This window comes from Delphinus delphis, chromosome 14 (assembly GCF_949987515.2).
Source record: "Delphinus delphis chromosome 14, mDelDel1.2, whole genome shotgun sequence".
Classification (NCBI taxonomy): Eukaryota; Metazoa; Chordata; class Mammalia; order Artiodactyla; family Delphinidae; genus Delphinus; species Delphinus delphis.
Window position 1 is genome coordinate 36081568 of NC_082696.1, and position 144179 is coordinate 36225746.

Below are 144179 nucleotides of genomic sequence, written 5' to 3' on the forward strand. Positions count from 1 at the left end.
TTAAGATTGGGCTCGTGTGCTAAAGAGGCAGAACAGCCAGGTATTTTCGTGCTCCCTCCTACTTGTAGCCCCACAAAAACTACCCACCCCACAGAGTTTTTTGCTTGAGCTTTCAGACACTTCCTATATAAGAAATTCTGTGTTTCATCCAACCGTGAAGACTTTTTGCTCCTTCTACTTCAGGCATAAGCATGGGCTATTCTGGTACGGAAACTATTAGTTTTGGGGTAAAGCCCCGATTCCTCTGATCTGTGTTCTGAATCTGGCAGCTTCTGTAGGCTTTCCCAGAGAGCCACGACTGTAAGCCATGGTACTTCATCATTATCTCCACCCTGCTCTGTTCACAGGAAATCCTGTGTGAGTCTGGCAGGGCGACAGAGGGAATGAAGAAATCACATTCATCAGAACAAGCTGGTCAATTTCTTCAAGCAAGGAGCTTGTCTAACATCCAGTGGTTTCCTCCAGAAAAGATAGTGCACTTTCTTAACTCACTGATAAGATTAGTGCATAGAATCACTGTCTGCAGATCCTAGGCTGCTTTTCAGCTGTATTCTTCCTAACTTTGGAGCTTTTCTAGACATGCACAAAGTGCAGATCTCAATGTTTCCAATCTGTCAGATACCAAGACAGCATATAATGTTATTGTAATATCTTGTAATCATTTTTAAATGCTAGAAATCTATTAAACTCAATCTATTTTAAACTAACTTCTGATCTCCACGATCTGACTTCTGCTACCTGGTGTCTTCCCCACCTCTGGTGATGATAATTCTACTTTTACAGTTGCTTAGGTCACAAAGTTCTGTCATCCTTGACGCTTCTTTCACTCCCGTCTCACAAACAGTCCATCAGGAAATCCTGCCGGCTCTACTTTCAGAACTTTTCCAGAATCTGATTCCTTTGCACCACCTCCACTCCTACCACTCTGGTGTAGCTGCCAACATCTCTTGCTTGGATTAACTGGCCTCCTAACTCCTCTCCCTCACCGTCCTACCAACCCTCCAACACACACACACACACACACACACACACACACACACACACACTCTGTCTATTCTCAACAGGGCAGTCAGAGAAGTTCTTTTAAAGTGGAAGCCAGGTCATTCAACTCCTCTATTCAAAAACTTTCAGATGACTCTTCACTTTGCTCTGAATAAAATCCCAAGTCCATTCAAGGGCCTGTAAGGCCTTGTTACCTTTCTGACCTCACTGTCTACTACCTTCCCCCTCTTACTCAGATCCTGTCCCAGGGGCATCCTTGTTGCTCCTGGATCACAATAGGCAGGCTCTTGTTATAGGGCATTTGTTCCTTAGTCCTTTCTCCTTGATGTCTGCTTGGATAACTCCCTTACTTTCTTTAAGACTTGGCTCAGATGTGTCCTCTTCAATAAGATCCACCATGACAACCTTATTTTTATTGCCACTTTCCCATCCACTTTCCCTATTCAACTGTTTGATAGCACTTATTGCCTTCTAGCATATGAGGTCATTTACTTACCTACTTACTTACTTACTGTGTTTCTTGTCCCTCCCACTCACCACTAGAATATAAGCTCCGTGAAGGCAGGAATCATTGATGTACCTTAAGCACCTAGAACAATGTGCGGCACAGAGTAGGCACTTTATATATGTTTGCTAGAAGAATGAATGAATGAAACCCACCCATGATGAGATTGATTCTTTGATGCATATGAAACAAACTGGGGTGCTCAACTTCTCCAGAGACTGAGGCTGCAGAAGTTACTTTCCTAACAAGAGGGATGTGGCAGCAGGAAAGCCCTGGACCTTGAGGAGAAGACTTTCCTGAAAGTGAACCAAAAAACATAGAAAGGAATCTTGAGATGACAGGCCTGGTAAAAGCTTCCTGTGTTACATTTCAGGAGGATTGACTTGGGGGTTGAGAACACTCTGTTTCTGGAGTTAGGACTCGTCCTTGTTTTGAATTAGAATCTGAGTGACTGAGAAAAGTGGTGTGGATCGAGTTCCCTGCCTCCGGCACAAATATTTCCTGGTCTGGTTTCAGGTATCCTTTTCCTTAGGTGGGTTTGCCATTGAGGGATTAAAATGCCTTGTGATTCAGAGCCTGGGCTGTCACAGTGCTGCTGACGCACGTGCGGTATCTTGGATCTCTATTCCGTTCCTCATTCACACTCACCTTTGGGCTGAAATGGTGAACTTGGTCAGTGGAACCAAATGCCTGAACCTGAGTGGCTGGGGTATTTTTACTGTCTGTCCTCTTCTCTGATCCTGCCCTGCCTCTGCCAGAATTAAAGTGCGGTGAGCAGGGCAGGGAACAGAGAAAAGCAGTGGCTGGAAGAAGGTGAATAAATGGAAAGAACAGATGCGTTGAAACCGGGAGGGGAGGAGACAGGCTGCGAGGTGGGGGAGCCCAGTGTTGCACATTTGCTGTGTGTGCCCCTTACTCCCTGACATTTTCATGCATTATGCTCCCTGGTGACACGAGGAACATGCTATTTATTTTTTTCCACCAAATAGGGAAAAAGCTACTTCATCATTCATATTTGAAATCTTTGCCAATAGGGGAAGAAAATACTTTGCCAAAATGTGCAAGCACGGGTTGCTTTAAAAATGTAAAGATTAAAAGGCTCTCAAACGACCCTCCAACCGCTAACACGCTTTCCAAGATATTCCACATTGGACTTGCAGCCTAACTGAGATGTGTTCTTTGATACGTCCAAATCGAACCCCTCCATACCACCTTCCTCAAGCTGGTTTTGGTCACCAGGAAATTTATGAACAGCCAATTAGCTTTGCTCAGTTGCCTCCTGAATATCTATACACTGCAAGAGTAATAGTAAGTGTGAGGGAGCAATATATTGACAGAAGGTAAAAAAGCTTTTTTTCCAAAAAAGGAAGAATCTATATGAAAGAGACTTTCAGATCTTGGGAGTGCCCAGTAGAGTTCCCAGCAGCCTGTTGAAAGGCTCTGTGTTGTCTAAACAGCCTCCTGTAGGGTAATTGCCATGGCAGCCCATATAAAAGGAATAGTGGAAAGGTGCAAAAGTCATTAGCAGGGAGAAATAGGAAGCAATCAGCAACACTGTAAACAAATTATTACCATGAAATTACACTCTCAGCTTGAGATGAGTGTCCTGGATCTGTTAAAGCTATATACACCTCACTGATTTAAATGAGATGAGGAAAGTTTTCCTCTTTGGTCATTTATGAACTGTTAGACCATGATGGATTGTGATGCCTGAGTCGGGGTTGGGGGTGGGGGGGCGGTGAGAGGAATGCCCACTTCTTCCCAGGCTTCCTTTAACGACATATTACCTGCCCTGGGGGGCTTGGGCAGAGAGGCTTTTCCAATCGTCTCCTGGACGAGATGCTACCTTTTGGGATGAAATGGAAACCTGCTGGATCGACTGTATTTTATTCAGAAGTCGTTTTGAGGAGAAAAGCCCAAGACTGTTTCCTGTACCGCCATGGGAGTGGGAACGTGGGCGTTGGCTGCCGGAACTCTCCTGGCATCTGAGCCCTCCCTCTCGCGGCCACTCAGCCACCGTCTGCAGGAAAAGGCTGCTTTCCCCTTTCCAACCTGGCCTTAGGTTAGGTCCCATCACCCTCTCCGGCATCTCCCTTGGAATCGGCATTTCAAAATGTCCTCAGTTCCCGGTGACTCAGACTCCAATTGCTGTTTGCTTCTCCACCTACCACCCTGGAAATCTCCAGATCCGGGTCCGGGTCCGCCAACTGCTGGCTGACATCAGGTGTGTCTCCCGCGCCTGCTGCCCCATCAACAGCAGTTCAGACCATTGCGCTGGGAAGGAGGTTAGCCTCACTCTCTGCAGCACAGTTGTCTGTTTTTGAACCTCTCTCTACACTTGGACCCAATGGGCTACCTACCCCCCGGTGTGCTTCTCACAGAATCAAGCTGGTACCCTGGGCCCTGAGATGCTTGAGGCACAGAGATGAGTTTTCTTTCCGGCAGCCACGTCAGTTTCTACCCCCAGGGCCCAACACCACAGTTATATTTGTTTCCTGGATGCATTGTTCCAGCTCTTGACAGCCAGCTCAGAGGTAGTGCTAATGCTCAGTTACAGTTTCCCTTTTTGCCTTCTTGTTTTAGTCACAAGGAAATTTGTAAGAAAATAAGCTTTGATTTTTTTTTTTTTTTAGACTTTAAGTTGAAACTTAGATGCTCACTTTTGCTGAGAAGTGGGAAGGGATGTGTAGTATACACAGTGCATGATGAATTCAGACATGGAAGAGGAAGTCTTTTTAAAGATACCATGAAAAAAGTTAATCTTGACGTCATCGTAATAGAGACTCTTCTTGTCTATACTCACAAAAATCTTAAAATTTTAAGATACTAACATTGAAAGGGAATGTAGAAATTATCATGTATAATTTCAAAACGAAAGACGATAGTACCATCTATACATACTTGTCATCCAGTCTCTTAAACCACCTGGAAACAAGGAACTTTCAGCCTTGCAGAAAAACCCATTCCAGTTAAAACCGCCCCAATATTGTTGGATAATTCATTCTCGTATTTAAACATCTCCAAGTAATATTATTCTACTGTTTTGTTTTGCCTTCTAGAAATATGTAAAAAATTACTAGTGCAATCTTAGAGTTGAAAGAGACAGACAAAATCCTGTTACATATTACGATCCTTCACATCTTTTATACCAAATGATACCTCTCTGCTTCTTTCAATTCTTCAGTTATGTGACATGGTTTCAGACGGTTTTACATTTTGTTTTCCATGTTTGGATTCAATTCCTATTAAAATTTGGTCCCCAGGAGTGATAATAGTTTCAGTCACAGTTCAATTGCTAAGGAAGATTCATTAGATTAAAATAACAATGCTTATGAATCTGTGTTTTATTGCAGGTGGAAAGATATAGCATAAGAACAACATTAAAATAAAGATACCCGTTGCAGCCAAAGGTCGCAAGGGGGCTGGAAAGTCGGGGCCAGGCTCTAATTATCCCCCCTCTGTAAGGGCCATTCTAGATATGCATAGTTTGAGAACCATTAATCTATTCCAATGCCTTCATTCTAAAGAGAAATAATATTTGAAGATCACAGTTATTAAGAGATTTCCATAGCACCAGCCTGAATGCTGAGCTCATTTTACTGTGTTTGTACCCCTTAGGGTACAAGAAAGCAGAAATATCAGGTTATCAAACGGCCAAATCTATAAAACTTATTTCTTTTCATCCTATTGAATTCAAATTAACTTGCATTTTTTAGTTCCCACTACAGGCAAGCACTAACGGCCACATCCATAACTATAAACCTAGGTGTTAAGACTAGAGTAATAAAAAATACAAAAATGGAGAGTTTTTAAGGTGGGTATATTAGTCAGGGTCAGGGTCTCTAGGCAAAAAGGGTCTCTAGAACCAGATATATATATATATACACATACATATGTATGCATATCATATACTTCTCTCTGACATATATATTATATATATATGAGAAGATTGAGAGATTGATTTATTGACCTTTGTTAAAGAATTGACTCCCACAGTTGTAGGGCTGCCAAGTTCAAAATCTGCTGGGCAGCTGGGCAGCTTGGCAGGCTGGCGACCCAGGAAAGAGCTAATGTTGCAGCTCAAGCCTGAGGGCCACCTGAAGGCAGAATTCCCTCTTCCTCGGAGGCTAGTCTTTTTCCCTGAAGGCCTTTGACTGACTGCACGAAGCCCCCCACATTATGGAGGGCAATCTGCTTTACTCAAAGTCTACTGAGTTAAATGTTAATCTCATCTGAAAAACCCTTCGCGGGGACCTCTAGGTTGGTGTTTGATTGGTGTTGGCCTGGCCGGGTTTACTTACAGGGTGAATGTTTTACCTACTTCTTACAGGCCAGGTTAACTACTCACTCCTGTTTCTCTGTCTCTCTTTTATTTCAAAGTTGTGTTCGTTTTCATTTTCAGTGTTATCAAATAGTTGTTTTTACTACTCTCGACTATTATAGCATTTCTAGTTACTAGAGAACATTAAAATTTTAGTAACAGCAGCATTACAGCATTTAGTAATGCTTTGATATTCATGGCAACTACGTGAAAAACAATATTTTTCTGGATAATGACTAAAAAAGGTAAGCTAGGTGCTTTTTATCACATTGTGTATGTGTGTGTGTGTATCACATAAATACGTATGTGCTTACTTCCCCCCTCCAGTTTTATTGAGAAATAATTGACATGCATCACTGTATCGCTTTAAGGCATACAGCAGGATGGTTTATTTACATATGTTGTGAAATTATTACAATAGGTTCAGCTAACCATCTTCTCATCTACATAGAGTAAAAAGAAAAGAAGGGGGGGGCTTCCCTGGTGGCGCAGTGGTTGAGAGTCTGCCTGCCGATTCAGGGGACACAGGTTCGTGCCCCGGTCCGGGAAGATCCCACATGCTGTGGAGTGGCTGGGCCCGTGAGCCATGGCCACTGAGCCTGCGCGTCCGGAGCCTGTGCTCCGCAACGGGAGAGGCCACAACAGTGAGAGTCCCGCGTACCGCAAAAAAAAAAAAAAAAAAAGAAGGGGAAAAATTGGCGGGGGGATCTCCTTGTCATGCGAACTCTTAAGATTTACCCTCTTAACAACTTTCTATGTGGCAGTATTAGCTTTAGTCATCTCAATCATATTTTTGAGATCTCCCACATCCTAGTCTCTAGGCGAGTCCCTGGGAAACAGGTGGAAATGAGAAATTGACTTAACTTTAAGGAGTCTGGCATGATAAAAGTACTACAAAAGAAATAGGGTCCCAGAATCTGAGGGCACAGGACAAAGGGTGACATGCTCTAATGGTCTCGGGTTGGCTGACTGCTGGAGAGGTCAAGGGCACCTTTATAGAGGACGCGGTGCTAAGCTGGGTCTTGGAGGATGAATATCATTTCATCAGGAATAGGATGGGACAGGCTTCTAGGCAAAGGAGCCAGTGTAAGCAATGTCAAGCAGGTATGAGGTGCCCGTGTGATGTGGGAAGGCCAGCAAGACCAGAATGGCTGGGTGGGTATGTGTCGGTGAAAGGGAAGGAAGTGAGACTGAAAAGATAGATGAGCCAGGAGTGTCTGATTGATGATCATTTCAAAACTATTTGAATTTATTTTTTGCACATTTATTTCCTTGTTCCTTGATTTTTACAAAAGTAGTGCATGCTAATTGTAAAAATCCACATCTCTTTTAAGCTTAAGTCTTTTGTAATGTAAAGGTAGACAAAGACCTAAAGGTTAAAATTCAGCGTTCTATTTCCTAAGGTCAGTGCAGTGCCTGATTTCAGCTGGTTAAACACAGAAGTATGCACATCTCGTACCTGCCATAGAAATCCTTACAACACCTCCTCTAACTGAAATAGCAGAGACAACAGATGAAAGCTAAGCAGCTTCTGGTAGAAAGGGATTGCCATATATTTGGATATTCAGAGCTAAGTGTGTACAATTAAGTTCTCAGAGAGCCATATTGCATGGCCTTAAACAGCCAATAAAATCAGTTCAGCAGCAGCTTATAACCAATTAAGTACAAAATAAATGTTCTCTAGGACTGCAATAACAATTCTAAAGCAATTGGAAACAGCCATATTTGAAATCATTTTAATACATAGTCTTGAACTATTTTTAACATTTAAACCATTTTTCTGAAAACAAAACAAGACAAAACATTTTTCTGTGTTGGAAGAGTCCCTAAGAATTCATCCTGCTATTATTTGGTAACGTCCACATCAATGGAGTAAGAATCTATCAAAAAAAAAAACAGAGAAATATATTCTACAACTTTTATAAATGACTTTAATAGTCTCCACAGAAATACAGGCTCTTGTTTCACTTCACCCAGCTATGCTACGCTCTCGCTTAAATCCCTTACCTCTTTTTATCAGCTCTTAAGAGAGACTGAGTGTATTGATCTGCATCCTCTGGAATAAGAATACCGTGTCTGTCTGTTACTACTACCTTTCCTGTCTCCATGCTAAAGAACACCAATTCATACTGGCCAGTTTCTTAAGTACGATGCTCACTTCCCGTCATCTCTCTCTGAGAGTGACACATGCACTAGTATGCTTTTCACAATTGAAGAAACTGAGCCACTGCAGCAAGTCAACCAACACAAGCTAATCCAGCAAATCTCTTTGAAGAATAAAAGTTTATGTCTTTACTCTCTAAGCTACGGACCCCCCCATGTTAGCAGCTCCCGAGAATCACAACTGTGGCATAATCAACAGGTACACCTGCTGACTGCTTTCTCTAGGAAGTAAGTTAGAGAAGGAATTTGTAGAAGTTGTAGAAGGTACAGTGGTAGAAGCAGACTACCAAATTGTTAGTGGTAATGTGTTTTAAGACTATCACAGGGCCTAATTGCTGTAGAATTTGTTCCCAGGATATTATTTGTGGAAAAGCTTCTATTTGTGGGGTCACGCTTCAGCGTTCTCAAAGGACACTCTTGAACTATTATGCAGTGTATTCATTTTTTAATGCAGAAGGATCTTAATTATGAAGATTTCAAAAGTCCCATTACGTTAGATATTTTCTTAGACTCTAGGCGATAGAAACAGAAAATATATTGAATTGAAAAAAAATTTCAAAGGAATAACCCATATCCTGTAGCGTATTTAAATAATTCAAGAAAAAGTCTTGATGCCATCTTTCTCTCCCCCTATACCAATGCCCCATGATACTCATTCTCATTAGCTTTTCAGTATTATGATAGAAGGCTACTTTTTGAAAAGGAAAATGACTTGAGATGTGTACCCAGAGCTTCTAATAGAGATTTTGAATGTACCAGCATAGGAACTGAGAGCGAGACGAGGGCAAGGGCATGTGTCCTGTGAGAGAAAAGGAGGTAGGAGGTCCTGAGCATGGTTCTTACCCTCAAAGTACCAGGCATCTCTCAAATGTGCTCTGACCTTGGTGCGTGCCATATGCAGCCTGCTTTGCAGAGGGAACAAACAGTGGAGACACACTAGAGAATCCACCTCTATCCATTGGAGCCCTTTTCTGTAGAAGGTATTTCTCCTTAGTTAAGTAGAACTTGAATCGAAGGATCAGAATCGGAAGACTTTGTGGTCTAATTCTTGTTCTTCTAACAGATCGTGTGTTGCCCAGCTCATTTCAGTAGGCAGTGATTCTGATGCCTTTTCTTACATCTGACTCCAAAACGGGATCGTGTGCTCTACTGCCTTGCATGGATGTAGCAGCCAAGGTCAGGGCCGTTAGAGACTGAGGGATTTGATGTGCCTAGAAATGCAGCACAATCCCTACCCTCTTGTTTCTGTGATAACCCAGAGAAGCAAGATGGCAGATTGGGCATTCCTTTCCATGGTTGGGGGTTGGGGAGGGGAATGAGCTGGAGGGTGGAGTGAGGGCAAGGAACAGGAGAGGAAGGAGACCTGGGGAGGAGGAGAAGGGACTGGGAAGTGAGCCCAAGGCTGGTATCTGGGGAAAGGAGAACCAATACCTCTTTTGTTGTCAGGAAAGCCCTGGACACAAAGGGTGAGTTTGAGTTTCACTTTAGGTCAGTTCAGGGCATTGTGAAAAGGCAGTTTTCAGACAGCGAGCTTAACTGACTGACTCTGAGGTAATTAAATCACTACATTAGGCTGCTGACCATGAAAGCAGAAAAATACAAGCACACAAAAGAAGAAAACAAAAACCTTACATTTGTGTCTAATTATATAATTAAAATGTTTACTGTTCCATGTAATAATTATGTGGCTTATATTTGATCATGATGACATTTCTCTAATTGGGTAAAAGTTTTACCCATTTTTCTTGTGGGACAAAATTTGGTTTTATTTAGACATTTTTCGTTCAGGCATGTAAGGCTTCCGTGCCATCTGACTTTGTTTCATTCTGGCTGGGGCTCTGGCAACTTCCGTGGTAATTTTCAGTTTTATTTCCTCTCTTCAGGGATGACTATAATTGTGGACAGCCAGTTACCTGAAGAAAGGATTCTTTCTTGGTCCTCCATTTGCTTTCTTAGTGTAAACTTTGTTTTTCAGACTCCAGAACACAAAGTAGGCATCAAACCACAGCAGTTATTCTGCGCTGCTGAGAAGGTCCCTTACAGAGGACCCGTTGGCCTCTGCAGTTCCATTGTGACTGGCTCATTTTTCCTTTTTCCATCATCATTATTGTGCTTCCTGTAGCTTTAGATCTTGATTATTCAGGGACTGACTGCAAATTATCCAGACATTTTCTTTTCCTTCTCACCTCTTATCTCCTCTTAATTTTTTATTTATCTATTTGTGTTTTGCCCTTTCACAGATGAACTCCAACAGTCATCAGAATAAGGAACATGGAAAGAAAAAGGATAAAAAGGAAAGCAGTCCCATGTTGTGTTTGTTCACTGCTCTGGTTAATGGTGGTAGGAGAGGGTATGCTGAAATTTAGGACCAAAGTTAGATTTTACTTTTAGCTGTAGAATTCAACAATCTATTGTCTGTTACTTCACATAAGTACATGTTGTTGAGAGCAGGAGGTTGATAATGGTGTATCGAGAATTCTTCATAATCTAATTCAGGACAAAGATTGTTTCCTTTATATAAGGCGGTTGCCGCTACTGGTAATCTGTAGTGGGGCCTCCAGAAAGGAAAATGAACCAGCTTGAGCTGGGAATAAAATTTGCTAGTCATATAACATACTGTTTCTCTTGGGGAAGGTCCTGTATCACTTCATAATGGCAGAACAGGATGTCCAATCAGAGGAAGCTCAGACCACAGAGGTGTGCCAGCCAGCCTGCTCCACTGCATTCTGGGAGCTTGGGTGGGGTCCCGTGGAGGGAGGGAAGAAGAGAGACAGGTTCAATGTGGAGCTAGCAGAACTGGAGAAATGCTTAGGGTTTTTGTCCTAGTATACACCTTTCATTCACCTTGGTCCTCCTGAAGCCTACCCACTTCAGAGAGGACTCTTGGTATCTTTCAAGGTAACAATAAAAAAACTATTTTTTTCTTCCTCCAGTGTGCTAATGAGAAAAGATTAGAGTAGTAGTTCTCAACCTGGGACAGTTTTGTGCCCCCCATGGGACATTTGGCAATATCCAGGGACACTTTTCATTGTTACAACTAAGATCACTACTGGCACTAAGTGATGCTAAATATTCTACCGTACATAGGACAGACCTGCACAACAAAGGATGATACAGCCCCAAATATCAATAATGAGTTTAGGGATTTCTGGGAAGAGGCATCTATTTAGAGTCCTTAGATACACTTGTTGAAAAATGCTTTTCTGAAGATACCCATCTTCCATTTCTCAGTGTGCTCAAGAGAAGAGAACAACTATATATATATTTAGGCAGGCCAGAAAAGTAGGACCCTTGAGGAACCTCATGAATGACATGGAGGCAACATCTTCACATGAAGCCAGCTTACGTAGTGATCACATTCACCAATATGCACCCAGGAGAGTCCGACAGAGAAAATAAACGTTTGGTGTGATTTGTTTTAATTTAGTTGGCATGGCATGGCATGTAGTGGGTAAAGCGGTGTGATATGTTCAGCCAGGGTCACAGAATGCTGGGCATACAGTAGTTATGAAGACAGAAGGTACCATTGATGCCAAGGACCCTTCACTCTATGGGAGAGAAAAAGACAGCTACATAAGGAAAAATAACAAAGAGGTGAGGGTGCATGGGCACACGTAGGAGGGGCGTGTGTTCCACACTTTAGGGGCCAGATGGGCATCATGAAGAAAAGGAAAGCTGGATAAATGGACAAGTTGTAATTAGCTGCTCTTGGTGGGTTGTAGCAGGTATTCACTGAGGTCAGTAATAATCCTGTCTGGCATGGTCTATGGAGAGTTAGAACACACAAACCTCCTTTACCTTATCTCTGGAGATATTGATAGGTATTTTTCCTTCTCGTCACATTGTTTGGAAACGTGCTCTGTAGTGATTCATTTTAAGTGAGCTAAGATGCTAATTGTAGCATCGCTTTTAATTGTAGCTTTCATACTCATTTCATGCAGTTGCTTTCTGCCTTCTCATTTTTAGCCTTTAAAGAATTTCAGTCATAATAAACTGTAATGTCTTCAGCATAAGGTTTTGCTGAATAAAATGTTCTGGCCCTCCACAGTCTGTTGAAGAAATACATAAAGAAGTTTATTTATGTATAATACAAAAGGAAGCAAAAGCAGGAGATGCCTTCATCTTGAAACAAAAGTAAGTTCATCCAGAGAAGTTCATATGTGATTCTTAATATAGATGATTTTTTTTTTTAGTGTGGAAATAAAGTATTTTTTAACATTTAAAATCTGACTTTTGACCCGTATCTCTTGAATGCTAAAGTAAAAAAAACTTTTTGAAATCATTTAGTTGAAGCTCCTGATTTTATATGTGATAAAAATGGGGACAAGAGTGGCAAAGTGACTTGCACAAGATCATCACTTATTTAATACCAGAGCTAACTAAGAATCCAGTGTCACAGTCAATGCCCCTTTCAAATGTGCCACATTATTAAAAGACTGGAATCTTCTAGTAACAGACACAAAATGAATTACTAATTTGGGGAGATTATCCTGGGAAGTTTAATTCATGAGTGAAAATTTAAAAATGAAAAGTCAGCCTATATCGACACTAGGCAAAAATATGAGACCCTGTGGATGTGTTGTTGTTCTGAGCAGATATGTATATAGATATATAGAGATACATACATATCTGAGGGAGGTCGGTATTTCTTCCCCTGAGGCAAACTTGTATGTAACAAATGTTTATGAAAAAAGTCAATCTGCTAAACTCATTAATGATTCCTAAGGATACATCTTAAAGCTCTTTCTCCCCCTAATTCACTGCATACTTTATTTAGTCATCCAGTGTCTTCACAGAAAACTCTTAATTTGTCGTAGCCTCAGGAGAGACACCAAAGCACCAGGCTCTCTCTATTTGTTTCCTTGGTTGCCATAACAAATGACTACAAACTAGTCAGCTTAAGACAACAGCAATTTATTCTCACAGTTGTGGAGACTGGAAGTCTGAAAGTCAAGGTGTCGGCAGGGCTGTGCTCCCTCCAAAGGCTCATGGGTAGCTTCTGTTCCTTTTGTCTCTCAGCTTCTGGTGAGTGTTAGCATCACTGCAATCTCTGCCTCTGCTTTTACATCGCCTTCTCCAGTGTGTCCTCTCCTCTCCTCTTCCTCACATTCATAGGTTTGGGAGATCAGAGTGTGGACATATCTTTTGGGGAGGACACCATCCCACCCACTGTAGTTACCTTTCCACAAACAGAACAGTCAACTGTGCAAACTTGCTGTTCCACAGTTAGGCTGACCAACTGTCCTGGTTTTCCCTGCATGAGATTTCCTGGCAGTGGAGTTGTCAGTGCTAAACCAGAGGAAGGAGCATCACAGGTAAACTGACAGTTGGCTACCCTATAACGGAACAAAGGTCCTGCGTGACCAACATCCCCATCCTGGAGGCATGATGTCAATGGAGGAGAAAGCAAAAACCTCTGAGAAAAGGTGGATTGGCCCTAAGGTGCCCCTTCTCCTTCTGACCTCTGCTTTGACAGCTGTGATGAATGACTCAGAGACTTCTGCTGGAAGGAGAGACCCTAGACAGTAGTTCTGTCTGTCAGAGCCACTCTCCAGACTTAACTTCTGCTCATCTCATTACCTGTGGCAACTCTGCTCTTGGGGTCTCTAAGAGCAGCTGTGGCCGAGGCAGCTGGCTGGTTACCCTTTAGCCACCTGGCCAGTGATACCTCAGAAAAGTGTTTCTTGTGGACCCAGCAATGATTTGCATTGTGCTAAAATGCCCTTCCTTTTCCTCCCACCCCCTCCCTCATTAACCGCCCCTTCTGCCTCCTCAGAGGGGAGTCAAGAGGAGCAGTGAGGAAAGCTGGGGCTTTGATCTCCTAAAAGGCGGTGTCTCTTTGTCCACTTGGGCCAGAGGTCACTGCGTGAGGAGCAGCAGAGCTGACCTCGGCCCCAGGGCCCTCATGTCTCCCTCTTTGAAGAGTTCATCTCAGCCAAGGACAAGGAAAGAGGTCTGGCATTTACTGGCTGTGGAGTTGTCTGGGAGCCTCAGCCTTCCACCTTGTTCTAATGACTTCTGTTTTGAGAGAACAAGATAATCCTGCCTTCAAACCAACTTTATGAGCTTCTGGCACTACTCACAGCCTCTTCCGACCTGAAGCTTCGTGGAGATGGGGCTATATCTGGTTGCATTTTAAACCCTATTTTATTCTCCATGCTGAAAAAGATAAGATTCTTTTGTGGGAAAAGAGCTGCTTTGCATCAATTTAGAGGCAGTAAATTAAAAAACAAAAGTAACGTGAATGAAGTAATGGGATCAGGACATGATCTTGAGGATGAAATGATCACACTTTCTGCTTTTGTCATAGTTAGACTGCATCTTTTTTGTGTGGTTGTTTTTTGTTTTTTTGTTTTTGGTTTTTTGGATTGGATCTTTCATTTACACAGATTTTATACCTTTTCATGATTAGAAATGTTAATCACCTAATTCAGTACTTTACAAAAAATCTTTTGATCGTTGTCACATGTAATTGTGATGGTTTAAAAAATTTATATGCAATAATTTTTTGTTGAAAGCAACATTTTAAAAAATTAGATATTCCTAAGAACCAGTTTCCATTTATTCATTCATGCATTTGTTGCATCTTGATTGATGTATAGTACAGCTTCGTATACTTTTCTTAGTGGTTGCTTTCTGTATTACAATATGCATATGCAGTTTATCACGATCCACTGGTATCAACTTATTTTTTGCTTGAAGTTTCACTACTTCAGATGAAGTATGGAAAGCTTCCTTTCATTTAGGTCCCTTAGCTATATAATTGTCTTTAGTTCCTTTGCATACATTGACCACCACATCAGATGGTTTTATGATTTTTTTCTTCAAACATGAGATATGATGTTAGAAACTCATGAGAAGGGTAGTCTATTATATTTACCCATTTTGCCTTTTATCTAAATTTACCCATTTCCATGTTCTATTTTTCCTTTCTGAAATTCCAAGTCTTCTTCTGTTATCATTTTCTTTCTGTATAGAGAACTGCCTTTAGCCATTTTTTAAGGGTAGGTTTGCAAGCAATTTTCTTAATCTAAAAAATGTTTTTATTTTCCCTTTGTTATTGAAGAATATTTTCGCTGGACATAGACTCTGCCCTTGACAGTTTTTTTTTTTCCCCCCAGTACTTGAAAAACATTGTTCCACACTCGTCCTCTGTTGTTTGAAATGATGAATCCCCTGTAATGTGTCATTTGTTTCCGGATGCTTTCAAGACTTCTTCTTTGTCTTCAGTTTTCAGAAGTTTAATTATGATATGTCTCAGTGTAGATTTCTTTGGGTTTATTCTATTTGGGGTTCAGTCTCTTGAATGTGTAAGTCTTTCTCCAAATTTGGGAAGTTTTCAGTCATTATTTCTTTGAATACTTTTTCTGCCACATTCTCTCCTCTGCCTCTGGGACTCTGATGATATAGCTATTAGCTCTTTTTTTTTTAACATCTTTATTGGAGTATAATTGCTTTATGCTATTAGCTCCTTTTCCATTGTTCTGCAAGTCCCTAAGACCCTGTTCAATTCTTTTCCCCATTCCAGTTTTCTCTCTATTTTTTAGAATAGATCAATTATATTGATCTATCCTCAAATTCACTGATTTTATCCTCTGTCATCTCTACTGTACTATGGAATTTATCCAATGAGGGTTTTTATCTCTATCATTTCTGTTTTTTCCATTCCTTGTAATTTCTATTTATTTGCTGAGATTTTCTATATTTTTCAAGTTTCAAGCGAATTAATAGTTGTTTGTTGAAGCATTTTTATGATGGCTCCTCTAAAATCCTTGTCAGATAATTCCAATATTTGATTTTTCTCAGTATTGCCATCTATTGATTATCTTTTCTCATTCAAGTTGTGCTTTTTCTGGTTCTGGTATAACTGGTGAGTTGTTGTTGTTGTTTGTTTTTGGCATCGTGGAGTTTTGTGTATTATATTATGAAGCTCTGGATTCTGTTTAAGAAGGTAGTCTTAGTGGAGATGTAGAGTTCGAGGGCTGGGTGAGTGTGTATGTTAAGCTTTATGCTGGACTTCACTGACGTCATTCCAGCAAAGTGGAGCACTTATTCATACTGTCTTCTTGCAGATAGGTGGGGTGGCACTTCAGTATTCCCTTGTCCCACTGACACTCCCTAGAGGAAAGTGAGGCATGACCTTATTGTTTCTGAGTCTAGGTGTAAACTCATCTCCCCTGGGCCCTGTTGATAGCAGAGAAGAGGATGCAAGGGTTTGGGGGGAGAAAGTCTGCTTGGAATTCTGCTTCCTCCTCTCCTCATACCCCTGCATCCTCTTCTCTGGTGCTTCCTGACAACTCTTACCACCTCACTGGTGCTGGTTGGGAGTGGAGGCTCAGCTCTTCACTAAATCCCACTGATGGAGGGGGAAATGAGGAACCAGAGTGCAGACCAGCCTTGCTTTGCCCTTTTTCATTCTGACTTATTGATGCCAGGTGGGGAATGGAAGATTAGCTTACTACTCAGCCTGCCCAACACTTCCTGGCAAGGAAATCAGGTGTCCCGTTTGTTCATTTATTTAAGTAGAATTTGTTGAACATCTATGACGTTTCTCAGACATTAAAGAAGATGCATAAGATAAGTACGGAATCAAGTCAAAGTTGGATCTCTTCCTTTGTGGACCTTTCAGTCTAATGAGTGAGATAATAATTAAAGAAATAAATTTCTAAACATTTAAATCAGGTCAAGTGCCAAGAGGACTTACAAAGGGAAGGGTAGAGAAGTCTTCACAGAGAAAATGGTATTTTAATTAAATATTGAGTAAGTAGAAGTTAGTTTGATGAAGGATGTTCCAGGGAGAAGGAAAGAATAGTTGATGCAAAGGTCATGAATTAGGAAGGGCTTGGCACCAGGGCAACACTGTCAAATAGAACTATGATACAAGCTACATACTGTATATAATTTTAAAATTTCTAGTAGCCACAATAAAAAAGTAAAAGGGAACAAATGAAGTTAACCTCAAATATCCACAAATATTATCATTTTAACATACGATCAACATAAAAATTAATGAAATATTTTATATTCTAGTTTTCATATCAAGTCTTTGAAGTCTGATGTGTCTTTTACACTTGTAGCACATCTTGGTTTGGACTAGCCATGTTTCAAGTGCTTGATAGCCACACGTGGCTAGTGGCTACTATATTGGACAGTGAAGTTCTAGAGTATAATAGGTCTTAACTGAGTGATGGAGGTTGAAAATTCAGGCTTAATTCAGGGCTACAGTCATAATTCCTCTGTCACTGGGGTGGTTGGAGAGACTGGATATGGGGAGACTTGAACTAGGCAGTTACAACATGCCAGATGAGAGATGGTTAGACAGTGAAGATGAAGACAAAAGAGTAGTCTGGAGGGATATTTCACAGTGTGAATCCACAAGATTCAGAGCCTGATTTGTTGTGCTGATGGCTTAGGGTTTGGTATGAGCATATCTCCAATCGATGCTGGGAATACCAGAGTAGAAGCAGGTTGAGGTAAGAAGGATGTTTGTTTTACACAAATTGAGACTGAGGTACCCATAGCACATCTTAACTAAGACCTCTGGCAGAGAGAGATGAAAATTAGTGCTCATTCTGGGGGTCAGCACAGACAGGGAAGAGAGGAGGCCTTCATACATGTGTTTAGTTTAATACCAATAACCCAGGAGGCAGGGAGTAAGAGAACTGACTCCACAAATGTCATCTTCATGCAACAACGACAGCAGCAATGAATCAACCATGTGTAAAACCACGTTGAAAGAGACTAGAGAATCTATTTCTTTTTTTGAAGTCTAATGACAAAGTAGATGCTCATGTAACTGGCAGTAGTTTTTAGGAGCAGCAAAGAGGGCTAGCTCACTTTTCAAAGATTTTTTCCAATCCATGAGTCAAAGGGCTGATGACAAAGAAGGGGTTGTGTGGCCAGCCCCCGTCTGAGACTTTTCTTCTGTTTTCCAGCAGTGCCGACTTTTCCAACACTGTCTGCTGCTTTTACTCATTGTGACTCTGCCTTGGCTTAGTTACAGTTCACCAGCTGGGCTGAGTGGCCACAGATATAGAGGATACCATGCAGCCTTGACTTTTTAGGAGAAAAAGCAGTATTAGAAAAATTAGTGTGGGATTCTGAATGCAGAGATCTCACTGCAACCCAGGAGCTCATAGGGGCATGGTATAAATATCCTCTATAATTGCGTTACTTGGGATGGGAGCCAGCAAATAATAATGTGTACATTTAGGAAGCATTTACTAGGATCCAACCTTACACTAGGAGCTCTGCGAACACTGTCACATTTAATTCTCATAACATAGTTATAGTTTTCTGCTTTTTAGTGATTAAAAAAGTTGAAGTTCAAGAAGTTGGGTACTTTGCCATAGATCACAGAGCAAAAAAAGTGTCAGAAACTCAGATGTGAACCAAGTTTTAGCTGATACAAAAGCTCTTACTCTTCATGCTGCACTAGCTTTTGTAAACCTGTTTGAGGAAGGCTCACCATCTAAAGGCAAGCATCACAGTATGAGGGGCTCTTGTGTAACCACTGCTCGAGGGGACATGGTATCACGTAGGTGTGAGGATCTGATGATGATATGGGCAAAGGTAGTTAGAAAATCTGTAGGTTCTGAGGTTTGACCCCCAGGATGAAGAGTCAGAAGAAAAAGTAAAGTGGTGTGTAAGGGGGGTTTGAATGTTGGATAAACGACGGTGCCCTGGGTGGGCAGAGGGCTCTGCTGGTGAAATATAAGACAGTCCTGGGACATTGAAGCGCATTGGCTGAAAGATGCATTCTAGAACAACACTGTAGTACCTACTGAAATATTCTTCCACTGATCTGCAGGAAAAAAAAATCCCTTACATTCTTTGGGAGTAGGAAGTAAAATAGAGCTAGCGACAGTAAGAAAACTGAGAGTGGGGCACCTGATTTGAAAGCCTAGTTTAAGAATTGCAACCAGTTCCAAGGGGAGACCTCTTAGGGGCAACCATAGCCATGTGACCTTGGTAAGTTAGTCAACCAACCTAAGGCCCAAATTTCTTACTTGTTAAACGGAGAGAGTCATACCAACCCTGTGTGGCTGTTGTTGGGATTAAATGAGATAATGTGCATGAACCACTTGGTACAATAAAGTTAATTTCCCTTCACTCTTGCCTTTCTTCCATCTTTCCCTTCCTTTGTTGAACAACACTTGTGTTTTGTAATCCAGAACTCTTACGGTCATTACTATTTGAAATTTTCCATATTGAATTCACACGTTCCTATTCAGTTAGAAACTTATCTATTTGGTATGAAGAACCTCTGGTTTACAATCAGAATAATTAATGGTAACACCTTAGCTCCAGTTTTTCAGGCCAAAAAATTGGGGGTCATCCATAATTTACCTCTCTCTCAAACCCCACATCAAAAATTAACAAATCTTGTTGGTTTTATCGTCCAGATCTCTTCAGAATCTGACCACCTCTCATCACCTCTCCTGCTACACCCTAGCGATAGCCACTATCACCTTTTATTTGGAATAATGCAGTAGATTCCTAATCAGTCTATTTGTCCACCTTGTTCCCCTTTGGTCCAGCCATTCTCAATACAGCAGCTAGAGGTACTTTTTTACCTTTTATGTATAATTCATATCGTATATCATATCTGCTGCAAACCCTCCTATGGGTCCTCCCTCATCTCACACAGAGTAAAAGCCAACGTCCCTACAATGGTCGGCAAGGCCCTACGCAGTCTGGCTTCCTTACTACTTCTCTGATTTCGCCTTTTACTACAGCTGTCCTCACTCCCATCCAGTTCCAGCTACACTGGACTTGTATTCTCAGAGCATGAGCAGGCACCCTCCTGTCTCAGGGCGTTAGCATTTGCAGCTTCCTCTGCCTGGAATGCTCGGTGTGGCTTGTTCCCTCATCTTTTAAGTCTGGGCTCCAATGGCACCTTCTCAGTGAGGCTATCCCTGACCACCTTATTAAAAATTACAATATTCCACTCTCTGTTCTTCTTCTCTGAAAGTATTTATTACTCTCTAATATTCTACTGTACTTTATTGAACCCTAAATGCTATCACTGGAGGTATGTATTATTTCATGGCCCATCGTAAAGAAAAAAAAATCATCAAATAAAACACAACTCACCATCATTTAAAAATGCATACTATTATGTGAACTTCATGAGAGCAAGGATTTTGGTGTGTTTGATCATTGTCTAGAAGAGGGCTTGGCCCCTAGCAGGTCCTCAATGTATAGTTATTGAATGAATGTGTTAAGACCTGTCTCCTGCCAAAAAGCAACTATGGTGATAAGACATCAACATTTAAAAATAAGCTTTGCATAATGAAGGTCAGTTCAGTAGCTGTGCCCCAAGCTCATGCTCTGGGAACCTCAAAGGAAGGGAACAGAATATTCTTGCTAAAGCTTTTATTTTAATTACAAATATACTGTGTAACTAAACCTGATATGTGTTAATACATCGCAACAAGACCCACCTCCATTCTTCCCATCCCAGGACCAGAGAACATTTAAAAAGGAAAAGGAGAGAAGATTTAGGAGTAGATTAAAGATTCATTTTCCTTCTACTATACAGCACAAACTTTTTTTTATTGCTCATGTGCTCACACTTGACCTCTTGTTTCCCTCTTTCACCCTGGACCCCTGTAACAGCTCCTTGACAAGGGCATCTAATCATTTCTAGCATACGACAACATTTGGTTCAGATTCCCTTATCAGCATTACCTTTTTTTCTCTCCTATTTGCCCCACCTCTGCCTTAAAGGAGACCCGGCATGGACCTCAGAGATCAGTGACACGTCCACCACTTCTTCAAACACTTCATGTAGAAAATCTTTCAGGGATGTGATTGCAGGAACCTAGACCTGGAAAATACCTGTCATCAAGACCTTTACATCTGTTAAAGGAATTCATTCCAATGACATTGCTTGGCCCTAAATTTATTGCTAGAAATTTATACACACACACACACACTTTTGTGGGCTTTTTTTTATACATTTAAAATAATTTCATCTAAACTCACTTATTTACATTGGGCAATTATAAATCAGTTTATTTAAATAATTGAAGAACTCCAATTTGATTTCTCTCAATAGTATGTATTAAAGGTTTCAGTTAGATTTTTGAAAAGTTGGTTTTCTGCTTTTGAAAAATGTGTGGATAGCATTATAGTAATTTTTAAATATGTTACATATGTAAGATACATTTTCATTATATACAATGCATATTCAGTAATCTGAACTTAAGTTATATCTAGTATGTATTTTGTTACTTCCCATTATAATTACCTTATTCATATTCAGGGTAACCGATCCAACCAAAATGAAACATTAACCATGGCTTTTAATTTTCACTTAAAAGGAAACTTTAAGCTGCTGAAAGTGTTGCCTTTTAAAATCAGAATTACTTCCAGATTTCTATAGTACTCTGAATACAAAAATACTTTTAAATATGTACAATTATTGTGGTGGGAGAAAAATTTGAAATTTCTATCTTCTTATTGACTTTTAAAGACTTTCTTTATGATTCATCTGAAAAAGCGACACATTTTTGAAGTCAAGCTATTTTCTAAAGCTAACATGTAAATCCATGCTAGCTTAGTCACTGTAATCCATGGTCCTTAATCAGAAGTGAGTGTTAGGAGAATTCCTCACATATAAATGTGAACTTTCCCTTCACCAACCCAACTTTCTATATAAGACAAGAAAATAAAACACAATTAATGTATAAGCAATGTGTTCAATTCACACAATTCTTAGAGAATTCTTTGAAATAGACTTCTTTATTTTTTATGAAGTTATAGAATGAGAGACACATAGTTCTTAATATTCATTGTATGGTTCTATGCTTGAATGGTATATTTTCTTTAATTTGTTTTCCATAATATAGCAAGGTGAACACCAGAATGGTGGCAGAAATTTGAAGTAATTTGAAATAAAATTAATTTGGGGTCATTAAAAAAATTATTGCATTACAGTAAAAGGTTTAAATTTGAAGTTTTCTTTATTGTAATAACCTCTGCTTTTAAAATTATTTTAATTTTATTTTTTAAACACTTTATTGAGGTATGATTGACATAACTTATTTTAATTTTAAATCTACCTTCAACTTTAGATGATTTTAGATGTAGTTTCAACTGCTGCTAAATATTTTCTAATCATATATAAAGAAATGTTTTATAAAGAGAAGGCAGGAATCAGATCCTAAAATTAAGGAGCATGTAACATTTCTAAATTGATGTCAAATATAAATTTAAAAGAGAAAAATATTAAGGGCACTGAGTTTAAATAAAGTGAATCTTGAAGATATTTTAATAGCAATTAAAGTATATATGTTTCTGGTAACTAGAAGCCAAAAACTGATAATAGATACACAAAAAATAAACAGAAAGATTGTTGTACAGCAGAAACTAACACAACGTTGTAAAGCAATTATAGTCCAATAAAGATGTTAAAAAAAATTAACAGAAAGGAATACAAACAAAAAATACTGAAGAAAGTCATCAAATCACAAGGTAATAGAGCAAGAGAAGAAGAAAGGAATAGAGAAGGACAAAAAAATGACCAAATTACATCTCTCTGTCAACTCCAAATGAGAATGATGATACCTGCTCCAGCACTGTGGTAAGAATTAAAGGAACCAATGTATGTGAAGAACTGAATAGCATTAGTTACTCCTATTATGAAGAGTCAAATAATTTTGTGTTCTAGGATTGATGCAATTGCATCAAAAAGAATAAAACACCTAGGAATAAATTTAACCAAGGTGGTGAAAAACCTATACTCTAAAAACTATAAGACATTGACAAAAGAAATTGAAAATAATACAAAGAAATAGAAAGGTATACTGTGCTTAGGGATTGGAAGAATTAATATTGTTAAAATGTCCATAGTGCTCAAAAAAATATAGAGATTCAGTGCAATCTCTATCAAAATACCAACATTTTTTCACAGAACTAGAACAAATAATCCTAAAATTTTTACAGACCCACAGAATGCCCCAAATAGCTAAAGAAATATTGAGAAAGAAGATCAGAGAGGTATCACATGCACTGATTTCAAACTATATTACAAAGCTATAGTATTTAAAACAGTATGGTACTGGCACAAAAACAGACACATAGATCAATGGAACAGAAGAGCCCAGAAATAAACCCATGCTTACATGATCAATTAATCTACAACAAAGGAGGCAAGAATATACAATGGGGAAAAGATAACCTCTTTAGTAAACGGTGTTGAGAAAATGACAGTTACATGCAAGATAGTCAAACAAATATTTTTCTTACACCATATACAAAAATAAACCCAAAATGGTTTAAAGACTTAAAACGTAACACCTGAAACCCTAAATCTCCTACAAGAATACATAGGCGGTACACTCTTTGATATTGATCTTAGCAATATTTTTTTTGGATATGTCTCTGAGGCAAGGGTAACAAAAGCAAAAATAAACAAATAGAACTACATCAAACTAAAAAGCTTGTGCACAGTGAAGGACACCATCAACAAAACAAAAAGGTGACCTACTGAATGAAAGAAGATATTTGCAAATGATACATCCAGTAAGGGATTACCATCCAAATTATATAAAGAAATCATACAACTCAGTATCAGAAAAACAAACAATCCAATTAAAAAAATGGACAGAGGACCTGAATAGACATTTCTCCAAAGAAGACATACACATGGCCAATAGATACATGAAAAGATGCTCAACATCACTAATCATCAGGGAAATGCAAATCAAAACCACGGTGATATCACCACCTCATGCCTGTTAGAATGGCTCTCATCAAAAAGATAAGAGATAATAAATGCTGATGAGGATGTGGAGAAAAGGAAACCCTTGGCACTATTGGTGGGAATGTAAATTGGTGCAACCACTGTGAAAAACAGTATGGAGAGTTCTTCAAAAAATTAAAAATGAAACTACCATACAATCAAGCAACTCCACTTTTGGATGATTAAGAAGTACAGATTTTCAGGTATAAAATAAATAAGTCACAGTGATATAATATACAGCATAAGGAATATAGTCAATAATACTGTAATAATTTTGCATAGTGACAGATGGGCTAGACTTTTTGAGGTTATTATTTCATAATGTATTTGATTGTCAAATCACTATGTTGTACACCTGAAAGTAATATAATATCATATGTCAACTATACTTCAATAAAAAATTATATATGTTTCTCTTAAGCAAAGACTTACAGATATACTTTTCTGAAAGTTTTAAATTACCACAAGTTATCTTTTTTAATATTAGAATTAAATAGCATTATCTATTACACATCTATTTCTTTTGTAGAAGAATTTTCTAAAATTTAGAAATCATACAATATTTTGTTTGCATACCAGATACATTTACTGAGTGAATGTATTTTGAGCAACAATATTTTATCTACTTATAAATAATTTAATTATAAAATACAGGATTCTTTAAGGTAGTTTAAGAAGGAAAACTATTTTCAAATTAAAATGTCAAATATTGATGCTATAAAGCCTGAATATAATTACCAATACATAAATTAATGGAAGTATGTATAAGGAGGAATCCCCCTCCAAAAGAATACTCCATAAAGTAACTATTATTTTCACCAAAAAGGTAAAAAGACACTCTGATCCCTACATTGCTGAATGTCCAATTGTAATTTTTAGAACATATCATGTAACAAATTATAGTTAGTAGACATGCTTTATCTTTTCAGATTCTTAAGTACATGTATTAGTAGCCCTTTGCTCTCCATAATTTTTATATCATTTTTATTGATTGATTAGAAAAGGACTAAAAAGAAAAAAAAAAAAAAGGACTAAAAATTCTATAAATACAAATATATAAAGATTTTGATGACATAAACTAAGAATTGGAAACAAAATACAATTTAAAATTAATTACCTTTCATTCAAAATGGTTTTAGAGCCTATAATCATAAATTTAATAGCTAAGTAGCTTACTAAAACATGTCACTGATATGGTGTCTTATTAAGTCTAACTTAATTTTTGAGTGTACTGTAGCACATTTAGAAATTCAACTGTCGGGCTTCCTTGGTGGTGCAGTGGTTGAGAGTCCGCCTGCCGATGCAGCGGACACGGGTTCGTGCCCGGGTCCGGGAAGATCCCACATGCCGCGAAGCGGCTGGGCCCGTGAGCCATGGCCGCTGAGCCTGCGCGTCCGGAGCCTGTGCTCTGCAACGGGAGAGGCCACAACAGTGAGAGGCAAGCGTACCGCAAAAAAAAAAAAATTCAACTGTCAAATATAGTTACATTTTAGTGATATAGTTATATATTTTAAAAACTAATTAATCTTTGCTGTTTTGGTAGTGAGGTTTTTTTTTTTTTTTTTTTTTTTTTTTTTGGTTTGCTCTTTTTTTTCTTTTTTGGCCGAGCTGCACAGCATGTGGGATCTTGGATCCCCGATCAGGGATAGAACCCGTGACCCCTGCAGTGGAAGCACAGAATCCTAATCACTGGACCACCAAGGAATTCCCTGGTTTGTTCTTTTTTGACTTTATGTGAGCTAATGAACTCTTTCTAATTAACATCGCACTAATGCAATCTTTTTAAATTAAAAACTTTATTGAGAAATATTTCACAAACCATGCAATTCATCCATTTAAAATGTCCAATTCAATGGTTTAAGTATATTCACAGAGTTGGGCAACCATCCCCATAATCAATTTTAAAATATTTTCATCACTCCAAAAGTAACCTGTAACCATTAGCAATCTCTCCCTGTTTTCCCCCACTCTTCCTAGTCCTGGGCAATCACTAATTTACTTCCTGTCTCTATGAATTTGCTCATTCTGAACATTTCTTATAAATTGAATCATGTAATATGTGGCCTTTTGTGACTGGCTTCTTTCACTTGGCCTAATATTTCCAAGATTCACTGAGCATTTATCACCACTTCATTCCTTTTCATTGTGGAATAATTATTGCATGGATATATCACATTTTGTTTAGCCATTCGTCAGTTGATGGACATTTGGGTTATTTTCACTTTTTGGCTATTGTTAATATGCTGCTGTGAACATCTGTGTGCAAAGTTTTGTGTGGACATATGTTTTTATTTCTTTTGGGTATATTCCTAAAAGTGGAATTACTGGGTCATAGGTTAACTTTAAAGCTAACTCTAACGGTAACTCTTACAATTCTGAGGACCTGCCAATCTATTTTCCAAAGTGGCTGCTCCATTTTACATTCCCACCAGTGGTGAATGAGGGTTCCAAAATTTCCTCTACATCCTCACCAACGTTTGTTACTGTCTTTCTTTTTGATTACTGTCATCCTCGTGGGTATGAAGTGGTATCTTACTGTGGTTTGGTTTGCATTTCCCTGATGGCTACTAATCCAATCTTAGTCTAAACCAGAAAGACATGCTTTCCAGCAACCAAAATACTTTTTCCAGAATTTCAAACTTTTTTTCCTCAGAAAAATATATGCATTAAGCATGTTTATATACATGTGATATATTCTACTTAATTGTCAAAGTGTGAAGGTTGGATTGATGGACTAGGAGACTGTCAGACCAAGTTCTCATTTCCTTCTCTTTATGGACACATTAATCTTTATCCTATACTCAATTCTAGAGCAAAAAAATTTTGGACTCTTCATAATAGGAGTAACTAATATTATTTGATTGTCAGTCCTTCACATACATTGGTTCCTTTAATTCTTATCACAATGCTGGAGCAGGTATCATCATTCTCATTTGGAGTTGACTGAGTGATATAATTTGGGCAAAGCTACACATCTATTAAGAGTTGCAGTAGACATTCAAACCAGGGTCTGCCTGATTCCAAAGCCTATGTTCATCATCACTGCCTCCTCTTAACTCTTAAATATTGTTGCTCAATTGGGAATGTCATTTGATATGGGTCTGGAGTATTATTTTTAAGTCCTGTGTAATTATTGCTCAAGGGAGTCTTCAAACAGTATCCCACAGTGTGGTGTTTCCTACATGCAAGGGTTAATTGATAACTTGTTGTACATACTCTGGACCTAAGTCTATGTTAGGTGCCTTGAAAAAATTTGAAACTGCTACTTAATGAGCTCTTACCATGTGCTATATACTGTGCTAGGTCCTTGATGTATATCATCTCTTTAAACATGCACAACAAGCTCATTACATAGTCCTGAAGCAATTTACAGTCTAGTTGTTGAGATGAGACATATATTTGAGTGCACGAAATAACATTTAAAAAAGAGACAAATAACAGTACATGGCGCCATTAAGCAGCATGTGATTAATTTCCAAGTGAATCATACAGTGTGGAAGTCTCCCGCATTCCTTCTGGTCCTAATCTTTCTCCATCATAGAAAGAACCTGAATCCATAGTAGATGGCCACACTCTGTCTTCTGCTGGAGTCAAAATTTCCATAATGGCTGGAACACTTTCCTGGAAATAAATATAGCATAATGATTCTTTGTTTTATGAATATGGAAGTAGTCCTAAAGATGAAAACTCAGGAAATAAGTGAATAAGTTGGTTGCTAATGGCAACCCTTGAGTCCCCAGCTTTGTGGAGGTTGGATTTGTCAGCACCTTTCCGTCCAAGGTAAGGTGAGTGGATATTTGCCACTTTCCCAGAGGGTGCTCATTGGTTTAACTGAGTAGCACAGAGTGCTGATAAGTTATCAACACCCCAAACCCCCACTTCCACACCCCAGCCAGATGGGATTGGAGCCTCCAAACATTTGCAGATGGGTCCAGTTTGAAGTTATTCTCCCCACCCCAAATCCTGAGTTTGCCACTGTTGAATTCAGTAGGGAGAAGTTTAAGATTTCACCGATTCATCTCTAGGCCTGTACCAGGGGCAGGAAATCTGGGGCCGGTGGTTGGAGTTAAGGGTTGGGCAGGGACAAGGAACAAAGGCTTTCAAGACAGAAGAAATAGGACCTGCAAAGGGCTCTGGACTTTCTAATGAGCAGGGTCTGAAGAGGATGAGTTTCGGTTTGTACAACACTCATCCTCACTATCATCCCAGCAACAGACTGCTGTAATGGGAAGATTCCAGTGTGCGGGGAAAGACGCCACTCTGGACCTTTCGTTGAGTATGCTCTCGATGTACTCTTCACCAGTCCTCAGACAGACCATAACCGATGCCTCTAGAAAACAATTCGAATCATGAGGAAAATCTGAAAGCATAACAACAGTTTAATTAAGTGCCTAAATGTGAGAGTCAGGAGAAGATAACTAGCTGTCTTTTAAATTTTCTATAGATATGAATTATGATAATTTTTCAAAGAGGTGCTTCTAAAAACCAGCAGATGCTTTTATTTTCAGCTTCTTTATTCTTTTAGATTGTGGCCATCTTACGAACAAGGTAAGGTTCTAGATACAGCCTGGAAGAGCAGTACTGGGTATAGGTGAAGAGCATTGCAGCTAATTGGAAGCCTTGGGCAAATTGCCAAACTCTCTGGCTCTCAGTGTCCTTATCTGTAAAATGGGGCATTAGTAACATCTTAGCTGGTAGGGCTTTGGGAGGAATGAAGGGTTAGTACAGATAAGCACTTGGAACAGTGCCTGGCTCAGAGTAAGTGCTCCAGACATTTTAGCGGCTCTTAGCTCTTAAACAACATTATTATTATTATTTTTTACTATTTTAATTTTTCATCCATTTAAAATGTTTTCTCTAATTCTTTAACGTATTTTTACAGCTATTATAACATTTTATTTACACTTGCTTGTCTTTTCATTTAAGTTCTGCCAAGAAGTAAGTTGAATTGCATGGGCTTCTTACGGGCATTCACCGCATAAACAAAGCAAAATTTTATGTTTAACAAGATATTTCTAAAAAGTTGAATTCTGTATTTCAGACTCTTTTGCACCATTGGCTTTATTTATATAACTGAAATACAATTACCATTTTCATCTCTGCATAAAATAATTCATTTCGTTCATTTCAATTTACATACTACATTTCCAGAAATCTGCCCATTGTGGAATGCAAGACACACTTACAGTGACGTTGCCTGTAGTCAGGGCCTCTGACGGCAATTCTAAACCTTGTCTTCCAGTCACCAAGCAGTAGTGAAGCAGCAGCTGTTACTCTTCCAGTATTCTTTTTTCAAATATATTATGTTTATGGTTGTACTCACATTTCTGCTAATTTGGAAGAAGGGCTGGGGCAGGGTTTCTGAGTCAGTTAGCTTCCTTGGAAGATTTGAAGCCCCTGGCAGCAGCTAACAAGCTGTGGCAGATTCATAGACAGCAGCAGTCTCAGAAAGGCCAAGAAAAAAAATCAGTAGAGCTTCTACGGCTTTTTCTTGTTTTTTTTACGGGGAGCGGTGGTAAAATATACATAAAGTGAAGTATACTGTGTTAACCATTTTCAAGTGTATCCTTCTGTGGCATGAAGTACATTCACAGTGTTGTACAATTATCACTACCATTCATCTCGAGAACTTTTTCTCCATTGCTTTTTGAGCCAGCCCTGCCCTATTTGGGGAACCTGGAGATTGAGAAGGGAGCAAAGCAGATACAGATTCATGTTCTCTTCAGTTGGAGAGAGATTTTTTTCCTTTCTTCAAACCCCTCTTCAAACACAAAAATACATGTACTTTAATTTTTTTCTTGGGCTTTTCATCTCCTTTTTCTGTCATAATATTTGAATATTATAATACCCAAAAATGAATGTGGATTTTCAGATAAATTTTCTTAGCATCATGAGGGCTGAAATATATCCCTCCTGCAGAAAATACTGAAGTGTGAGCCTCTACTTGTCATGTTAAACTTATCAGAGAGTAGCTGAGAGCTTTTGCGTTCCATCTATGTGACAACCTCCTTCCCTAATCATATAGAATTATAAGAGTAGCCCTGTTTATTGCAGAAAGACAAAGTAACCTTAAAATATGTTGTATATTTGTAATACGCTTTTTAAAAAAATGGTTGCATTCAGAAGAACTTGCTGAGAAACCATATGAGTGATTGGATAAGACAACCTACCAGGAGAGATGTGTGAGGGGAATGACTAAAACTTAAGATAAAATAAAAGCCAATTCAAATGAATTCTGAGTGCTGTTGATGGTGATAAAATGGATAAGATACTTAAAAATGCTGCTAATGGAAAATAAGTTAGTAAACCTGTGAGGAAATTTCTATGTGTATATTTAATATACATTTATTTCTATATAAATTATTTTTATATAATATATCTATTTATATGCTATTGTATTTATTATATATGTAATATATATGAAGAATAATTGGGGGAGATTCTATATATCAAAATATATAGATAATTAGATATAGATACATACATCAAGAATCAAACTTTTGATTTTTCCCCAGTTTTATTGAGATATAATTGACATATCACATTGTATAAGTTTTTTTTTTTTAACATCTTTATTGGAGTAAAATTGCTTTACAATGGTGTGTTAGTTTCTGCTTTATAACAAAGTGAATCAGTTATACATAGACATATGTTCCCATATCTCTTCCCTCTTGCATCTCCCTCCCTCCCACCCTCCCTATCCTACCCCTCCAGGTGGACACAGAGCACTGAGCTGATCTCCCTGTGCTATGCGGCTGCTTCCCACTAGCTATCTACCTTACGTAGGGTAGTGTATATATGTCGATGCCTCTCTCTCGCTTTGTCACAGCTTACCCTTCCCCCTCCCCATATCCTAAAGTCCATTCTCTAGTAGGTCTGTGTCTTTATTCCTGTCTTACCCCTAGGTTCTTTATGACATTTTTTTTTTCTTAAATTCCATATATATGTATTAGCATACTGTATTTCTCTTTCTCTTTCTGACTTACTTCACTCTGTATGACAGACTCTGGGTCTATCTACCTCATTACAAATAGCTCAATTTCGTTTCTTTTCATGGCTGAGTAATATTCCATGTGTATATGTGCCACATCTTCTTTATCCATTCATCCAATGATGGACACTTAGGTTGTTTCCATCTCTGGGCTATTGTAAATAGAGCTGCAACGAACATTTTGGTACATGACTCTTTTTGAATTATGGTTTTCTCAGGGTATATGCCCAGTAGTGGAATTGCTGGGTCATATGGTAGTTCTATTTGTAGTTTTTTAAGGAACCTCCATACTGTTCTCCACAGTGGCTGTATCAATTTACATTCCCACCAACAGTGCAACAGGGTTCCCTTTTCTCCACACCCTCTCCAGCATTTATTGTTTCTAGATTTTTTGATGATGGCCATTCTGACTGGTGTGAGATGATATCTCATTGTAGCTTTGATTTGCATTTCTCTAATGATTAATGAAGTTGAGCATTCTTTCATGTGTTTGTTGGCAGTCTGTATATCTTCTTTGGAGAAATGTCTATTTAGGTCTTCTGCCCATTTTTGGATTGGGTTGTTGTTTTTTTGTTATTGACCTGCATGGCCTGCTTGTATATTTTGGAGATTAATCCTTTGTCAGTTGCTTCATTTGCAAATATTTCCTCCCATTCTGATGGTTGTCTTTTGGTCTTATTTATGGTTTCCTTTGCTGTGCAAAAGCTTTGAAGTTTCATTAGGTCCCATTTGTTTATTTTTGTTTTTATTTCCATTTCTCTAGGAGGTGGGTCAAAAAGGATCTTGCTGTGATTTATGTCATAGAGTGTTCCGCCTATGTTTTCCTCTAAGAGTTTGATGGTTTCTGGCCTTATATTTAGGTCTTTAATCCATTTTGAGCTTATTTTTGTGTATGGTGTTAGGGAGTGATCTAATCTCATACTTTTACAGGTACCTGTCCAGTTCTCCCAGCACCAGTTATTGAAGAGGCTGTCCTTTCTCCACTGTACATTCCTGCCTCCTTTATCAAAGATAAGGTGACCATATGTGCGTGGGTTTATCTCTGGGCTTTCTATCCTGTTCCATTGATCTATCTTTCTGTTTTTGTGCCAGTACCATACTGTCTTGATTACTGTAGCTTTGTAGTATAGTCTGAAGTCAGGGAGCCTGATTCCTCCAGCTCCGTTTTTCGTTCTCAGGATTGCTTTGGCTATTCGGGGTCTTTTGTGTTTCCATACAAATTGTGAAATTTTTTGTTCTAGTTCTGTGAAAAATACCAGTGGTAGTTTGATAGGGATTGCATTGAATCTGTAGATTGCTTTGGGTAGTAGAGTCATTTTCACAATGTTGATTCTTCCAATCCAAGAACATGGTATATCTCTCCATCTATTTGTATCATCTTTAATTTCTTTCATCAGTGTCTTATAATTTTCTGCATACAGATCTTTTGTCTCCTTAGGTAGGTTTATTCCTAGGTATTTTATTCTTTTTGTTGCAATGGTAAATAGGAGTGTTTTCTTGATTTCACTTTCAGATTTTTCATCATTAGTGTATAGGAATGTCAGAGATTTCTGTGCATTAATTTTGTATCCTGCTACTTTACCAAATTCACTGATTAGCTCTAGTAGTTTTCTGGTAGCATCTTTAGGATTCTGTATGTATAGTATCATGTCATCTGCAAACAGTGACAGCTTTACTTCTTTTTTTCCGATTTGGATTCCTTTTATTTCCTTTTCTTCTCTGATTGCTGTGGCTAGAACTTCCAAAACTATGTTGAATAATAGTGGTGAGAGTGGGCAACCTTGTCTTGTTCCTGATCTTAGTGGAAATGCTTTCAGTTTTTCACCATTGAGGACGATGTTGGCTGTGGGTTTGTCATATATGGCCTTTATTATGTTGAGGAAAGTTCCCTCTATGCCTACTTTCTGCAGGGTTTTTATCATAAATGGGTGTTGAATTTTGTCGAAAGCTTTCTCTGCATCTATTGAGATGATCATATGGTTTTTCTCCTTCAATTTGTTAATATGGTGTGTCACGTTGATTGATTTGCGTATATTGAAGTATCATTGCATTCCTGTAATGAACCCCACTTGATCATGGTGTATGATACGTTTAATGTGCTGTTGGATTCTGTTTGCTAGTATTTTGTTGAGGATTTTTGCATCTATGTTCATCAGTGATATTGGCCTGTAGTTTTCTTTCTTTGTGACATCCTTGTCTGGTTTTGGTATCAAGGTGATGGTGGCTTTGTAGAATGAGTTTGGAAGTGTTCCTCCCTCTGCTATATCTTGGAAGAGTTTGAGAAGGATAGGTGTTAGCTCTTCTCTAAATGTTTGATAGAATTCGCCTGTGGAGCCATCTGGTCCTGGGCTTTTGTTTATTGGAGGATTTTTAATCACAGTTTCAATTTCAGTGCTTCTGATTGGTCTGTTCGTATTTTCTATTTCTTCGTGATTCAGTCTTGGCAGGTTGTGCATTTCTAAGAATTTGTCCATTTCTTCCAGGTTGTCCATTTTATTGGCATAGAGTTGCTTGTAGTAATCTCTCATGATCTTTTGTATTTCTGCAGTTTCAGTTGTTACTTCTCCTTTTTCATTTCTAATTCTATTGATTTGAGTCTTCTCCCTTTTTTTCTTGATGAGTCTGGCTAATGGTTTATCAATTTTGTTTATCTTCTCAAAGAATAAGCTTGTAGTTTTATTCATCTTTGTTATCGTTTCCTTCATTTCTTTTTGATTTATTTCTGATCTGATTTTTATGATTTCTTTCCTTCTGCTAACTTTGGGTTTTTTTTGTTCTTCTTTCTCTAATTGCTTGAGGTGCAAGGTTAGGTTGTTTATTCGAGATGTTTCCTGTTTCTTAAGGTAGGAATGTATTGCTATAAACTTCCCTCTTAGAACTGCTTTTGCTGCATCCCATAGGTTTTGGGTCGTTGTGTCTCCATTGTCATTTGTTTCTAGGTATTTTTTTATTTCCTCTTTGATTTCTTCAGTGATCACTTCGTTATTAAGTAGTGTATTGTTTAGCCTCCATGTGTTTGTATTTTTTACAGATCTTTTCCTGTAATTGATATCTAGTCTCATAGCGTCGTGGTCGGAAAAGATACTTGAAACAATTTCAATTTTCTTAAATTTACCAAGGCTTGACTTATGACCCAAGATATGATCTATCCTGGAGAATGTTCCATGAGCACTTGAGAAAAATGTGTATTCTGTTGTTTTTGGATGGAATGTCCTATAAATATCAGTTAAGTCCATCTTGTTTAATGTATCATTTAAAGCTTGTGTTTCCTTATTTATGTTCATTTTGGATGATCTGTCCATTGGTGAAAGTGGGTTGTTAAAGTCCCCTACTATGAATGTGTTACTGTTGATTTCCCCTTTTATGGCTGTTAGTATTTGCCTTATGTATTGAGGTGCTCCTATGTTGGATGCATAAATATTTACAATTGTTATATCTTCTTCTTGGATCGATCCCTTGATCATTATGTAGTGTCCTTCTTTGTCTCTTGTAATAGTCTTTGCTTTAAAGTCTATTTTGTCTTATATGAGAATTGCTACTCCAGCTTTCTTTTGGTTTCCATTTGCATGAAATATCTTTTTCCATCCCCTTACTTTCAGTCTGTATTTGTCTCTAGGTCTGAAGTGGGTCTCTTGTAGACAGCAAATATATGGGTCTTGTTTTTGTATCCATTCAGCCAATCTGTGTCTTTTGGTGGGAGCATTTAGTCCATTTACATTTAAGGTAAGTATCAATATGTATGTTCCTATTCCCATTTTCTTAATTGTTTTGGGTTCGTTATTGTAGGTCTTTTCCTTCTCTTGTGTTTCTTGCCTAGAGAAGTTCCTTTAGCAGTTGCTGTAAAGCTGGTTTGGTGGTGCTGAACTCTCTCAGCTTTTGCTTGCCTGTAAAGGTTTTAATTTCTCCATCAAATCTGAATGAGATCCTTGCTGGGTAGAGTAATCTTGGTTGCAGGTTTTTCTCCTTCATCACTTTAAATATGTCCTGCCAGTCCCTTCTGGCTTGCAGAGTTTCTGCTGAAAGATCAGCTGTTAACCTTATGGGGATTCCCTTGTGTGTTATTTGTTGTTCTTCCCTTGCTGCTTTTAATATGTTTTCTTTGTATTTAATTTTTGACAGTTTGATTAATATGTGTCTTGGCATATTTCTCCTTAGATTTATCCTGTATGGGACTCTCTGTGCTTCCTGGACTTGATTAACTATTTCCTTTCCCATATTAGGGAAGTTTTCAACTATAATCTCTTCAAATATTTCTCAGTCCCTTTCTTTTTCTCTTCTTCTTCTGGAACCCCTAGAATTCAAATGTTGGTGCGTTTAAAGTTGTCCCAGAGGTCTCTGAGACTGTCTTCAGTTCTTTTCATTTCTTTTTCTTTATTCTGCTTTGCAGTAGTTATTTCTACTATTTTATCTTCCAGGTCACTTATCCGTTCTTCTGCTATTGATCCCATCTAGAGTATTTTTATTTTCATTTATTGTGTTGTTCGTCATTGTTTGTTTCATCTTTAGTTCTTCTAGGTCCTTGTTAAATGTTTCTTGCGTTTTGACCATTCTGTTTCCAAGATTTTGGATCATCTTTACTATCATTATTCTGAATTCTTTTTCAGGTAGACTACCTATTTCCTCTTCATTTGTTAGGTCTGGTGGGTTTTTATCTTGCTCCTTCATGTGCTATGTGTTTTTCTGTCTTCTCATTTTGCTTATCTTACTGTGTTTGTGCTCTCCATTTTGCAGGCTGCAGGTTCGTGGTTCCCGTTGTTTTTGGTGTCTGTCCCCAGTGGCTAAGTTTGGTTCAGTGGGTTGCGTAGGCTTCCTGGTGGAGGGGACTAGTGCCTGTGTTCTGGTGGATGAGGCTGGATCTTGTATTTCTGGTGGGCAGATCCACATCTGGTGGTGTGTTTTGGGGTGTCTGTGGACTTATTATGATTTTAGGCAGTCTCTCTGCTAATGGGTGGGGTTGTGTTCCTGTCTTGCTAGTTGTTTGGCATAGGATGTCCAGCACTGTAGCTTGCTGGTCGTTGAGTGAAGCTCGGTGCTGGTGTTGAGATGGAGATCTCTGGGAGATTTTCGCCGTTTGATATTATGTGGAGCTGGGAGGTCTCTTGTGGACCAGTGTGCTGAACTTGGCTCTCCCACCTCAGAAGCACAGCACTGACTCCTGGCTGCAGCACCAAGAGCCTTTCATCCACATGGCTCAGAATAAAAGGGAGAAAAAGTAGAAAGAAAGAATTAGTAGAAGTAGAAAGAAAGAAAAATAGAAAGAAAGAAAGGGAGGGAGGGAGGAAGGGAGGGAGGAAGGAAGGAATGAATGAAGGAGGGAAGGAAAGAAAAAAGAAAGAAAGAAGATAAAATAAAGTAAGATAAAATATAATACAGACAAAATCTCACACAGAAGCATACACATACACACTCACAAAAAGAGGAAAAAATCATAAATTTTGCTCTCCAAGTCCACCTCCTCAATTTGGGATGATTTGTTGTCAATTCATGTATTCCACAGATGCAGGGTACATCAAGTTGATTGTGGAGTTTTAATCCGCTGCTCCTGAGGCTGCTGGGAGAGATTTCCCTTTCTCTTCTTTGTTCTCACAGCTCACAGGGGCTCAGCTTTGGATTTGGCCCCACCTCTGCGTGTAGGTCACCGGAGAGCGTCTGTTCTTCGCTCAGACAGGACGGGGTTAAAGGAGCAGCTGATGCGGGGTCTCTGGCTCACTCAGGCCGGCGGGGAGGGAGGGGCACGGAGGGCGGGGCGGGCCTGCGGCGCCGGCATGACGTTGCATCAGCCTGAGGCGCGCCGGGCGTTCTCCCGGGAGAGGTGTCCCTGGATCCCGGGACCCTGGCAGTGTCGGGCTGCACAGGCTCCCGGAAGGGGGTGTGGAGAGTGACCTGTGCTCTCACACAGGCTTCTTGGTGGCGGCAGCAGCAGCCTTCGCGTCTCATGCCTGTCTCTGGGGCCCGCGCTTTTAGCCGCGGCTCGCGCCCGTCTTTGGAGCTCCTTTAAGCAGCGCTCTTAATCCTCTCCAGGTATGTGGGGGGTTTCTTGTCTTTTGGGACGTTTGAGGTCTTCTGACAGCGTTCAGTAGGTGTTCTGTAGGAGTTGTTACACTTGTAGATGTATTTTTGGTGTATTTGTGGGGAGGAAGGTGATCTCCGCGTCTTACTCTTCCGCCATCTTCCCGGAAGCCCCAAGTATTTTTGTATAAGTTAAAGTGTACAACGTAATGACTTGATATATGTATATACTGTGAAATGATTACCACAGTAAGTTTAATTAACACCCAAGAACCAAAGACTTTGATCATCACTCCACTTCTAGGGAATTATTTTAAGCAAATGGTTAGACAAAGATTAACACATTAAAATTATCAGAATATTTATAATAGCTAAATTTTAGGCAATTTAAATAAATGTCCAAAACTGAAAATGATATATTACAACTGATTTATTTGAGGTAATATGATATTGCAATTATAATTTGTTAATAAAGGATTTTAATGATGTATAAAAATGCTCATGATAGAGGGACTGTTAAATGAGAAAAGAAGAATATAAGTTTTCTATGCATTTTCAACCATGTAGAAATATGTACAGAAAAAAGGCTAGTTATATCTGGATGTGGGAATCTGAGTTCCTACATCCATATGCCCATATTCAAACCAATAGAATTTGTTTTTCTACACTGAGCTCCATTTTATGGGAAAGAAATAAATCAAAAGTAACCATGTTAATGTGAAGAATTTGTTTAAAACTGCATATCCCAGGGTCGGTCTGTGGGGAGTGAGCTTATTCTTCCACAACTGTTAAAAATGTCATGTTTAATGGTGCCCCTGAGGCACGTTACATTCTGAGGTGCTTCTGAATCAGGAATGGTTTTGCTCTGTATCGTTTTAATACTAGGTGAGCGTATTGTCTTCTAATTTTTTGTAATTGGTGGTCTATGTATGGGATCTACACAATTCTGTAAGTAGAAGATCCAGTTAACAGAGTACTGCTTTCTCCCATCTTTATGGGTAACCTGGGGCTTACAATCCTGTGGCTTCAAGTTTCATTCACTTAAGGAATTATATTTTTAAAAATAATTATTTAATTAGTGGATGTGACTTGGCCCCAAACGGTCTCTCACATGAGAAAGTCTACATCTGAATGATGAGAATAAAGTAGTTTCCAAGGTTTCTTTAGGCAACGTAAAATACCAGCTCACACCAACTGAAGGGACAGTTTGTACCATTAATACATGAGGCAGTGAAAAAGGAGACAGACCACCATGTATTTCACACAGACCACTGCATCTTCCCCGTGAGGCTCTACTGTGGCAGAACCTTCCAGTGTTACCTATAGAAGACTGGCGTCTCTCCAGGAAGTGAAAGGCTCCTTTTCATATGCTGAGCTGCCATATGTTTAGAGTCGATGTTGAGACTTTAAAGGTTTTGCGTAGTGGCCACAGGGCTTTGCTTGTATGTGTGCCTTTGGAGCTGTTTCTGAAGACTACCCCACTGTGGCCATTCTGGGTATTTTAATAGCTTTGTTTGCAATTTGGGATACATATTTTGGTCTAGGATCAAACATGAGCTGTGAATGAAAGACAAACATTTAACTGGCCAAAGGGACTTCCCTGGTGGTGCAGTGGTTAAGACTCTGTGCTCCCAATACAGGGGGCCTGGGTTCGATCCCTGGTGAGGGAACTAGATCCCATATGCATGCCACAACTAAGAGTTCTCATGCCACAACTAAGGAGCCAGCAAGCCACAACTAAGGAGCCTGTGAGCTGCAAATAAGGAGCCTGCAGGCTGCAACAAAGGAGCACACGTGCTGCAACTAAGGAGCACACTTGCCACAACAAAGGAGCCCACAAGCTGCAACTAAGGAGCACACCTGCCGCAACTGTCGCAAACAAATAAATAAAATAAATATTTAAAATAAATAAAGAGGTCAAGAAAAATGCTTTCCTTCCAAGTGGGTCCAAAATGGCAGCTTAATTTTGTGTGGCACCTTTTTGGGCCCCATAGGCAGGACTCCTAAGCTTTCCAGATTGAATATTTCAAGAATCCCTTTTTCCAACTGTTGACCTGACAGAAGGTAACAGTATTTCAAGTGACTCTGATTCATCCTGTAGGGTCCCTGGGTTTTGTCCCTGTGACACCTGAACTGCATCAGAGTGGAAGTATCATTTGGAGTCTATGCTAGACTCGAGCCAAGACAGCAGTGGTCCTTGTTCTAACTTCTTCTGAGTGAGGAGATGCTTTCGGTTGAGTTTGTCAGGTGGCAAGCATTTTCCTGAATGTCTGATGAATAATATGTTAGTTCCAGGAAACAGGAATGAGCTTAGAGAGAAATGATGGAGGTTTTTATGTTTAACTTGGAGGGATGTAAGTCCTAGAATCACAGAATGAACCTAATACATGGCTCTGTGCTTAGTAGATTATTGAATAAATAAATGAAAAAGTGTACATTACATGAGAAAAACAATGTCTTGATGGGCAATTTACATGGTACAAATGGACAATTTGAGAAAATTAAGACTGTAGAAGTGTTTGGAGTGGGGTTAGATTTAAAGGCAGCAGTTGTGAGGAGATTAGAAGGAGGTCTTTTTTTTGCGGTACGCGGGCCTCTCACTGTTGTGGCCTCTCCTGTTGCGGAGCACAGGCTCCGGACGCGCAGGCTCAGCGGCCATGGCTCACCGGCCCAGCCGCTTCGCGGCATGTGGGATCTTCCTGGACCGGGGCACGAACCCGTGTCCCCTGCATCAGCAGACGGACTCTCAACCACTGCGCCACCAGGGAAGCCCATAGAAGGAGGTCTTTAAGAAACTAAACTACTTTTTGGAGTATTTGTTGGAATAAAAGTATCTCTTTCAACATAACAATGCAAAATTACTCTCTGTAGGACAAAGAGCATTCCTCTGATGATGCTAAGGCCCTTCTAGTCATGAACATGACAAAGAACACTCACTTACACAGCAAACTCCAGCCTACAGACAAGTTGTTTTCACTAATTCTTTAAACTCATCCTACCATTTGTCAAAATGTAGCTTTTCTTTTTTTTAATTTAAAAAATTTTTATTGAAGTATAATTGATTTACAATGTTGTGTTAGTTTCTGCTGTACAGCAAAGTGATCCAGTTATACATACACATATATATATATATATATTCTTTTTCATCTTCTTTTCCATTATGGTTTATCACAGAATATCACTGAATATAGTTCCCTGTGTTATACAGTAGGACTTTGTTGTTTATCTATCCTATATATAATAGTTTGCATCTACTAGTCTCAAACTCCTAATACTTCTCTCTCCTATCCCTCTTCCCCCTTGGCAACCACAAGTCTGTTCTCTTTGTCTGCGAGTCTGTTTCTGTTTCATAGATAGATTCATTTGTGTTGTATTTTGGATTCCACATATAAGTGATATCGTATGGTATTTGTCTTTCTCTTTCTGACTTACTTGACTTAGTATGATAATCTCTAGGTCCATCCATGCAGCTGCAAATGGCATTATTTCATTTTTTTATGGTTGAGTTATATTCCATTGTATATATATACCACATCTTTATCCATTCATCTGTCAATGAACATTTAGGTTGTTTCAATGTCTTGGCTATTGTAAATAGTGCTGCTGTGAACATAATGGTGCATGTATTTTTTCGAATTATAGTTTTGTCTGGGTATACACCCAGGAGTGGAATTGCTGGATCATATGGCAACTCTATTTTTAGTTTTTTGAGGAACCTCCATAGTGTTTTCCATAGGGGCTGCACCAATTTACATTCCCACTGACAGTGTAAGAGGGTTCCCTTTTCTCCACACCCTCTCCAGCATTTCTTATTTGTAGAAAATGTAGCTTTTCTTAATACAGAAATCAAAATATTCTCTTTCAACTGAGTTTCCATTACACTTATCTTTTTTTTCATGAATTTATTTTCTGAGTATGAATCGAGAATCTACACTATCCCAGACTCCATGATTAGTGCTGGGAGAGCAAAAAACAGGGTCTCTGACTCCAGGAAGCTTGGTGTTTAGGGAATATAAGCAAATAGGCAATTAAGATACAATGTTCCTAAAACATCTCTATTGTACTTACTTTTTTAGATGTCTGCTTCTATTTATTTAGATGATCTAATTTGTACTCTTTGAGAACATCTCATGTATATTTGATTCCCTAGCATCTGGAACACATTCCGTGCACTTAAGTAGATTTATTGAATTTATTTTAATTGAGTAAAATCTAGCATATGATAGATCTAGAAGTAGCATCCAGTGGTTATTATTTGTTCATATTATTATAGAACTTTAGTATTTTGGAAAAATACTGCATACACTGAGTCCAAATTGAGTCAGACCTGATTCCAAAATGTCACTTTATTTTTTAAAATTTATTTTAAAGGGAATATAATGTTATATAATGGAAAGAGCTTGGAGTTTGTACTTAGAAGATCTGGATTTCAGTTCTGTGTAAGTGACATCTTTTCTTAGAGACCCAGTTTTCTCATGTCTAAAAGAAGAACATAAAACTTAGTTCAGGAGTTTTTAAATGAGATTAGGTAACAAATGTGAAAATCATTTTATCAACTATAAAGTTAGATGAAATGTTACTGGTGAATCAAGGAGTCAATTAGATACAAAAAGCTATTGGGCATTGTGGAGTCAGTTATTACCTTTTTTTTCCTTTTCTGTTCATCATCTCCTCCTTGGGGAAACACCCTTTCTCCATTCCATGTGTCTTTGCTGTGCCTCTGCCCTGACCTCAGCCTGGCACATATGACTGAGTCTAGGCCAGACAGTGTTTGTCTCCTGGGAACTGGGATCTTGTGCAGACAGACACCCAGGCATTGAAGGCCACTGGAGTGGTGGCAGTGTCCAAGGCAGTCTGCCAGCTCCCGAGTAGAACATTCTCGCTAACCTGTTTTCTGCCCTTTCTCAGACCTGAACGTTTAGCTTTCCCTTCCAGTCTGAGCTGCCCCATAGTTCTTCAGAAAACTCCTTTTTTGCTTAAGTTAGTCACAAGTTGTGTTTCTTACCACTGAAAATATTAATCGATAAAGGCTCTCTCCCAGTTCAATTTTAACTAGTTTGAAGCAATAGTGATTCTTTGTATATTCGTTGCATACACACTCCCTAAAATATGAGCTATGCCTTCTGATTTTGAGAAGTGCGGTCTCCTCTGTGTCCCATGTTTCCCGGCCATCCAGCTGGAAACAATGTCTCCATCACCGCAGTGGTCAGTTCTTCTTTGTGGAAGCACATGGCACTGGCAGATTGTGTGGAAGTCCCCAGGAACGCCTCACAGGTCGTTTTCAGGAGTCTCTTGGCCACTACTTGGTATTGACCATTCTCTTCTCCCGCTTTAGCTACTCTGGTGTGAATTCTTTAACTGCCTATGCCCCCAAAAGGCAGCTGTGCTGGCAGTGCCTTCTAAAACTGTCGAGCTTTTGGAGCCATGGCCTTGCAACATGTAATGTCATGTGACATGTGGTGATGATGTAAGGTAGATTACCATTCAATGCCGAGTGACTGCTCCTGCGGACAAGCGCTGGGAATCCCACTGGCGGGGGAGAGTTCTTGGAAGATATAGACAGTCCCGTGGCTTATCAGAGGGTGTTTGGGGCTTTGATAGAGAGGAATGAAGTGGGAGTGTAGGAAATGCGAAAGCAAAGATGCTGAGGTGATAATGAATAAGGATTTTAGATAGCAGTAAGAATTGACAACCTTGAAATGGAGGGAGGATTCCTGTGGGCTTACAGAGCAGCACAACCAGAAAGACTCACCGGAGTGAAGCTCGAGGGTGTGGCTTGGCCGGGAACAGGTGGGTGAGATTGATCCCCACAGGCTTTGGGGTGACCTGGAGGGGGCTGGGGCTCTGACAGCAGCCAGCTCCAGCCATGACCTGCTCTGACCATTCACCTTAGGGTGCTAGGCAAATATCATCATTTTCAAGATGTGCTGTGAATGACAAAGGCTGGGAAATGCTGCTACAAGACAAGTGGAAGATGAGACTGGAAAGGTAACCTGAAGCCCTGCTGCGCAGGAAATTGGATGCCTGGGTGGAAATGAAGGAATGGATGGTGAAAAGCTTCTAAAGTAAGAGTTGCTTGATTTCTTGAGTGAGGTCAAAGAGGTGTGAAGGGTTTACCAAAGGTGGCTAAAGTCTGAAGGGGGAGCCTATTTAGATACACGGGGAAGGTAAACTCTGAATTAGACATGTTAGTTGTTTTCAACTGAAGCACAGAGGGGACTTCCGGGGTTCTAAAAGGACAGAGAAACAGAGTCAGCGGAGCTGCCTCAGCCTTGGAGTGTGTACCCCCTGGCAGGCTGGTTCGGACAGGGGCTATCGTGCTGCTCTGTCTCTCACTTGGCACCACTGGTGACAACAGCACACTCTGGAAGGACACCTGGCTGGGGTTCAGGTGAAGTGAACGACACAAAGGTGACGCGCTCCCACAGGCCAGTCTGTGCTGCTGACCTCAGTACATCAAGTGGTACTAGATCCTCCTGGGCTTGAGTCTCAATTCTGCCACCAATACCTAGGCTACTTCGAACACATCCGGAATCTCCTGGAGCCTTTGAAGCCTCGACCCTGAATCAGGGGTAATAAATATTAGCCACCTTTTTTTTTACTGTTATTTGAAACTTTCTAAGCAAGTAAAGTAACTTGCTACAGATTCACAACAGTGACTCAATGTGAAATAAGGAAAATGTTGGCATCGCCTTTCCCAGCCCCGGAAGCAGAAAAGTTTTATCTTCTATGTGAAAGCACAAACCGACTTAAAGAGGAATCTGTTAAGCTGTGAGACGCTGACTCCGTGAGGAGAGAGCATCCCTGGTGTAAGAGTAAGTGACAACTTTAGTCAAATAGATTTCCCTTCCTGAGATGCTTAAAGAATCAGTAAATGTTATCGTTTCCTAAGGCGTGCTTAGATAACTATTTTTATATAGAAATAGGACATTTCACCAGATTGAGCATTCATGGATATTTTAAGATCCTCTGGAATTGTCAAGAAGCAGGGAAATTTTAGGTTTGTTATCTGAGAAGACTTCACTGTGAGACTTATCATTTTTTAGTGACTGTTCTCAAGGGACAGGTTGGAAAATCCAATGTTCGTATTGTTTAGAAGCTATACTAGCCTTTATATTCAAAATTTGAACGTGGAGGCAATTCCTGTCCTCAGTAGGAAGAATCAAGACGTTCACCTGTTTCACTTTCCACAGCTTTTCCACCTATTTTTAAGCCCCCCACAATATACCACTAAGTAGTCTAGAATAGCCCAAAGCTGGATTTCAAATGATCTTAATATCTCCTTGAGTTTTCTAGCATCTAAAGTCAACAGGTAGGCTGTTATGCTAGTTCTGTAGGATTGAATGAAGCAGTTATTAGAGAAAAATAAATGATGAGGAAATTAACCCATATTTACTGCCCTTGTCAGACTACATTTATGTTCAAGAACCATGATTCAAAGAACTGCTGGTAACTAGCTTTAAAGGCAGCCTGCTGCATTAAACAGTTACACATGTCGTCTCACTCAGTTTGTTCAGCCACTTAGAAGTAGGTGAACTCCCATTTTACAGATGAGGAAACTGAGGGCTCAAAGAAGTTAATAACTTGTTAAGGTCACCAGCCTAGAAGGTAGTGGACTTGGCCTGGAAGCCAAGTCTGTCTGGTTCCAAAGCAGAGGCTCTTTCCGTTGCATCTGCCACCTGAATGGCCAGCAGAAGCATTAATGACAGCCATCTAGATCTGGAAGTGTGAGTTCCAGCTTGGGAAAAGCTGATAGGAAATGAATCACGATCAGCGTTACAGAGTAAGGGCTGGCTGTGTTCTATGAAAAGAGATGATAGGAAATGACCCTTTCCCCCTGTATAAATATTTCTTGGGCCAGTCATCTCCCTGGGTACTTAAAAATTCTGGCATTAAAAACATTCCTTTTGTTTAAGTCACTATTAAAATGTTTTCAGAAGGTATCACACATTCAGCCTTTGAAGGTGTATCACATCTTGTGTTAGTTAATACTAATTAACTTGTTCGAAACCTGTTCTCTAGAGAATAATTCACTGGGATGGGACAGGGGAAAATGTAACGCAGGGGAACTAAATATGATGCTTTGGAAGGTGGAAAAGAACGTTTTAGAGAAGAAACTATGCGAGGATGGCAGGACAAGGCGGGGGATTACAGTCAGGGACTTCTGCTAGTCCAGGAGTTAGTTTGAGGGCAGGGGGAGAGGGGCCACCAAAGGTTTATGTATCTCCTTGTTTCATCATTTTTAGCTAAGGCTGGCTCTGAATTGGGGTTTGGGGCACATGTGATGGGGAAATCTGATTGGGAACAGAGCACTAATCAATCCTAGTAATAGTCCAACTTACCTTGGAAGCCAGTTGAAGGCCTGGGGGCTGTTGCTGTCCCTAAAGACAGACCCTAGGAGACAGCAGGCCTGGAGGCTGATAACAGAAATCAGGCAGACGGGAAGATTAGAAGGACTCAGCCGGCTGGCAGAACAGGTGGGAGCCGCCTCCTGGGGTGAAGTGGAAAGCCAGTGAGACAGCAGGACCACCCTGAAAAGGAAAGGATGTGTAAAAGGGAAGGAAGGTCCAGGACCTGGGTTTTGTTCCTACATTCAAAAGAAAAATGAGCCTGCTGCTGTGTAGTGAGGAAGGATGTTTCTGTTAACACGGAGAGCTGGGAAGAGCCTCAGAGGCTGCGGGAGGGCTTCTGGCATGTTCTGCTTGACCTCCCACTTGACTCGTGGCACCTCGCCTGTGATGGACAGTGTGAGCAACCCCCAGGCCTCCACTTGTGACTGTTGAAGTGTTAGTCCCATAATCCAGCCTACAAGTGGCCAGTAAGATGGGGTGCATGGGGCACAGTGCAAATTCCAGCCCCTTTGATAAGTCGTCTGTGGTCTGGGGGCTGCCTGATCAAAAGGTGCAGACTGGGATTAAGACCCCAGATAAGTAGAATGAGTGTCTGGGGAGAGGCCCCTTCTACCCTTTGAGGCCGACTGTTGTAACTTGTGATCTTTATTTAACCCGCACAGAGGTAGAGATTCTTTTCTATTTCGCCTCAGTTTAGTGGACAGTCTGTCTCTCTGATGGCCTGAAATATAACTACTGCGCACGCCAAAGTGAGGTATTTCCCTGTGCAACACCAAAGACTGGTTGTTGACTCTCCTCTGGGAGGGCAAACTCTAAATACCATAAATGTTTGATTACAAAAATATTGGGCTATGTTATCTGCTTCTCATCTGGGCTACATAAAGAAATGGATCTCTGGGCCAGGATCCTAACTTACTTTCATATGTAGTCTACTTGCTGGCTATGGAAGTTTTGAGGATCTCATCGTAGGACACTTTGACAATGAAAGCATTATCTCAGTGACTCATTATTTTTTTTTAAGATTTTATTTATTTTTTAAATATTTATTTATTTATGTATTTATTTTTGGCTGTGTTGGGTCTTCGTTGCTGCGCTGGAGGCTTTCTCTAGTTGCAGCGAGCGGGGGCTACTGTTCGTTGTGGTGCGCGGGCTTCTCATTGCCGTGGCGTGGGCTTCTTTGTTGCGGAGCACGGGCTCTAGGCGCGCGGGCTTCAGTAATTGTGGCATGCAGGCTCAGCAGTTGTGGTTCGCGGGCTCTAGAGCGCAGGCTCAGTAGTTGTGGCGCACGAGCTTAGTTGCTTTGCAGCATGTGGGATCCTCCCGGACCAGGGCTCGAACCCGTGTGCCCTGCATTGGCAGGTGGGTTCCTAACCACTGCACCACCAGGGAAGTCCCAGTGATTCATTGTTTAATGTTTTTGTTGCATATTTATATATAAATGTAATTTGGGTAAAATAGATAAACTGAGGAAAATGAAATATTCCAGGGAGGAGATGTGATAACTGATTGGCAAAACTGTGATGGAAAAATCTTGATACACGAGACTCTGTTCTCAGAAGTACAGAGAAGGAACACTGACATGAGCCTGAGATGTAGTCCTAGAAAATACAGATTTGCATGGATCAAGCATTATTATCAATAGAAGTAAAACGGCCCTTTCTCTTTCACATGCTAAGGAAGTTTTATCTTTTCGTATGAGGATCTCCTCCCAATGAAGCAAATTCTGGAACACTTCTAGCTAAGCTTCTGTGTATTTGCTTGCTCTAGAACCAGAGATTGAAAAACCCATTTCTCAGATTTATTCACCAGTACTGCTATTTCTCAGACTTTCCTTATAAATCTCATTCTATCTAGAAATATGTCAAATGATGAAAATAATTGACTCCTCAAATATTGTCACCAGAGACCTCTAAGGAATACTTTTGAAGGAATTGACCACCTTAGGCTTAAGAAGGAGCAAGTGGAGGTTCCGAATTGGAAATTGTTTAGACTGAACAGTTGTTATTAACTGAGTTATTATAACTGAGTTAATAATGTCAAATCACTTGCAAGCAGTTACATGATTTGCATTTCTTTTACTGGACACCTGAAAAATGAGGTACCTGCTCAGATTTCCGAATTTCCAACAGTTTCAACAAGTCTGACCTCTTTGAGAAGACAGCCTCAGAGTGCCATGCTAGTAAAGTGTTACTTAATTAGAGAAGCTAAATGAAGAAATTATACCAGTTAATTCTCTATACTGGAAAATATATTTATTTTTGCCACCATTGTTCTTTTTTATTTTGTACATTATTATTATAGATGAGTTGAAACATGCAAAAATAGACAGATTACTATAACGAACCTTGCTTTACCCATCACCTCCAGACATCATTAACTCCTCATCAGTCTTGTTTCATATAAAGCTCCCCAAGTCACCTCTCTTTTTATTTTGAAGCACAGCTCAAAAATCATTTCATGTAATCCTTAAATATTTCAGTATGTTCTAGAGGTTTTTTGTTTGTTTGTTTTTTGCGGTACGCGGGCCTCTCACTGTTGTGGCCTCTCCCGTTGCGGAGTACAGGCTCCGGACGCGCAGGCCCAGCGGCCATGGCTCATGGGCCCAGCCGCTCCGCGGCATGTGGGATCCTCCCGGACCAGGGCATGAACCCGTGTCCCCTGCATTGGCAGGCGGACTCTCAACCACTGCGCCACCAGGGAAGCCCTAGAGGTTTTTTTTTTAAACCCAAGTATAGAGCAGTGATTTAACCCCAGCAATAAAAGAATCTTTGAAAAATACCCTCCTTTGAAAAGGAAATTTACCTCCATTAAAAAAAAAAAAAAGAATACCCTTCCATCTTTAAGAGAATGTCTCCTCTAAAATGACTTTGACTAATCTGGTTTTGGGGGAAGAGGTCCCTGAAAAAGATTTTACAACTTAAATTTGCTCCTGGTCCTAAGTAGTAGGGACCACTGTTTTCTGGAATTATAAATGAAGACGGGCTCGGTATTTAAAATGTGTTCCAAGATAAGCAGCTTTGCAGTATGGGGGTGGCACAGGGCATGCCTTAATCCTTTAATGAAAAACACGTCTTTATTTGAAATAAAGGAATTTGATATGTTTCTATTACATCGGTACTTTACAACTTTCTGCTCTTCTAACAGAAACCTGGAAGTTTACATGCTCCTGGCAACCACGTTCCCCTTTAAAACTTGAAATAAACAAAATCTCTTTGATGAGTGACCCTTAGTGTCATAACTGGTGGGAAAAGTGTAATGAAAGGAACTGGCAAAAACCATGAAAGTTCCATGGAACAAATGCTACCAAAATAGACCCACCTACTTCTGCTAGGCGACAGTCAACAAAATAAATGTGTTTTTCGATACATTTCTTATGAAAAACCAAGCTGAAGTCCCGATGTCAAACCTTGCTCAGTTCACTTCATTGGAATTGCGCTTAAAAAAACGCCCAGGGTTAGAAAACTAAGCCAGTGTGTTGCTTAGTCCTTCAATGGCATATGGACCACAGTTTCTTCCCACTTAATATTTGGAAATCAACATAAGCCCAGCATTGGCATTTCCATGGTAAATAAAAAGACATCACATTTCTCTTTCCCCAGGCCAGCTACTTTTCCAGTTCCCTCTCCCTGTGCTCAGGAAAACAACCCAGGATCTGAGCCCCTGTGAGAACCTGCCTGATTCAAACTCTGCCAGGAAAACATGAAGTGGTTTACCTTACGCTACAATACAGGTTGGGTGAATAGTGGGCTGATCAAAAAGGATAACGGGCTGGAGCGCTGAATAGAACCACAAGGAAATCCATTCCTAAGTGGGTTTCATTCGGCATCCCTGCGTCCTGTGCTTGGTTTCAGATCTCTTGTTTAGCTCCCCTTTCAGTACAGCTCAGTTGATTTTTTAGTTAATTTAAAAGCAGTAAGAACATGTCAAAAAACCAGAAAGCAAATGGGACAGTCACAGCTTCCTTTCGCAAAGATGGTTATCGGCGCTATCAGACATCTCCAGTCTTCGCTCCTGGGAACAAGCCTTCGTTTAGATAGTGTCTGAGGATTAATTGGCAAGGGGCTGTCTCCTGATATTGAGTTTCTTCCTTCCCTAGCTGACAAGCACACACCGCTCCCGCCGGTTTTCTGTGATATTCTGGCACTTGCGAGTGGTTCTGAAATAGCCCCGGCAGACCTGCCTTCTTCCACTGCTGTGCACCTACTGGCCAGTTCCCAGAGACTAGAATATGGTTAGAAAGAAAAACAATGGCCCTCAGTGCCACAGTGTAGAATGGCAATGGGAGGAAGTGACAGAGACACAGGAAACAGGGAGAGAGGTTTTCTTACACAAACAAGCCCAGGGAGGAACAGGCTAGGAAAACAAAGGTAAGGCTGGAGAAAGCAGCCACCGGGCCTTGGGGAGAATGTGGTCACAGGCAGGGTCCCCCCGAGCAGTGGAGCCAGGGGCCTCGGCGCCTGTGGCACTTCAGTCGCTGACCAGGCCTTCAGGGGCTCCTGAGGTCTGAGGCCAGCAGAGGCCAAGAAGGAAACCTAAGAATGCACTAGCTCCCAGGGTTTGGCGTGTCTGGGAAGGGCTCACCCCATCCCTGTGGGAGTCAGGGGCAAGCCGCCCTGCCTTTTCTGCCTTCCCTCCAGCTTCCCCACATAGCAGCAGGTCATAAGCCCTAACCAGTGCACAGCCCCTGCCCCTGAGTTTTGACTGATCTCTGGAACTGCCTGCTTAGTTGTTTCTTCTTGCAAAAGCTGGAATTCCTAGCCTGTCTAACTGACGCTGCACCCTTGCTCCATCCTTCCTGGTTCAGGATTGGGTTCCTCTGGGATGGATCCTTGCCTCAGTTGCTCCCTCATCTGCATAAACAGAGCCTGCATGATCTCTCATCGTTGCATGCTGCTCACCCACCTCCGTGATCCATGGCCTCAGCACAGGCCTGCACTTAGTAGGTGCTCAGGAAAGGCTTGCTGACATAAAGCTAATTGAACTTCCTGCCTGCACTCTTGCTTCCAGGTAGAACCTTCCTGTCCTGGGGCTTCTGATGCTGGCCACTCCCTGGTGACCCCTCTTGGCCACCTGCAACATTTACTCACTTTTTCTTCCAGAAAGGGGCCAGGGACTATTCTGATAGAGCAATAGGAAACCCTTTTGCCCACTCCCTATTTGGGGGGTAGCATATTAAAAGTAAGACTACTGTCTAGAGATTCCTGTCATCTCCAATAGTCCTTTGTGGAATTAGTCTCGGAAGGTTTTCCCCCTCCCCCATCCCCAGGGGGAAATGATCCATCCAGGGGCAGCTCCACGGGTGGCTGGGGGGATGGTGATGGCTAGAGCTGCCCTACAGTCTCTACTGCCCTCTTTCCTAAGCCACCATGAATGAAGACAATGCATTTTTTTATACGCACTATTTCTTTTGTATGACTATTGCTGTTTTCTAAATGTAATATTAATAAGAACATTTGACCAATCTAAGCTGGAGTTTCCCAAAAGGTAGCTGGAGACTCAAGAAAGGTGCTCTCAGAGAGAAAGGGAGGACCAGCTGAGCCCAGAGAATGTTGTTCAGAGCAAATTTATTCCCTTACATAGGGTTTCACTTTGGGGGTATTCCCCTCTTGAGATATGATGCTGTATTTAGCATATGGTTTGACATTTCTTCCTTCATATTTTGTGATTCCCCTTAATATTGCACAACTATTCAGTGACATTTACATGTCCATACAACTTTGGGTGGTGAGGTTATAGAGAAAGGAAGAGATGGGCCAGCAAATGGAGGTGAGAACTGCCTTGTACTCTGAAGCCCTCCCCATGGGCCCTTGAGGAGGAAGCAGAATTTTACAGGGGTCCTCAGTAAATAGCAGCCAGGTGGCCCATGGTGGGGCATGAAGGAGCTGTTGGCTCAAGGAGAAGTAGTCAACTGGATGACTTGAAAGCAGGTGTGAGAGAGAGGGACGTTCCCAGGGTAGATGGGAAAAAAACCACTGTTGGAATCACAAATTAATTGGGTGGTTAGTTGTTTAATGTATTAAGTTACAAACTCCTCTCATTAAACTATAAACTCTACATGGGTAGCAACTGTGTCCAGAGTTATATTCAATAAATATTTGTTGAGCAGGTGAATAGATACATTTATTACACTATTGATTTAATAGTTTCTTATTTACTTGTTCATTCAGTCATTAAAAAAACACAAAAGCACATTGACTCTCATGTGTGGGCTGAGCACTATAGAGACACTAAGAATAATGTGGAGCAAATACGTAAATGACGCTGCTCCATTAGCATCTGCTTCTGCGCTATAGTTCCCGAAACTCACTGAGCTTGCCCTGCAAAAATTACTTTTATTTATCCTGCTGGAAACCAGCCCCTGCATACATGGTTCATATTTACTGGATTCGGCGACAACTTCCTTGTTTCTCCCAGCTGGAATTATCTCATTTCTTCATCTTTCCAAGGGAGAGTTAGGATTCTTAGGAACTCTAGCTCACTTCTCTGTTAAAACTGCCCCCATCATGGAACCGTACTAGTTGGGTTAAAGTGCATTTCTTTTTCTTTTTTTTAAATTGGGGTATAGTTGCTTTACAATGTTGTGTTAGTTTCTGCTTTACAACAAAGTGAATCAGCTATATCTATACATATATCCCCTCCCTCTTGGACCTCCCTCCCACCCCCCCATCCCACCCATCGAGGTCATCACAGAGCACCGAGCTGAGCTCCTGCGCTATACAGCCAGTTCCCACTAGCTATGTGCACAGACGTCAATCCCAATCTCCCAGTTCATCCCACCTTCCCTGCACCAGGCCCCACTGTGTCCACACGTCCCTTCTCTACGTCTGAGTCTCTATTCCTGCCCTGCAAATAGGTTCATCTGTACCATTTTTCTAGATTCCACATATATGCATTAATATATGATATTTGTTTTTCTCTTTCTGACTTACTTCATTCTGCATGCATTTCCAAAGTTAGAACCCATCTCCACATCTGTGAAAATGGAGAGGAGATGAGCTTTGATTTGACTTTAAGATGATAAACACAGGACTATTTTCTAAATGTTCTGGAAGTTATAAAGCTGATTACCTCTTAGTCTTGGGCAAAAACATAGGGTGGGGATTTTGAAACTAGAAAGAAATTTGAAAACAACTTGCAAGTTTTTCTCATTTTATAAAGATAGAAGACAGAGCAGAACTTAGCTTCTATTTTTAGCTCTGCTGCTCCTTATTTGGTTGTCCTTAGGCAACTCCACCAACACATTCTTAGTTTTATCAGCATCTACCCTATCTACCACGTATCTTAAAGAGATTATGGATATGGAGGAACTCAGAGAAGTTTAAAGTGCACATAAATGTAATGCTTCTGGAAATCTAGGTGGATGGTGATTCGATTTTATAGTACCTGGGAATCGGTTTCAGATAAAGCAAATCAAGACTATTTGTTTAAATGAGATAATAGGTATAAAGCTCTTAGCACAGTCCCAGGCCTATGATGAGTGCTTGATAAATATTTGCTATTATTACTATTATTCTTTCCCATTCTGAAAAATATAAGCATTTCAGAGCGCTACCAATTACACCTGAAAATAAACCTATCTTGGTTTATACTGAAAACTCAGTATGTGCATGGAATATTTTTATTTTGGTTAATACAGCAAGCTCAAGAGCAATATTTTCATGTTAAAGGAGTAAAATCCATGCATTAAGAACTGGAATTAATTCCAGAGAGCAAATTGCTTTGATTTCAACCCTCAATAAGTTCTTATCTTTCTTTATCTACATTATTCACCTAAAGTATCTTGGGTGAAAACTTTGTTTTGAAGCATCAGATTTAAAATGTTATTCTATGACTCCAGTGGTTTTGGTATAATTGTTACACATATTTCTAATCAGTTTTCCTAAAAGTCCAGAATTTGGGGGGAGCAGGTATAATCATAATACTTCCAACTTATCCATACCATTTAAATAACTGGAACACAAAAGTGAGGTAATTTTTGCCAAATAGTTGGAGCTTCAAAGAACAAATTCCTTATTTTCTTTTTTTAAAAAAATCTCACTTTAGGAAGCGGTTTCTGTCTAACAGCACAAGCTGCTGAATAGGAATATTCATTCTTTAAGTGGGGACATGCAAAGACTATGTGAATGTGGAGTTCTAAAAGTATATAGCAGATTCGTTATAAAGCAGAAACTAACACACCATTGTAAAGCAATTATACTCCAATAAAGATGTTAAAAAAAAAAAAGTGATTCTAGGGGAAAAGTATAAATATCTCAGACCACTGTTACCCGTTCTATAATCTTCCTCCCCAGTTTGTGTTTCTCCTCTCCTTCTGCCATGGCTGATGTTTCCTTTGGGGCTGTGCTATTACTCGCAGTGCTTCTAATTTGGTATTTGACTTCAATTGGATTTTTTTTTTTTTTTTTTTTTTTGCGGTACGCGGGCCTCTCACTGCTGTGGCCTCTCCCGTTGCGGAGCACAGGCTCCGGACACGCAGGCTCAGCGGCCATGGCTCACGGACCCAGCCGCTCTGCGGCATGTGTGATCTTCCCGGACCGGAGCACGAACCCATGTCCCCTGCATTGGCAGGCGGACTCTCAACCACTGCGCCACCAGGGAAGCCCTCAATTGGATTTTAATTAAAGTAGATCACGACTGGAATGAGACACCTTGTGAGAGAGTGAACTCCATCACTGAATGTATAGTCAGATCCTGGATGGCTGTACAGTGAGGATGCTGAAGAGAGCATCCTTTGGCAGTTGGCCTATGTAGTGAATAGAATCCTTTCCAAAAACTGGGAATTTGCTCTACAGAGCAGATTTCTTTTTTCTTTTTCTTTTTTTTTTTTTGCCGAATTTTCTTTTTCCACCATTTCAGAAAGACCTGGGGGCAGTAAGGAGCTATGAATCAAGTCTTTAGGTAAATGAGAGAAGGATTACTAGAGAAACTTGATGGTGATGGATGTTAACTAGACTTATTTTGGTGATCATTTTGTAATATACACAAATATCGAATCATTACATTACACGCCTAAAACTAATATAATGTTATATGTCAGCTGTATCTAAAAAAAAAAATAACAAAGAAACACGGACCCTAAATTACAAAACCATAACATTTTAAAACCAGCAGATGCCTTAGAGATTATCTTGCTCACTGATTCTCCACCTTGACTGTACATTAGAACCATTTTGGTTGCTTTAAAAAACACTACCACTATTGGACCTTCACCCCAAAACACGAATTCCCTTGAATTGGCTTCACAGAAAACAACAAAAAAAAGATGAAACCTGCAGATTCTGTTAATTGCACCAGGTTCCAGAGTAAGTGGTGGCAGAGCGAGACCAGCACCACCAGTGTCAGGGCAGTGTACTCCCATCAGAAAACACTTTTTTAAAGTCCTATTTATTTCTCTCTTCCATCTCATTTTTTTTAAGTTCCAGGTGGAAATGGTGATCCTCCATTTTTTCACCCCATTTCTTCACCTCAGCAGTCACCAAACACCAACTACATCTTGGAAGGATTCATCTTGCAAAATAACTTGGAAACTCCAGATAGTTTTGTTTATTTAAAGGGCCTCTGACCAGGTTCACTTGGGATAAACTGAGATTGTGTGGAGTTGATGAAGCTCCCATGTTAATGCACACGGATCTTGAGAACCAATTGACCGTCTGAGAGGTTCAAAAGTGTAAGAAACCTCATTGGAATGTGTTCAATGCAAAAAAGGTATTCCGTGGTCTTTTGCTCTCTCCCTGAATTTTGATGAGTAGGCTGCAGTCTGGTTAAGTGGGTCACCCAAGAGGCTCCCAGGTGGCCCAGCCAACCTCAGGAGGAGACATTGTGGCCCTCTGACCTGAGGGCAGAGTTTTCCATTACAGAAGTGAAATGAGGCTCCAAAGCTGGAAAGGGGGCATTGTCATTGGAAGGTGCCTGACTTACAACCCAGAGCAAAAACTCAAAGCTTTCTGTCTTCCCCCAACCCCTCCCACCACGTTTCTTTTCAAAAAGCAACAAATTCTGGCCGGTTATCATTTATGCTCCACCCGATTCTTCTAAGTCAGCTTTTGTGCAGGAAAATAGAGAACTATTTTCATTGCCTTATCAGTGTCCCAGGAAAGGGGAAAAGAGGTCTGGCCTGCTATCTGCACCTTGCCTGGGGACAATGAAACGCTGAAAGCAGGCTCCAAGGGTGAGGGGCTGCCACTTCAGACCCACAGAGTGTCTGCAAGGACCAGGGAAGGAGGTGGTGGAGGAGGGGCTCCGCTTAGCCTGCTGAAAACATAATAGCTCCTTGGGGTGGGCTGCTGCAAACAGGAAGGGTGTGGGCAGGATCTGAGCGCAGCTGCCACTCTGCTCATGCTGCCATTCTCACAGCCTTTGATCAGCAGGCAAATGGCATTTTGTGCCCTGAGATAAATGGCTGGTCAGAGGGTGTGGGCGGCTATGGAAGGGGATAAGGATTAAAGATGAAGGTGGCTTATAGCCTGCCTTAAGGATGTGTGTTTCAAGTCTGGGATCAGGGAGGTGCTAGGTGCAAGGACACAGTAAGGTTTCCCATGGATGCATTCATTCATTCATTCATTTGTCAAACACTTGTTCGGCACCCAGTAAGTTCAAGGCTCTGTGCTAGACACTGTAGGGGATGCAACGGTGAATAACACACAAGCCGTTTCTAGTCTAATATGGAAAATCTTAAGCATGGGAGGTCATTTGAGAGGCCAGAAATTGCAGGTTGGAAGGGAGCAAGAGGAGGGGTACTTGTTCAGCCTATGTACATTCTCCCCCACCGCAACCTCAGGTATCGCTGCCCCCATTTCCACCCCTCCCCACCTTGGGATGTGTGCCCTGGGGTTGAGAATGACTGTGAACAAGGAACACTCTGGGCGTGTGCACTGGGTGGAGACAGATTAGTAAAAACAAGGGAAACTGATGCTTGGTCTAATAGAGAAGCTAAGGCTTATACAAAACCAAACAAGTAAGCAAACCATAACCAAAACAAACAACCGAAACCTTCAAATATACAGTAAGGAGAGTTATTGCAGTGGAGGAGATGGAGGTCTTAAGCAGTGACAAGGAGGAGAAGCGGTCCCTTCCAGCCAGGGCAGTGGTGGTCATTGTGATGATGGGTATGTGAAGAAGAGCTTCATGGAAGGATGATTCCTGTAAGAGGCCTTGAAGGGTGGTGAGGTGGCAACGGGCAAGGGATGCCTGGAAGGATGGGAAGGTAGAAAGAACATTTTGGGGACAAATGAAATATCATAAACAGAGCTCAGTGGCAGGGGTGAACACACCTAGTAGAAAGTAGCTCCCTTTGGCTGAGAATGTATGTTTGCCCCGAGAGAGAACACTGGAAAGTAGAGTCGAGCCATTCTCTGGAGTGTTTCAAAGGCAGACTAAGAACTTTATATCTCTAATCAGGCCACAGTGAGTGGAGGTTTTATCCTCTCACCCATCACTTACCAACCCTACACTTTCCCGTAGCCCGAAGGAAGTCCCCCAGATCCTATGGTGTAGTGCCTTGCCTCTGGGCCAAACACAAAATTTGAGGGCCACACCAAAAAAGTTTAATAAATGGCCTAAACCTTTTCTGAAATTCTAGGCAAAGGCCTCTTACCATTCATTAATTGATTTTATAAAACAAATATCTCAGAGGTGTCCTATTTTAATTCATAATTTATAATTAAAGTATAATTTATAATGCATAATTAAAATCTAAAAAAATTTTAGATTTATAATTGAATAACATCCTGACATTGTTCCAGGCCTTGGGGGATATCACATTGAACAAAAAATGCAAAATCCTCCCCCTAAGGAGCTAACATTCTAATTGCAGAAAAGCAACCGAAACACATATGCATCAAGTCATGGTTATGAGGAAGAAGAACGCCGGGTAATACATCGGAGAGGGTGTTGGTGTTGGTGGGTTAGTTTGTGTAGGGTGGTCAGGGGAGGCCGCTCTGATACATGAGTGATAACGTGGGCAACAACATGATTGAAGTGAGAGGAAAGCATTCCAGGCAAAGGGAATTTGGTCCATCCTATAGTGGTTGCAAGGAGCGGGGACCTTGCCAAATTCACTAGTGATGGATACATGCGTCTCTCCTTGGGAGGTGAGGAGACAGGTAAGGGAAAGCCCGTGCCATATGCTTGACCTGGAAACCGTCACACAGCCTTCCGGAGCTTTGCCCCTTGGTGGCCAATCCTTTGTTGCTTAGTGTTCTGTAGTGGTTGGATATGATTTCAAATCCACTTGTTTGTGACAAAAATGAAATTGTTTTTAAGAGTAAAAGTGTTTTCAGAATGAAGTTATTCTTTTGATATAAAAGTGAAATTGTGTGTCCAGATGTCATCATCCGCATCTGTGGTTGCTGAGAAGCACTCGGTAGCTCAGCTGCTCAGGGTGCTGCTGGGGGCCTATCAGCAAGAACATATAAAGCAGCAGCCATGGCCAGGGGACTGGTTTCTAAATATCCAGAGTTTGTGAGGACTCTCTGAGGATGTTCAGTCTGGGCAAGGCCACACTCTGCTGACGTAAATAGCTCTCGTAAGACCTTGGGGCATTAGCTCCTGCCTTAGTAAAGGCCACTCTTTGACTGGCAGTGGCGAAAGCCAAGCAGCAGCCCCAGGAAGGTCATCTTGCCAAACATCCCCATTCCCTAGCAACGTGCTCCAGCAAAAAGGGACTTACGTTTTCCCCAACTCATCTAAGGGTACACCTCAAACTAAATTTGGATTTTATTCCTTTATTTCCCCTTGCCTGAAACAATAGTGTAATTAATCTACCATTGGTTTGGAGTATGTTATTTCGTTATTGGCCAATTAAGAGACATTATCCTGCATGCTACTGGCTTGCGAAATCTTGATAATTCCCACAGTGAACTTGTGTTAAATAAAATATTGGCAAAGACGTCTCAGTCTCTGAGCATAATTTGCTGCTCCTCCAAACAAAACACTCAGTATAGGCTTCTTAGGATGGAAGCAAACAAATTTACCCAAAATATCTTAATAGGCCCTGATTTTCATGAGTAATCCTGGATTAGGAAAATGTTATGGTTTAGAATTCTTCTATGACACTGAAGGTGGTTTTGGAAGGAGACTGTGAAATTTTAAAAGGGTGTTGAATTGTTAGGGATGGGGAAAGCCTTCCTATAAATCGGTTCCTCATTAATCCAAAAAAACCGGTGTCTCCTTTGAGGTGTAAAGGAGGATAACATCTCTGTTGCCTGCTTGAGAGCCAAGAACTCATCAGTAAATAATTCACGAATGTCAGTTTTCTTTGGCAGATGAAATCCCTGTTGAAACACTACAAAATTTGGTTTATTTCTCTCTGCCCTGCAACTGCCTGTTGCTTTCCCAAACTAACGTAAATATAGTTGGAAAAGTTCAAAAAAGCATGTATGTGGAAAAATTGGCAAGTGGAATGAGTCTCATGGTTTGGTATACAGTGTGCTCCTAAAAATGAGAAAGTTGAACCGTAGATGTACTCATTTCCTGAGAACTAAAAATGTTTTTTTCAATCCTAATTTTTAAAGAAAAATTTGACATAATTCAAGAACTATTGTCAATATTAATTAAGGTTGAGAGTGATTCTTCTTATAACTAGTATTAGTCTTTTGAAAATATTTTTATTTTAGTTTCATAAAATAATAAGGGAAATGTAATTTTAAAAAGGGTATCAGGGGCTTCCCTGGTGGCGCAGTGGTTGAGAGTCTGCCTGCCGATGCAGGGGACATGGGTTCGTGCCCCGGTCCGGGAAGATCCCACATGCCGCGGAGCGGCTGGGCCCGTGAGCCATGGCCGCTGAGCCTACGCATCCGGAGCCTGTGCTCCGCAACGGGAGAGGCCACAGCAGTGAGAGGCCCGCGTACCGCAAAAAAAAAAAAAAAAAGGGGGTATCAGAACTTCCCTCTATTCTTTCCTTCTTTTTTGTAATGACATTTCTTTACGTGTGATCGTAAGAAAACCTGGAAGAAGGCTTGGAAGACCTCTTTCTAGGGAGATGAGATCTGTTTGAATGCACTTTCCTGGGCTGCTGTGGGGATCTTCATTTTTTGGCCCCTGGAGGATCTTAACCATGTATGTATCAGGACCTCTGAAATAGTCAACAAATGTCAAGTATAAATGGGTTATTCAACTACATACTCATCAAAGAGGGAGTTTTAAACTAGAGAAGGAAACCTATTCTGAAGAGACTTAATTTTGTTCTGTACTGGATCCCTGGAATTAAACATGTACACATACATACACAATCTGCATACGTACATAAATCTCTAGAAAATATAGCTTTTATTTTTCCCCTACTCATGACCGCTAAGCTTTTTCTTTTTTCTCCAGATCTTCTGGAAAATGACCTGGGACAGCTTTAATGGTCTCTTTGTACCTTTACAGAGTAACAGACTCTAGAGCATGAACTCCAGCTTGCGTGAGGGATCTAGGTTCTGCCCAGACTTGAGGAGCTATCTGCCCGAAGAGTGGAACTCTGGAGTGGCCCTGTGGCCCTTTGGTGTCTTGGCTTGGGCCCAGCTGTAGGCTAGTGAGACTAATGGAGGCCAGGAGGAGGGGGATCTCTTCCCATCTGCTCTAAGAGTAATGGTTTAGAAATGGCTGCTTTTGGATAGCCTGCCTGACCTAATTGGAAAACCTGGGAGATGTGCTATTGAACAGATTTCCCTGTCTGGGAATTTTTCTTAATTTCTGGGGCAGGTCCAGGATAAATCAGATATTTCAGGCATGGATAAAATCCATTTGACCCACACTTGCAACAGGGGCAGAAGACCCCTTAGGTGTAGTTCATCTTTCTTCAGCTGCTTCTTAAGTCTGAGAAATTGGGTCAGTAACCTAACCTCCTTGAGCTTCTACTATGGCTTTACAATGGGTAGCAATTTCTTCCTCCTAGTGGTATCACAGGGCTTAAATGAGACACTGTGTAGGGCAACCATCATCATTCCTAGCACGTTGTGCCTGATGCACGTCAGTTCCCCCTCCCTTGTCTGTGAACAGGGCACGAACACTGGCTCAGGTGCTCTGGCTGTGGAGCCATTCGCTGTTCTCAGACCCACCTGACAGCTGAACACACGATATTAACTATTTCAGAATTAGTTGTGAAATCATATGAAATGCCACTTTCTTAAAATCAACATTAATTCATTCAACATGAATTAATGTTGATTAATATTAATTTCATTAATATTCAACATGAATATCTGCTAGACTCTGCTAAGTTCTGGAGATATCAATGAAGTACAGTTTCTATCTTAAAGCAGTTCTGAGTTTAGGGGAAAGCCCAGCACATAACAGACAAGGATGACTCCAAGGATTACTTGGAGTCAATCAGGCGAGAAGACTGGGGGATGAAAAAGGCTTCGAGAGTGGGGATCATTTTTAGTAAAGACACTAGATAATTCAGATGGGGGTGCCTAAAGGAACATACTTGAAAACAACACTGCTCTTAAATACATTCATTCCAGAAGTCTTAATTTTTGTGAGTAACATGGCTCTCTTATAGTTAACTATAAAAAATAAACCCACTTCGTCACCCTGCATCTGTCTTATTATGTACTCCTACATTTATTTTTGTAATCTCCAATTCTATTTACCAAGAAAATCACCCTTTCTCCCGCACTTTTTCCAATCGTCACTTTAAAAACAACAACAACAACAAAAACAAGCACCCAGATAATTAAATTCACTTAGCTTCCTCAAAAACATAGACTTCCATGAGTATGTCCTCTAAGCTGCCTGGAGTGTGCTGAGGTCTCCGAGTGCTACAAACAAATATGTGCAGGCTCGCTGATCTGAGACACATTATCAGTGTCCAGTGCTCACTCAGATGTATTCGGTGTGAATGAGGAATGAGCATTAAGTGCGTACCATGGGCATCGCATAATATTGGAGCATCGTTTTGTTTGAGTTTTGTTATCGTAATGACTTGTGGGTTCGAGTTGTATTTATGTAGCACTGTGACAAATTGAAAAGTGAAAAAATTTCAACAAGCTAGCTGATTGTGTTGCCTTCTGTCACACCAATGATTCACTTTCTAACTTCAGCAGAATGCGTAAGTATTTTCATGGATGGCAGGTACAGATTTGGATTAAGTATTCCATCTGGAGTAGGTTATTTTTGTTACAGCTTAACTTTGTGAAGAAAATTATAAGAAACCACTATGTGTACTTGCATGAGGCTTGGTATTTACTTTTACCAAAACTTAAAAATCCACATACAGAGACAGATGCCCAGCCCTGCTGTATCCTGGTTAATTTACAGTATAATTGCCCTTTTGGCCAGAGGTGGGATGACTTACGTAGCAGCATTGATGTTCACTGTTTTGATTTGTCATAGTGTCCGGAAGAGGGGTAAGTAATATATTCCTGTAAGGTAGAGCCAGTTGCTGGCTTCTCTTTGTAAGAGAATTTTTTTTTTTCCCCTTGAAATGGCCTGTGAGATGCAGATGGCTAAGTGATTCCGTGATGCATGGTGTCTCACACATCTTAACCAGTTAGAAAGGGCTGTGAGAATTGCATGGAATTAATCCCATCCAGAAGGTCTAGGGACAGCCTCAACTACTCAAACTCTAGTTACTTGGTTTACAATGTCACAAGAGCCCTTGATAGGATTAAAGCTGTGTATCTCCTGGCAGTTTGTCTGTTATTTCTTGTTAACTGTGTGTATGCCTCTGTGTGTGTGTGTGTGTGTGTGTGTGTGTGTGTGTGTCTACAACTGTGTTAGCATTTGTCAGGGGTTAACCTTAAGCTCTCACATTCATTTTATTCAATCCGCCAAGCTAAGAGGTCCTTTGAAAATAGCCACTTCTTTTACATTTATAAAGACCATGCCATTTAGTTGACTTCTCTTGACTTTTTCGAGTGTTTGTTTTGAATTTTCATTTTATACAGGAAATAGACATAATCACCAATAAATTTAACTTTAATAACTTAGACCCTGGGAGCCTTTCCTGGTTGGCAAAAAAATTCCCTGCATGCTGCAAATCCTCCTTATGGGATATCCTATTTCTTATCTGGAGTTGAAAGTAGGATTAATCCACATGATTAAGAAAATCTTTCTAAAAGATACCCTGCATCCTCTTTAAAATTAAACTCTGCTTGGAAGTTTCTTTCTTTCTTACTAAAATCATAATCTCAATTTAAAAAGTAAAAGTAGATCACAGGATCTTGGTGTTTTCTATAGGTATTTTTAAAACTCAAAGATGGTGGGATCCTACCCATTAATTATACCCCCCCAAAATGATGTTAGAATATAATTTTGAATCAGCTGATTATTAATAATCAATATTCATTTAGCAATATACTCAATAGATCAGAGAAATTGGGCAATATAAATAAAAAACTTTTGATTCTTACAATTAAATGATCCATATGAAAAACTTCTACATCGTATATACCGCATATATGTGCTTGAGTGCACACACACACACACACACACACGTGCAGAGTTCATCTGCTTTGTACATTTCGAAAGCCAGAAACCCTTCTGTAGATGGTATTACTAAGGTTTCTCATCTTTCCCTTTTGCTTTCTAAGGGTGGAATAACATGGTTCCTTCCCAGACAGTCAGACGTGCTATAAAAAGTAACATCAGCCATGGGAATTATAAAGGCAGAAGGGATATGCCATAAACAGGGATAAACATCTTCCTTTATGCAAAGCTGCCAGATCCCTTTAAGCAGAGAACTGCTCCCTGTCCCCACGGTGGCCCCCCTTTCCTGTCCAGGGACCAATGAAGCAGGGCTTTCCCTCCTAAGTGACCCATCGTGAGAGGCTTAGATAAGGCACAAAGTTGCCCTCAATAGACTTCAAACCCCCATCTCTGGGACAAAGTGGGAAAGCTATACTTTTGTTACCACTCTATCGAAGAGAAAAAATCCAAAGAAAACATTCACTGGACAAAGCCTACTTTGTGTGCTGAGAAACCCTGATCCTTGACTATTGTCTCCATCCTATTTATGCAACAGAGATGATTTTTCAGAGGTTAAGCAGAATTATCAGCAGGGCAATTTTAATACTCTATGTTTATTTGCTTAGCACACTCTCCATTTTCTAAGGGAAGAAAATATTCAAGCAACTTTCTTTAAACAAAGGTTTATAGAGGAGAAAACATAATGTTCATTTCTGAATAGGAAAGGCCTCTCATTGTGAAATGCTCTGATATAATGAGAAATACACTTTATGCCAAGCCTTAAGAAACTTACTCCATACACATGATGTGTAGATAAAATATGTTGTATAGTTTTTATTATACACTGTATATTAGTATATATAATATACATTATTATTTCAATTCTTTTATATGTGAACAAGTGCAAGTACTAGACATGTTTTTTTCTGACTAACTCCCAAATTCCAACAGGTTTTAAAGATGTGTAATGCTTTCAGGTCATGGAGGAGGTAGGAGATGGAGTGAGAGGTGGAGAGTGACAAAGAGATGCAGAAGGGGAAGCATGGGTTTGGGGACCCTGTGGTCCAGGTTCTGTATCTTAATTCCACATCTTACTCATTAATAGACCTTAATAAGTATTATTTTATTTTGATTTTTGAGCTAAAATGGTGGGATAATACCTCCCTTACAGACCTACAGTTACACTTGTAAAAACCTCCATTGTAAAGTAGTCGTGAAAAATGAACTCTAGAGGTGGTTAGGTATCAAAGGTAGATAACTTTGGAATGACTTAGTTTCTATTCCACCTCCCCTTGAGAGGCCGAGGTTGTTTTGAGAAGCCTTTGCTACATTACGCCAGTGAGTTTTCAAAAATCCATTACCCAGTCAACAAGCATTTACTGCCGACTCTGTGCCAGGCATTGTGCCAGATACCAGAGGGACTCTGCAATGTCCTTCAAGGAGCCGCAAACGTTTGATTTGAATTTTATTCTAGACATATATTTTAACTATTTGAAAAAGGAATAGAAATGGCATGCATGTTCAATATGCTATGTACTAAATTTTAACTCTTTTGACATCATTGATACCGTAACTTGTGTCCTCAGGTTAACTCATTTTTGTGTAGATTCAAAATACAGCTGCTTCTGCCTTCTCTGAAAATATTTTTCCTTCTCCTAAATGTGCCATTGATTAGGAATGTAACGGTGCTTAAATGTTCCTTTAAAAATTCAGGCCTGCTCAAGTGTACTCATGTAGAACTGTACAAGTACATGACAATGTTATGTGAATGTTGGGCTCGATTAAATTTCAAATCAGGCCCAGGGATCTGCTCAGAACATGCTCTATTCCCAGGATAACTGTACAATTGTGCAAAAATAAATGACAAGCTAATTTGTTCGATACAGTTTGGGACTCTTACTGTAAATGTTGGGTGCTTTTCTTCCGACTTTTATATTTATGAGAAAGAACAAAGAGTGGTCACATATTGTTGTTGATTCAATTTTTTAAATGAAATGCTCCTCACTTATTTGAAGCATACGTTAACTTTGCAAGGAGAGCCATGCACAAGTTTCATCATTTGTAAAGACTTGTATGGTTGGATTAGGATTTCTCTCAATACTGTGCAACCGAAACAAAATACAGCAAAAAATGAAATGCTGAGACTGATTTCAAATTATTTTTCTAAATCAAAATACTGGTTGTGCTCAATGATTGATTTTGTAGTAACTCAATATTATAAATTATATAAAAGAAGTACACTAATAAGATAATGTTTTGTCTGTTATATGCTGGGGCATAAAGTACTATTAAAGAAGTATAGAAACCATGGCTCTGTATGTGAATTTCTCCAAAAAGAGGGTCATGGGGAAGATGGTAGGCAAATTGTTGCAGAAGCTCCATTTAAGACAGTGCTATTTTCCTTTTTTTTTTTTTTTTCTGGATAAAATGGAAACTTAAACACCAAACAAGTAGGTTGTATGGTAATACCAGTACGAGCGTTTTACAGCACAACTGGATGTTGTATAGAATTGTGAGTGAGCTCATCTTGGGACCTTCATATTTTACTCATTTTATGCACAAGGTCCCTTGTGTGAAAGCATTATCAAATTGCTTCCCCCTACCCACTTCCCCCAGGCTCAAAACCATGCGTATATCTGGACAAGGGTCATGTGGACTCTTCTGGTTCTGTGGAGCATATTTTCCCTTTAACCCAAATGCCAATTTCTCCTTAATTTTTAAAAAAATTACAAAAAAAATCATTTAGATGTTTAAAAATGAAAGAACCAGCTTTACAAGTGTTCCTGTGGGAACATTTCCCTTGCTGTGGTCAATATTTAGAGTGGAGTACATCCTTAGTATCTATCATTGTTCTCAACACCAAGGAGTAAATATCACTTCCTGTTCGCAGATCTTACAGACTGAAAGGGAGGAAAGAAGAAATAGGGAGCAACCTGTCAGCATATGAAACTAATGCTTCCCTTAGATGATAAAGATTGGATAGAGGCTACGAGTTGTTTCAAAAAGTCTTGTGCATTTGGGGGTGGGGTGGGGTGGGAGTACTAGAAGAGCTTTTATTAATGCAGTGCGTGCTGCGTGAGTAATGATGTTCATTTATTACTCCATGTAGAGTCTTGATAGTTTAAATGTTGACTTTTATATTAGTGATGAGTTACCGTTACTTTTTGACCTGTTGCACCTATACTAGACAACTAAATAGATACAAATTTTCATTTAGAAATTAGTGATATATTTTATTTTATCTTATTGTCTAGGACATTTGGTGTGATAAAATTGCTTTCCCATCAACTCACTGTCTCCTGGTTGGCTATTCCCTTTGATCTTCCTGATCCAGAAAGGTTACATACCTCTCCTGAAATCTGTTTGCAAATTAGCATTGGTATTATTAGCCTTACTGATGCCAGTTTTCATTTCTCAGTCTCTACCTTCCTCTCTTGCCCCTTCTTCCAGTGGACTTGCCTTACATTTTTTTGTTTGTTTTTCTGAAAGGAATGTTATTTCTTTTTTTTAAAAAATTATTTATTTATTTATTTTTGGCTGCGTTGGGTCTTTGTTGCTGTGCGCGGGCTTTCTCTAGTTGCTGCGAGCGGGGGCTACTCTTCGTTGCGGTGCGCGGGCTTCTCATTGCAGTGGCTTCTCATGTTGTGGAGCATGGGCTCTAGGCGCGCGGGCTTCACTAGTTGTGGTGCGTGGGCTCAGTAGTTGTGGCTTGCAGGCTCTAGAGCTCAGGCTCAGTAGTTGTGCTGCATGGGCTTAGTTACTCCGCAGCATGTGGGATCTTCCCGGACCAGGGCTCGAACCCGTGTCCCCTGCATTGGCAGGTGGGTTCTTAACCACTGCGCCACCAGGGAAGTCCTGGAACATTATTTCTAAACATAGAACATTGTTTCTAAAATTATTCCCTTCTGTAATTTTCTGCCAATGTTCATAGGTATTCACGGAATTCTCTTGCATAAAATTCGAACAACCTGAATGAAATTCTGTTATTTTTCATTTTGGAACCACTCTCCCCACCCAAGCCCAGCTTAAGATGGTCACTATATTTACTTCTCTCCCTATGGATCACCACCCAACTAGGCTGAACACGAACTAGTGTCTAAGCAGTGAAAAGATCCTTGATTATCCGATCTCTCTCATCCCCTACACGAGACACTTTAAATAAAAGACACTCAGAGCTAATTATCTGAAAATCCTGCCAACGTAAAAACTTCAAAAAAGTGTTAAAACAGGTGGAAAGGAATGTATCTTTATGCTTAACTCATATACATTTAAAATTATTGTTTTTCTTTTACAAAATAAATGTGTGAGGGCAGGAGTAGCCTAGAGGTTAGCTTTGGTCTGAGTCCTTGAGATATAAGCCTGACTGGGACTTACTCTGTGCTCTCCAGCAAAGCACTCCTTGCATCTATTTCCCTGACTGTGAAATGGAAATAATGCCTCCATCCCAAGGGTCCTGGGGTTTACTGTCAGTGAAGTGCTTTGGATTCCACTGCTGAAAGGCGCTCAGCAAGTTCAAAGCACAAGTATTAAGAAAGGTTTATCATATTTATAAACCAGTAAATCCTTCCCATGGGTGTAAAATGATTCTTCCTAGTTTTATTCCCTACACAGACTTAAAAAAAAAAAAAAGCTTCAGATTCTTCCATACTGTCAACTTAACACTGTGCTCCAGCTGTTTACATGCACAAAACTCTTCCCATCCTTTTTTGATTTGCAGCATGCGCTGAGCCCAAGACAAAAGAACGCACTATTCACAAGTGTGATTCATGTGAAAATTGAAACTTCATGCTCCATTTTCTTAAGGGCCTTGCTTTCTTTCTGTGGGTTAGAATAATTGGGAATAAAGATAAACACTGTAATATAAACATGAACATTGAGTCCAATAAAGTAAATTTGAATCAACTGTTCACTGGCAAACCTAGTGGACAGGTGAGGAAACACCAAGAGTCGAAGAGGTAGTGATGAACTTGATCCATTATTTCACTAGGCATTTTATGTAAATACGTTATTTTAATTAATAGAAACAGTGCCCAATTACAAAACACATGGTGATTGTAGTAACTGGTGTTTTATACAAGAGAATAGGGGGCCCAGAAGAAGAGTAGAGGGCACCTGGCTGGCAGCATGTATGAAGGACAGCAGACCGAGTAGAAAAGGCTCAACAGAAGTGATAATATCACAGGTTAGAGGGAAAAACAAAGAAAGGTGACCTGCAGTGTGTGCCAAGGTTATGCCAGACATCATGCTACGCACCTTACATGCACTATCTCATCTCATCCCAACAATGGCTTTACAAGATAAGTATTATGATTGCTTCCGTTTTGTTGAAGCTGAGAGCTATGTCATTTTTCCAGGGTAATGGAACTACTAAATGATAAAACAAGAATTCCTACCTGGTTTCATAAAACTCCCAGTCTAACTCCTTATACCATATCCTGGCACCATTCTGGAAAAAAAAAAAAACTCTGTTGATCCTCAAAACTATTGTTATTTTTCTTATTATGACTGGGTAGCAAGCACACTAAAATAATGTTATTAGTTTTCATCTTGGCCTAGTGTGTCTCTTTCACTTCTCTGTGTCCATATTCCCTTTTCCTAAATCATATTTGGACTGAAAACCTGCTCTTTGAATACTTAGATTGAACTCTGTTTTAAATATGATGCTGGTAGTGAAAATATACATATATAAGGTATAATGCTTGGTGTCCCCTTATGCCCTAATGATAAGGGTGGAGACGCACTGAGATGAAATTTGAGGATTTTAGAGAAATTTTGGCATAAGGTATATGAAAACAAAACCCCATTTTGGACATCATTTCAGGAAATATTTTTCTGAGTTGTGTACTAGGAAAGGAAAACTCTAGTTCTGGGAAGTTCTGTGAGAAGAAATTAGCATCTGGATTGCTCTGAAGAAAGCAACTTTTGCTCCAACCATTTCTATCCCTCAACATCTGTCTCCAGAAAGTCTCTAGTAAGGAACTTTACCTTTGTGAGACTAGTCCCAAGCTGTGCACTGACCTACTGGTATCTCAGCGCTCACTTCATTAATCCATTCTCTCCACTGCCCTCTAGGTTACCTCCTTCTCTATTTCTCAGATCTCTAGTTTTAGTTCCCTGCCTAAAGTTTATCTCTTCCCCTGTAATCTGGGGCTATGAATTGCCTTTGATTCTATGCTAGACCCCTACACTTTGATCTGCTTCTGGGTTCTCTCTGTTTCATCATAAACTAAAAGATGAACAAGGGTAGGGAACAACAATGATTCTTCAGCGACCAGAAGAGCACTGAGGTGTATCTTCATTAAGGCTAGGGCAGGAGTGAGGATCCAGTAACTGAGAGTTCCTACGAGAAACAAATTTTTGTTGTTTATATAAGACTCTAATCTATGGATTGCTGTTATAGCAGCCAGAAGGGACTCAGACATTCATACAGTGGACTACTCAGTGATTTAAAAAAAAAAAAACAAAAAACGGAACTATTGATACCCCAACAGCTCGATGGATTTCCAGGGCATTAGGCTACCTGATAAAAGCCTACTCAAGCAGTGCCCCAGAAGCCACCCAGATCTTTGACAGCTGCTGCTCCACCATAGCTCACCACCACCCCCTCACATGTAGAGAGACCACGCGGGCCCAGCCTGCTCTGTGGAGTGGTTCCACAGCAGGGCAGGAGCTGCGGAGGCTGGGGATAGTGATCAGCTGTGAGAGACACACGGGACTTTTCCCCGAGGCAGGGTAGAGAGACACCTACTGCCAGGTTTCCTGCCACAGCCTTGCCGTGTGCCCCAGCCTGAGCTGAGCAAACACTCCAGCCCTGCTCACTCCATGCTACAGTGTGACACTGGATCTGGGGCACTCATGACCAAAGAAAAGACTCGACCATGGGACACAAAGTTGACCTAGTCCTGAGGTGGAACCTGGGTGGGGCAATGGCAGCCATTGTTAGCACTTACTCAACCTACCAAGGTGATAGCGGCCAGCACACCCTGAGGAAAGACGTGACTTGCATCCATGTCAAATCCAGCTCTCCCATCAAAGGCATTATACAGACACAGCCTGTGTAAGGATGCTCCTCACGTAAGAACACCCCTTCAAGACGATAATAGGTAACTGCTTGACCTATATTCATAGAAGCAGAGAAAGTTGGGGAAAATAAAAAGAGAAAGGAGCTATTCTCAACTGAAAGAGCAAGAGAAAACCCCTGAAAAAATAATGAAACAGAAATAAACAACTTACCAGATAAAGAATTTAAAACATTGGTAATAAAATTGTTAATTGAATAAAGGAAAAGAATTGATGTAAGCAGTGAACGTTTTAACAAGAAACTAGAAAATATAAAAAAGAACACATCAGAAATGAGTAAATCAATAGCTGAAATAAAGAACACACTAGAAGGAATTATAGCAGACAAAGTGATACAGAAGAATGCATAAGTGACGTGGAAGATAGAACAGTAGAAATCACCTAATCAGAGCAGCAGAAGGAAAAACAAATTAAAAAAAAATAAAAGCAATTTAAGAGATCTCTGGGATAATATTAAGCATACCAACATTTACATTATAGGGGTCTCAGAAGGAGGAGAGAGCTAGAAGGGGATTGAAATACATTTGAGGAAATTATAGCTGAAAACTTCCCAAACTTGATAAAGGAAATAGATATCCTGATACAGGAAGCACAGAAGGTCCCAAATAAGATAAGCCCAAGATAAACCCACACCAAGAAATGTCATAATTAAAATGGCGATATTTAAAGATAAAGAGAGAATTCTAAAGGCAGCAAGAGAAAAACAAAGAGTCATATATGAAGGAATCCCCATAAAGTTATCAGCTGATTTCTCTGCAGAAACTTTGCAGGCCAGAAGGGAGTGGCATGATATATTCAAAGTGCTGAAAGGGAGAAACCTACAACCTAGGATACACTACCCAGAAAGATTATTATTTAGAATAGGAGACCCTAAAGGACTTCTCAAGCAAAAACTAAAAAGTTCATCAATACTAAACGTACTCTAAAAGAAATGTTGAAGGGTCTTTCTCTAAGTGAAAAAGAAGTAAGAATCTATAGGAAAGGAAAAGTCCCACTAGGAAAGGCAAAATCCCCCTAGGAAAGGCAAATATGTAGTAAGGACTGAGGATCAACCACTTAAATAAGCCAGTACATAGATTAATAGACAAAAAACTGTAAAAGAACTGCAACTACAATAAACAAAGAATAAGCATGAGGATGTAAAATATGAAATCAAAAACACAAAATGGGGAGGGGAGTAAAAAATGTAGATCTTTTAGAATGTGTTTTATCTTAAGTGACCACCAGTTTAAAACAAGTAGATATAATTATAGGTCAACATATATGAACCCCATGGTAACCACAAATCAAAAACATACAATAGATATACAAAAACTGAAAGAAAGTCTCAAGAAATTTAAGAGGATAGAAATTATATCAAGCTTTTTTTCTGACCAAAATAGTATGAAACTAGAAATCAGTTACAGAAAGAAAGGTGAGAAAAACACAAACACATGGAGACTGAACAGCATGCTACTTAAAAACCAATTGACCGATGAAGAAGTCAAGGAAGAAATCAGAAAATACCTTGATACAAATAAAAATGGAAGCACTACACTCCAAAATTTATAGAATACAGCAAAAGCAGTTCTAAGAGGGAAATTTATAGTAATACAAGCCTTCCTCGAGAAACAAGAAAAATTCCAAATAACCTAACCAACCACCTAAAGGAATTAGAAAAAGAAAACCAAATAAAGCCCAAAGTCAGCAGAAGGAAAGAAATTATAAAGATCAGAGAAGAAATAAATAAGATAGAGCAAAAAAAAAAAAAAATGGAAAAGATCAATGAAACAAAGAGCTGCTTTTTTTTGAAAGATAAACAAAATTGATAAACCTTTAGCCAGGCTCACCAAGAAGGGAGTGGAGCCAACTAAACAAAATAAGAAATGAAAGAGGAGAAATAACAACTGATACCACAGAGATACAAAAAATGGTAAGAGAATATCAAGAACAGTTACATGCCAACAAATTTGACAACCTAGAAGAAATGGACAAATTTCTAGAAACATACAACCTGCCAAGACTGAATCAAGAAGAAACAGACAATTTGAACAGACTGATGACTAGCAATGAAATTAAATTTGTAATAAAAAAAAATTCCCAGCAAACGGAAGTTCAGGACTGGATGGCTTGACAGGGGAATTCTACCAAACATATAAAGAAGAGCTAATACCTATCCTTCCCAAAAAATTGAATAGGACAGAAACACTCTCAAATTCATTCTACAAGGCCACTATTACCCTGATACCAAAACCAGACAAAGACACTACAGAAAAAGAAAATTACAGGCCAATATCTTTGTTGAATATAGATGCAAAAATCCTTAACAAATTATTAGCAAACCAAATCCAACAATATATTAAAAGGATCATACACCATGATCAAGTTGGAGTTATTCCAGGAACACAAGGCTGGTTCAACATTTGCAAATCTATCAATATGATACACCACATTAACAAAAGGAAGTTTAAAAAGTCCTATGATCATCTCAGTAGATCTTGAGAAAGCTTTTGACAAAATTCAACATTCATTTATGACAATAACTCTCATCAAAGTGGGCATAGAGGGAACATATCTCAACATAATAAAGACCATTTATGACAAACCCACAGATAATATCATATGCAATGGTGAAAAGCTAAAAGCCTTTCCTCTAAATTCAGGAACAAGACAAGAATGCCTCTCTCACCACTTTTATTCAACATAGTATTGGAAGTCCTAGCCACAGCAATCAGACAAGAAAAAGAAATAAAAGACCCACAAAAGACCCCAAATTGCCAAAGTAATCTTGAGAAAAAAGAACAAAGCTGGAGGTATCACGCGCCTAGACTTTAGAATATACTACAAAGCTACAGTAATCAAAACAACATGTTACTGGCATAGAAACAGACACATGGATCCATGGAACAGAATAGAGCCCAGAAATAAACTCATGCACCTGTGGTCTATTAATATACAACAAAGGAGGCAAGAATATACAATGGAGAAATGGCAGTCTCTTCAAGAAAATGTTCTGGAAAAACTGGATAGCTACACGTAAAGCAATGAGATTAGAACATTTACCCAGATCATATACAAAAATAAACTTGAAATGGATTAAAGACCTAAATGTAAGACCTGAAAGAATAAAACTCCTAGAAGAGAACATAGGCAGAACACTCTGACGTAAATCGTAGCAATATTTTTTTTGGATCTGTCTTCTAAGGCAAGAGAAATAAAAGCAAAAATAAACAAAGGGGACCTAATTAAACTTTTGCACCACAAAGGAAACCACTGACAAAGTGAAAATACAATCTACAAAATGGAGAAAATATTTGCAAATGATATGGCCAACAAGGGCCATAATATACATAAACAGCTCATATAACTGAATATCAAAAAGAACAACCCAATCAAAAAATGTACAGAAGACCTGAAAAGACATTTTTCCAAAGACATACAGATGGGTAACAGACACATGAAAAGATGCTCAATATTGCTAATTATTAGAGAAATGTAAATCAAAAGAATAATGAGATATCACCTCACACCTGTCAGAATAGCTATCATCAAAAAGTCTACAAATAACAAATGGTGAGGATGTGGACAAAAGGGAACCCTTATGCACTCTTGGTGGGAATGTAAATTGGTGCAGGCACTATGAAAAACAGTATGAAGTTTCCTTAAAAAGCTAAACATGGAACTACCATATGATCCAGCAATTCCACTCTGGGTATATATCCAGAAAAAAGGAAAACACTAATGCAAAAATACATATACCCCAATGTTCATAGCAGCACTATATATACTAACCATGATATATGGAAGCAACCTAAGTGTCCATCAACAGACGAATAGATAAAGAAGACGTGGTATATATATATATATACAAGGAAATATTACTCAGCTATAAAAAAAAGAATGAAATTCTGCCATTTGCAGCAGTGTGGATGGAGCTAGAGAATATTATGCTTAATGAAATAAGTCAGACAGAGGAAGACAGATATTGTATGATATCACATATGGAATCTAAAAAATAATACAAATGAATATATATACAAAACAGAAATAGGCTCAAAGATACAGAAAACAAACTAGTAGTTATTACAAGAGGGGAGAGAGAAGGGAGGAGGGGCAAGTTAGGGGTATGGGAACAAGAGATACAAACTACTGTGTATAAAATAGATAAAGAACAAGGATATACTGCATAGCACAAGAGATTACAGCCATTATCTTGTAATAACTCTTAATGGGGTATAATCTGTAAAAGTACTGAATCATTATGCTATACATCTAAAACAATATAATATTGTAAATAAACTATACTTCAATTAAAAAAATACTAAGTTCTGCCAAACAACTTTTTCATTTTCCTTTGTTCTTACTCCTAGGCTCCCAAAGAAAATTTCACGTATGAAAAATTTACCCAAAACATAAAATGTAATCCATATTATTTCAAGGTCTCTTGATTAAGTACAGTACTGTACCAGATTAGATCATAATAAAATTGAAGGTTTGAAAAGTAATGCATTTGTTCATTCTGCATTTTCTATCCCATTGTGATGACTAATGTGGATGAGAGAATGTTCATTACTCAAGTAAGTTGCAAAGTTTTAAAACTCATTGATTTTTTTTTTTAAGCTCGCTGAATAGGAGGATGTCTGTAGTTGTTTAGAACCTTAATTATCTTTTTTTTACTGACAAAATATAAACAAGTTACTACCTCCAAATCTCTAGGAATGAACAGTTGGTCTTTTGACTTTCCCTGGCAGAACAGTGACTAAATCTTTGCCAGTACAGGTTAAGAAATCAACTCTTCTCTCAGAGCCCACAGAAGTCAAACTCCTGACTTGTAGAAAGTGTTTGATTTCTGTCCTCCCTTTTCATTCTTTTCATTCTACCTTCCCCAAAGCATTTTCACTCTAGATAAAACATGCAAACTCATAATAAGGCAAATTCATTGTGTGCTGACCTAAGCCACCCGCCACCCCTGCCACAGCCCTACAGAAAAGTAAGAGTTTGAGCATAACTAACTGCCCAGGCTTTCCTGGGGACACTCAGGGACGGAAACTCTTAAGGTTATTATAGGACAAGCTGTTCTAAACCCCTGCTTCCAACCACTCCTAAAGTGGTGATGGAAGCTGCTGTGACCCCAAGCTTTGCAGAAGGGCTGGTTATCCAGGGTTTCTCAAAAGGGATATATTGGGATTCTCTTCAGTGACATATGGGGGTTGGGAGAGTGAACATTAATACTACCATTTTTTAGGATTGCTAGCATATGGTGATAATAAAGAGCATGCAAACTTTTAGTTTTTTTGTCACTGCTTTAAATTCTCTACAGACCAGTGCATCCACTTGTTGCCTGTATTTGGAAAAACTACCCCTATCATCCTCGCTTTCAGAAAGCCACTGGTTTTCTCACTTCTCTGCTAAGAAGCATATCCTGCTCTCATCTTTCCAGACAAATAGAGTGAGACTCAGATATGACCCAGAGGGTAAGCTCTGAAAGGGTAGGGGACAGAAAAAAGACAAAAAGAAGGAACGATTTTTCTTTTCAGGCTGAAAGGTGACTGTACAAAATCAATTTTACTACAATTACCTGAAAAATAAATTCCAGATTACCATTACAAATACCAGTTTGAACTTTATCATCTTTGAAAAGTCTCTTTCTCAGTGGAAGAAGCTTAAGCACAAGAATATTAAAACCAAGACGTTAACTAATGTCCTTTTCTGACTTTTTACTCTTTAATACTTCAAGTCTCATATCAGCCACTGTCTCCTCTAAAATGTTCTTGGCCAGGGCTTCCCTGGTGGCTCAGTGGTTGAGAGTCCGCCTGCCAATGCAGGGGACACGGATTCGAGCCCTGGTCTGGGAGGATCCCACGTGCCGCGAAGCAGCTAGGCCCGTGCGCCACAACTGCTGAGCCTGCGCTCTGGAGCCCGCGAGCCACAACTACTGAGCCTGTGCACTGCAGCTACTGAAGCTCACGCGCCTAGAGCCCGTGCTCAGCAACGGGGGAGGCCACCGCAATGAGAAGCCCGCGCACCGCGACGAAGAGTAGCCCCGCTCGTTGCCAACTAGAGAGAGCCCGCATGCAGCAATGAAGACCCAATGCAGCCAAAAATAAATAAATAAATTTATATTAAAAAAAAAAAGTTCTTGGCCACCAGAAGTAGACAAAGTTCTATCTTGGGTTATGTTCCGTAGCAGCAGAACCAGAGACAAGAATTTTTGTGCATATGATTTATTGAAGGATTCTTCTCAGAAGAAAGGGAGTGAGGGAAGCAGGGTAGGGTAGGGAAAGAGCTAAACAAGAACATAGTCTTCGTGGGAGCCAGCTTCAGCCTGATCCGTGGAGAGCTCTGGGGCATTGCACCATGTTCTTGGGTCAGCCTTGGACTTGGGTACACAAAGTCAATCAGTCGTTGACTACAGGTTGCTCCTGTTGGGGAGGAACCTAAGTGTCCATCAGGAGAGGTAATTCCCATTTGGTCAAGGGTAATTTTCTAGGTAAGAAAGCAGCTGTGAGCCTTTAGCAGACAAACTCACAGTAGCTGCAGGATCAGTGCACTGGCCTGGAAAAAGGGGATCTTGGCAGAAAACCAACAGCACCTACGATACTCTATTCCTTGTGCCACTCATATCCAGTTGCTTCTCAAGTGAAATTCTCTCCATCCAGGAGCATATTTTCCAAGACCTGGTTAGCCAGTGGGGTTAGTATTTAGTTGATCGACATCAACTGGCTAAGTCATTGTGTCCACAATCATTTCATGACTGGTGAATTCAATGGAGCTGATGGAGACCATGATTCATTCACCCTCTAAGTCTCTGAGGGTGGTACCAATCTCTGCCTTTCCCTCTGGGATGTGATATTGTTTTTGATGTATTATCTTGGAAATTTCAGGGATATTCACTTGTTTTTTTTTCCTACTGTAACAGCTCTTTCTCTACTAGGCTGAAGAAGGGAATCTTGACAGGGCAAAACAGTGGCATCCACTACAAGGTCTTTCCTCTCTGCCCCAGATCCCTGCTACATGACTTTATCTTGGTCCTTAATATACTAGCAGGATCTGTTTACATGACTGTGTCCCTCACTAGGGCAAAGATCTTTCCAGATCAGTTAGAGAGGTTCATCTCCATTTATCTTTGTATCTCCCAAACCTAGGACAGTGCCTTTCAGATAGTAGGTATTCAATAATTACTTGTTGATTTGAAGTCTCACCAATAATAATAAAGCAATAAAATAATGAATGAGGTAAGAATATAATGTATGTGTGTAGCACTTTATCTTTTAGGGCTGAAGGACAGTAAGCCTACAGACCTATTGCCTACAAAACAATAACAAAAAAACAAAACAAAAAGTGAAACAAACTACATGTAAGGCTAAGGTACAAGTTATTTTCATTGCAAAATTTTTTTTCATGTTTATAAATCCTACATTCCAGTAAATACAAATATAACTCTAAGACTCATATAAAACATCCTCCAAATAATATTTTTGATATGATAGAAGTCCATCAGTAGTTCTCTTATCTTTTGAGTCTCTCCAATTAACATTCTGAAAGTAAAATTGGAAATTCTCTAAGTTGTAGGGTTAAAATTTAACCCTTGGACAAGTCCTCCTCAGGTCACAAAATCTATAAATTATTCTTTTGAAAAACAAGTAGGAGAGAATTGCTTGATGGAAGAGTGAAGGGGTAGTGATAAAGCCACCCAGGTAAAGCCAAGGAAAAAGTAGGCCCTAATGTGTATGTGTGATACTAACAAAAAGACTTTGGGAGACTTGGGGCTTCAGACAAGGAAATTACTCTGTACACTCAAGGCTTTCTTCATAGTGTTACTTAGTTTCATCTCAACACTGAGGTGTTTCCCCAGTGGATTTTAAATGTTTTTTTCTGAGTGCTACACTAATAACAACCTTAACCAACTTAGCCTTGTTTTCCTTGCTATAAAAATTTTGCAAAGATTATCTTTTTAATCTGTACAACTTGTGCCAAGTGACTGCTAATTTTCTTTCTGATTAAAAAGCATCCATGATTCTTGCAGCAAATTTGAAAAGTAAAGAAAAACATAATGGAAAAATAATCAAATCCTGCTACCTGAAGACAACCACTATTAACAATTGTACTCATTTCCAAACATTCCCCTCTTTGTGTGTGTATGTATACATATACATATATATCCTATTTTTATATAACATAATGTTTTGTGAATTTTATCATGACATTAAAAATAATATTTGTAAGACTCCTTTTTTTTCCCATGCTGCGTGGCATGCGGGATATTAGTTCCCCAACCAGGGATAGAACCTGTGACCCCTACAATAGAAGTACAAAGCCCTAACCACTGGATTGCCAGGGAATTCCTTGACTACATGATATATTGTCATGATTGTACTGTTATTAATTTAATTAATTTATTTAAATATTCCTCAATTTTTGGACACTTAGATTTTTCTTAATGTTTTATTGTTATTATGAATAACACTGTAGTGAACAACACTGTAGCAAATAGTTTTGGGTCTACCTTTCTAGTCACTTAATCCGTTCAGTATTCATTTAGTCAACAGATATTTACTTAGTCCTTATTACAAGCCAAAGGCAGTGCTCAATAAGCTAAGCATACAGCAAAAGGCAAGCTGGGCTGCTCTCTGCCCTTTCTGCCATCATGGAGATTTTGATCTGCCAGGAAAGAAACTTCTGAAATTATTGTAATTACAAGTGGGATGACTGAGAGGAAGTGCAATGGGTCTTATGTGTTAGTGAGGTTGGCTGTCATAACAAAATACCATGGACTGGGTGGCTTAAACAACAGAAATTTATTTTCTCAGTCTGAAGGCTGGAAGTCTGAGATCAGGGTGCCAGCATGGTCGGGTTCTGGTGCGTGATTTCTTTCTGTCTTGTAGGTGGTCCCCTCTTATTCAGTGTTCACATGGCTCTCCCTCACTACTGTGCTTGAAGAAAGAGATTTCCCTCTCTTCCCTCTTCCCTCTCCTCCTCCTTCCGCCACCAATTCGATCGGGTTAGGATCCCACCCTTATGACCTCATTTCACCTTATTATTTCCTAAAAATCTTATCTTCAAATACAGTCATATTGGGGGTTAGGGCTTCAACGTATGAATTTGGGGGCAGGGGACACAATTTAGTCCATAGCACCTTGGGAAGGAGTCTAGTTGAATATTTTCTTCAAATGTTTAAAAAATTTAAGGTTTTACTAATTTTCTTTTGAATTTAGATGTACTCTTTTAGGGTTGCCAGACTTAGCAAATAAAAATACAGAATGCCAATTATATTTGAATTTCAGATAAACAGCAAAAAAACTTTTAATATGTCCCATACAATATTTGGTGTCCCGTATTTTCCCTGGCAATCCTTTCTTTCATGCTTTAACATGACCAGTGTTACTTTTTTATCCATGTAAGGGATCATATCCTACATATTTGTTGTTCTTCAGGACACCTTGTTGAATTGACATGTAAACAGTGATATTAAGTATTTTTAAAGTATCCAGGTAAAATTTATTGCTCCATTTGTCTGACATTTCTGTGGGTAGACAGTTTTTTAAAAAGCTATTTCTCTCTGTCTTTTTCTTTTAATCAAATTTGTATGCCTTTATTATTATATGACTAAATTTTTTTATTATTTAATCATCAGTTCCTAAAGCATCAAAACCTACGTACTTCTCCATTTTAACGTAAAATTTTAAATGGAGGAAGTCTTGTTTAAGAAAAAGCATTCTTAATTCCTTAATAATTCTTCATGGAACCCCCATTATAAAGTGAACATTTAGGGCTTCCCTGGTGGCGCAGTGGTTGAGAGTCCGCCTGCTGATTGCAGGGGACACGGGTTCGTGCCCCGGTCCGGGAAGATCCCACATGCCGCGGAGCGTCTAGGCCCGTGAGCCATGGCCATTGAGCCTGTGCGTCCGGAGCCAGTGCTCCACAATGGGAGAGGCCACAACAGTGAGAGGCCTGCGTACCGCAAAAAAAAAAAAAAAATAATAATCAAAAGTGAACATTTAGTTTTCCTTGAAAAGTCTGTACTCCTGGAAAACTTTTTATAAATACTCAGAACAATGTGGCAATGGTGTAGGGCTTTCAGAAGACGTGTTGGTTGCACCTCTTCACATTAATTCTTTGTCCCAAGGCTGCTTTTCACTGTATTTTAGGCAAGGTCTCTCTTATCTCGAGAGTAGGGTTTCAGCTGCAGAATACTTTGTGACTCTCAACCACTTTCTCTGCCTTAAAGGCTTTGTTACTGTTCCTTGAAAAACACTCAAGCCAAGAAGGTGGCACAATTAACATTTGCTTCAGTACTCTCACAGAAGCTCTACCCAAGATAATTTTACACTCAGCCATAGACACATTATACGAGTTTTTTTCAAGGGATTACCAACTGGAAATGAGAGCTGAAATGTATCCTATACAGTACAATTGTACATACCAAGTACTAGCGTCTTAAGAGACACAGTGTCACCTTATCTATGGAATCTAGCTGCCCAATGAAATATTCAGCAAATATTTATTACATGGAAGTATCTGATTTGAATGTCAATGTTCTCTAAAGTACTTTACTGGTCTCCACAATCCTTTTCAGGTTTCCTAAGATTGCTTTTCTTTCTCTTCTCACCTCTAAGTCCATAAACACCTTGCATTGTCTTGCTTATCATCTCTGAAGAAATACACTCTACCTGAATGACCCAAGCTCCTGGCTAGTAAATGCTGAATTGTAAACTGTTGAGGATGGAGAACATAGAACATACAATTATGTTTCCCTCGTTTAGTTAGATGTTGATTTAATCAATTCAGAGAATGGGAAGCTGTGAATTAAAAATATCCTCATGACGAGTTGAGAGGAATACCTTAGTTTTCTATATCCAAAGGAGAAATTGTTTTAGAAGTCTGAACTACAAATGTTTTAATACATTTGCAAATGACAGCTGCCTTGTCATGTACTTTTCTTGCCTAGCAGTGACTTCCAAGCTCTACAGTTCTTTTAGAACCTAAGCTTTGCGGGCATAAGACGTTTGAGTTACCTAGCTCACTTCTCTCTCTCTAGTGCCTGGAGCAGTGTTGGCATATAGTATAGTCCCTTTAAATATCTACTGAATGTATATATAAATAAAACATAGCAAAAAAAAAAAAAGTGTGTTTGGTTTCATCCCCCTGGTGTATAATCATGAACAAATGCTTGGTGAAGTAAGAGGGATACTCATGATTAGCACTAATTTCTTTTCTACTGTCGAGGTGGGTGTTCATCAGGCGTACCAACTCTTTCTAATTGATGTTTTGAAAACTTCCCTTGTTAAACATGAGTGACTTTTGTCCTGCCATGTTTACATACCTGAGACCAAGCACAGGCACTTTTTGAAGTTAATTAAAGATTCACGTATGTTAAACATTTCCGGATGATAGCAAGAGACCAACTTGGCAGACAAGAGAAATAATCTCTAGTACTTCCCTCTGTGATTTTTCTCAGACAGGTCTTGAAGGGTCTGGTCCTAATGGGATTGACAGAAGCAAGATGGGGTGATGAGAAGATGCTGTGCTACTGCCTAAAGCAAGAGAATGCAGTGCATTCGGGACAGAATCACCCACAGCGCCCTTTGCCTATCTGAGTGCACATTATCCAGGACAAATACAAAATCCCCTATCTGACTCCCCTCAGCACACACCACCTTTCTGGTATGCCTTCTATTCATCTGTTGTGTGTTTGAGGCTAATTTTAATACCAGCTTAAAAGATGAACTTACCAGATGGCTTCCCAACTTTTTCACCTGAAAGTGTCCTTTTATTTATTTTCTCCCATGATCAACTAGGTTCTAGAACATTTTCTCTATTTAAAAACGGTATTTATAAACGAATAATTAATTTTTCATTTTCATATTTTATTTTCATTTATTTTATTTATCTTAATTTACTTATTGGAGTTTTTCATTGGCAAATGATAAGCTGTTACCACAAGGCATTGATTTAGTTCCAGCCAAGAGCAAAGAGACTCAGTGTTAACCCCAAGGAATTTTATCATGGGAGAAATATATGACTGGCCTTAGGCTGTTTGAAATATTCAAAGTAGCTCCTGTGGACTCCTGCAGGTCCGGGGCTGAGAATCACATTACACTGCACATTGGGAGCAACTGGGGAGCTTAGAAATACCCTATTCCAGGCCAAACAAATTAAAATTTCTGGGCCATGGAGTGATTTTTTTTTTTTTTAAATAATAAATTCATGTGGTTAAAAAGTCCAACAATGGGGCTTCCCTGGTGGCGCAGTGGTTAAGAATCCGCCTGCCAATGCAGGGGACACAGGTTTGAGCCCTGGTCCAGGAAGATCCCACATGTCCTGGAGCAACTAAGCCCATGCACCACAACTACTGAGCCTGCTCTCTAGAGCCCGCAGGCCACAACTACTGAGCCTGTGCGCCACAACTACTGAAGCACGCGTGCCTAGAGCCTGCGCTCCACAAGAAGAAAAAGCCACCACAATGAGAAGAAGAGTAGCCCCGGCTTGCTGCAACGAGAGAAAGCCTGCATGCAGCAACAAAGACCCAACGCAGCCAAAAATAAATAAATAAATAAATAAATAATTAAAATGTTGGAAACTACTATAGGAGTTAATATTTTCCAATACTCTTTCCTATTTGATTTTTTTTTTTTTTTTGGCCGCACGGCTTGTGGGATCTAGACCAGGGATCAAACCCAGTGCCATGGCAGTGAAAGTGCTGAGTCCTAACCACTGGGCCACCAGGGAAGTCCCTTTCCTATTTATTTGATTTTAATCACATGTCAAAAGTACATGTTCCTGAAAATCTGTGAAATGGATTTTCAGTTTCATAAATTTTTACTCTTATTTTTCCCCAGACTCCCTAACAAAATCCTCTGCTCCGATAGTGCTTTGCTTTTTGCCTCAGCCTCTGTTTCTCCTTCCAAGCCTAAATCTTCCTCATGTCCCAGCCAGCTTGACTACCCCAAGTCACACTTCTCTCAACAGCTATGGGACTTCAGTTCACCAGCCTGATACTCCATCATATAGTTCATTTTCTACTTTGTATCTATATCTTAGTTTCCCAGTTAGACTGTAAACTAAAGGGCTGATCATTGTTTTAGATTGATATTCTAGCTCTTATTTTCCATAAAACTCATGAATTTTAATTAAATAAATTGTATATTTATACATACACATCTTCAAATTATATGCTTCTGAAAATATCTTGGCTCTCTGAGATGAAGAAGGATTTTTAAAAATGTATTTGTGGAGATTGATTAAGTGAGTTGATCTATATGGGGCAAATATTAAAAAAGAAAGTGAAGTTTGGTTAGAATATGAAGCTGAATTGCAAAATGTATATTTATATTATGCATTTTAGGTCGTGCGACCAAGCCTAAGTAGGGCAGTAGGTATAATGGCATTACATGTTTACACATATGGCATAGAAAATCTTAGAAATGGACAAAATGATCATTAGGACAAGTCCAGTTTGTCCCAGCAGATGGGATTTAAATTCACACTATTTTATTGCCATATATTCTCAGGTACGTAGAATAATTATATCACTGTACTGTGTGAAATGGGTTTTTTACAGCCTTGTTGACCTACTATGCCACTTGTTCAGACTGAGATTTTATCAGATTTCACAATTGCTCTACTGTTAAGAAGAAGGTGTAATTTTTCAGTGCATGGCAAGAGAGTTTTGGTAACTGTCTTGGAAGAAAGCATTGTTTTTTTTTTTTATCATTTGATCCACTATTTCTTTCACCATTTGCCATTTCTTCTGACCATGGATACTCTTCTATTGTCATATATTCAAACTATTTTTAGTTTTCACTTAATTTTTAAGTCAATGTTTAATGTCAGACTAAAATGATTAAATGTAGATATTTTATAAGAGATTAAAAATGTTTCCAATGTAGTTCTCATCATCTCTGCCATTTCCTCAGACTGATCTTATTAGCATAATTCTACACAATGAAAAATATAATGATGAATTTTCTCATATTGGACAAAAAAATGACTACTGAAATTCATGTATTATACTAAATTGGGAGATTAGAAAAACATTTTTTAATTAGCTTAAAATATAAAACTAGCCAAATTCTTTAAATTCTTTAAGTTTAAAATTTTAAATCTCTAATGAAGACTCCTTCTGGGACTGAGGATTTAGTTGACATTTTTTGGCTAACCCAGGGACAGGGAGGTGACCCATCTAGTTGTGTTTAGAAGAGCCAGCACTGAGGACTTAGCCCATGTGGTTGGTGGATTGGTTACACACAGGGGATTGAACAAGTAACTAAATATGTGGAGGATAATGAGAGCCAGGCTTCTCACTGTTAGAGATTAAAGTTACAAATATGGAAAAAGAGAAGACCAGAATAAACCCTGAATTGGAATTTGCAGTATTGATGGAAATTCATGAGTTGTTTTCTTTAATATAAATAGAAGTAGATATAGATATAGTATAGATATAGATATAGGCACAGACATAGATAAGATATCGATTGTATTAGTCTGCTTGGGTTACCACAACAAAATACCGCAAACTGAGTGGCTTAAGCACCAGAAATTTATATTCTCACAGTTCCGGAAGTTGGAAATCCAAGATCAGGGTGTCATTGTGGTCAGACTCTGGTGAGAGCTCTCTTCCTGGCTTGCAGACAGCTGCCTTTTCAATATGTACTCACTTGGCCTTTCCTCAGTGCATGCACGTGAAGAAAGAGAGAGAGCTTTCTGATATCTCTCCTTATAAGGTCACTAATCCCATTGGATCAGGGCCCCACCTTTATGACCTCATTTAACCTTAATTATCTCTTTCTAGGTCCCATTTCCAAATACTGCTACAATGGGAGTTAGGGTTTAACTTAAGAATTTAGGGGCACACAGATATTCAGTTCATTATATATATATATATATATATATATATATATATATATATATATATATATATATATATATCTCCCTAGAATCCAGATCTTGGTTCACTGAGAAGAACCAGGACTCCTTAGAGAAATTACTGATTCTAGGGTTTGGGCAAATAAAATTCAAGATGAGTCTAGAATATCTTACTGAGCCAGATAGTAAGAAAGTGTTCAAATGATGACACAAAAGCCAGCTTCAGTGAGCTCCCACTTGCCATATCTGGGATAATTTAAATATCAAAATAAGTAATAAAAGTAATGGATTATAATTCATTGAATAAAATTTTAAAAATCTGTCTATTAATATCTCTATAGATAGTTGGTAGGTAGATTAAAGGACCAGAGGGAAAGCTATACCTTAAAGTAGAAAGAATGATGGAATTATGAAATTACCACTTGGCAAGTACAATTACAATAATCAATTCAGGCAAAAAAAAATCATTGGAGGATGCCCAGACTAGCTGGTGATAGTTTGATGAGCATCAGGATATTTACAGTGTTAATGTGTATCTTACCAAAATACTTGTTAATCACTTACTAATAAATAGAAAAAAAATAGAAGATTTCTATTTCTATCTACAATGGAAGATACCATTGTAACCAAGTGGTAAAAGTTAACAGCACCCATCATGGGACAAATTGACATCATGTGCTTCCTCATATCATACTCCAAGAAGGACACAGCATCACTGCTGTGGTAGTATTGTCATAAAGCATACCCTGAATCTAACCATGAGGAAAAATCAAAACCTTCAGGTTGAAGACCACTGCACTAAATAGTCCTGTTCTCTTAAAAAATAGCAAGTATATAAAACACAAGAAAAGACTGAGAATTTTTCCAAGTTAAAGGAACTAAAAAGACATGGCAACTAAACACAAGTAATCCTAGATTGGCTCCTCATTTTATAAAGGATATTATATTATATAATTTGAATGGAGTCTGTGAATGTGATGGTGGTAATTTATTTATGCAGATTTTCTGATGATTATGATTGTTCTGTGCCTGTGTGGGAGAATGTCCTTATTTTTAGGAAATAGACACTAATATCTTGAGACATAAGTGGGTATTTTGTCTGCTACTTACTCTTGAACGGTTCAGAAAAAGTATATTTATTATATAGAGTAATTAAAGTGATGTTAGATATATATGTTCGTATTTTACTTGTACATGACATATGATATATATGCGTATGTATATAGAGAGAGCGCCCGCGAGAGAGAATGGGATAAAATGTGAACAATCAGCCAATCTGCATGTAGGTTACATGGGAGTTCTTGATACCATTCTTGCAATTTTCTTATATGTGTGAATTTATTTCAAAATAAAAGGTTAAAAAATTAATGAATTTCAGTACAAACAACATAGGAAATTAACTTAAATCAACTACCTAAGACAGAATTAGCAAGTGTAAAAGAAATTACCCTGAGAGAACAACCTAAGGTGAAATATTAGAAATACTCATATTTAATAAAAATTCTTTCAGGGAGAATCGTAAGCTGTTGATAAAGAAAAATAAGTTGAAATGAAATCAAGAGATGTCAGAGTTTGTCAGAGTTAAGGCATAAAAAAACCTTTATTGCAACTTCATTACTGAAATTATATATGGTTATTCCTTACTCATTCTAAAAGGGAACATACTGAGATATGGACTTATTGGACATAAAAACATCATTGGACTTGCTTGAAAATTACATGTAATTATTTCCTAATTTTCCTGAGTGATGCAGGAAAAATGTTGCTAGATTCACATCATCGTGCTATTTGGCTCAACCCCACGTATGTATTAGATGTTTCTCCATGGTAATGAGTGGGAACAGACACCATAAGCAGTACCTAATCTATAGGCAATTAGAAGAGCATAGTGTAAGGATGGGAGTGTTCCCTTCATACTGGGATAAAGAAAATGGAAGGGCTGGGGTGCTTGTTGAGGACCATATCCTTTTAAACCCTATCCAACAATGACAGATGGCCTTGTGCATTAACTCAAAGTATATTCTATACCAGTGGTTCTCATAGTATGGTCCCTAAGACTTCAGCATCAGCATAGCCTGGGAACATGTTAGAAATGCAGGTTTCCAGGCTCTGCCTCAGACCTACTGAAGCAAGGATGCTAGGACTGGGGCCCAGCAGTCTGAATTTATTAAGTCCATCAGGGAATTCTGAAGGTTTCGAACCACTGGTAACCCATCCACTCAGCAAGTATGAAAGAAAAAAGTCTGTTAAGAAATACTCAGGCACCTGTGTCTCCTCAGAAAAGGAACTAATTCCCAATTTCCTTGCAGTTAAAAGCCTTCAGAAAGAATCCTCGTAATTTACATGGCTCGAGCCCTCAGAGAACTGCTTAATATGACCATAAATAAAAACTTAAAAACAATTAGAGAGGCACCAGAAGCTCTTTTTATCCTCTTGTGATCTCTACACGCACCAAGGACTTGCCACTTGCTATAATAATTTAAATCCACCTCTACATTAAGGTTCTTGGTTTGTAGTATTTGCAGTTGGGAACCAAATGCCTGTCATTTTATGGCACGATGGAATGATTAATAATGCACTGGCTGATTTATATAATGCACTGGATCACTCTGTGAGCACGTCCTGCTCATTAAATGAAAATGACTTAATACAATACCTTCAGGCCAGTAAGCACAAGATTCTTCTACAGGGATAAGCAGTGGTGGGGAGTGTGTTTTAAGTTTAAGGTAAAGCAAGATTGGGAAGTCCAGACAACCTTGTAAATATGTGGAAGGGATGAGGAGAAGAAAGAAGCAGAAGAGGGAAGGGTGTTTGTAAATTCCCACATGCCTGGAATGAGAGCCGAGGTGGGTCTCAGTAAACGCGCACTGCCTGCCATCCAGATTCCTGAGTGGTTCAGGTGCATTTGGAAAGGATGCAAGAGCGCTCCAGTCACATTTTATTTTGGTGTTTCTAGCACAGACAGTGTTTTAATCAGTTTGGGCTACCATAACAAAAATAGGATAGACTGGGTGACTTCAACAACAAATGTTTATTTCTCACAGTGTTAGAGGACGAGAGGTCCAAGATCAAGAAAGCAGCAGATTTGGTGTCTGATGAGAGACCAGCTTTCTGTTTCACAGATGGCTCTCTTCTCACTGTATCCTCACATGGCAGAAGGAGGGCAAGAGAGATCTCTGGGGTCTCTTTTCATAAGGACACTAATGCCATTCATGAGGGCTTCACCCTCATGACCTAATCACCTCCCAAAGGACCAACCTCCAAATACCATCACAGTGAAGATTAGGTTTCGGCATCTGAATATTGGGGAGACACAACATTTAGTCTATATCAGATAGCTTTTTCAGAACTTAGGAATCTTGCTGATTTTAAAGGAGAAGATGCTTATTTAAGTAATTTGGATTGGTTATTTTCTCTTGCCAAAGGACAATCCCCATGCCTCTGAGATCTTTGAGGCCAAATTCTGCCTGAGGTTTCCCCTGACACCTGGAAAAAGTCATTTTACCTTCATTTATAAATTACTTATTTCTCTCTTAGAAGCAAAACCATCTCTTGCCACACGCATGATTATCAGTTCCATTTAACAGTCCCTTCATTGGCATTCCTGGACTTGAAGCCCCTCTGGATCAAAGATCCCACTCATGGGATGGCCCCCAGGCACAAGACACAGGCAAGACTAAAAACTTCATTCGCCTGGTGGGCAGTCCATCCAGGAGGGTTATCCCCAAGCCAAAAGCTGCAATTAGTTTTCTGAGCCCTGCAACTTCAGATCTTTTAAACGGTGCCCTGGAGGAAGTTCTGTGGGCCACTACTCCTGGGGGCTATAGACCTACTCCCAGGTATGCGGTCAGTTATCTTAAATCCAGCTCTGGCTTCCCATCGCTGCCACTCCCTGGGATCCACTTTACCTTTCTCTTAGCACTTAAATCTTTTTACCTACACTAAGGCCGGCTACCATAAATTCACACCCCCCTTCTAATGGATGCTGCCATAAACCCACCATCAACCCTTTGAAGTGCAAACAGGTTTTAATGGGTATTCTGATATATGATGTAGTTGGTGCAATGTACAATTTCTGGTCTACACCAGAGCTGGGAGAAGTGAGCACAGTTCATTTTGATTACATTTATCCTCTGTGCTCCCACCAGTTTGAACTATTTGCTTTTCCTGGAACGTTCAGGATTATGTAATTTTGACCTCTGATTCCTTGAACATAATGTTCCATCACCATCAACAACATCATAACTAACATTTATGGAGTATCTGCTATGTGCCTGATGCTTTCCTAAGAATATTACACACCTTTGTTCATTTGAACCTCACAACGCTTTTTGGGGAGTTACTATCGGTAGCTCTATTTTCAGATAAGGACCTTGAAACTCAGGGTATTGTGTAACTTGCCAAGGGCTTATAGCTAGTTAGTGGTAGAATAGAAATCAAATCTGGTTACTGTGACAGGGGTGCTTCCCCCAGCCCAGCCCAATGCTTGCGCATCCTTTAAGATCAGGATCATCTGTTGCACAAGCTCTCTGTGTCCTCCATGTCTCTTCTCCCACGGTACTTTCCACCCCATCACATTGCAGGACTTTCCCTTACACACCCTGCTCACCTCTTGTTTCTGACCCGAGCCTGTGTTTGTGAGTGGTACTCATGTAGATCATGACATGACACATTATTAGTATTTTTTTGCCTTTAGGATATCTGTGTTTTTATACTGCAGTTGTGTAAGAAGCCATGGCTTTAGCTGGATTGATGAAATGTGCCAAAACTGCTTGGATTCTAGCTGATTACCTTAGAACGTGAGGTGATCAGAGTAAAGGTAGGAAACACTTAAATGAAGGGCAAGGGGGACTTTTCCAGGTTTGGGGTGTCTGAGAGGCCAGACCAGGTGGGAAACTCTAATTCCGGTGCTACTTGAAATTGGGCTGCTTGGCAGGGTATAAATACTGTGTTTAGAAATGGGAGAACAGAATCCTAATCCCAGATCTACCTCTCACTGGCTGAATCTTTAAAATTCTCTGAGCATCAGTTTCCTTTATTAAGAACTTTTTAGTTCTTAAGTTCATTTTACTTCAAAAATGTAGTTAAAACACTGAATATGAAAGAATTCTTTTATTTTTTAAAAGTAGGGCAAATGAGGATAACTATTCGTACATAGAACTTCAAATTCTGTCAGTCCAGTTAAAAAAAAAGAAAATGCATAGCCTGAAAGAAAAATATTATGTGTTTGCAAATAACTGCTTTCTGATGTCTTTGCATTTGCAGTTCATAGAAAAAACAAAAAAGTACCTTTATAGGCCTACTTAGAAGTAACCCCAAAGGGCTGAGTATGCATACTTTAGAGTCCTGTGATTTTTATCAACCCTTGCTAGCTGACAATAGCGGATTTAGCAAACTCGGTGTTTCACAGAGGTGTGGGCAGCATGCTAGGGCCTGGTCTCCCATAGGCTAACCGACCCCTTCCTTTTTGAGTTTTATCTACAGTTTCTCTATTAACATTAAGTCAATGTTCTGGGAAAGTCTGTAAAACAAAAAGTCCAGGACGTGACTTGGACAGATTGCTGACGGTCTTTCACAAGCTGGATTTTATGAACTCTTCCATGTATGACAGTGTTTTGTTTTGGTTTTAATGTATTCGATGGTGGAGGGATACTGAACCGAACCATTGTGGTGAGGTTCACAAAGATTTAATAGAGTCCTAAACAGGGCACAGAGAGGAATTCATCATGTGCCAGGAGTGAGATTCCAATGATATATATTCAAAATAGGACACTATCATTAAAAATTGAGTGCTTTGAGATGAAAATGCTTGACTTCATTAGCAGGTCATGCACTCAGATGATAAAATAGACCATGGTTACAGTGAAGTATAAGAAGGAAAGAAAGACCATCAGTGATGAACAACTAAATATCAAACACCACACCTCTGCAAGTTTCACAGGAGATTCAAATCCTGTAAACTTATTAATCCATAGCAGTTTCTAAATCTCTCCTTTCAGAAGCCAACAATCCATTCAGTCAGAAATGAGGGGGGGTGTTTGTTGCTGTCTGAATGGCGAGCAGCATTATCCACTTTCTTCCTGGATATTGTTCGGTGTACCATCATGGCCACAGGCACAATATTGTCAGTTTCTCTGCCCCTCACTGTCTGTGGAAGACAGGACTTGATATTTTCCTGTGGTACCTGATGTTGCACAAATTTTGAACTTTTAAGAAACTTGAAATTTATCTGGAGAGAAAGCATACAGAAAAATAACTGTAACGTTTAATATTCTTCAAGCAGTTGCCGTTTGCCAGCACTCAATATATTGTCTTTACGTGCATTTAGTTAATCCTTAAAACAACCATGTGGGTAGATATCATCATTATTACAGGTGAAGACACTGAGACGTGGGGACATTAAGTACCTTCCCAACATCCCAGCTAGCAGCAGAGCTGGAGTTTGAACCCAGGTGTGTCTGGCCTCACATCCTTACCTCCTAGCCACTGCAAATGGCATTAAAACTCTCTACCGAAGAAATACATAAACAAGTGTAAATGTGGTGCAGACTGACTTCATGAGCTTTTGTGAAGACATAGAATAAGGAAATAGAGTTTGTTAATAATGATGTTGTAGAGATAAAGTTTGAATATTTTTCATTGATCAGAATGGACATAGAATTTTACCAAGGAACACAGTGAGGAGACGAGAACATAGTAGCGAGTGCGGTTGATCCTTAAACAACATGGGTTTGAACTGCGTGGGTTCACTCGTAAGTGGATTTTTATCAAAATAATACAGTCAGCGCTCCGTACCTGCGGGTCCACATCTGAGAATTCAGCCAACCAGGGATTGCACACTTAATACATGATGGGCGGTTGATTGAATCCACGGATGCAGAGGGCCGATGATGGGATTTGATTATGTAGGAATTTTGATATCCCCTACTTGTCCTGCGACAAATCCCCCGTGGGCATGAGAGACTAGGACTGCCTATTTTATGTCAATTTCTACCACTAAACCTCAGCCCTTTATAATCTAGCCTTACTTCCTCCCTAACCACCCTGTCCTGCCCGCTCCCCACGTTTCCCCTACTGTATGCTGAGTTACTGCCTGAACACCTGAAGGAAACGGGAATGGGGCCTTAGAGTAGATTTGAACTCTGTCCTTTTCATCGAAAGAAGTGGCATTCTGTGGATAAATGGACTTATTTTCTGATTAATCAGCTTCCAGGCTTGACCATGGCCACTTCCTTCTCACTGGCCCACTTTCCTCCACCTCGGATCCTGGCAAGCCAGGTGAGGCAGCGAGGCCAGTGCCTTCACCACCTGCACCAGGTTACCTTACCCTTTGAAATCGGCTGTGCTTTCCTTTGTTCCCTCTATGTAGGCCAGGCTGCTCGGGCCCTTTTATGGGGCTCTTAATCGGATCCCCGGGGTCTGTAACGAATCTCTTCCCTTCCTTCATGCTCCCGTCACTTTGCCCAAGCCTATCTCCTCAGCATTCACTTCATCTTGTTCGACCGAGCAGACCTCACTCTTTCATCGAAGTCATTCCCAGGCTTCGTCCAGCAGTCTCTCTACTGGGAAAAGTCCTCTCCTCTCTTTCATTTCTTCTCCAGTGCTCCATGATCTGAGTGATAATTGATCTCTCTTGTTGGCAATGAAAACCTCAGAGGAGTTGTTAAACTTAGTGATCACTTGTGTACTTGCTGCTGTATTGAGGGTCTCGTGCACTTCTTTCTTTCCTCTCGTACGGTGGGGTATGTGGTTATATGTTCCTCACATTGTTCTGTGCTCATGTTGAATTTCAGATTTTAAACTTCTAAATAGCAGGAACCCTCTCTACTTTACGTCCTGTTGAAATGTTCTGAGCTGCACTGTGTGTATTTAGGCAATTGAATCCTATTTGGCTATTAGAACCAATGGAATACAATTTAAATAAAAACAAGATAATACTAATTTTTGGCCTGCTTGTGTGGAATTCATTTATTTTTCTTTCTGGGTTTTGGCTAGCACATGTGAATTTTGTGGTAGAGTCATACAAATTCTAAATAATTAAATAGAATAGTCTGAAGTGGTGAAAATGCCAGATTACATTCATTTAAAAATGAAAACAGTTGTATCACTTTCAAGAATGTATTCAAGAATGTATTCAAGAATCATTTACAAAGTATTAACAATATTTGTTCAAGGAGACCTACAGTATTACCATCACAGTCAGGACACCATATATTATATTGAGCACAGAAAGACCTACATCTGAATCCCAATTTGCCACGTAAAGCTTTGTGTTCCTGGGCAAGTCCTTCACCCTTCAGACTGTGCATGGCTTCTCCCAAATCAGTACTGAGGATTTGTTGAGATACTGTGTGTGTATGTGTTGAACAAATGATAAGTATGCAAAAGGTTTAGCTAATGTTAATATTTTAACGTGCTTTTTGAAAAGATGCTTCAAAAGCACTTAATTTCTTTCTTCCTGTAATCTTAGTTACATTTGTAATTCACTCAGCAAACCCTTTTTTCCCAGTGCTTTGTCCGAATTATCCATCCACTCTCTTTAAGATATTTCAATTCACGAGAGCTAGGTGGAATAAGGATGAGAGAAATTTTTCTCTGCTTCCTCAGCCCCCAGCATTTTCTCATATCTGAATTGAGTGCACAGGGAATTGTAGAGGCTAGAAGTGGGAGGTTTGATGGCCTCTCCTTTGCACGTCATGGTCCATAGTGACACTCAGAATTGAGGCCCTCCTGCTTGGAATCCCCCTCTTCTCTTCCAGTCCAAGTTCGCCCACACACTGTCTCAGAATTCTTATAAAAGTAGGAATGATGACACTATTGCTATCACTGGGTAGAGATAAGAGATGGGGCTTGGAATTCATTCTCCTGCCAACAGTGTCGAAATGCAAATGAGCAGTGTATCAAAGCAGAAACACTGGTGCAAGACTGCAGGGTCTTTGTCATAAGTGAGTGTTTGGGATTTGTTTGTTTTTGTTTTTTAATAGGGAGCTGTGGAAAAGGTCTGTAAGATGCCTGAGGATTTCACCAGCATTTCCATGTTGGTAAGGAAAGGTTGGGGAACTAGTTTCAAAGGGTTTAGGATATACTAGTGGGGAGAACAAGTTGGATTCAGTGTTAACCAATAAAAAAGAAATGATGCCTGATGACTGGATTAGTTTTTTTTTTTTAACATCTTTATTGGAGTATAATTGCTTTACAATGGTGTGTTAGTTTCTGCTTTATAACAAAGTGAATCAGTTACACATATACATATGTTCCCATATCTCTTCCCTCTTGCGTCTCCCTCCCTCCCTGGATTAGTTTTTCATTTCTGCACTCTGGCAACTTTCTCACAGTGATCTGAATCCCACCATGGGTGGCTGACAGGGTGCACAGAGGGCAGAGCCCAGCCTTTGCAGGCTGGGTACTTCATTTGTGAGAAAACGATTAATTCAGGGACTCTGGAAAGTCTCCTGCATCGAAACAGCTTTGCTTGTTTACTTATTAGTTATTTATTTGCATCTACTCTCAAATAATCACTGAAAATTTATTAATATTTTTAGCAAAATTTCTGACATATCTAAAATCATTCAGTGACCTTTAGGATAAGTGAACTCTTTTTTTTTTTTTTTTTTCCATTTCTTTGAAATGTTGCACTATACATTCACCTGGTATTTTCCAAACCAGTTATTCTAACACAGAGGCTTCTTAAAACCTTTCTGCACCTCAAATATATACATGACATTAGTTGAGAACCTGAATTTCCCTTTATTTTTGTTTTCATTAATAATATAAACCTTTTCTAAAGATAAATACCCTGAAATGACTTTATGCAATGTAGAAGTGGATGAGTTGTACTGAATAGCTTCTAGAATTAAAGAATCATTCTGAGAGACTGGCCTTACAAAATGTTTCTTTGTCTTTCATATTCATTTTACTTAGGGGATAGACAAACATGTAAAACTTTTCTTTCAAGTTTGGCTTGGTGACAGTGAAAACAGACAACAGTCAAGTACTGATAGGCAAATGCAACTCTGTAAGTGTTCACGTGAGTCAGTTTGCTATGGAGAACTGTCTTAATTAACCTACAGTATATTTGACAACAAAACAAACAAACATAAAACCTTTAGAAATTGTGTTTACATTAACGTCTGTGGAATTCTTCCAAAATTCGTGTAGGTCTTGTACATGTTCAGGTTTCGTGTGCATTTCCTTGTCCCTCCCCCAGGGTGATTTTTCTAAAAGGCAAATCTAATCATGCCATTTCCCTACTTAATGGAAACTACCTGCAGCCAGACCCTTTGGGAGCAGCTTCATCGCTCCCACTTTCCTCATTGCCCCCTATGCCACATTCCTGTGGAGTAGTTTGTAGGCTTGTGAATGTGCCCGCAGCTTCGCTCTTTGTTCAAGCTGGTCCACCTGAGAGAAGCGCATTCTCCCTTGCTTCCTTCTCCCCTGGGCCTGCCAGCGGACTATCCACTCTTTCTTTGCAACTTGGTTCAAGCATCACTTCCTCTCTCAGCCTAGGCAGAGTGCTGTCCTTCTTGCCTCTCTATCACCGACCGTCATTGTTTCACATCCTTCTCTGACCACACCTCATATTGTTAGGTTGCATCTTATCTTCCCAACTGACTTAAGATCTTTGAAAGAAAGATGTGGCCACAATATTCATTTTATATCCCAGTACCGGTCACTTAGTAAGTTCTCCAAAAGTGTGTGTTGACTGAATGATTGAATAGGTGAATAAAGAAAGAATTGGATTAAAGATGATATTCTCTTACAATAATAGTTGATGATTCCCTGCCAATAGTGTTAACAATCCATGCTTCCTAGGTTGTCTCCATCCCTTCCATCTGTGATTCTGCTGCAGGCTTCAGGGAATCACAGACAGTCCAGAGTTGATGGTTTGAAATTTATCATTTCCTCCAGGGCTCATTTGGCTTTCTGTGGTTTGACACCATGGTTCTTTGCCTGCTAGTAAGTGAAAGGGGGAAAAAAACAAACAAACAAACAAACAACTAGGAAATGTTTCTGCAGAGTATTAAAGAAATTTCAGCCCATTCTCCCTTGGCTTTGAGACTTAGAAATCTCCATGCTCAGCTGGACCTTTGGGAAGTGATCCATTCAACAGGGAAGTAATTCCTTCAAGAATCAAAGGACCGCCAAGGCTTGAGTCTGGGTGGTAGAAAATAGCACGTGTGTGTGTGTGTGTGTGTCTATTAAGAAAGGGAGCTTATCTTACATGTCAGAAAGCAAGGGGAAAAGTTACAGATTTAGTGGATTTTTACCCTTAATATGTCCAAAACTGAACTCCTAGTACCTTTTAGCTCCAAACCTCCTGCCCCTTTCCCTGCCTCAGTTAATGGCAACTCCATCCTTCTAATTACTCAGGCCCAAATCCTTGAGTTATCTTTGAGTCTTCTATTCGGGATTCAACTCCTTCCCACCAACCCCACAGCTGTCTTGTTGCTCCATATCACCGCCATATCTCGCCAGTTGCCTTCTACCTGGAGCTCCCGTAATTTCACAGCTTGTGTGTTTTTGACACGGTAGCCAGAGTGATCCTGTTAAGACATGTCAGTTCCTGTTGCTCCTCTGCTTCAAACGCTCCGAAGCGTTGCAGCTCATTCAGAGTAAAAGCCAAAATCTTTCCTAGGAGCCACAAGCCCCGCGTCATCTGGCTTCCTCGGACCACATTTCTCCCCACCTTCCCGGCTCACTCTGCTTCAGCCACACAAGCCTTCCTCTCCCCATGCCTTGGACCTCCAGGCACACTGTTGCCTCAGATCCTTTGCACCTGCTGTTCCCTGTGCTTCAAATTTCTTCCCTGCTTGGATAGATCCCTCACATCCTTCAGATCTTTCTTCCAAAGCTATCTTCTCAGTACAGCCTTTCCCTAATTAAATTTTACTCTCCAGCGGCCCTTCATCGCCCCCTTCCCTTGCCTCTTCAGTACTTACTGTCCTACTGCTCACTGCTGTATCCCTAGCACTTAGAACAATGCTTGGTACCTGAGAGATGCTCAATAAATATTAGTTGAATTAATGTTGGATATTTTAAATCATTACTTTCAGGAATAGAAGAGATGGTTTTTCTTTTGGCTGACATTCAGAACGTGGTGCTCAGCAGGAGACTGTGGAAGTTTATCATGGTCTGTGCAGGGGAGGAAAAGGGAGAGGGAAGAGATATTTCCTGATTACAATATGCGATCTTAGGTGGCTTTCTTAGGTGGTTACTTGTTTTTGCTCGCCTAGAAAGCCTTTAGTCAGATTCTTGGATGGGTCAGAGGGCGGAAAAAGGAGATTTCAACACAACAGTGTCAGCATCAAGAACCGTGTGTTCCAAGATGCAAACGACACTGGAATTTTTTTTTTTAAAGATTTTCTTGAAGTGAAATGTCTACTCTATTTTTAGAACTGTATTTTTTTTAAAAAGGCAAAAAAATTGAGCATTAGTGAATGTAGCCACAAATGGTATGAACTCAGAATAAAAACTCCAAGGGGGTATTTCTGCACAGGCGAAGAGGACAGGCTGGGGGGGAAGGGGCTGAACAGACTCCCTGAGCGGAAGTGGTGGGAACACCGAAGGGCTTCAGGCTCCCTGCTCTGACTGTGGCATTGGCGTTCCTCGTGCCATCAGGGGTGTTTACCAAGGCTGTTCAAGGAATCTGCAGCCTAAGGAAGTTTGCTGCTTTGTCTCTGGACAAATTGCCAGGCAGCAAACAAGGTCTAGAGCCAGAGAGCCCGCCTGACTTGACAGGGAGACTGTGTGCCCACCCTGCTTTCCCACTTAGCGGGTATTTGGAGCTGCTGTCCTGTTTCTCCTCACTCATCACGCCACCGTTGCTTATTATATGTATGGCAAATACATCTGGACTTTAGGTTTTAGGCCACATGTTTTCTGAAAGGCTTCCAGCAAACTTCCAGCATTTACAAGTTTGTGAAATTCTCTGGATCTATTCTTGGGCCCTCTAACTTGGTAACACTTTGCTAAGAGATGTTGTTTTCTCTTCTTTATAACTGATCTTTGAGAGCCACTTAAAATCTGCTGCAAGAGAAATTATTACAGTGGACATTTGGTTGTGTGTTACTATTTTGTCTGAAAAAGCTCAAGATTTTTGTTCCCAGAAAAAAAGGCCCCAAATCAGTTTTCGATATTTGATGTATGTGTGTGTGTGTGTGTGTGTGTGTGTGTGTGTGCACGCGCTCATACCATGACATTAAAGATACGTGTGAAAATGCACTGTCAGATTTGGATGAACAAATTAAGGAAGAATTGAAATATTTCATTTATTTTTATTTAAACCTGAATGTCTTTAAGGATAAATGAGCAAGACTGTAACATGTTAAACTCTTCCCAGGATCTCACTGCTTTGTTAAAGCAAACATCCACTTTTTCCTTTACACAGATGTCTCACGTTCACTCATAGACCGTCCACTCTCCCAGGGAAAAGGACTAGATTTCAAAATCTTACATGGAAAAGTTAAGGTCACTTTTATTTGGGGAAAGAGTGGACTTTGGAAGGCCTGAGATTCTCCCTCAAGTATATGATGGGCTGTATGTGGCTAAGGGGTAAGCATTCTAAATTACTCCAGAGAGAAGAGTTAGAACCTCAAGGAGAAATTAGAAATAAGCAAGATTTTAGTACTAATGTTGAATAAGGCTGTCTAAATGTGGAAGAGCTTTAGTGGAATGAGTTCTCTGTTTCTGCAAGCATATTGGTTGACAGATTACACAGATATTGAAGAAAAGAATACTTTTCAGGGGCATATATATCTACTTCTAAAATTCCATGGTTGAAATAAGATGAGATCAACTGAAGGGTTTTCTTTGTTTGTTTATGGTTATGGACATCTCTTTATCCTAAAATTTTACAATTGCTGTTTTGAATCCAAAGGAAGTCCTTTGCCTTTTTGTTGTTGTTGTTGTTAAGCTTCATCTCTTGGTAATGAGCTCCCCTACTCTGGAGAAATTTTCCCAGAAGTTCCATGCCTACTTGCCGGGGTTGCTATAAAAGGAACTCTTAGCCTGGTAGGAAGGGAAGAGGGAGAAGGAAATGAATTAGCATTGTGCCAGGTACTTGATACACGTCATTTCATTTAAGCAGCCCTGTAAGTTATGAAATATCATCTTTGTCTTACACATGAAGAAACTACAGCTAGGTGATGTTGTGAAACTTCCACAAGGCCAAAGAGCTGCTAAATAGTGCAATAGAGATTCACATCTGGGCCCGCCCCTACGTGGCCTCCTCTCCTGACCCTTCCACTCTGATGCAGGATGTCTGCACAGGGAGACTGGTTGACCATTGCCACTAAATTGATTAATCAAATAATCAGTTCCTTCAGTACTTTAAGCGATTTGTTCCTTCAGTTGACAACTTTGATTTAGTTTGCAAAATTGGACAATTGTTTTGGGGTTTGTAGAAAAATCCAGAGATATCTCTTAGGCTCAGTTGGCAATGAGAAGAATTATTTATGGGCACTATATCAGAGAGTTTGACTTGGCTTTTTCTTTTTTTCCTTTTTTGGTTCCAGTTTAATTGAGATGTAACTGACCTGTAATATTGTATTATTTTAAGATGTAAAATATAATAATTTGATGTATGCATAGATTACAAAATGATTACCACAATAATATACGTTACCTCACATTGTTACAAATTTTTTCTTGAGTGAGGAACTTTTAAGATCTACTTTTGTAGCAACTTTCAAATATACAATACAGTATCGTTAACTATGGTCACCATGATGTACATGACATCCTCAGGACATGTTGGCTTGGCTTTTAAACAAGAATATACAGAAACTAATGTGTGGCTGTGTGTTGAGGGAACAATGCTAAAAGGTGGGAGGATAGATGCAAAGAGGCACAAAGGCCGACAGAGTGCATTGCTAAATTTTTGAAATCAGCAGTTGCTCAAGTTGGAAGAGATCTTAGAAAACATTTTCTTTCTGCCTTGTCCTATTGCTGATGCCAGAGAGTTGAATGAGCAGCCCATGGGCAGACCCTAATGAATAACAGACGGGCCACCTGTCTAGTGACGCCTCATCTAGAATTCTCTCTACCCTCAAACAACCTGCTTTAACAGATAGATGATCCCCTAGGAGAGAAAATGAAGGCCTGAAGAAAAGACCCCAAGTTAAAATATTAAGTGCAAAATCATTTAAGTTAGTGACAACACTGACCTTTCAAAGGTCTTGGGGGTATGTACAATTTTTAATTTATGATTTTAGGTCAGGCTGCTTTTAGTGTTTCAAGGTAAAGAGAACTTCTCACCGGTGAAGAAGCAAATATCACCAATACAAATATTGTATCTGTTTTGGCAAAAAGGTTGCCAAGTAAATATTTACATGTTTTGGTTCAGTTTTTCTTTGGGATTCTGTCCTAGTCACATTCTTAGCTGAAAAAGAGCTGCTAAATAGATTATCAGGAGACACCAATGTTCTTCCTCTCCCACAGACAAGCATACATTGGGAGTGTGGAGTCTTAACCACTGGACCACCAGGGAAGTCCCTCCTAATTTGGTTCTTAAGGGGAAAAAAAAGCTCCAGCATTTACTTTACTATCTTCTACAGTGTTCTCGGCCATCATGGCTCTGTACTGCTCTGTAAAATTTGAAGACAGGGAGCAACCATAAGATTACACATACTTCTTTCCAAATAACTAAAAATCTGTTTCCAGTCTTCCCCATTCTCCTCTCTTCTCTGTAGCTCTATTCCCAAGCACTACTCTCAGTTTTATTTATTTTATTTTATAATTTTTTCACAACTTTATTGGAGTATAATACTCTCAGTTTTAAATGGATGTTATGTTAAATATTGAAAAACTGCAAAGATCGAGAGCGAGAGAGAGAGATTGTGTGAGCTCTGTAATAATTGCTTTGAGAGCTGCTGTATTCTTTCTCTCTTTTTAAAAAATTTTATTTATTTATATTTTATTTTTGGCTACGTTGGGTCTTCGCTGCTGCGCAGGGGCTTTTCTCTAGTTGAGGTGAGCGGGGGCTACTCTTAGTTGCAGTGTGCAGGCTTCTCATTGCGGTGGCTTCTCTTGTTGCGGAGCACGGGCTCTAGGCACGCGGGCTTCAGTAGTTGTGGCTCATGGGCTCTAGAGCGCAGGCTCAGTAGTTGTGGCGCACGGGCTTAGTTGCTCCACGGCATGTGGGATCTTCCCAAACCAGGGCTCAGACCCGTGTCCCCTGCATTGACAGACAGATTCTTAACCACTGCGCCACCAGGGAAGTCTGAGAGCAGCTACATTCTTATCTCTGGGGGCCCCTGAAGAGTAGAACAACTTGCTTGTAACCTTATTTCTTTCCATAAAATGGACGTTGCTTGTCAATGCCTTTCCTGCTCAGTCTATATACTCCTTGGCCCACAGGCCTGGCTACTGCTTCCCAGAGAACACTGACTCACATTTCCATTAGGCAAATCCAAGTGGACTTAGTGGGTTGCCTTTCAGCCACCTAATTGCTGCTTTGGGTGGCTGAGATCCCAGCCTTGGACCACAGTTTCTGAGCTCTCAGGAAAATTTGGCAGAGTTGAAAACTGTCTGATAAAATGTCTCCTCACACTAATTCTAGCTCCTTCCAATGAATCCTAAACCTCAGTAACCATAATGAATTGAATTCACACACTGCAAAACCCCAACATGGTTCAATTCTGACTTTGGAGTATAATCATCTGAAGTTTAGATTCTAATCAGAGCTCTGGCCAGAAAGGAGCCTGCCAGCTTAGCCAAAGTAGTGGTATTTAAGGGCTCAAGGATCTGAGGATGGGAAGCTCATTTGGATATTGTAAAGCATATGCATTCCATTTAAGACCCTTCTCTTGAGACTGGCTCTGACTCCTGTGCAGAAGGAACATGAAACTAACATACTCCTCTCAGCTGTATAAATATCATTTGGCAAAAGATAGGAGCCAACATGCCAGCAATTAAAATACAGCCTTTCATCTCCATCATAGCCTCAGCTAGGCTGTCTGCCTATATGTGACCTCCTTTCTGGGCTTGTAGGCTTCGTTTAAGCCAATAGAATGCTGCGATGCAGCAGCATAGAAGATAAAGAGCAAGCTGACAAGACGACTCCAGGAGAGCTCCCATAATAACTTCAGTGATGCAAAGATAAGCAGTGGGTTCTCTGCCTGCTGTAGGCATTGGAGCATTTCCCACGATTTTCGGCCGAAATTAAAGAACTCTATTTGAGATGGTATCTATTTAAGTCCTATTTTTCCATCCTCCCTGCTTTGACTGGTTCTCATATGGGTCATATTTCCCCTTGTTCCTGAACTGAGAAGGACTGGCCTCCCCAAGTCTTGTCCAAACAGAGGTGAGGCTCAACATTTATTTCTATTCAGCACCTAGTGCAGAGATTACCAGGCTTTCTTGGTTCATGGTCCCCTTAGTGTCTTGGTAACTTTTCTTTATGACTCTTTTTATGGGAAAAAAAAAAAAAAAAACAGGTCCATTTATTAAGTAGAAAGATTCAAACAACTTAATAGTAGTAGGTTGCTCAGTGACCAAAATGGACATGTCACTGTGTTAACATGCCTTGCAGCATCCTTCTGAGTTTGCCGTGGCAGCCTGGGGCTGTATTGTACACAAGGGAGAGTTTGACATAGTCACGTCCTGTCTAAACAATCTATCGGAGTACAGTAAACATGTTATATAGCAAAGCAAGATGGTATGCTATAATAAGAAAGGTATTTTATTGGTTAGGATGTTTAATTGCAGAAAACACTCAACCTACTTTGAGCAGAAAGGGTTTAATAAAGATTATTAGATTGCATATGGAATTTCTAGATATGTCATGGAAGCAAAGTTGGATGTTATGCAGCCAAGAGAATTGTCCAACCATACTGCAGAACTACTTAGTGATATCATATGATATTTGTCTGACTTACTTCACTTAGTATGATAATCTCTAGGTCCATCCATGTTGCTGTAAATGGCATTATTTCATTCTTTTTGATGGCTGAGTTATATTGGGTTGTATATATATACACCACATCTTCTTTATCCGTTCATCTGTCGATGGACATTTAGGTTGCTTCCATGTCTTGGCTATTGTAAATCGTGCTGCTATGAACACTGGGATGCATGCATTTTTTGAATTAGAATTTTCTCCGGATATATGCCCAGGAGGGAGATTGCTAGATCATATGGTAGTTCTGTTTTTAGTTTTTTAAAGAACCTCCATACTGTTCTCCATAATGGCTGTACCAGTTTACATTCCCACCAGCTATATATATGTGTGTGTGTGTGTGTGTGTATGTGTATATATATATATACATATATATTTAAATTGTTGAACTTTCCCATGAATTAGGGCAGTGCCTGGTATGTAGTACAGTTCAATATTTGTTGAATGAATGTAATCAATCAATGGCAGATTCATAATGAGGACATACTGTGAAATAAAGAAATGTCTAGTTAAGTGGTAGATGATTTTTTACTTCCATATCTCTGGGTCCCCACCCTATCACTCAATCCATGAAAAATTTGCTAAGGAAATCACGAAAAGTATGTGTACCACATGAAACAATGTGTTCACCAGCACTAGATATAGAATAGCATGGTTTAGAGACCAAGCAGGTGGCCAATTACACCTCCATACACTTTGTTAACCACTGACAGTTTATATGGCATTTTCACATTCATCTTCTATCCATATACTCACAACACTAAAAATCAGCTGGGCATATTATCCTCATTTTAAACATGAGGAAAGTGAAGTTTAGTGAAATAAAGTTACTTCACTTAGTCACACGGCAAGAAGGTGGCAAGTGAGGACTTCAAAGGCATCTGAGACACTCTCAAATTCTTGGCCTTTTCCCATCACACCAGGCACATGGACCCTAAATGCATTGTCAGAATGGAGCTCATTACCTACGCCCTCTCTCTTTTTCTCGTAGTGGAACAGCTGCACCAAAATAACCAGTAACTTTTGGGTTGGTGCAGCTGCTGAATTCAAGAGAAAATGATCTGGAATTTGTAGTGTGTGCTTGGTGTGGAAGCACCTTCTTGTCAGTGTCTGATGTGTGAAATTGCCCAGTGTTTGGATTAAATGTTTGCATTCAGAACACAACGTTATTCAGACTGATTGAAGGACACATTCTGCTGGTGGAAAGAAATCTGGTGGCATGTGAACATGGATGAGGACTCTGAGGAAGTTCCTTTATCAACAGGTGCAACACTGATGTCTTATGTTTAAACGATTTGTGTGCATTTCTTGAGAAGGCGTCATTTGGAGGATCCAGAGGAGATTTCCTTTCCTTAATGCAGCTGTGATCTTGGTCAGATGGAAGGACAATCCTTCTGACGAGCGTCAAGGAAGACCTCCTAGACAGGTTTCCCAGAGTATTTGTAGCTCTCCAGCCCCTGAGAGAGAGAAAAGACGGGAGTGAGGGTCCTCCAGCCCAGCCCTACAGACACAAGCCTGGAGACAGCAAAGTACTGTTATTGTGAAGACTGGAGACTGAAGTCTAAAGGCTTAAAAGTCAGTGTTTCTGGGAAAGTTAGTTCCCCTGATTCCAGTTGCCTGGCACCTGAGAACAACTGAGAGAGACAGATGGGCTTCATCTGGAAAATGAGAGACTGAGAGATGACAAAGGTATCAAAAGTATAATTAGGCAGTGTTTAATGGTTCCTACAATAGACAGTTCAAATAATAACATATATTCTATAAAAAGTAGAAAACAGGGAGCTTTTAACATAACATAATATAATTCAGTGGCATAGATATATTGATATTTATAAAAGAAATTACTAGCACAATGTTGGTAATGAGAGGGGCCCTATATCCTCTGGACCTTGCACACATAACATTAATGGAAGATTTAGGCAATTATCTGCACAACTGAAAAGTTTCTATGTCACCTCAGTTACTGGAGCTCTCAGGTGGAAGGTTTCTGAACCTAGATCATCACCATAATCTGCAGGGCTCTTTTTACTTTGTGTGGGTAAATATAACCATATGACAGTGTGTTTGTTCTCCTGGCAAAAAAAAAAAAACAAACACTTTTGGCCCAAGCTCCTCTCACCTGAATGGCTTTTTTTCCAAAATAAAGATGCTCACATTTTACCCCTAGAGATTCTGATTCAGTAGATTTGGATGAGGCTGTAGAAATCTAAGTTGGAAGCAGCTTGCAGGGTAATTTTGATTTTCAGCTAACTTTGGGATGCACAAAACCACAGCGTCCTTTTCCTGGGCTGTGGTATGTAGTGGGCTGTTTAAACAAAGTCCAGTTTTCATTTGCTTTCTTATTATTTTCCTAGCTGTGCTGATCACCAAAAAATTCCACTTATTTGAAAGGTCCAGTTTATTGGATTTCTCTGTGTTAACACAGTTCTGTACTTTCCACTGGATTTTGCCCCCCTTGGAATGTGAGAATTTCACATGGAATTGTCTATGCAGACTCCAGCCTCTAACATCTGCAGCTTCAACGTATCATGGCTCTAGTCTTATGAGAGGACACATCACAGCCTCATATTTTTTCTAAACCTTAAAAAAAGGTTACCTGCATTTTCATGATTTTTCCCTTTTCAGTTTGATATTTCTGTTGCCATTAAGAATAGAAAGGGGGTAGGGATAAATTAGGAGTATAGGATTAACAGATACACACTACTATACATATAGTATATATATATATATATATATATATATATATATATATATATAATAATGGAACCTATAATGAAAAAGAATCTGAAAAAGAATATATATATATCAGTTTGCTATACACCTGAAACTCACACAACACTGTAAGTCAACTATACTTCAATTTAAAAAAAAGAATAGAAAGGCTGTGTCCTCCATGAAAAGAAAAAAAATAAATAAAAGAAAGGGTACATTGATGTGCCTCCTGAGAAAATAGCAGATCATGAACAAGGGCAACTTTGAGTGGGATTTCAGTCTTACTCAAAAACAACAACTCTCTTTACTCAGCAAAGAGCACAATGTTCAACCTTTTCATGGAAGGATTAAGTATTCTTTTCAAAGCAATATATCAAAAACCACACACAATGGAAACATTCCCTCTCACTCGGGCATCAAAGAAGAGAGAACTTGCATACAGACTTTCTCAAATGAAATCTTTTCATTTGCAGCCTCAGATATGTTCTCTGGGGATCATTGACTTAAAACCATGAAGAGGATGAGGGGCCATCATGCCATTTCCATTAAAAGCAGTTGTAGAGGCCATTTTCCCATTTTCTTTCTCTTCCTCCTTATTTTGCAGTAATTCTTGCATTCCAATAAAATGAGGCTTCCTACAATAGGCCAGACAACACTGTTCTTCCTTAGCCCTAATGCCAGTTGCTTTTCAAGTGGGTGGTGGGATAACTAAGAACATTTGTTATTGGGGCAGAGTCTTCAAGACTTATTAAAACAAAGTATTCTGCTCTTTCTTTTTGTGGGGATTTTTTTCTGTATAAAATTTAATATAATTTCTTTTGGGAGAGGACCAGTGGTCAGTTAAAATTCACATCACTCCATCTACACAACCAAAGTGAAACAGGATTAGAGACTTTTCCATTTAACACAGAGTTCTGTTTGGTTGACCTTATCCTGTGTACTAGGAAATGCACAGGGAAGTGTAGCGCTATAAATATTTGTATATATTTTGTTGTTGTTCACCACAACTCATACCAGGTTGTGGCACGCAGACTTCTAAAATGATTCCCAATGATCTGTGCCTCGTAGTATTCATGCCCTTGTGTAACACCCTCGCCTCTGGTGTGAGCTGAACCAAATGAGTAGACATGGCAAAGGTGATGGGTTGTCACTTCCACAATTAGGTTACAAAGGACTGTGACTTCCTTTTTGCCAGCACTCTCTGTCATGGGCACATTCTGTTGTTATGTTGTGAGATGCTCTATGGAGAGACCTACAGGGCAAAGAATGAATGGAGACCTCCGGCCAATAGCTCAGGAGGAACGGACTCTAGCCAATAATCAGCAAGGAACTGAATCCTGCCATCAATCCCAGGAGTGAACTGGATACAGATCCTTCCTAGTGGAGCCTTGAGATGACTGTAGCCTTGTGAGAGACCCAGAGAGAGCCAGAGGACCCAGTAAAGCCCTGCCTGGGTTCTTGACCCATAGAAACTGCATGATAATAAATGTGTCAAGCTGTTGTTTCGAGATAATTCGTTACAGAACAATAGATAACTAATATACATGCAATGTTTTTGTAAATGCTATCTTTGAATGTATACATACAGAAAAATACATAAATCATAAGGGCACAGTTCAATGAATTTTTATAAAGGGAACACACACATATAATTACCATCCAAATAATAAAGTAGAACATTGCCAGTGTCTCAGAAGCCTCTCTGTACCCCTCAGATCATGAATCCCCTTCCTGAGATAATCATTGTTTTGATTTCTATCATTATAGATTAATTTGCTTGTTCTTGGGTTTTATGCGTTGGGAATCAAGCATTATATACTCTTTCGTACCTGCCTTTTTTTTTCTCTAATCATTATGTTTTTGATGGTCATCCCTGTTACTTCAAGTAGCAGTATTTCATTTATATTTATTGCCATATATCACAACTTTTAAAAGCCATTCTACTGTAGATGGACAGTTGGGTTTTGGTGTTTATTTTTGTTTTCTCACTATTTATTAGAAATAATGTTGCTATGAACATTCTTATCCATGTCTTTTGATACATATATTTTGCATCACAGTTGGGAAATGAATTTGTAGATCAATGGTTGAGTATTTTCTCTGCTCTAGTAGATACTACTTAATCATTTTCCAAGGTGGATGTACCAATTACAATAATATAAGCGGTGTATGAAAGTTTGAACCCCTCTCATCCTAATCCATGCGTGGTATTCTCAAGTTTATTTTGAATTTTAGCCAGTCTTGAGGATATATAGTAGAATCTCATTATAGCTTAGTTGGTATTTTTCTAAAAATAAATGATGTTAAGCACTTTTTATATATTTATTGACTTTTCAGTATTTTCATTCATAAAATATCAAGATACATTTGTATCCTTCTTTAGTAAAATTTTTATCCTCTTTAAAGTAATATCAAGATATATTTTTTTAAAATATGGATATTCAGTTTACCCAGCACCATTTGTTGCAAGATTGTTATTCCTACTTCATTGCAGTGGCATTGTATGTGTATCCTAAGGCTGCCCTAACAAAAATACCATAACTGTTTGGCTTTTAACCACAGAAATTTATTGTCTCACAGTTCTGGAGGCTACAAGTCCAAAATCAGGTTGTCAGCAGGGCCGCGCTCCTGTAGCAGAGAAGCCTTCGCTGCCTCTCTCTAGCTTCCGATGGTTTACTGGCAATTTTTGTCATTCCTCAGCATGCAGCCACAGCACTTCGATCTCTGCCTCTTCATCACATGGTTTTCTCCCACCATGTCTGTGCTCAAATGTCCCTCTTCTTATAAGGACACCAGTGATACTGGATTAAGGGCCCACCCTACTCTTAGAAGATTTCATCCTAATTATATCTGTAACTTCCCCCTTCCCAAATCAGTTTACACTGAGGTACCAGGAGTTAGGACTTTAATATATATTTTCGTTGTGGGGGGACACAGTTCAACCCATAACAGGTGTTTTTGTCATCAATCAAGTGATTGTATATGTACGAGCCTGTTTTGGACTTTCTGTTCTTTTCCGGGGCCTTCTATTCTTTTTCCATTAGACTGTTAGTCTATGTTTAGGTCATAACTACAGTGTTTGAATTACTGTAACTTGAAAATAAATCTGCATATCCCAGTCTATCTTGAATTTCCTATGTGGGATAACTTTCTTTCTACCTAAAGAATTCCCCTTACCATAGTTTTGGTGTGTGTATGCTGGTAACAAATTCTCTGAAAACAACTTTATTTTCTCCTCACTTTGTGTTTTAAAATTTTTATTGGAGTAGAGTTGATTAACAATGCTGTATTAGTTTCAGATGTACAGGAAGGTGAATCAGTTATATATATACATATATCCACTCTTTTTTAGATTCTTTTCCCGTATAGGTCATTACAGAGTATTGAGTAGAGTTCCCTGTGCTATACAGTAGGTCCTTATTAGTTATCTATTTTATATATAGGAAATATATATAGAATTCCAGGTTGACACTTCATTTTAAAGATACAAGGACATTCTCTTGGCTTCTAGACTTTCTGTTGAACAGGCAAGTAGGAATTTTATTGTTGCTCCTTTAGAGGTAATGTGTCTCTTTTCTCTGGCTACTTACTGGAATTTCTCTCTGTCTTTGCTATTCCACAGTTTTACTCTGATGCTCAGGTATGAATTTCTTAGTAGTTACCTTTCTTGGAATTTCCGGAGTTTCTTGAAGTGGTTGGATGCCTTTCATCAGTTTTGGAAAGTGATGAATATTTAAATATGCAATATTTGATAAATATTCAGATATTATCTCTGCCTTACCTTCTTTCCCTTCAGTTTTTTAAAAAAGATGTATTTATTATTTAGTTATTTTGTTTATTTTTTGGCTGCATCGGTTCTTAGTTGTGGCACACGGGATCTTTGTTGAGGCACGCAGGATCTTTCTTTGCTGCGCGCGGGCTTCTCTCTAGTTGTGGCTTGCGGGTTTTCTCTCTCTCGTTGAAGCGCGTGAGCTCAGCAGTTGGAGCACGCGGGCTTAGTTGCACCACAGCATGTGAGATCTTAGTTCCCTGACCAGGGGTCGAACCTGCGTCCCCTGCATTGGAAGGCGGATTCTTAACCACTGGACCACCAGGGAAGTCCCTCCCTTCAAATTTGAGAGTCCAATGACGTGTTTGTTAGACCTTTTCTCTGTATCCCATCTGCCTTTAACGCTCTTTTCTATATACACCATCCTTCTTTCTCACTGTGCTCCAATCTGGATACGTTCTGAAGACTTGTACTCTGGCTCAAAAAAAATCTCTCTTCTGCTGTATCTAATCTTCTGTTAAACCCATCTAGTGAGTTCTTAGTTTTTGTAATTTTATTGTTCAGTTGTAGAATTTCCATTTGGGTCTTTTTTTTTCTTTTAACCATGTGGCAGACCCCATGTTATATGCTTTATATTTATTACCTCCTTTGAACCCTTGTGAATACCATATGAGGAAAGTACTGTTAGTATCTATATTTTCAGAGAAGGAAAACAGCGGCTCAAAGAGAGATGAAAATAGCCAGTGCGTTGATGAGACTGGAATTCAAGTCCAGGAAGTCTGACCCAGGATGAGCTTTCATAGCTACTAAGTCACATTTCTCCTAGGAAGTGCATGAATAAGATAATTATGGTAGCTAACATCTCTGTAGGGCTTACTAGATGCCTAATGTTTTTCTGAGCACTTTGCATATATTGACTTATCCGATCCTCACTATGACCTTGGAGTAGGTACTATTACTATTGCCATTATACAGATGAGAACACTGAGGCTCAAAGAAAAGGTAAAGCTTGTCCAGGTTTCACAGCTGCTAAGTGCAAGTTAGGATTCCATCTAAGGAAGTATGTCACCAAAGCTCATGCCCTTGACTGCTACACCAAACTGCCTCCTGGCAAAATCAGAGGAGAAATAACTCTTGGGATTGAGATACAGCACAGGTGAGGGAGAAAATGACACCCCAAATCTGATCATGGTAAAAGTAAATGGAGTGCTTAGAAACAGAGTGCAAAGAAAGGTGCTTTGGCAAGGCAAAGTGGGTACAAAATTATGAGTTTGATATAGGACAAGGAGGAAAAGGGCAATACAGAGGACAGGACACATTAAACTATGAATAAGTATATGGTGCATACGGCTTGGGAGAGAGCATTCTTCGGCATGTGGTTTGCACAGTCCTAATGTGGGGGGCACAGCTGTCAGCAGTGGGGTAAGAAGAACCAGAGGCTGTTTAATGCTGAGTCCTGGCAGGTCCTTAAGGTCAGGAGATTCTGACCACAATGGCAGTGGTGAAGATCTGGTTGATAATTGCTAGGTTTGAAAGATAAGTATCAGGCAAAGATGTGGTCAGGATGGTCCACAGGGGTCCCAGCAAAGCAGTGGGAATCTGAAAACTGGAACTGAAGAAGCGGGGGTAAACTCTGTTAACTCTGGGCTGTAATTACCAAACCACTTCCCAGCCTTTCTCAAAACACAGAGATATATATTTAATAAGTGTGTTGGGGAGTTTACAAAAGGCATTTTGTTTGTAATAAGTGACATTAGGCAGTTTCCCTGTCAGCAAATAGGACTGCCATTTCTATTCCTGTGCTGCTACATGTAACTAAATTGCTCCTTTTATGTAACCCAGTTTGAGATTCCTATAAACGCTGAGGATAAAGAGCTTGTTTTTTGGTTTTCTTCAGACAAACCACATGAAGAACCCAGGCACCAGAGTGGCATCTGGGCCCCTCCCCCATCGGGGAAATGCAGAACTGAAAACGACTTGTAGTAAAAGGATTAATGAAGGAACGCATACGTCTCTGCCAATTAGCCTTTCTCAAAAAGGCAGAGTAGAAAGGACCCTCCTCCTCTTTAGTAAAGCACTCCAACATTTAGCATCCTGTATCGTTAGAAATGCCCAAATCTAAATCTTTTTTTTGTTAAAATTGAAGCTTCCCCCCCGTTCTCAAGGGAAACAAACAGATTGCATGTCCAAATTTGATTCCTCCTTTAATCTCACTCATACTCTCTTTCTTCATAGCCCACAGCATGGTTTGCAACCATATACTTATACATGTATTTATTTGTTTACTGCCTCTCTCTGTCCTCATTTACGGTTTAGTACCCCAAGGGCAAGGAGCATGTCTGCTTTGTTCACCATTGCATGCCGGGAGCACAGTTCTGTGCCTACTCCGTAGTGGGCTGTCAACAGATATTTGTTCAATACATAAATGGGAGAGAAGCTAAGGTGTATAATGTTGAATCTACCCTAGTTCTTTGTCTAATGCCAGTGCCTACAGTGGGCATTTAATGTCTGCCGCTGCCATGTTAGATGCAGTCAGTAAGTCATCCTACTTTTGCCTCAGCTCCCTTCATTGCATCTCCAGAGATTGTTCAAAATAATACTTCAAAGTCTCTCACTTTGCCTAGTGAAGCCCCTAACTAGCCTTTTCTCTTATCAGTCAATCTCACACAATTGTAACAGTTTAAGCTTTAAAGTTACCACATTCAAGGCTAGAATGAACTGATGAGGTACTGGATTAGAGCTGGAGACATGATTATGAACTCATGGTTAGCTTAATATAGACACTGTAGGATCCATATAGAAACAATTACAGAAATGTGTGTATATATAGTTAGTATACATACATTTGTTTCCCAGATCTGTCTGCTAAGAGGGACTAAAAGCAGTTATATCCCAATATCAGCAAGTAAAACCTCCACCCAGATCTTGGTTTCTAATACTTTTCTCCAATAAAATGAATCAGTAATCTGTGGAGAAATGACTGGTCCTAAGGCTTGGTTAGGGAATATACAAGGTAAACTCAGTCATCTTGTAGTACCAGAAAATGAGGAAGTGCTCAAAGAAAATGGCATGAGTATCTCAGAGGGACATAGGAGTCTACTGAAAGAGAATTCAGAGACCAAAGATGGTACAACTCATGGATCAAAATACATAAAGTAGCACTGGCAATGTAAGGCAAAATATATAATAAATATCCATCAGCCCATAGTCTAAACACATGATTGAATAAATAAATAAATTGAGGGGGGAGACAAATTTATACAGAAGAATTCCAAATAATTTGTATAGATACTCTGCCCTCAAGGAGATGGAGCGTAACACCCCATTCTTTAAACGTGGGCTACACTTAGTGACTTGCTTCTAAACATTACAGTAAAGAGAAACCTGATACACACCACCCTAGCCAGGTTATCAAGATTAACATCATCAGTATTAAGTCATGTTGATAGCACGAGTCCTTCATGTGATTTGTTGAGAATGGCACCTTACCTCTCTGGGCTTTCTCCCAAATCAATAACCTCAGTCTAATCATGAGAAAAACACCCAACAAATCCCAACTGAGGGATATTCTACAAAATACATGACCAGTACTCCTCAGACTGTCAAGGTCATCACAAACAAAGTCTGAGAAATTGTCACAGTCCAGGGAAACTTAAAGAAGCAAAATGAATACAGGTAATATGGTCTCTTGGATGGTATTCTGGAACAGAAAAATTCCATTAGGGGAAAATACAAATAATGTATGGAGCTTAGTTAATAATAATGTATCAATATTGGTTCAGAGCAGGAGTTTAACAGCAGAAAGAGTGAAAGATGCTCCTATTCCGGATATGTCATGACAGTATGGTCAGCAGGATTTGATGATAGATTTGATCTGCAGAATGAGAGGGAGGGCGGAATCAAGGATATTTCCAAGGGGTTTTGCCAAAGCAGCTGGGTGAAATGGAGGTACCATTTACTGAGATGGGAACAATGAAAAAAGAGTAGGTTTGAGTGGCACAATTAAGAGTCTGTTTTAACACTGTGGCAGAGATAACTCACTGTCCACAAAATCTGCCCTCCTTCCATAGAGCAGAGTTGTATTAGCAAAGCAGCTGCCCGGCCAGAGCCCACCTTTCACAATCCCCTGTGCCATGTGCCAAGTCTCACCAATACAATGTAAGTAGAAATGATTGTATCTCTCACTGGCCAAGGCTTTTATGGAATAGATGTGCCTTCTCCAGATTCTCTTTCCATTTTCTCGGCTGGATGCAGAGGACATTGAAGTCCTAGGGAATAATGAGCCACAAGCATAATGATCTTGGTTCCCTGAATCACCACATGGAAGAAAGCTCCCCAACAACCCAGGAACAGGTGCATTAAACAGTTACTTGAACCAGCCAAAGAATTCTACTGTGTTAAGCCGCTGATGTTTTGGGTTTCTTCTTATTCTTCTCTTCTACCTCTTCCTTCTCCTCCTAGAATTAACCTAACTAATACAGAAATATAAATATTGAAATGTCTCTTAGACATAAAAGTGAAAGTGCCAAGCTGGCATTTAGATACATGTTAGGTGATCAATTTGTTTTGTTGATGGGGTTATTACCAGAATGTTATTTCAAGGAAGTGTGGAACTGAGTGTAGTATAACTGAGCTCTAAAAAAATTCCATAGATCTTTCATTAGAGCCTATAAAATGAGAGGAAAAGAGATCTCTGGTTTGGTCATCAGGCCATTTAGATGACAGCAACTGGTCAAAAAACTGGATGTAAAGAATCCTGACTGATCATTGTGTGTCTTGATGGGTGTTTCTGGTGCCATGTTGTGGGAGCTCTGAATGGATTCTGTTCCTCTTATTTATCTATGTCTTAGATGGAAATACAGAGGATAGCCTCATAGTCTCCACTGATGACAGGGAGATCAAAAGTTTTGTAATTCGCTGGACAGCAGGATTAGAATATAACATTATTTAACAGATTTGAACAGTAGTCTGACTCTAACAAGATAAAATGGAACAGGGCCTCCAAAGACGAATGCCCAAATATAGGACGGTGGAGACTTGTCTTAGCAGAAATATGTGTGAAAAACAATTAATGGATTATAGACACCAGTTAGTGCAATTTGAGTAAAAACAAAAAGTGGCAGCTATGAAAGTTATGCCACTTTAATCTGCTCTAACAGAAGCATAGTATGCTTATTCAGGAAAGGAATATTCTTTTCTCATACTGCACTTAACAGATGATACTGGGAGCATTGAATGCTACGTATCCACTATATATTTCATATGGTCATATGATATATAATATAAATGCACAATATATGATGTTCTACTTTAAATGTTTCATCTTGAATGGAATATAGACAAAGTAAAGAGTGGTAACTATAAAAATAGTATCTAGTAACTTCTGAACATTTGATACATGCCAAGTATCATGCCAAGCATTTTACTTACATTCCTTAATTTAACCTTCCTAGTCCCTTAGGATCTAGGCATGATAATTATCCTCCAGTTTACACATGAGGAGATCAAGGCTCTGGAAAATTGAGTGACTTACACAAAGCCAGACAACTAATAAAAGATGAAGCCAAGATTCAAATCTAGGCAAACTGACTGTAGGGCTCACTCTCTTACCCACTTCCCTGTGGAACTGAAGATGCTGGTCTCTGAGGATAAGATGAAAGAACAAGGAGTAAACTGGCTCAAGGACAGGCTGACTTGAAGAATATGATACCTGTCCCCAGATAGTGGAAGTTCTCTCAGGTGGAAGAAAGGTTGAACTTGGGCCCAAAGGAGAATGTACGAAAGCCTTAAGGAAGCAAGTTTAACCTAAATTAAAAGAATGATTTTCTAACAAAAAGAACTGTTCTTGATAATAAAGATTGTCTCGAAAGACAGTCTTACTGTCATTACTCAAGGTATTCAAAAGAGAAAGAATGTGGAGGGAATGGTTTTTACCAACCATGGATATTTCCCAATTATTAGTTGCTGAAATTAATTTAGTAGGAGATCAACAGTATAATTTTAAAATGAAACAGAAAATGTAGAAGAGAAATTATTCAAAGTACAACATTTGTGAAACTTGATTTGTTTGATGTATGTGCATGTGCTCACTGAGTTGTGAAAATGTTATTAAGTAGGTATGAAAGCTGCTGGCTAAATAATTGGTCTCCAAACCTTGGCTGGTCTTTGAATCAGGGCTGTTCTTGATAAAGTTATCTCTGGTATTTAGTAAATAGAGAAACATATAAGCAACATGCTAGGTTTTTCATTAAGCTAGATTTATTCGATTTAAATGGTCTTCCTTTAGTCTGAGATTATGTCCTTCTAAATATATCACTGTCAAAGTGTCCTTTCTTTTTTTAAAATGAAGGATGGTAAATAGTATTTCCAAACATGGCCACATTGCCCATTCCACATGACCTTTTTCAGTGTAGACTTTGTCACTGTTCCATCAAAAGGTAGAATCTGTTTTGCATCCCCTTAAATCTGGCCTGGCCCTATGACCTGTATTCAGTAACGGAACACAGCAGAAGTGATGCTGTTTAACTTCCAGGACTTGGATTTAAGAGATCTGTAGCTTTTGCTCTCATTTCATAGACTGCTTCCTCTTGGAACCCAGTACTGTCTAGTGAGGAAGCCCGAGTAGCCAGGTGGAGAGGTCCATGTGAAGGAGAAGCAATGCCCTGGGCTGACAGCCCCTGCTAACTGCCAAGCTGACATGTAAATGAGGCTGCTTTTCCAACTCTTCCAGCTGAAACCATGTGAAGTATGCATTCTCAGACAACCTACAGAATTGTGAGAAATAATAAATTGCTGTTGTTGTGAGCCATTAGGTTTTGGGGTAGTTTGTTCTGTAGCAATAGATAATGAAAGCAATAGATCCTAGCCAATTGCCTGACTTTTTGTTTTAATATTCACTCTTGGCAAAATAAAAATGGACAATCTAAAGTATGTCTCTTGCTTTATTTTTTTTTTAACTTTTTGGTTCTATGAGATTGGGCCCATGGTTGCCCCTGTACTAGGATTGACCTTCCTTTCAATCCTGAGATGCTAGGAGATGTCCCTTCCTTTGTGAAACTTCTCCAAATACTCTTAATGGAATAAACAGTCTTTTCAATTATTGTTTCATAAAACTAGGACCTAAAACTATTTTAGGGTTTCTCACGCCATTGTGTAAGAATCTACACTTCCATTTGGTGAACTGCTTGAGGACAGGAGCTCTGTCTTATCCATCCTAGTTTCCTCAGCATCTGTATTAGCACTGGGCATGTAGTGTGTGCTTAATAACTTAGTGGAACTGAATTTTATCTTCTTTTTAGAAAAATTCTCTGTAAACATCTTTTGTTGCTCTCAGTTACCAGCATGCTAGGGGAGAGTATCCTATTAAATACATAGGTGCTTATCTGATGGAAATGTAACAAGAAGAGAATAAAAATGTTGAAGAAGGCTACAGGAAAAGGGAAAATCATGCATATGTAAGGGCTGGTATGGTCATTGCTGTTAAGTATGTCCCTAAATATCAAATTACTGTAGTACCAGAAACAAATGCATATTATTCTGTGTAAACACTGAAGAATTTCTGCAAGAACTTGAAGCAAATCCTAACTAGCAAGAGCCAATTCTTTTAACCTAAAGCTTCCTGTTGGCACAAAAGAATCAACTAAAGGAAGTTTGCCATACTGATACTTATATTCCCGACTAGGTGGATGTATTGTATCCTTTGCTCATGTCCTACTTTTCACACGAGACCTAAAACAGAACAATTTTATTTGATATTTTTAGGTGTTAAATATTGTAATTGAACCAATAGTAATTAAACCATCCACCAATTATACTAGAACCATTTACTGATTATAGCAGTTAGTTATGATTTAATCATTTAATTAAAACACCTATTTTCAAATGACGAATATATGATTGATCAAAACATTTACTGTAATTATTCACTGCTGTGAGTTCCTTGCTACTGATACAGGTTACTAACATCCACTTGAAAGATTGCTAGAAGTTGACTATCAAAGGGGAAAAGAGGACTTAATGAATGTTGTAACATTCATTTTATGTCCACAGATACTTCTCTTCAGAAATTGTGTCTGTGATAATGGTAACCTGGACTTTATCACTGAGTACATCTTCAGTTGCATGGATTTACATGGTGTTCGAACAACTGAATTGCTCAAATTGCTGAATCTGTGTAAAGCTGTATTGAATCTGTTTTTCTCCCTGATTGAAAATGAGTAATTTTTAACATAGCTAAAAAAAAAACTTTGTAAAAATTAAGTTCTCCTAGCAAATCGTAAACTTTTAAGATTTTTTCGTCCTTTATTAAATGAGTGCAAAAGATCCATTGTTTTGATCTAAAATTTTAAGATTTTAAGAGGAAAATGATTATGAACTGGAGAACACTTTAATTCTGTGGTTTGGTTCCATATTATCACAAGATCTGAGAGCATCATTGTAACATTCCTCCCCAAAGAGTTCATTCATAAAGAAACCAAAAGGAGAGGAAGTGGGGAGATCATTGGGCAAGTCTTATTTTTGTAATAAACCGTAGGTTAGTTTTGACTTTCTTGGATCTGATGATCCTCATCATAAGAAGAAACATCTTTAAAAAATTAGGAGGATTGTGGTTGTTGAGTATAGGAATTCCCGGTCCCATTTCAATGAATTAAACAAGCATTTTCTTAAAAGGGAAACGGGAAACATTTTCATTTTAGATACTTTTCAATTTTTCATCCACATTTTATTTGCTCTTAGGGCCACTGGATGTGCTAAAGCCAAGAATCACTTCTAGAGTCTGGTCCCATGAGTTTGGAGTTGGGAGTTTGTGAATATATTTTTAAAGATATTTTATTTGTGCATAAATTCTGATCTAGCACATGATAATCTTTTGGCATTATCAGGCAAATGTCATCACTCTTCATTACTATTCTTTTGGTTGGATGACATTACCTATCTTGTACATTGAATTTAGTATTATATTAAATCAAGGGAAGTGAAAAAATAATTCCAGAAGTGAAAATGAAGCTAAAATGACAGCTGTTAGGTGTGGAGGGATCACCAAGGAGTTCCGTAAAAGGATAATACATAACATGCAAATATGGAAAAGGCAGGTGTTCTATGGTGTTCATATCTGAAAGGGCTCATGTAAGATTCTTCTGTAACTTCAAAAAGGCAGACAGAGATCACAACTATTGAAAGAGAAATTCTTGATTGGGAATTAGTAGTAGAGTAACTGAACAAGGTCTAATTAACCATTGTTTTCATAAACACTAAGAACTGATCAGAGATAACTTCAGGAGCTGAAGACCCTCGGAGTCCTTGCAGTCTTCCTAGTTCCTCTGCCCACACTCAGCAGGCTTCTACCTAGGATGCTCACCATCATATCCCCTCAACACACAAGGGCTACACGAATGCTAACCTCCTCCAGTACCATGCTCACTGGGAATTGAAATTTGGGTTTTCTAGAAGTGCCAGTGGCCTCTAAATTTTTACCTGGATCGCTGCCTTCTATCAGAGCACAGTCCTCCCTTGTTCCTTAGCACTCTGTGTTCTAGTTGTTTCATTGATCCGTCCTAGAAGTGCAGAAGCCACAGAATTCAGTCCAGGCTCCATTCCTCAGGAACATCAATCACAGTGAGGCTCCCTACGCTCCAGTTTACCCCTTAGGAAACTACCCTAGACTCTAGCTCCCCACCCCAGAGATCTGCAAGGAGAGACCCAAGGCATTACCCACAAAGCATCATCTGCATGAGCTAAGAACTTTCATTAGAAAGTAATTAAACGTTCTATACTCCCCAGGATCATGTGATGATTCTGATTGCCATTCTCACTTACCAGATTTCTACCATCCCAACGTTCACTCTTACACCCACACCCTGTAGACCCCCAGCTAGTATCGCTGGTGAAGATGGTAGAGGTGAAATACAGCTCAGATGAGGAAAAGATATGAACTTAGAGATAAACAGTGGGCCGTGACAACCAATTGGGTTAAGAATGTGAATACAGAATACAAAAAGGATGGTAAAGATGAAATGAATAAAGACAAAGATAGATGACTTTGGTATTAAATGACTACAAGTTTAAAATGACTCCTTTCTGGATTAAGACAAGATATGAACAGTTAAGTGAAAAGAGATTTGGGTTCCAGACAAGGGAGGTGTAGGAGACAGATAGGATATAATTATGATATGATTTTAAATTGCAGTAAATGTAAGGTCAACCTAGGATACTTTCCCACAATGTCCCCAAGCTATGGGAGGTGCAAGAGAGATACAGGAGTAAAATATCCATGGTCAAGAGCAATTATGCTTTGCTCTCAAACCCAGAAAACATAAAGAGTAAATAATTGAAGAGTGACTCAGAAATTAGAGCTATGGCTCCCAATAACTGGCCCTGGACAAGAGCCAAGTATACATGCTGTATCCTCCACTAGAGTGTAAGTTCCTGAGGGCAGTTATGACCCTGTTTAATGTTATGTGATGGTTAAACCGTGGGCTCTGGGGTCAGATCACCTAGATTTGTGTCCCAGACAAACCCCTTAATAGATTTGTGTCCTTGGGCAAGTCAGCCAATCTGAGTCTCAGTTTTTTCATCTGTGAGTTGAAATAATAATAACAGCAGTAACAACAATAACAATAATGCTACCTACTTTGTAGGGTGGGATTATAAAGAACAAGTGAGAAATACATGTAAAACACCACAATGATTAGTAGCAACACAATAAATCTTAGCTATGCTTATTATCCTTTGTAAATCCAATGATACGTAGCACAGTGCGCTCAAAGGGTGGTGCTCAAGCAGACATTTCTTGAATAAACTGAACACATAAATGAATGAATGAGTCTCATCAGGCACCTTAGAAATGGAATGTTACATAGAACAAGCCTCAGGGTCTCCAGGGCAGAGGACGGAATCAGTGATGGCCAGAGGTCACGGCTCTTAAATTCCCAACCTTAAACTGGCTTCCTACCATGTAATGATTCTGCAGATTTTATTTGATTTCCTTTCTTTTAGGATTTACTATGTCCCAAAGTCATCTTGGGCCCTTTGTGGACTGTTTTGAGGAAGACCACCCCAGAGTTTTACAACACAAGGCTTTGTTTTGAGAAATCTTATGTAGTTTTCCACTTCCAGCATTTGAGAGGAGCCCTGCATCAATGTGAATCTTCTTGCATCTTGCCCTTCCTGTGGATTGCCAGGGAGACATTATAGGTCCAAAGAACATATCGTGTGCTTTACTGTCAAAGCCATGACTCAGATTTTTCCAAAGGTGATTTCTCATTAATATAAGATATTAAAATAAAAGACATCGTTTTGTTCATAAAATGCTTTCACAAGCTTTTTACTTACAGTTTAAAAGAACATTGTTTCCTACAGCAGAACATAAGCATCTTATATGAGTTTTGTCTAAGTAACATTTAAAGCTTCCTGATCTTTCTTCAGCCTGATCTCAAGTTCAGAACTGAGGTGTCTCCAGGAGAAGAAGAGGGAAAGGCGGCTTAGAACAAGCTCAGGAGATTCTTACAATTTATTCAATAGCCTATAAGGTCCTCTGCATCTGCAATGCGTTTTTGTAAAATATCCGAGAGCTTTGCAGCATAGAAGAAAATCCAGGTATACCTTACCCTTGCTTCCCTATTTTTCCACTAAAATAACAATAAGCAACAGAGGGAGTTTGTGCAAAAACATGCACATAAAGTGCTCACTTCCTTTGCTGATGTTATGCAACTATATGCAACCAAGTGAATCAGCAAAAAAGGAGGGCCGTAATCCATCCTTTCAGCAACTGTGCAGGAGCAGGGCTGGCAAGCTCCAAAGAGCTGCATAGAGAGGCTCCTTTTGCTGCAGATAAGTTTGCAGAGAAGAAAATTGGAATTTAACGGGGAAGAGGTGGATGAACAACCTGGAGATTTCCGGGTAGCCTTTCAGGAGCTGGAGGAATTAACTAGTAAGGGTGCAGTGGGAAATAATTAAGTCCTAAAAGCAAATAGCTCAACAGCTTGAGATCATGGCTGCAGCTTTATGAAAGTATGCATCCTCCAAATCTCCACGTAAGGAATTTTTGAAATGCGTTTTAAAGGAAAACCAAAGAAGTCTTTTAATTCTCTTGTCTGAAAACGACCAATGCATATACTACGATTTTTTTTTAATTGTTGCACAAAGTAGGGCCATGGTTCCATTATGTCTGTCACATCCCTCTGTTTGGCATTGTGGTAATTTGCTGGGATCTTTGTCTCTATGTGAGGGATGCCACATACCACCCTGGTTCCCACCAGAGTCAGCGGTCTGTTTCCTCTTTGTCTTCCTCTGAACTACCACTGCATGCCTTTCACCTCCCCAAATGTGCTGTCTTGCATTATTCAACTGAAAAGATGCTTTACTAGCACCAGCGTCCTCAGATGTGGTTCACTCAAATAGCATCCTACCAGCAACTAAATAGTAACTGGCATCCACCAGCCTCTGATGAGCGAGGGAGCTGAGAGACAAGACCACTTCTGGCTTAAACAAACAACAATAAGAATATGTGCAGATTCCAAAAGAACACACACCAAATCTAATAAAGACTTGATGGAATGAAAAGAATTGAAGACAATCTCAGAGACCTCTGGGACAACACTAAATGCACCAACATTCACATTATAGGGGTCCCAGGAGAAGAAGAAAAAAAGAAAGGGTCTGAGAAAATATTTGACGAGATTATAGTGGAAAACTTCCTTAAAATGGGAAACGAAATAGTCACCCAAGTCCAGGAGGCAGAGAGAGTCCCATTCAGGATAAACCCTAGGAAAAACACACCAAGACACATATTAATCAAACTAACAAAAATTAAATTCAAAGAAAAAAATATTAAAAGCAGCAAGGGAAAAACAAAAAATAATATACAAAGGAATCCCCATAAGGTTATCAGCTGATTTTTCAGCTGAGACTCTGCAGGCCAGAAGGAAGTGGCAGGATATACTTAAAGTGTTGAGAGAGAAAAACCTACAACCAAGACTACTCTACCCAGCACGGATCTCATTCAGATCTGATGGAGAAGTAAAACTTTTTCAGACTAGCAAAACCTAAGAAAATTCAGCACCACCAAACCAGCTTTACAACAAATGCTAAAGAATCTTCTCCAAGCAGGAAACACAAGAGAAGAAAAAGACCCACACAAAAAAAAACCCAAACAATTAAGAAAATGGTAATAGGAACATACATATCAATAATAACCTTGAATTTAAATGGATTAAATGCCCCCACCAAAAGACACAGACTGGCTGAGTGGATACAAAAACAAGACCCATATATATGCTGCCTACAAAAGACCCACATCAGACCTAGGGACACATACAGACTGAAAGTGAAGGGATGGAAAAAGATATTCCATGCAAAGGGAAATCAAAAGAAAGCTGGAGTAGCAATACTCATATCAGATAAAATAGACTTTAAAATAAAGACTGGGGCTTCCCTGGTGGCGCAGTGGTTGAGAGTCTGCCTGCCGATGCAGGAGACACGGGTTCGTGCCCCGGTCCGGGAAGATCCCACATGCCGCGGAGCGGCGGGGCCCATGAGCCATGGCCGCTGAGCCTGCGCGTCCGGAGCCTGTGCTCTGCAATGGGAGAGGCCACAACAGTGAGAGGCCCACATACCGCAAAAAAAAAATAAAAAATAAAATAAAATAAAGACTGTTACAAGAGATAAGGAGGGACACTCCATAATGATCAAAGGATCAATCCAAGAAGAACATATAACAATTATAAATATTTATGCACCCAAATAGGAATACCTCAATACATAAGGCAAATGCTAACAACCATGAAAGGAGAAATCAACAGTAACACAATAATAGTAAGGGACTTTAACACCCCACTTACACCAATGGACAGATCATCCAAACAGAAAATAAATAAGGAAACACAAGCTTTAAATGACACAATAGACCAGATAAATCTAATAGATATTTATAGAACATTCCACCCAAAAGTGGCAGAATACAATTTCTTCTCAAGTGCACATGGAACGTTCTCCAGGATAGATCACATCTTGGGTCACAAATCAAGCCTTGGAAAATTTCAGGAAATTGAAATTTTATCAATCATCTTTTCTGACCACAATGCTATGAGATTGGAAATCAAATACAGGGAAAAAACTTAAAAAACACAAATACATGGAGGCTAAACAGTGCACTACTAAATAACCAAGAGATCACTGAAGAAATCAAAGAAGAAATTTAAAAAATACATAGAAACAAATGATGACGAAAACACGACGACCCAAAACCTATGGGACACAGCAAAAGCAGTTGTAAGAGGGAAGTTTATAGGACTACAATCTCACCTCAAGAAACAAGAAAAATCTCAAATAAACAATCTAACCCTACACTTAAAAACAACTAGAGAAAGAAGAACAAAGAAAACCCAAAGTCAGTAGAAGGAAAGAAATCATAAAGATCAGAGCAGAAATAAATGAAATAGAAACAAAACAGTAGAAAAGATCAATAAAACTAAAAGCTGGTTCTTTGAGAAGATAAACAAAATTGATAAACCCTTAGCCAGACTCATCAAGAAAAAAGGGAGAGGACGCAAATCAATAAAATTAGAAATGAAAAAGGAGAAATCACAACTGACACTGCAGAAATGCAAAGGATTATAAGAGACTACTACAAACAACTATATGCCAATAAAATGGACAACCTGGAAGAAATGGACAAATTCTTGGAAAGGTACGATTTTCCAAGACTTGAACCAGGAAGAATTAAAAAATATAAACAGACCTATCACAAGTAATGAAATTAAAACCGTAATTAAAAATCTTCCAACAAACAAAAGTCCAGGATCAGATGGCTTCACAGGCTAATTCTATCAAACATTTAGAGCTAACACCAATCCTTCTCAAACTCTTCCAGAAAGTTGCAGAGAGAAAAACACTACCAAATTCATTCTACGAAGCCACCATCACCCTGATACCAAAACCAGAAAAAGATATCACAAAAAAAGAAAATTGTAGACCAATATCACTGATGAACATAGAGGCAAAAATCCTGAACAAAATACTAACAAACAGAATCCAACAGCACATTAAAAGGATCATACACCATGGTCAAGTGGGATTTATCCCAGGGATGCAAGGATTCTTCAATATGCACATATCACTCAATGTGATACACCATATTAACAAATTGAAAAATAAAAACCATATGATCATCTCAATAGATGCAGAAAAAGCTTTTGACAAAATTCAACACCCATTTATGATAAAAACTCTCCAGAAAATGATCATAGAGGGAACCTACCTCAACATAATAAAGGCCATATATGACAAACTCACAGCAAGCATCATACTCAATGGTGAAAAACTGAAAGCATACCCACTAAGATCAGGAACAAGACAAGGATGTCCACTCTCACCACTCTTATTCAACATAGTTTTGGAAGTCCTAGCCACAGCAATCAGAGAAGAAAAAGAAATAAAAGGAATACAAATTGGAAAAGAAGAAGTAAAACTTTACTGTTTGCTGATGAAATGATACTATACATAGAAAATCCTAAAGATGCCACCAGAAAACTACTAGAACTAATCAATGAATTTGGTAAGGTTGCAGGATACAAAATTAATGCACAGAAATCTGTGGCATTCCTCTACATCAACAACAAAAAATCAGAGAAATTAAGGAAACACTCCCATATACCACTGCAACAAAAAGAATAAAATACCTAGGAATAAACCTGCCTAAGGAGGTGAAAGACTTGTACTCAGGAAACTATAAAACACTGATGAAAGAAATCAAAGATGACATAAACAGATGGAGAAATATACCATATTCTTGGACTGGAAGAACTAATATTTTGAAAATGACTATACTACCCAAAGCAATCTACAGATTCGATGCAATCCCCATCAAACTACCAATGGCATTCTTCACAGAATTAGAACAAAAAATTTTACAATTTGTATGGAAACACAAAAGACCCCGAATAGCCAAAGCAATCTTGAGAAAGAAAAGCAGAGTTGGAGGAATCAGGCTCCCTGACTTCAAATTATACCACAAAGCTACAGTAATCAAAATAGTATGGTACTGGCACAAAAACAGAAATATACATCAATGGTACAGGATAGAATGCCCAGAGATAAACCCACACACATATGGGCACCTAATTTATGACAAAGGAGGCAAGAACATACAATGGAGAAAAGACAGCCTCTTCAATAAGTGGTGCTGGGAAAACTGGACAGCTACATGTAAAAGAATGAAATTAGAACACTACCTAACACCATACACAAAAATAAATTCCAAATGGATTAAAGACTTAAATGTAAGACCAGACACTATAAAACTCTTAGAGAAAAACATAGGAAAAACACTCTTTGACATAAACCACAGCAAGATCTTTTTTGACCCACCTCCTAGAGTAACAGAAATAAAAACAAAAATAAACTAATGGCACTTAATTAAGCTTAAAAGCTTTTGCACAGCAAAGGAAACCATAAACAAGACAAAAAGAGCACCCTCAGAACAGGAGAAAATATTTGCAAATGAAACAACAGACAAAGGATTAATCTCCAAAATATACAAACAGCTCATGGAGCTCAATATCAAAAAAACACACAATCCAGTTAAAAAATGGGCAGAAGACCTAAATAGACATTTCACCAAGGAAGACATATAGATTGCCAAGAGGCACATGAAAAGATGCTCAACATCACTAATTATTAGAGAAATGCAAATCAAAACTACAACGAGGTATCACCTCACACCTGTCAGAATGGCCATCATCAAAAACTCTAGAAACAATAAATGCTGGAAAGGGTGTGGTGAAAAGGGAACCCTCCTGCACTGTTGGGGGGGATGTAAATTGATACAGCCACTATGGAGAACAGTATGGAGGTTCCTTAAAAAACTAAAAACGGAATTACCATACGACCCAGGAATCCCACTACTGGGCATATACCCTGAGAAAACCGTAATTCAAAAAGAGTCATGTACCAAAATGTTCATTGCAGCACTATTTACAATAGCCAAGACATGGAACCAACCTAAATGTCCATCAACAGATGAATGGATAAAGAATTGTGGCACATATATACAATGGAATATTACTCAGCCGTAAAAAGGGATGAATTTGGGTTATTTGTAGTGAGGTGGATGGACCTAGAGTCTGTGATACAGAGTGAAGTAAGTCAGAAAGAGAAAAACAAATACCGTATGCTAATGCTTATATACGGAATCTAAAAAAAAAAAAAAAAGGTATTGATGAACCTAGCTGCAGGGCAGGAATAAAGAGGTAGACATAGAAAATGGACTTGAGGACACAGGGTGGGAGGGCAAAGCTGGGGTAAAGTGAGTGTAGCATCCATGTATATACACTACTGAATGTAAAATAGTTGACTGTGGGAAGCAGCAGCATAGCACAGGGAGATCAGCTCGGTGCTTTGTGACCACCTAGAGGGGTGGGTTAGGGAGGGTGGGAGGGAGGCTCAAGAGGGAGGGGTTGTGGGAACATGTGTATACATATGGCTGATTCTCTTTGTGGCACAACAGAAACTAACACAGTACTGTGAAGCAATTATACTCCAATAAAGATCTGTTAAAAAAAAAAAAAGACTTGATGCCACAAAAGTCTGTGTTAGTGGATGTTGCCGGAGTTCTTTTCCTCCTGTATTTTCTTGTATTGGTTTGTCTCTGGAAGCTGTGGGTCCAAATCTACACTCCCCATTATGATCATGAGTTGATTCACCTTTGAGTGTGCTGCCTTGGTAGCTAAGAGATGGGGCCGGGCAACTAAGGGGCTTGTTAGATCACTGCTCCAATGGAGCCAAAGTGTGAGCTCCAAGCCCAAAGAATCGCTAGGCTCAGTTCCTCCAGCCACCCCACAAAGGCCCGGGCTTGGCCACAGAGACATTGAGTTAAGGTGCTGGTGAAGTTTCCATGCCGCAGTGCCAAGAGAAGAGCCTTAAAAATCATTGTTTCACTGGTAGTAGCGAAGAACTTCCTTAAAACTAAGTAGTAGACGTACATAGTTCCACTTAGTAGTGCAGAGCAGAGAGTAGTTGTACCTACAGGGTATAGAGAGAACTGAATATCTGAGAGCATCCAGAAGGCTTCACAGGAAAGGAGATACTTGAACTGGGTCTGGAGAGAAGCAAGATAGCACCGTTGCCCTGTGGAGAGAGAGACAAAGCATAAGCCATGAAACCCTACGGGGCATTCAGGTTTTCTAGAGGGATTAACTTTTTTGGTTTTTTTGGCTGCATTGGGTCTTCGTTGCTGCACCCAGGCTTTCTCTAGTTGCAGCTAGCGGGGGCTACTCTTTGTTGCGGTGCTCAGGCTTCTCATTGCAGTGGCTTCTCTTGTGGCGGAGCGCGGGCTCTAGGCGCATGGGCTTCAGTAGTTGTGGCATGCGTGCTCAGTAGTTGTGGCTTGCGGGCTCTAGGGCACCGGCTCGGTAGTTGTGGCGCACGGGCTTAGCTGCTCCGTGGCCATGTGGGATCTTCCCGGATCAGGGCTCAAACCCGTGTCCCCTGCATTGGCAGGCAGATTCTTAACCACTGTGCCACCAGGGAAGTCCCCACAATTTTTCTTAATAAAAGTAGAGATGATGACAAATTTCAGACAGTGCAGTAAAGAAAATTCTTTTTCAGACAACACTAGGAGGGGAGTGAAAGTTTAGCTGTTTGGACGCAAGAGGGGCAGATTGGCCCAGAGCGCTTTCTGATTGCACATTCTCTTACTTTCTTTTGGTTTCTGAACTCTCAGATTCTCTCAAATTCTAAGTTTTTGTTTTTTGATGTGCAGTTGTCGTGGTGGGGTGGGGAGAGGCAGGAGAGGGGAGAGGGAAGGCACTCAGGTTCCAGGGAGCTGCAAGGCAGGTACTGGCTGCTCAGAGATGTCTGCTCTGTGTGAGGGAGGCAGGTGGGCATGGGCGGCCCCTCTGCCTCAGGACTGAGCCGGCAGCGGCCCACACAGCTCCAAGCCACACCCAGCGCTGCCCACGCCTGACACTTGGCCCCGACCTCCCACGCTGTGCAAGCCCAGCACACTGGGCTGTTCTGCTGAATGTGCCCCAGGTCTCCAGAGGGAAGGGAAGGAGGTAAAGGGAGGTGAGCAACAGTCCCCGACACTGTACACAGCCGGCCACTACGTGTGTCCCCGTGTGACTGAATTCTCATTCACAGGTATATTGAGCTAAAGGGTGCTGTTGTGGGAAAGGGACTGCAGGATGGATTTCATGACTTTTTCTCCACAAGGGAAGGAGGCCAAGAAGAGTGGAGACTCCCCATGGTCATCAGCACATGTCCACGTTTCATCTGGCCTGTCTGTGTAAATCTGGTTTCCTGCCCTTGACCCTGAATGACTTGATCCTGTCAGAAGGCAGCTGCTTTGGTGGCAGGGTGATGCTCAGCAGCGGCCTGGGGTAGGGGGGCGGGGGGGGCCAGTAGGTGGCCACCCCAACTCCAGTTGCGGCTGCTCTGGGTGAGCAGTGGCAGCAAGAGGTCCTGTGAAAATTGTCTGGGCCGCCTCTGCTGGCCCTCCTCCAACAAGAACCGTTCACAGGCCTGTTCTCAGGCGGCCTCGTTCCAGAGGCTCTAACTGGGAACACAAAATGCATTGCTTTTTTTTTTTTTTTCCTACCAACCTCAAAGAGGTCCTTTTATGGACAGACCAAGCCTGCCTCCTTTTTGAAAATTCCCGTTGAGAAGCTGACCTCCTTTGACCTGGGCGAGGCAACAGGTGATGACCCTCTCGGAGAGTGGGTGGTCAAAGCAGCTCTGCCTCTGCGGTGTCCGTGGGACTGAAGACAAATACAGCTTTCAGCCTGAAAGGACACAGGCGATGCCTCGGGACATGCCCTTGAGTTTGGTGCTGCGTCAGGGCAGTGGGACTCCTGGCCTCACAGAGAAGTTGTGGCGGCTCCTAACCCTTGGGGAACTCACTGGGTTATGGTGATCGTGTTGGCAAACAGGAGAGCGGAATGTGTAACTACCCTTTGGGGAAAGTTCCTTGGGTTTTTACCCACATATACTTGGTTGCATTTGGCTTAAAAACTTACCCTCAGTGCAATCTTCTCTGTAGACAGTTGTGGAGAAGAGATTCCAAGGTAGGTCAAGACTGTCAACATCACTGACTGGATGGGAAATGATACACTAGGTTGAAGAGATTTTTCTTAAAGACTGTGGTGTCTGGGATTTTTCAAATCTCCCAGAAAGCATTAATTTGATGTCGTTAATTTATCAAGACATAATTAAGCACTAAAACAGGAAATGAAGTGAAATTCAAAATCAGCTCCAGCGGCCACTCAAATGTCAGCAACTTGATGTGCAGATCTTGTTTTAAGAAAGGACTAACAGACCTGGATCTATATAACAGAAAGTCAAGTTTTGGTTATTTTTGGTGCAAATGCTTTTGAGTCCGTTTTAATGGCATTCTTTAGCCATGTATTTATATCTCTATATTTATTTTATGTTTGAAGTGATAAAGAGGAAGGAAGCTATAAAAATGCTGGGCTCTTACATAGAAAACAAGTTTGATGTTACGAAAGGAGAGAAGGAAGGGGGAAGGGACGAATTAGGAGTATGGGATTAACAGATACAAACTACTATAAAATAGATAAGCAACAAGGATAGACTGTATAGCACAGGGAATTATAACCATTATCTTGTAATAACCTGCAATGGAATATAATCTGTGAAAACACTATGCTGTATACCTGAAACTAACATAATATTGTAAATCAACTGTACTTCAATTTTTTAAACATGCTGTGTTCTTTTCCTACTATTAGGAGATTTGGAGTAGATGACTCACTTATCCCTTTTGTGTATTTTCATTCTACTTTCAAACACATTTTTGTTTTATTTTTTATTCTGTTAGACTCTCATTTATTATACATATATGTATATTAACAAAATTTAATATGTATTTAGCACTCATACAGTACCTTGCACTAAATTAATCATTTCAATTTGGTGTTATAAATCTGGAAGACACAGTGGTTATCACAAGTGATATAAAAGGCCTAAGGAAAAAAACAGTGCCAAACACAGAGTTCTTAGAGACTGCAGAATTTAGGTGTGTATTATTGCACCCGGACAAGAAGCTGACAAAGCAAGTATCATGGCTTCTGGGAGTTGACCCAGAGTCAATCTGAAGTTGAGTCAAATCTCATCCCCAAATCGTCTGGCTCTTCCTCTTTGCTCTTTTAGCCATTGGTAAGGAGCCTAGGGAAAATCACTGGCAATTAAAAAAAAAAAAATTCTTACAGGGCTTGCTTGCTTCTGAAGAACTGAGCCCTGGTCTTGAGTGGCTGTTAGGCTCTAGGTCACTCCCTACTGCCCTGTATATCTCAGCGTCTGCATTTGTGAAATGGGGATACTTAAAACGCAAGTTATTCTGCAGCTATGTCTCAGAGGGTGACAATGACAGTTATTTACATAGAGATCATTCTTTATTGTTTGGAAAATTCTTTTTTGTAAACAAGGATATTACACAAAAGAGCTTTGAAAGGTAAAAGACTGTACAATTGCAAGTGATTACTGTGCTTCACTTTTTAGAACTCCTGTTTCCCCAACAGTAAAAAAGATGGCTTGTAACAGTCTCAAATATTTAACAGGAGTTTGGAAAGTCACTCAGTGTCACTTGGACAGTCTTATCTGAGCTAAAGAGATAGTCATTCAAAACATTTATAGAGCATCTATTATCTGTTAAGCATTGTGTTAGCCACGGGACAGGTGAACAAAATCCTTAATCCTTTGATCTCGCCTCCAGAGACTTTCATCTTCACCTCACTTCCCCAGTCCATAGTAATTGTTACACCGTTAACCTTGCCAACTGAACTTTTAAACTTCAATATCCCACATTTTTAATGTTATCTTAATGCAAACCAATTAATGTTATTGAAATCCAAGATAAAAATTGTCCCATATCACATTACCTAATTTGTCTGTGATATCGTCTACTACTTGTCCATATGTTCATCAATTTTTGCATATTTACAGTATTAGTATCAATAGAGTTCTTCAAGCTGTACTTTGTCACTTAGTATTATACCAGAAGACTTTATTTTTAAACTTTCCTAGCTTTTCTTTTCTGCCTCTGATAATCTTGTTCTAATATACTTTCTCTGTCCACTGTGGTGGATATAATGGTGGATATTTGCTTGCTTTATATCTATTCTAATCTTCTACTTTTCTTCCTATACTAAAAAGGCTTGAAAACTAAACAGTGACATTTCCCAGATGCCCTTGAAGCTAGAGCTGATTGTGATTTACGTTCCAGCACACAAGTTACCAGGGCAAATTTAGGCCCTGGACAGGAAGGGTAACCTGACTCAAAGTCCTCAATAAATGAGAGAGTGATTGCAGAGTGGTGGACAGCAGAAAAGAGGGAAGAAGGATGATGGTGTGAATCTAAAACATGAAAAGTTTAGCATGAGGTTGGGAGACGTTCAGACAGTGTGGGCATTTTATGAAATGGCCAAGGGTGCCCATGACCCTCTCTTGCCTTTCTCCCCTGCCCCCAATTCTTTCATTTCAGTACCTGAGGGGAACTTCAGCTCAGTGTAGCTGCTATTCCTGTAGATTCCAAAGGGCCAGATTCTATCGTTGAGCCTCTGCTCACGCTGCTTTCCCAGTGCCAAAGCCCAATCCCTTCTTCTCAGTTTACATACTTCATGGTCAACCAGAAGTTTTTTCTCTTTCATGATTTCCTTGTCAGTTGTGACTCTTAGAAGTCTGTGCCATATATGAATATCTAACACAGCTTAGTTGTGTCTTCATCACAGACTGCCATTTATTACTCTTCAATGGTTCAGTAAATCTTGTGACACAACAGTAGTGTCAAAACCTCATCGTTCTTCTCAAGCCTTCTATCCTATCAACTCCCCATTCTTTTTTCACTCTTTCATTTCACAGAGAAAATAAAACATACCAGTTGAAAAAATCCCTCACATTTCTCCCTCCTCACAGTATTCCTTCATGTCTTCTTATCAGGGAGGAAGAGGTACCCCTCCACGTGTCAAAGACACACATCCTCTACTGGCATCCAGTTCTCTTCATAATTTCCTGAGCATCTTGATGTTCCAGCACCAGCCCAGGTGCCAAGTAGAGGGTGATGATCTGCACAAACATGGTCCCTGCCCTCAGAGTTGAGAACCTAGTAGAGAACAGGTATTTGGTTATTATAAATAGGATGAGTGTAAAGTCACACAGGGATTCTGTCTCCTCCTGCCTTCTTGGAAACTGCCATTGACCAACTCCTACATCTTCACTATCTCCAAGCGCTTGCTTTTTATAACATCCCCACGATTAGTATTTACGCTTGCCCCTTCACCTTAAAAGTAAGATAAAAATTCCTTTATGCCTATTTCCCTCTGAATATAATCCTACATTGTCTTCCATTCCCCAGCAAAACTTCTAGAAAGAGCTGCTTATAATCACTGTATTCCTTTTCTTACATCCTCCTGCAACTTGGCTTCTGAAACACTTCCCACCTCCATCACCAGATCCCAGGAACCTCTCCCACCAAAAACAGTGACTTTCATGTTGTGAACACAGTGCGTAATTTTCAGTTCTTGTTTGACCTCTCGGCAGTATTTGAAGTTCTTTATCATTCCCTGTTTCTCCAAACCCTCTTTGTTTAGCTTCAGGCACTCCACAATCTTAATTCCTCTCTCCTCTTTTGCTACTCTATTTCCATCTTCTTTGGAGGTTCATTTCAGCTGTTAGACCTCTAAGATTCAGTTCTCCCCTCAATTCATGTGCTGTCTTCCACCTAGGCAATTTCATCCATTCCTGAGTCCTAAATTAACATCTTCAGAGGACTGTTCCACATTTATACCTCCGGCTCAGATCTCTTCTCTGAATTTCAGACTAGCGTACCTAACAGAGCTTGGGTAATTTCCTCTGGGAATGTTTCACAGAATTCTTGACAAGCTTAGGGTCTCTTACAGTGCACTCCCATTTCACTTGTATTTTTCTATCTACTTTATTGTGATTTTATTATGTCTTCTTCCCTGAAATGTATTCTGTGAGGGCAGGAACGCCAGTACTATACTTATTTTATTCAACACTTTACCCACAGTGTCTAGCAAAGTGCCTGCTTTGTAATTACTATTTATTGAAACTCTGAATTGATCAATTTAATGATTTTCATTGAAGCCATTGTAGGAGTTGTCTGTTTTAAAGGACATCAAAATTAGTGTGTCTTTCATCTTTTACAATATGATAGCCCTTTAATAACTGATACTTTTGTGAAATATTTATAAAAACAAATTACTAAAAAAGTGAAACCAGCAATAACAAAAAAGACATACAAAATGCAAGCCCCAATTTTTCATTATTACATACAGCAGACTTGTTTTTACTCAATGGGATAACTCTAAAGGTTTCTAAATGTTTACTCTAAATTTCTGCAATTTTCCTGATGCTGCATGGTGACAGCTCACAAACCAGCATTAGACAGCTGACCATACTTTGAGTAGTGCTGGGTCGGATGACAGAGGTGGTCATACCTCTCAATTTTTTTGCATTTGCATCTTTCCCTGATCACTTTATTTGCCAAGGAACATTAGAGAAAAGTCCTTTTTGTTTTTGCAAAGCAAGTAAGGAGCTGCTTCTCTAATGGTCAATGAATTGAGTATCCCTCATGGTTCAAGTTGCTGTAGAGGGTACAGATGTCACGGATGAGGTAGAGTAGGGATCATCAGTGTGCACGTGTACCATGGAGACTGCTCGAGCCTTTTGCTGCATGGTTATCACAGGGTCCTCGACAGAGTGACCGCTGAGTCAGTGCCCACTATTGTGCAGCCTTATCCTTGGCACTGAGTGCTTTAAAGCCAAAGACTTCCTGAAGATACCTGCATCCTTTCGTTGTTTATCAATACTACATTCAGAACCCTTCAAACACTGCAAATATTACAGCCGTTAGGAAACCCTTGCATTATTTCTACTAAACATATGAGAACTGCAACTTCTCATGGAATTGCCAAATTTTTTTTTTCTAGGACCAAATATCCACGACACTAAAAGTTCAGTGTGATGATATCTATAGTTTTCCCACATATTTTTTAACAGTAAGACTATGGGGAAGTTTCAACCTCTTCCCCTTGTCAACTTTGGAATATTTCTCTGTTTAATATTTGAAGAACTAATAAAAGCCCAGCCTCACACTGGAACCTCAGATTATCTCGGGCAGAAATTGCTAGACAGAAGCTCTGTTTTTAATGTCTTATTAAGGTTGCCAGATTTAACAAATAAAAATACAGGGCACTCAGTTAAACCTGAACTTCAGATAAACAACAAAAAATGTTTTTAGTATGGATGAGGCACATATCCGTTGGATGGGACACTAAAAATTTATTCTCTGTTTATCTGAAATTCAAGTTTAACTGAGTGTCCTGTATTTTATCTGGCAACGCTGTCTTGGGTAAATTATTTTATTTAGATGGGCGCTTTTTCCTATGTTACCACTGTGGGGTTTTTTGTTGCTGTTGCTTGTTTCTTTTTTTGTTTTTGGACTCTTTTCTTCACTATTTGAACACATTTTTTTAAAGGCTCTCTGCCAATCCCCAGCTCATTATCAATGACATCATTAGCATCACCATAGCTCTAAATTATGTTGAAACAGGATTAGAACTACTGACAAATTGTAAAGACAAGAGGCTCCCAAGGAAGTTAGGATCAAATTATGATCAAGAAAGGAAAGGAAGGAAATGCCAAACTTAGCCTGTAGATAATGCCCAGCATAGTGAATGCTCTGTAAAGGCAGTCGGACACGAAATACCCCTGGGAGGCCCATGGGCACTCAGCCTCGCATTTCACAGATGGAGAAACTTGAACACAAAGGGAGTTAGTGACTTCTTGAGGGGGCAGGAAGCAGCTGTATAAAGGGATGGGGGAAGAGAAGAGAAAGAAAATCTTCTGAAACCCAATCTTACCTGGCAGGGTGTGGAGAAGGCAGACATCACTGAAATGTGGAAATTTATTAAAATATTTTTCTTCTAGACGAGTGGGAAAGTCTGGTCTCTACAATCCCACCCTTTATATGCACAAATCGTGGAACCAGCACATTCTAAAATTTGGAAGGAACATTAGAGAACATTCATCCCAATTCCTTCATTATATTGATGGAAGAATGGAGGCCAAGGGTTTGAGTGACTTTAACCAAATTGTATAACTTGTAGGACTCCGCCTGGGTGTAGACCAGGATGGTCTACTAAGGAGGTCTACTTCTTAGTGTTTTCATCCAGCTGCTTTTTAATTAATAATTGATCCACAAACTATAAAAAGAAAGCCAGGGTGAGTTTTTTCAACCAAGGAAAGTAACTCCAATAAATTGGGGCATAAAAGGGTCTTAAAATATCTCTCTTTTCAGTAAGTTTAGGAGCTGCCATGTAAGAATAAAGTCTGATCCTCTTGTTAAAGGGTAAATTATAAAAGAGATATGACTTATGCAAGTATAAAGAAACCACGTCAAATATTTGATTTAACTAATTAATTAATGAGGGAACCAGTAAGATGTTACAATTGATTTAAATGGTAGTTTGACATACAGAGATAATATATTACCTACCTGAGTGCTAAGGACTGAATTGTGTCTGCCCCTCACAACTCCCGCCCAGATTCATATGTTAAAGCCCTAACCCTTCATATGACTGTTGGGGGTTAGGGCCTTTACGGAGGTGATTAAGGTTAAACTAAGATTTAAGAGTAAATCCTTGATCCAGTTGAACTGGTGTCCTCATAAAAGAGCAAGAGATACCAGCGATAACTCTCTCCCTGCCATGGGAGGACACAATAAGGCGGCAGCCACCTGCAAGCCAAGAAGAGAGCTGTCACCAGAATGTGACCATACTGGCATTCTGATCTCAGACTTCTAGCCTCAAGACCTGTAAGAAAACAAGTTTCTGTTGTTTCAACTACCCTCTCTATACTATTTTGTTATGGCAGCCTGAGCTAACACACTGAGAAATCCATTTTCATTGCCTTGAACAGGAATCATTTGCATAGCTATGGACAGAAACATTAGCATTTTTGTACGGTTAACTTCTCTCCACAGAGTTGGAGGAGCCTAGTCAAAGAGAGACAAAGGCACACAACCCTATAGAATTAGATAATCCCCATAAGCTACATCATTCCATGGAAAGGCTATCTAATAATCTCTTTTAGCCATTTAAACATCTATAATTTCCCCTCACGATTTTTATGAAGATACATCTGTAGGAAAATATTTTACCCATGTTACTTTAAGCCCACCTGCACTTCACTGGAGGTCACTCCATTCCTTACAGCACACGTTTTATGGGCTTCTATGGACAGAGAGCTCTACCTGCTTCTCTTTCCTCCATTTTCAACTTTTTTTTTTTTTTTTTGCGGTACGCGGGCCTCTCGCTGTTGTGGGCTCCGGACGCGCAGGCTCAGCGGCCATGGCTCACGGGCCCAGCCGCTTCGCGGCATGTGGGATCTTCCCGGACTGGGGCACGAACCCGTGTCCCCTGCATCGGCAGGCGGACTCTCAACCACTGTGCCACCAGGGAAGCCCCTATTTTCAACTTTTTACTCTCCTTACTCTCCATCCTCTTCTGTGACTGAAAGTGTTAATTACATTTATCTGCAGTTAATTTGTATAAAATAAATATAAAACCTCTTTCCATTGGAAGATTAAAACACTTCCAAAATCAATAACCAGTTTATTTAGGAGAAAGAAGAGGAAGACTCTTTCCTAAATGTGTCATACTTCTCAGAACTAAGAGGCATCTCAATAGATAATTTTGTTCTTCATATTTAAGTACCTAGAAGATAAAGTTTTATTTAAACTATTCAAAAATGATTGAGTCATCGTGTTTCTAGATGACTCATAATAAAAATTTTGTAACTACTGATAGAAATATAAATATTCTTACTGTAATGGTACACATCCTTAGAGAATCACAGATTTAAATTTTTGAAGTTTAGAGACTGAAGAATATTTTCTCATCAATTTTTCATTCCTTCTGTATTACTCTTCAGAAAAATTGACTGCTTAAATATTTTTGATTATCTCAATACTTCAAGAGGAGTTCCTTTCTCTTGTTAAATAGCTCCAAAAATAATCATAATTTCCCCTAAGCCTTAAAATATTAAAAATATACTACTAATGCAAAATAATTTTAATAACTTACAGAAAGCTACTATTTCTCTGGTATGATAGCTTCCAATTACATATATTAATCCATCTGTTACAATGAAGCTCTTCCAAGACTATTTTCCATCTTCTGAATTCATATCATCTAATAATGAGAAGTCTAGATTTTGGAATATATATGTAGGCTACTAAGAAATCTTTCATTTCTGCTTAATTTAATCTTCATATAACTTTGACTTCTCTATAAAATTCCACTTATTTTCTAGACTTTTATGGAGATTTATAATGGCAATATTATAAATATTTTATATGAAAATGATTATAATTTAGGAAACCTGTAACTGTACTTATGGAAATTAAAAAACACATCCTCTAAAGTTAACCAATGAGTCCTTTGTAAAGTGTATCTTTACAAACTCATTGATTTTAATGTATTTTTGTATATCCATCCACTGCTGTTCTTCTTCTTCTTTTATGTTCAAAATTTTCCATCTTTGGCCAGTAGCATTTTCTTCAAGTTCGCTCCTGAGTCCCTTTGATACAATTCCAATAGTCTTAGAAAGCTTTTACGATTTTTGATATTGAATATTCCGTCTTGTTCATCCTGCCCCAAGCCTGGAATCAGCCATTTCTTTCAAGCCCTGGTTTCTTCTTTAGGAGGAAAATATTATTATTATTATTATTATTATTATTTTGGTTGCGCCGGGCCTTAGTTGCGGCTGGCAGGCTCCTAAGTTGTGGCATGCAAACTCTTAGTTGTGTCATGCATGTGGGATCTAGTTCCCTGACCCAGGATTGAACCTGCAGCCCCTGCATTGGAAGGTGGATTCTTAACCACTGCACCACCAGCGAAGTCCCCAAAATAGTATTTAAATTGCATAGTTCATATGCCAACATTAACAATATTACAGAATCAATCTATTATTCTAATAACTGGCAGAATGGAAAAGAATCAAACATCTATATTGCTTTTCAAGAACAAATTGTACCTCAGGGTAACCAAATAAGTGAACAGTCTTCTTTATGAGAAGATTTCCAATTAATAAAGGCAGAAAGATGGTAGAATTGGAATGTTACCATTTTCAAGACCCTAATGAGATAAAGGATTTAGACAGTTATTAAGTAGAAAGTTGTTGAACAATTTGTAATGGATTGGGTTGACAATATCTATCATTGATCAACTGAACAATTACAATGATAAAACAAAAAGAGGGATAACCATAAAATATGTACCTTCTGATAGGATGTAACAGGAAGTACAGAACATCACTTATAAAATGTCTCTGTCCCCTCCCCCACCAAAAAAAAAAAAAAAACTGGAACCAAATCAAGCCTCTAGATCTAACTACCAGTTTGCTAATATGCTGGAGACAATGGACCATGTTAAATGACACAACAAGGGCACAATTCTACATCCTGTTTCCCTAATAATTTCCTAAATTTTAAAGAACTAAAAAAAGGGGGAGAAGGAACTTATAGACTAAGAGAAACTTATAAAGCATATCAACCAAATGAGTGTGCAGACCTTGCTTGATCCTGATTTGAACAAAACAACTATACAATATGTTATGAAACAATCAGGGAAGTCTGAATATTTTTGATAATATTAGGGAGGGGATATGGGGATATATGTATACATAGAGCTGATTCACTTTGTTATACAGCAGAAACTAACACACCATTGCAAAGCAGTTATACTCCAAAAAAGATATTAAATTAAAAAAAGTTATTAATTCGATCATGGTATTTGGTTATATTTTTAAAGTGAAGGAGTAGATATGAAACAAGTTTAAACGTGTGTTGATAATTGTTGATGGTGGAGGATGGGTTTCTGGGATGTCGCTCTCTACATTTTGTCATCCCCCTATTTTTGTATGCTTGAAATTTTTCACTATGAAATACTGAGAAAATTTTAAATCCATGTATCTTTTCTTTTAAGAATTGTATTTCTAAGAATTTTGTCTTGGAGATATATTTGCATTTGTGCTGAACAACATGTGAATATGCATTGGAGTAGTGCTACAATATCAAAAGATTAGAAAGTATCTAAATGTCCATCACTAAGGCACTGCTTACATAAATTAAGGTATATCCATACATTGGAGTACCATGCAGTCTTTAAAAAAGAATGAGGTAGCATTAGATATAAAATTAGGAATGATCTCCAAGACATAACGTTAGGTGAAAAAAGCAAGCGGAAAAACAATTTATATATCCATATATTATTGACTCTGGACATAAATCAGGGCGTGCATATTCTCAAGTACCATTGGAAGATACTTTGTCATCATGAGGAAAGCTGGTGTGAGAACTAAGCTGATACAAGGGCAGAGCTGAGTGGATGTCAAAGGCACGGAGCTATTTCATTTTTTAAGTCAACTTTGTTTGGGTTTTCCATGCTTGCAGGCTAAAATAGCTTAATGAATGCATCAGGGCTAGTCCTGCATCACCAGGAGAAGATCACAGGAAAGGATTGGGGTTGGGATGTGGGAAAGACACAAATCACCTCTTCCAAAAAGTGACAAGTCAAGGAGAGATATTAAAATGTTTCATTGATAGCAAAGCACACTTTAGAGCAGTTTGAAAAAACTCCTTTAAAAGGTTACTAGTGTAACCCCTGAAACAAATCTAGTACATTCAGATGGGATATCCAAGATTTCTGTCTAATTTTCTGCCCTAAGATCTTCCTATCCACTCAAATGTCCAGAAGTGCATTCTGGTATCTATAACATATAGTGTGCTGGGCAGGACTGTAAGGTTTTTTTTGAAACCTAAAATAGGCAAAAGTTTCCTTGTCTGATTTTTGCTCTAAACACTAACCCAACCCGAGTGTGTGCGCATGATTTGTAAACCACAAAGAATTCTGAGCCAAGATTCAGGTGAAGCTTCTTTTTTTCCCCTGGTTTCAAGTTAGGCAAAAATCAATGTTTCGAGCCCATTACAAGTGAAAGTTATTGAGGTCAACTGACAGGAATTCAGATATAAGATTTTCCAACTCCGGTCTAAGCAAGCTGCATAGAAAAAAGTTCTTTTATTCAAATCATTCCAACTGGTAGGCGTGATTCTCCACAGTCTCCACAGACAGAAGGGCTTTGCTTAGTTATGGTTTGTAAACTAAACTTTAACAAATTCGATCAGGTAACTCATCCAAAGCTAAGAAAGTTTAAGTCAGAATGATTCCAGGATTAAATTATCAAAGTAAGCCTTTAGGGTGCTTATTTGAGGTGGTTTAAATGCAGTCATTATTTACGGAGTTTGTAGACCTCTGACTTGGTCTACTAAGGAGTAAAAATGGCTCAAGTCTCTTATTTGGCTTACTAGGTTCCTACATCTTCTCAAGGGTAATAAAGGAATCTCAAATAACAGTCTTTCCAAAAGTTCATCCAGGCCTTTAAAATCTCTGAATTGAAATTACTCTTTTATTAACCAGATTCATAGTCCTAAGAAGACACGTTTCCATGCTAATCTGCAGAAGAGAGAGGTAAACACATTTATCTCTGATTGTAAAAGGCAAGGAGTAGAAGTTATAAAAGAGGAGACTGCGTCACAGATGAAGGGCTCAGATTCCCAACCCAGGAGAGAGTTGTCTTTTCCCTGCTCCAAAAGACTGAGTGACCCTGAGAAATAGGTGCCTGCCCAGGTCAAATAACTAACATATATATATATATATATATATATATATATATATATATATATATATATATATATATATATATACACATACACACATAGGTGTATATATAAATAGGACCACAAGCCCCACAATAAGCTTAAGCTTAGACAGGCAAGGGACAGGAAGAAGACCAGTAAGACAGGAGCAGGGCTACCAAAAGGGAGAGTGGAAAGAGAAAGACCAGGCCAGAGAGAAGGATTACCTAGAGCCTTGGAACCAAGGTCAAGTGTTCATATTCTTTTCTAATTGGAATGGAGAGCCACTGGAGCATTTTCAGCAAGCCACAGTCTCTCCTTGTAAAGTGGTGAGTGTAACTACTTCAAACAAGTGAATCATAGAGTGCTTGTTTCTTAGTAAGGGTTCAAGAAATGGTGCTGTTGCTTCTTTTCTGGATGAGAAGAGCACTGCCCACCTCATCATTCTTTGCTTATCAGCACCATATTCCCCCAGAGAGCATCTTACTTGTCCTGTATCTCATTATGTCACAGTCAACTAACAAGTCCGAGAAAGCTACTTCTGCAGCGCTGTGTGGTACGGGAAGCTCCTGGAGGTTGGGTGTGCAGTAAAGGTGGCTTCTCAGAGGTCTTACAACATCCCTGTTCTCTCAGAGTGGAGGGGACCACAGGATCATTAGTTTTTAATTGAAAAAAAAATCTGCGGGTTTAATAGTAACTCCAAAATTGAAAACGTGACTTGAGTAAGCATCTTCAGTAGGGTGACAGCTCATAGGCTCCCCCTGACCCCCAGGAGATTTCCTTAACCCCACTTATGGGTCAGGCAACAGCAACGTGTTTTTCCTAATCTTCCAGCATGAACCAAATTAATAATGTCATAGTTCATCTTCTGTGAAAATACATGAAAGTTTCTAATACTTTCTCACATTGTTATTTTAAATAAGGATTAAATGACTGTTCCAGAAGAATCGTTTGTGGTTCAAGTAGTCTACCCTTGGCCAACAAATTTTTTTTGAGGGCTTTTCACCATCCAGGCATTAAAGTTATTTAGTACAGCGATTTTACATTTTTTTTAAGGCAGAGACAACTTTCTTCAAGCAAAATCTATCAAATCAATCCAACCTGTGAAACAGACCAACACGAAGCAGCTTTTGTGAAAGCAGGGATGGGGTCTCAGGCCTGAGATGGGGCTCTCAGATAAGCCATTGCTTTCCAAGGGGATCCCTGAATTCCTCCTGAAGGGTTTGGAGGAATTTGAGCACATCTGAAAACTAGTGCCCTGGGTGAAGTTCAGATACTGACAGAAAATAGATTTTTAAAAAAATCACTTGGGAATGGTGGCCCAAATGTTAATCCCTCATTCTTTTCTCTATATAAGATTTTGTGTGTGGGGGGGTTATGAATTATCTATCAAATCCTTTATCGTTTTAACACTTAATGTGTCTTTTTAGTCAAAGTTCTACAGTCTACTGTTCACATAGCTATCCTGAACCTTCTAGGTCCAAGAAGCCCCATCCCCTTTCAATCACTCATCACTGCTGCATCCCACCAATAGCATCTAGGAAATAAAATCCCTCCAGGTGCAAGACTCCTTCACACACGTGCATGAGAGAGTCAACGGACTCCTAACGTACCCCCAGTGAGGTTGGACTGATTTAAGTATGTTAAAAGATAAACCGAGGCCTGTTAACAATTTTAAGAGCTTATTTGAGCAAAAATCCATTCAAATCAGGCAGCACCAAACCAGAAGTGTTCAGTAGCTCTGACAAGAGCTGGGGAAAGTCTTTTCCAGAGAAGAGGTGGAAGCAGAGAAAGGAGATTATTTGATTGGCTGTAGCTTAAGTGCTTACCTTATTTGAAAAAGGCTAGCTGGCTGTGTGTGACTGGTTGTCCATTAGGTTCCAATTTTTTCCTCTTGAGGCATCTACAGGCTTCGGTTTTGTCTGCTTACAAAGGCTGCGAAGGCATTAGAACCTCCTCAGTCTAACGGGCTCCTTGCTTACTTAATTTAATAAGCAGGAACATGGCGGGTGGCGTGTGCTGTGATTTTAAGTTCTTGCTCTCGCACTTACCAATAGTCGGACCTGAGGCAGGTATTTTAATTTCTCCAAGTTAACTGTCGTTTCCTAGTACACAAAAGAAGGATAATAAATAATACCTTTCTTACCCAAGAATGGTATGCAGTCAGTACTCAATAAGTGCAAGTTTCCCCTTTTCACTCTTTCCTTTTCCGTTGTGTGGCACAGTGCTTCCCTCCTGCGAGCCTGCAGGGATGAGGGAGTGCTGGGGAAGGGCTGCGCCACGATCTGTAAACTATACCCCCTGTTTTCCCATGTATGCAGCTGCTGTTGAGGGAAGAAAATACAAATTCACCTAAAGTGTTTAGCAAATTCAAGGTAGCCTTTTTTTAAAAAAAAATTTTAATTTATTTAAAAGATAACATGCATCTCCACTCATGTAAAAGGCCACAAAATAGGTTGATATTAAGAGGTCCTTTGACTTGTAAGGAGTGGAAACAGCTTTCGCATGGAGCAAAAGGGCAGCCGCGGAGCTCTGGGCCTCGCGTTAAATCCTGCTGGCTTGGTTTCCTCTGGCAGCACCCTCTCTGCATCTCTCATTACTGGTTATCAGTGGGTAGGTAAGGACCATAGCTTTGCTTTTCTTCACGTCGCCTGTCGTGTTTCCTGGCTTCCTGCCCCTCTTCCTCCCTGTCCAAGCCCCTCGAGGGCACATCTTAGGAGCGCGGCAGCAGGCAGGCCACTGAGTCACAGGCTCCTGCTCCCGACCCGGAGACAGCCCCGTGGCTGTGTCTGATTGCTAATGAGCCTCTGGAAGCTGCGCCTTCCCATCTGCACCGTTTGTTTTTACAGGGCGCCGGTATAGACTTGACACGTGTTTTCCTTGCCTCCGAGGCCTCCAAGGTTTTTCCTCTCTCAGCCTCGCTGTCTCCTTTTCTTTTGAGACTGTGTGGGAGCTAAATTTAAACTTGATTAACGACATTTAGTCCAAGGAGGGTCAGCATACTCTTTTCATGTTAAATGCTGCTCTTTCGGGGGGTCTGTTTTAAGACACAGTAGGCCCTCTCGATGGGAGCCCGTCTGATTTTGTTGCTATGGTGTGAAAGACAAAAATAGCATAAAGCCTTGTGTCCCCCATCAGCGACGGAGGGGGAACTGATACCCTTTTGTGAGACTATAGTCTACTCTTGACAGAGATATTTGACAAACCTCACAAATACTTTTAGTAATGACATTTTGACACTTTACTTCTGAATAACTTCTTCCACTCAGCATTTGGGGTCCAGCTTGATGTCATTTACTCAGGTAAACTCCCTGACTCCCCAGATATGTCAAGTCCACTCTTAGGGGTCTCCTTCCACACCCAGGAAGCATGGTCTAAGGCCTGATTAAACCATTATTCATCATCTGCCTTCTTCCGTAGCCTGTAAGCTCCACAGATGGGGCACGGCTTCTCTGGCTCGCTACCAAAGGGAACGAATATATAAATGGACACTGGCCGGATCACATATGACAGTAGAACTCTGACCCTCAACCTCTGCAGCAACCAGTTCCAGATGTCAAACTGCAACTTCTTGATCCAGAACGATCAGGAGAATCCTCAGGGCTTGGTTGACGCCTGCCAGCTTCTCCAGTTTTGTCCCCATACCCAAATCAGGGCCAAACAGA